Source organism: Myotis yumanensis, unplaced genomic scaffold, assembly GCF_028538775.1.
Source record: "Myotis yumanensis isolate MYYU_CA2020_CCGP unplaced genomic scaffold, mMyoYum1.0.hap1 SCAF_5, whole genome shotgun sequence".
Classification (NCBI taxonomy): domain Eukaryota; kingdom Metazoa; phylum Chordata; class Mammalia; order Chiroptera; family Vespertilionidae; genus Myotis; species Myotis yumanensis.
The window spans coordinates 102,721,491-102,865,669 of NW_027223756.1; the positions used below are offsets into that span (position 1 = coordinate 102,721,491).

The window sequence follows — 144,179 nt, forward strand, 5'->3', positions numbered from 1 at the left end:
GAAGCAGCACGAAACTACAGGAATTTAACTCCACCTCCGGGGCTGGGCGTGGGCCCCCGGGCAGGACGAGACTGTACAAACTTCTCTTGTTGGCGGCACTGCCACATGGAGGCCATTCTCCACCTGCTCTGTGATAAGTCAAATGAGTCCTCACACCAGTGTCACCGAAACCTGAGATTTCTGGTAAAGTTGAAAGTAGACGCTGATACAGGATCATTGCCCGGCCGCGTGGCTATGGTTGAGCGGCGACCTATGAACCAGGAGGTCACGGTTCAATTCTCGGTCAGGGCACGTGCCCCGGCTGTGGGCTCGATCCCCAGTGTGGGGCGTGCAGGAGGCAGCCGATCAATGGTTCTCTCTCACCATTGATGTTTTTCTCTCTCTCCCTCTCTGAAATCAATAAAAATATTTAATTAAAAAAAAAAAAGAAAAAGAAAAGAAAGCAAGCAAGGCTAGTGTACCCTCCAGCAGAATAGTGTTCAGAAAAAATAAAAAAGATCATGAAGGTTAAGTTAAAACCTTATAGCTTGATCTGAACTGGAAGTATAATTGTCCGATGTAGCTTACCTCATCGGCATCCTGAAAGGACCGAGGAATCGGCCAATCGGGCAGCAATGAGAATCGTGCGTCCTGGGAGCGGCCTCGTTACCATTTCCCACCAGAGAAAGGAGGAGCCTTTGGAGAAATGTCCAGTTCCAGGCCCGGAGCAGCCAATGTAAACCTGTACGTCTTTTCATCCCTGAACAGAGGGAGGCTGACAGACGATCAGGATTGTGCCGAAAAGACAGTGCCATCTGAATAAAGCTCCCCGGCCAGAGACCGGGCAATTCGAACATCACTGATGGTGATAAGTATCAGGGACGGAACTCATCCAATATGATTAAGTCCATGTTTTTTTGTTTTTAAAATACATTTTTATTGATTTCAGAGAGGAAGGGAGAGGGAGAGATAGAAACATCAATGATGAGAGAGAATCACTGATTGGCTGCCTCCTGCATGCCCCCTCCTGGGGATTGAGCCCGCAACCCAGGCATATGCCCTTGACCAGAATCAAACCTGTGACCCTTCAGTCCGCAGGCTGACACTCTATCCACTCAGCCAAGCCGGCTAGGGCTGAGTCCATGTTTTAATACAGGGAAAAGGAGTCTGTATGGTAGCCTTTGGAGGACATAGGAAATAAACCCATTAACTTGTAAACTGGTAAATACCAGTATATATTTTTAAATGCTTATCACTTTAAAATGTACGCTGAAATATCTACAGGTGAAATGCTATGTCTGGACTTGGCTTCGAAATAACCCAGGGTGTGCAGAACGGGGGCTAGTTGAACCAAGAGTGATGGGTGAGTCCAGCTTGGTGATGGGTGAGTCCAGTCCACTAGATTGTCCTTGCACTTTGGTGAATGTCAGAGACACTTCAAAATAGAAAGTTTAAAAAGGAAAGAGCCCTAACCGGTTTGGCTCAGTGGATAGAGCGTCGGCCTGTGGACTGAAAGGTCCCAGGTTCGATTCCGGTCAAGGGCATGTACCTTGGTTGCGGGCACATCCCCAGTAAGGGGTGTGCAGAAGGCAGCTGATCGATGTTTCTAACCCTCTATCCCTCTTCCTTCCTCTCTGTAAAAAATCAATAAAAAATATTTAAAAAATAAAAAGGAAAGAGTAAAAGAAAACTCAGAGAACACATGCAACACAACTGGAAAGGAAAATTGTTCTGAGAATATAAAGAATTATGAATCAACTGTAAATGGGCAAAATCCTCAAGAGACATAAAATCATAAGGAGAACCTGAAATAGCAAAACAAAAGGAAAACATCCTTTATTATTAAGGGGAATATACATTGAAACTATAATGAAATGCTATTATTCCCGCCAGATTACCAAAACTGAAGTCAGCCCAAAACGAGTGCTTGCAAAGTTGTGGAACAATGAAAAGCTACCTCCTGAACTGCCGGCGGGTAAGTGGGGACACACTCCGGATGGGGTGAAGCAATCCGAAGGAGCACCGTGTACGTGCTGAAGCCCTCGCACCGGGGCACCTACCGGAATGTTCAGAGCGGAATGGTTTGTAAGGGGGCAGGGGAGGAAGAAAACTAGAAATGACTCAAATATACTTGCAGAGAAGAATGGATAAATATATTTTGGAATATCCATATAATGAAAATAAATTAAGTATAGCTATTAGAATTGCATGCATTTACGTGCACGAATCTCAACAACATACTGACCAAATAATTCAAGCCCCATAAAGGTGATACAAAAGATTTCATTTACATGTGTTTTGTTTTTAATTTTTATAAACCCTAATTAATCTACCTCTTCCTTTAGTTCCTTTGCTTTTAAGATGTTTTACCCAAGAAACTATTGCCTAAGCCAGCATCATAAATATTTATATCTATGTATTTTTCAAAGAATTTTAAAAAGTTTTAGCTCTTACATTGAGATTTTGGATTAATTTTTGTATATGGTTTGAGGTAGGGGTCCAACTTCATTCTTTTGCTTGTGAATTTTCAGCTGTCCAGCACCGTTGTTGGACACTATCCTTCTCCTTATTGAGATGTCTCGGTGCCTCTGTCACAAATCAAATACCATAAGTATGAATGTTTATTTCTGAGCTCTCAATTCACTTCCATTGATCCATATGCCATCCTTATGTCAATATTACTACTGTCTTACAATGCTGTGGCTGTTTAATACGCTTTCAAACCAAGAACTTAAGTCCTCCAAATTTGTTTTTTCAAGATTATTTGGCTATTTGAGGGTCTTTAGTACACTTTGTACATGAATTTTAAGGTCAGCTTGTCAATTTCTACAACAAAAGGTAAGTTGGGCTTCTGATAGGTACTGCATTGAATCTGTAGATCAATTTGGAGTATCACCATCTTAACAGTATTGTGTTCTCAATCCATAAACATGAAATGTCTTTCCATGCATTTACATCTTTCAACGTTTTATATTTTTTAGGGTGCAAGTTGTTTTCTTTTATTAACTTTACTAGAGGCCCAGGGCACAAATTCATGCACGGGTGGGGTCCAGCTGGCCCTGCCCCCAAAAGGGGTGGATGGGGTCGATTGGGGGAAGGGCCAGCTGGGGGGAGGAGCCACAGGCAATTGGCTGGCCGGCCCCGCCCCCCTGGTCAAACTCCGGATCAAGGGGACAATTTGCATATTAGCCTTTTATTATATAGGATTCCTAATTACTGTTATTATAAATAAAATTATTTTCTTAATTTTGTTTTTGGTTTGTTCATTGCTAGTGAACAACTGCTTTTTATATATTGATCTTCTAACCTTGCTGAACTCACTTATTAGTTCTAATAGATTTTTTGGTGTATGGGCTACTTAAGATTTTCTATGTACTAGATCATGTCTTCTGCAAATATAGTTTTACTTATTCCTTTCCAAGCTGGATGCCTTTTATTTCATTTTCTTGCCCAATTTCCCTGGCTAGAAGTCCCAGTACAATGTTGAAATGGCAAGAATGGATGGACAACTTGCCTGTTTGCTGATCTTTGGGTAAAGCCTTCATCTTTCACCAGTAAGTAGGATGTTAGCAGTGGGTTCTTTGTAAACACCCTTTATCAGGTTGAGAAGGTTCTTCCATTCATTGTTTTTTTTTTAAATGAAGGATTATAGAATTTTATCAAATACTTTTTTCAGTGTCTATTATTGAGTTGATTCTGTCATTTTATCTTTTACCCTATTGCTATGATGTATGACATACGTGGGTATTCTAAGCCAACCTCACATCCTGAGATGAATCCCACTTGATCATGGTATATAATCCTTTTATACATATTGTTGGATTCAGTTTTGCTAGCATTTTTGTGAGGATTTTTACATCTATATTCATAGAGGATTATTAGTGTGTAGCTTTCTTTCCTTGTAATATCTTTGGTTAAGATGTCAGGGTATTATTGACCTCACAGAAAGAGTAAAGTTTGGAAGAGTTTATGAAGAATATTTATTCTTTTACTTTTTGTTGTTAATCCTCACCTGATTTTATTTTTCCATTGATTTTTAGAGAGAGTGGAAGGGAGGAGGAGAAACAGAGAGAAACATCAATGTGAGAGAGACACATCGATTGGTTGCCTCCTGCATGTGCTCTGACCAGGGCCGGGGATCAAGCTGCAACCAGTACATGCCCTTGACCAGAATTGAACCGGGACCCCTCAGTGTGCTGCTCTATCCACTGAGCCAAACCAGCTAGGGCTTAAGTATTTGGTAGAACTCACCAACAGAGCCTTCTGGGCCTAAGATTTTCTTTCCATATAGTTTTCCATTTATAATTCAATCGTTTTATAAATTCATTCAGTTTTTCTATTTCTTCTTGAGTCAGTTTTGATAGTATTTCTAGAAACTTGTCAATTTCATCAAATTCATTAGCATGCAATTACCCATAATATTTCATAATCCTTTTTATTTTGTAAGGTTGGTAATATCCCACTTCCATTCCTGATTTTAGTAATCTCTTTTGTTGTTCCACAGAAAGGCTTATCAATTTTGCTGATCTCTCCAAAGATTGGTTTTATTTTCTCTATTATTTTTCTATTCTTTCATTATTTTTTACTCTAATCTTTATTGTTTTCCTTCTTCTGCTTGAGTTTACCTTGTGCTTTGTTTTCCAGTGTCTTAAAGTTATGTTGATTTGAGAGATCTTTAAAAATTGATTTTAGAGAAGGAGAGAAACATCAATTTGTTGTTGCACTTAGCTGTGCATTCATTGGTTGCTTCTGCAACCTTGTATATTGGGAGGACGCTCTAACCCAACTGAGTTACTCAAGAGGGAGGTTTGAGATATTTTTGTTGTTGTCAATCCTCACCTGAGGGTATTTTTCCCCATTGATTTTTAGAGAGTGTATGGGAGGGGGGAGGGGAAGACAGATTGCCTCCTGTACCTGCCCCAACCAAGGCTGGGGATCAAACTTGCAACCGAGGTACATGCCCTTGACTGGAATCTAAACCACAACCCTTCGGTCTGGGGGCTGACACTCCAATCACTGGGCACATGGCCAGGATGAGCTATTTTTTAAAAATGTATTTATAGCTATAAGCTTCCTTTTAAGCACTACTTTCACGGCATCTCATAACTTTTGATATGTTGTGTCTTCATTTATTTCAAAGTATTTTCTAATTTCTTTTGAATTTTTTTTCTTTGACCCACTGGTTATCTAGAAGTGTGTGGTATAATTTTCACATATTTCCAACCTCCCTTCTATTTTTACCTCCTTATAATTGGAGAATATACTTTGCACAATTTCAATTCTTTTAAACCTATGGAGGCTTTTAAACTGGCACAGCCTATAATCTACTGGAGCACGTTCCATCTACACTTGAGAATGTGACTCTGCTGTGAAGGTAGTGTTTTCTACACGTCTGTAAGGTCTCGCCGGTTTAGAGTGTTGTTCAAACCTATTTCCTTAATCTTCTGCCTTGCTATCCTATCCATTGACAGGGGGGTATTGAAATGTCCAATTATTATTATTTTTTTAAATATATTTTATTGATTTTTTACAGAGAGGAAGGGAGAGAGATAGAGAGTTAGAAACATCGATGAGAGAGAAACATCGATCAGCTGCCTCCTGCACATCTCCTACTGGGGATGTGCCTGCAACCCAGATACATGCCCTTGACCGGAATCGAACCTGGGACCTTTCAGTCCGCAGGCCGACGCTCTATCCGCTGAGCCAAACCGGTTTTGGCGAAATGTCCAATTATTGATGAATTGTCTATTTTGTCTCTCCATTCGGTCAGTTTCTACTTCATGTAGTTGGGGTTGCTAATCATTTAGTGTTGCTCATAATTTAAAAATGTCCCCTTGTTTCTAGTAACTTTTTGTTTTCAAGTCTATTTGCCTATTAGTCCCTCAAACTTGATGTTGGCTGGAAACCCCCTTCCATCCTTTTACTTCCAACCTGTTTGTACCTATGAATGTGAAACCCAGCTCCCATAGGCAGCATATAGATGGACTGCCTTTGATCCCATCTGGTCTCTTCTTATCAGGTTGTTAATCTCATCACATTTACTATCACTGGACTTATGTCTGCCATTATACTTTTTTCAACATGTCGTGTCTTTTTTCTCTATTCACCTTTAGTACTATTTTTTGCATTAATATCTCCTAGTGTAACATTTCTTTAATGATTCTCATACTCAATTTTATAAAATATAACAGAAAAAATAGATTCCTATACCCAAATTGTTCCATATATACTTGTTTCCCATAACAGAATTAAATCCTCAAAAATCATCATTTTTTGATCCATTTCAAGTAAACTTTTTTCTTTTTTAGATGAATCTTTGTAACAAAAACTTATCAGTTTCTCTCCAAGTTAAAAACTTTTCTATTCCAATACTAATTCTGTCAACTCTGTATTAACATCGAATTCAAAGGGGGTATTTGTGTAATTTGAAAAGCAACTCTAAATTTATCAATATCAAGTGTTCTTAAAATTTTTCTTGTAAACTTTGCAACCAATTCACAAAATGCTGGTAAATTAAAATTTGTGAATGTTAGAAAATGTGCAAAAATTATCATTCATGATTTGTACAATGAAGTTTCAAAATAAATTATTGTATATGTGAAGGTGACACTGTCTTATGCAGTGACACATCAGTGAGAAAATGTTAGCACACTGACAAGTTTGCCTTTGATTACTGAATATTTGGCAAGTATTCCTTTTGTTGCAAGATAATCTTAAATTGGAAGTGTGGATGAAGAAGTGGCCACTTACTAAACCTATGGAACTCAGAGGAGGCCTACATGGCAGGCCTTACAAACTCAGCAACTGAAAGCAACCACATAGAATGGTCTGAATATAAAAATTCCTTAATTAAAAGCAAGTGGTAGTCAAGTCCTTCACCTGTAACTTCCTTGGCAAAGATCAATCTTGACCTTAAGTAGTGACCAGAGCAGCGACTACATTATCCTGTCCCCCTCATACCACCTCTGTGTTGTAAACGTTATTAAACTATCCTGTACGCACCAATGTAAAAAGTATCTCTCCATTTTACTTTTTATCCAATCCGGGAGATTTACCTGTTTTTTTTTTTGTTGTTTTTTAAAAATATTTTATTGATTTTTTTTTACAGAGAGGAAGGGAGAGGGATAGAGAGTTCGAAACATCGATGACAGAGAAACATCGATCAGCTGCCTTCTGCACACCCCCTACTGGGGATGTGCCCGCAACCAAGGTACATGCCCTTGACTGGAATCGAACCTGGGACCCTTCAGTCCGCAGGCCGACGCTCTATCCACTGAGCCAAACCAGTTAGGGCTCCCTTGCTTTTACTGAACAATTTTAACAACACTGTCCAAAGAGTATATTCCAGAAAACCGAGTGCAGCTATTTTCAATAAGCACCATAGAGTTAACTAACACAAAACAAAAGTAAGCAAGGGAAATCTAGGCTCCTTTGAAAATTCCAGTAAATCCAGTCTTTTAACCCAATAGCTAAAGCACTACCTGTACTGAAACTCTCTTTTCCATATTCAGCAGAAATTCTTTGGCAGATATGGAAGATGAAAAATACCCATCCTAAGTTTTTAGATTATTTCAGGGTCAGAATTTACATTTCTTTGTAAAATTGGAAGTCCTTTAAGATACAGCAAGCATACACAAAGTACTAACTGAACAGTGTCTTTTATATCACAGAACTCACCTAAAGATAACAAGTACTTTCAATTTTTCAAAATTGAGTCAATTGATCTTTAGTAGTATTAGGTCTTGTACTTTATAGGTAACTGTAGGCTTACCAGAAAAAAATCTCACTTTTGTTAAATATTTTTAGACTTTTCCTCATAATTTTCCAAAACAATTTCCATAATACTTTTAAAAAGCATAGCCCTAACCGGTTTGGCTCAGTGGATAGAGCGTCGGCCTGGGGACTGAAGGGTCCCAGGTTCGATTCCAGTCAAGGGCATGTACCTTGGTTGTGGGCACATCCCCAGTGGCGAGTGTGCAGGAGGCAGCTGAATTGATGTTTCTCTCTCATCGATGTTTCTAATTCTCTATCCCTCTCCCTTCCTCTCTGTAAAAAATCAATAAAATATATTAAAAAAAAAAAAGCATGCCCATTAGTTTTTTCTGTGCGGAAATACAAGCCAAATATACAAGCTCATAGCTTGTTATAAATTGTTTAAAAACTTTGTTGGACATTTCAGGTAATTTCATCTATTCTTTTTTGAGAAAATATTCACTTTTTTCTTTTGTCCTGGTGCCACAAACTGCCCGTGTCTTTCATCATGGAATTTGTAATATGCCTTCCAGACTTTTCCAGTTGTATTGGCTCAGTTCTGTATCAGAAATGACTTTTAATTTATAATTTGTACATACTTATCTTATACAGGCAGTTAACTCACGCTATTTGCATACAATATTCATCTAACAGATTATAATGTTACTTTGATAAGTAAAACATTGTTAGAATGGAATCAATTATTTGACATCAACTGGTGATGTTTATGCATAATATACTAGTAAATAATACACTCATGCCGTATTTTACAGAATGCAACAGATAAAGGGAAATACGGTCCTATCAAAACAATGTTTCATTTAACAGAAAAACAAGTTCCAGTCATGCTAGCTGTATTTCAAGTACTCAAAATCCATTTGTGGCAAAAGTTACCATATTGAACACCACAGTCTAATCTGTTACATGAAGGAAACTTCCTGCTTTTATAATCCTTGGGTCTTTTTCATTTTTGTGTGTTGCTTCATTAAGTACCCTCTAATGCAGTCTTTTTACACTGAAACCATTATCAATAATATGAGAGTCTAGAAGAAAAACAGGCTAGAACAATTATATTGGCATCAAACGTTATCTTTTATTTTCTGGATTTATTCAACTGTTTAGTAGTGGCATACTGGATCTCCCTCTCAGACTAAAATTGGAATGAAAAATAATGGGAAGTAAATGTAACCTGAGAAACAAAATTCTTCGATCAAATGTTTTAGTCAGCTCAGTTAAGGAAAAACTAAAGCCTTGCTGGTAGACATGAGAGATGTTGAGTCAGGGTCTGCCTAATGGAGACAATGAGTGACCAAACAAAACTCACTTGTCTTTTCTCACACAATGAATGAGGCAGGAATAAAGGTTCTTATTGATTCTACTAGAGGCCCGGTGCACAAAATTCATGCACTGGAGGGTGGGGGGAGCACTTAGGGGATGTCCAACTGATGGCTTAGGTGCCGTCACTCAGGCATCCTTAGTGCTGCTGCGAAGGCAGGAAAGTCTCCCGCCACCACTGCTGCGTGCGCCAGCTGTGAGCCAGGCTTCTGGCCAAGTGGCGTTCCCCCTGTGGGAGCACACTGTCCACCAGGGGGCAACTCCTGCATTGAGCGTCTGCCCCCTGGTGGCCAGTGCACATCATAGCAACTGGTCGTTCCGCCATTCAGTCTATTTGCATATTAGCCTTTTATTATATAGGATTTCCTAAACATTTCAGCTTACTGCCCTGTAAGCGGTCCTCAGTTTATTTTCTGTCAACTGAAGCATGTCAGAAACCAGTTAAATAGTCTTATTCTTTTACTCCATCTTCCATAGTGCTGTTAGTGACCTTTCTAAAATACAAACCTGGTAGTGTGACTTGCATTTAAAACACTGTATGGCTCTTTACCACCACCTACAGGATGAAGTTCCAACCTCAGTATATGGTTCAAGGTTCAAAAGGCACCACCTGCTGTGTCCCAGCCACTCTACTGCACTCCCCACCAGAAATCCACTCCATTCCCAGCTGCACACATTTCCTATACCCCTCACCTGCACCGCTGCCTGAGAGACAGCCATCTGCCTCAGTGTGAATAATAAACAGAAAATAAGTCCAGTATTTTGTAGATTTCTCTTAACTGGCTTTGGTCACACCATCAGCTCCCGGACCAGGTCTGAAGAATCACAACTTTGGAAACAAACAGCACTAGCAGGATTGGCATGAAGGGGGAACAATGAAACCAGCAGGGTGGCAGGGCTGGCCGTGAGAAACCGTTAACTAATGAAGCAGCAGTGCTAAGCCAGCGCCTCAGGGCCTGCAGCTCCGACTCACGCGCTAGGAAGGCTGAAGTTTGGACATTAAGAGCTCGAGGCCACCTCGTCACACTGGTGTAGAGAGCAGTTTCCCCTGACAGGCTCAAGATAACTTAATACGCTTTCAAGCAGATTAGAGCGTCTCGAAGTTTGCAGTTCAAAGAAAATGAGCAAACTGACATCTTACTCATTTGATTAAACATGCTAACGTTGCTAAGGAAACTGTAGAAACTGGTTTTCAAGACACCTTGCAATTCAGCAGTTTTCCCAATTCCTAGCTTTAGACTAGTTTGTTAGACTCGTTTGGGGAATAATCTACGTAGCACATTTTATATTTTATTATTTAGAGGAAATGAACTTCCAGAAATATTCTTAACATTCTTGTAAAATTCTAGTAAAAACTATCTTTAAGATTCTCCTAATATATAACCTTATACTAAAATTGCCTTTACAGTATTTGTGAAAGCTTATTTTTAAAATTAATTTAGATTTGAGTATCTAAATACTACAAGGAAATTCTCAGTATATATAACATCATTACCTAAAACCTGAAAACTTTATTTAAATGTATTCCAGGTCATGTTTCTTCATGTACTTGTTCCTCTAAAGAACATTAACTAGAATTTATAAATATGAACATGTCATTAACTTTTTTACACATTTTTACAGTTATAAGAAGGAATATGACTTCTGTTATAGATAGAAGTAAAATTATATATTAAAGTATTGGTAGAAAACGCCTCCTTTAAAAACTGGACATCTCAGCAAAACATTAATTTTATCTAAATTGTTTCCTGATTTTAAATGATTTTTCCAATATCTACATAAAAATGTACATTTATTTGTTATAGAAGTAGTTTCTAAAAAGCAAATGTAGTTAATGTCCTGAAGACTTGGGAAGTCACACATTTTAAAAATTTATATACAACAAAACATACATGTAACAAGTAAAACATTTAATGAATTAGTACAACCCCACCAACACAACGTTTGCGGCTATATTTAAAAATATTTATTTAAAATATGTCAATCTCCTTCCAAAAGATGGAAGACACACGAAGTCATTATGAGGTATATGGTAACAACAACAACAATCCTCAATGCAAAGGACCGTTCGTTGCCTAAAACTGAACTTTGGCAAAGATATGAGTTTTAACAGAATAATACAGCCATTAAAGAAATCCTAAGTTTATACCATTTCTACAGAATCATGGTCTGTCCCCCAATCACTCTTCCCTTTCAAAGGGTGAGTTATAACCCTGTCCCAGATTACTCAGAGTTTTAAATATGTGGTCTGCTGATTAACATTTATTTTCTCAAACCTCAGTACTACAGCTATACAAATTACACTTTTAAAATATTTGAAACAAATATTGAATTTATTGGTCGGCTATAAGTAGGAAAATACATCGGTAAAGAAAAGAGACCCTGTATATAAATATAATACTAGCTAGTTACAATTTGACCAAGAAGGTTCCACTGAAAAGAACAGTAAAAGCCCTTGTTACCTCTGGTCCATAGGTACATATTCAGTTTCCCGTTACCCTTGTCAAAGAGCTGCCTAGGCAAACATTCTTTGAGCTTAGTGCAGATATGTGCTGGGTTCTGTTACATGAGTGGTAAATAAACCAAAGTTAGCCCAGTGCATCACACAATAGAATGTACTGTGAATAAAAACTAGACACTCTATTTTAGATACTACTTCAACATACCAATTATTAAAACGTATGTAACCAAAGAGCAGAGCAAAGTGAACATCCTGAAAACCTGTTCTGAGTGGGAGAAGCGCTTGCTGAAGTGTTTTTGATGATCCGCAGCGTCTGCCCTGCGCACTCAGGCTGGTTCATTAAAGAACAAGCAGCTGCCATTCTTTTGCCCAGACTGGCTTTGTTCTTCTATGTCATGACCCCAAAACCTTAGAAATCACCATGGAAACAAATCCTACGACGCCAAATAGTAAAAAGTGGAATACTAAAACTGGGATTTGTTATTGAAAACCTGCATATTGGAAGAGCTTTGAAATTTTAATTTCAACATTTAGAAGTGCATTCCACCCTACTAATAATGTCCTTAGGTTTCAAAGTGCTAACTCAAATATGCTTTCCTGGCTGTCATTAAATCAGGTAAAAATAAAAACACATTTCTTGGGAGATGTTCCTTGACTATCTTCTAGGGTGATTAAAGTTGCAATCAACATTTCATATCTACAACTTTAGTTTAAATTATGCCATAAATTAATTTTAATGAACATAATTTAAATTCTCAAAGCATAAATAATTACCACTAATATGGTTAACTGTACTTCAGGAGATTTACAACAAGGAATTGAATGCCTCCAACTTTCTGATCATTAAAACAGAAAACATAGTCCAAGTTTTCTGTAAAACAGTCATAACATGAATTTTTCCAGCAAGAACAATGAAATTACATTATGGCAACACCACATTAAATGTATTTGTTACAGAATTTCTGGAAAAAAAAAAATCTATACTGTGAAAACATACTAGTTTTTATTGCATTTTAGAGAGTATAGACTGAAAATTATTCAGGACACAGAAATATTTAAAACACAAAACCTTGCTTAACAAAAGTATCACAGTCTATTTTGGTGTGACTGTTGATTCCCTACAGATTCAAAATATTTCTTTTTCTTTTGAAGGTTATAGTTGTAAATCTACACTCTTGGATCAATTCATCACTATCTCAATAAGGTGGAGAAGCTGTTCAAACGGACCCCACAGAATGCAGTATGCCTAGAAGAGGCAAGGACAAATATTTTCAAGACATAACAGGCCATTGTATCAACAATGTTAATACTATCCTGCCCCCCCCAATTCAAATATATTATAACAATAACAAATACAGATGAAGACATTTTCTGTAAAGCTCAAACCTTTAGCTTCTAACAAGTGCACTCTAGTTCCAGCATCTATGAAAAGAATACATCCTCCGTTAACAAATACAAAATGAGTAAGTGCCACTCCCCTCCCCCTTCCATAAAGCTCTCTGGACCTGTTATTACATAATGCAGGTCAGAGGAAAAGAAGTTTCCTTTGTTTCATCAGTCCAACCAGCTCCAGATCGCCTTCTCTGGAAATTGTCATGATGCACATTACCAACACAGTGTTTAGGAAAAATGAGTAAACACACCTTTATTCACACTTTACAAAAAAATAAAACAAAACCCCCATAAAAAGTTATGCATTGGTTCTACATCAATAATACCAACTTTTCAATGTATTGATTATAAACTGAATGTGTTTGGTGTCAGCACAACTTAAACAAAAAATAAAAATAAAAAAAATCCATCACAACAAAATCTTTAAAAAACCTCAAAGAAGAAACTAGGTCCCAGACAAAAATTCAAGATCAACCAACAGCTTTTGGAGAATTTTTTTAAAAGGAAAAAAAATTTATTTAAGCAGTGTGTAAATTTTATTTTCTCTTAAAAACAGAATAAGCACATTTATGTGTTGAACATTTTTTCATAAAATTTTAAGCCATCATCCAAAATGACTCATTCTCTGTGTAAAAATTGTTATCATCGAACAATTTTTCACCCTACTGCTCACATGGTGTTCTTTTCCTCCCTTTCCTGCAGTTGAAACAAAAGCAGTTGAACCAAGTTCCCTCTGAAATAATTTTAGTTTTGAGATGATAATAAATGAATGAGACCAGAATACATATGAGTTAACTTTGCAAAGTTAAAGCTGGCTTTAATCTCTTATCTACTAACGGCACTATGGGCAAATACACAGGGTACAATATAACTTTTATCTTGGTTGACATATTAAAATAGCTTATCACTTCAAAAATGATCTGAAGAATTGTCTTAAGGACCAGTTTTGAAAATACATCTCATTTATACTGTTTCATAAACGGAAAATTACTTAAAAAAAAAAAAGGAATGATTTTTTAAAAGAAAAACATGGAGACTAAGGAATACATGGAAAACAAAAAGACTTCACATGATAGTAGTATCCTGGGTGGACAGCACTGTGCAATGACACCAAGAATAAGTGCTTGGGTCTGGTGAGCGAAGACCCAGGGATTCACCCTTTGTCCAAAATGTGATATTCAATGCTTTACAATGGGAAAAAGTCACAGCTCATACAAAAGCATGTCCATAAAACCCTCACAAATGTTCAACAGTATTTAAAACTATAAAAGAAGATGCACAGATTTTCTCTGCATGCACGGGCAGTGTTTGGTGAGATCAATTGAGGCAGGCACAGTGGAGATAGACAGGAGGCGTCTCAAAAGGGAGTTAAAAAGCTGTACCTAAGCAGCTGTAATTTTTTAACTTAAAAATGTTAAAGATTTAAAAATATCAGAATGTACATATATCATTACATTCAGTCCATAAATGCCTACAGATCACCACTGCTCAGCGTATCTGTCCTGGTAGATAGTTTTTGTAAAAACCCAGAATTCATGAAAAAATGTCCTAAGCATTAAATAGGTTTAAAGAGTAAGGTTCTCCATTTAATAACAAAGTAGCATAAAACAGCCAAGAAAACCCTAACAGCGCAACTCCTCTGCAGAGAAAGTCTGCTGCCGCTTCTTTTATAAGCTGGCCTTTATAACACATGAAACCGGTGTAAAAAACACACAAAAACAAAAATTCAGCCTTAATTTACAATACAATCATTTCCAAATCTGATTTTTTTAGTACAAAATTTCATAAATCAGGTCTTCTGTGGATCATATACAATCATAAAGGCTAAATTCAAATTCTGTATTTTACAAATATGTCTGAAAAAGAAGGGAGTCAAGTATGGAAGAATGTTCTCTGGATGTTATTACTGGCCTCAAAAAAGTAGTACTACTGATTTCTGTGCAAAGAGAATAGGCTGTTCAAACATTTTCCTATTTCAAGGCATGAAAATATTATATTGGATAGAAGAAACAGGAAAATTACTGGTAACAAATTAAAAGATAGGTGCAAACACACCAATCCCTGTCCAACAGTGTATAAAGCATATTGGGCTCAGAATTTGTCTGTTGCTAGCACCTGGCTTTCACACTATATCCTTATCAAATAATCAGATTGAAAACTCAAATCATCATTAAGAAAAAAAAATCCCTAATGGCCATATCTCACTCCCCGATATTCAGATTTTCTTATAAGTTTACAAGTGACATTGAGGTCGTCTTCTGAAGGTACTTGACTACCTTCTGCCAGGAAGGTGAATGCCGTTAACTTGGGGCAGGAAAGGCAGTAAGAGCTCCAGTTGTGCAAAAAGTGAGAAGTGGTCGGAGGGGATGAGTGGGTGTGGGCAGCCGCTGATATTATTCTCAACTAGCCAATGGTGGTCCAGAGGTCCCAGAATGCCTAATGTGTTCAGCTGAGGCTTAGAATAGAAGATGTAGTCAATTATACCCTGAAAAATCAGAAGGAAATAAAAAAACATAAGATAACACTGAAATACCAGAAGATCCCTTTCAGGCATATTTTATAAAAACTTCATTAGCATGTGGGAAGAGGCAGTACCACCTGAGCCAAATGGTCCCCTAAATGTCAAACCTTGCAGAATGAAGACTGTTTAGCATGGCAACCATTCATTTTCCTATCTGGATCCTTTTAGAATTTTTAATAAGATATAAAGCATCTTTTGTGATACGGCTACTGTTTCTCTTTCCTCACTACCCCTTTGCCAGACTAGCTTTTCTTTTCTGAGGGGGGGAGGGGGATAAACATTCTTTGCACCTGCCAGTCTCTTTCCAGCCCCACAGCTTTCACATATGCTGCACTCCTTGCCCGAACGCTTTCTTCTACTTGTCATCTGGTTAATCCTTCTCAACCTTCAAGTGTGAACCTCAATCACTTTCCAAAGATCTTCATAGCTCACTAGTACCTCCCACCACCTCCGCTTCTCTTCCCCTGCTGATGTGTGCCCTACTACATACTTACTCATGTGGCTGAGCCCAGGCTGTCCCGCCCTGCACGTCCTGCAGCACCAGGTACACCGCTAACCACCTCTTGGCTTTTCACTTGCTCCTCTACATGTTCTTGGCCAAAAGTATTTAAATATATTCAAAGGTCTCCTTCCTATCTCTACATCACTAGCACGAACGAAGAAAAAAAATCCCTAATCTCGCCCACCTTTGAGTTATTACCCGCACTTCTTCAATCAAGCTTCTGAACTAAGAATCTCCAAGTTAGCGTTTACTACCTCACCACCCAGGGAAGCACCCCCCACCAGCATCTCTCTGAAGCTCACCCGCCACTACTCTTTCCTAGAAAGGCCTGATTTCCTTGGCAGGTAAGCTCCCACAGTCCTGTTTCCCTCTCCATGGCTTTTGTCATTTACATGTCAGTTTTCCCGAAGTCTACTCTAATCTCTCTTCAACTCGACACACTCATTTGTTACCAGGACTAAATAATAATTACCTACTGTACTGGGGATCCCCCAAAGTCAAATAAAAAACTATCACGGTTTTCAACAGTTTCTTTTAAAGAGTCTAAAGAGCCCTCCCCACCAAAATTAGGAACCAGTTAACACTAGTATTTGCACTCTAATAATCTAACCTGAACGATTCATGTTCCATCAGGTTAGAAGTGGAAAACTAGGATACAAGAAAGCAGAAATGCAAAAGGAGGATAAAAAGGACAGCTGAACACAAACCCTAAACAACCGCTGATACTAAAAATAAAGAGACTCACTAGGAAAGTCTCCACACTGTAAGCTGTCAACTATAAGGCATGTGTATATATATTTTAACAACTTGAAAATGGCCAAATAAACCACATTTTAGCACTCAAGAGGAGGTTTCAGTTTAATTAACATGAGGTGGAACACCTCACCCCAACTGACACCAAATTAGATACAGTAAGTCCTTACTTAATGACCAGATAGGTTCTGCAACTTTAAGCGAAACAACAGAGAATGAAATTAATTTTACCAGAGGCTAGTTGACATATACAAGAGTTACGTTTCCATGGCATCTCATCAACATTATAATGAAATGATGTTGAAAAAAAATGACGTTATCTGAGGGCCTGTGGTATGGCAAATCCAGCTTTGTATTGAGTCTATAAGAAACATAATTGACCCCATAGGATGAGACAGTTAAGTCAGGATTTACTATTATTATTTCATCTGATTTCTTACACCGGAAATAATTCTAAGTTATCTAGAATATTTCTGTAAACCAACTCAAGATGGCCTAAACTGACAAAGTAATAAGACTTGACAAAGTAATAAGACTCTCCTTTAAAAATAAAGTTTTTACAAGTTTACTAATTTCAAAACTCACCTTGAAATCAAACGTGTAATTGGTGTAAGGCATCAGGCCACTCTCATAGGCACTCTTTAACTTGAAACCATGAGTGATCCTTCCATTGGTTGTCCCATTTTTCCCATTACAGCTAAAGTTCGTAAGACTTTCGTTATATCTCAGTTCCTTAAAGTCTTTATGATTTGTTTCTACTCCACCAGTGCTCAAATATTCTACAACACCTAGAATGAAAATAAATGGACTTTTTACAAGGTCAAGTATAACATATGCTATATAAAACATAACTAAAAAGATAATTCAATTGTAAGTAGTTTCATATTATACTTTCTAAAATCTTCCCACTTTTTAAAATGGGTATTTAACCCCTGGCAAGGAGACACCTGATTGGTGGCGTTGCTCTTATATCAATCAGGGGCAAAGGAGATGTATAGTCCTTAGTTCATCCTAGCCTGATGCCTATGTCAGTGGCCAGAGCGGTTTCATGTCTGATGCACATAAAAAAATAAAATTAAAATAAAATGGGTTTTTACATTTGCCAGAACTTGTCTAAATCCATTCGTACATGCCCAGACAGCATGGCTCAGTGCTTGAGCGTCGACCTAGGAACCAGGAGATCACGGTTCAATTCTTAGGGCACATGCCTGGGGTTGTGGGCTAGGTCCCCAGTGTGGGGCCTGAAGGAGGCAGCTGATGGACGATTCTCTTTCATTGATATTTCTATCTCTCCCTCTCTCTTCCTCTCTAAAATGAATAAAAATATTTTTAAAAATCCATTTGTACATGGTTTTAATCATAGTATACTGAATATTTTATTCTTCGCTTTACTGTTTCACATGAACTATGTGTAGTCTCGACTACCTTTAAAAATATATATTTATTCATTTCAGAGAGGGAGAGGGAAAGAAACATCAATGACGGGAGAGAATCACTGATCTGTTGCCTCCTGCCCGCCCCATAATGGGGATCAACCCCACAACCCGGGCATATGTCTGGACCAGGAATTGAACCATGACCTCCTGGTTCATAGGTCGACACTCAACCACTGAGCTACACTGAATTATCTTTTTCATTATTTTTATTTATTTTTTAAATATATTTTATTAATCTCACAGAGGAAGGGAGAGGAAGAGAGAGAAAGAAACATCGATGATGAGACGGAATCACTGATTGGCTGCCTCCTGCATTTTGGACCAAGCCCACAACCCAGGCATGTGCCCTTGACTGGAACTGAACCTGGGGCCCTTTGGTCCGCAGGCCAACACTCTATCCACGGAGCCAAACTGGCTAGGGCTACCTTTTTTAAATGGTTGTACAATACAACAGGCAGAGCTGGAGCATAACTTTTATTAAAACTAGTTTCGTTTCCTTTCCTTTCCTTTTTTAAAAACTCAGCCCGTTTCTACTTTTTAAAAAGAATTAACATCATAATCAACATCTTAGTATGTAGGTTTCTACTTAGGCTAAATTATTTACTTGGTATAAAATACCAAGATTAGGATTCATTGCCCTATTATATACTAGAGGCCTGTTGCACAAAAAGATTTGTGCAATAGGCCTTCCCTTCCCCTGGCTGCGGGCACCGGTTTTCCTCCGGCACCCGGCAGCGAAGGCGCCTCCAAGCCTCTCGCGGCTCCGGCGGCCAGAGGCGCCACTGCTTCGCACCTATGTATGCAAATTAACCACCATCTTTGTTGGTTAATTTGCATATCTCGATGATTAGCCAATGGGAGGCATAGCGAAGGTATGGTCAATTTCAATCTTTGTCTATTATTAGATAGGATAGTGGCAACTATGAAAGAGAATACCACCAGTTAGTTACAAAGCAAGTTCACCATCCCTGAACACTATTCCCCCAATTTCCTAAGCACAAGATGAGCTCAACAAACATTTATCTTAGTTTCCATTTAATTAGCAAGGTTGGCTCAGCTGGAGTGGCTCAATGGTTGAGCATCTATCTACCTATGAACCAGGAGGTCATGGTTTGATTCCAGGTCAGGGCAAATGCCCAGGTTACAGGCTCAATCCCCAGTATGGGGCGTCCAAGAGGCAGCTAATCAATGATTCTCATGACTGATATTTCTCTTTCTCTCCCTCTCTCTCTCCCCCCGACTTCCTCTGAAATAAAAAGTAATATATATATATTTTTAAAAAAGAAATAGGGTAGTATTCATGTTGCCTTATTTATTTATTAAATATATTTTTATTGATTTCAGAGAGGAAGGGAGAGGGAAACATCAATGATGAGAATCATTGATCAGCTGCCTCCTGCACGCTCACAACCTGGGCATGTGCCCTTGACAGGAATCAAACCAAGGGTCCCAGCTGACGCTCTACCCACTTAGCCAAACTGGCTAGGGATAAAAAATATATTTTAAAAAATTTAGCAAGGTTGGAGATTTTTCCTGTGTTTGCTATTAAAATACTGTTGGTTTTTTAAAATTGTTGACACTATTACAGGTGTTCCTGTTTCCCCCCACCTTTGTCTGTCTCCCCTTTTTGCCCACCTCCCATCAGCCTTCATCACATTGTCTGTGTCAATGGGCTAAGCACATATGTTCTTAGGTTAATTTCTTCCAGTCCCCACCCCACCCTCCACTTTGAGATCTGCCAGTCTTTTCCATGTACCCATGCCTATGGTCCTATTTTGTTCAACAGCTTATTTTGTTCATTAGATTCCACATATAAGTGAGATCATATGGCATTTGTCTTATTTCACTTAGCATAATACTCTCCAGTTTCAATCATGCTGTCACAATGGTTCTTTTTTTTTTTTACAGTCACATGGCACTCCTAGTGTAAATGTACCACAGCTTTGTATCCATTCATCCACTGATGGGAACTTGGGTTGTTTCTAGATCTTGGCTATTATAAAGAACACTGCTATAAACATAGGGGTGCATATATTTCTGGTTGGTGTTTTGGGTTTCTTAGGATATATTCCTAGAAGTGGGATGGCTGGGTCAAAAGGCAGCTCCATTTTTAATTTTCTGAGTAACTCCAGACTATTTTCCACAGTGGCTGCACCAGTCTGCATTCCCACGAGCAGTGTACCTGGGTTCCCTCTTCTCCACATGCTCACCAACACTTGCTGTTTGTTGATTTCTTGATGGGAGCCATTCTGGCAGGTGTGAGGTGATGCCGCATTGTAGTTTTAATTTCCATCTTTCTGATGATTAGTGACCTTGAACATTTTTTCATATTGTATTGGCCATTTGTATATCCTTCTTGGAGAAGTGTCTATTCGGGTCCTTTGCCCATTTTTCAATTGAAAAAATAAAGGTTTTTAACACTGAAATGGATTTTTAAATCTGTATGATTTGGCAAGTCTCTCTTTGCCCCTAGGATACTTTGTAGCGAAACAGGGTGGTAGGCATGTTAGAGAAATTGCCAAGGGATAATCCTCTACTGCTTCAGTCCTAGTAATCCCCAGATAGCTTGATGAGACAGACTAAATAATTATGAATCTTAGATACAAGGAGTTGAAATACAAAAAAGGGAAATACATTGGTTCTCGAACTTACTTCGTTCCAAAAGGCTGTTCAAGAAGTGATGTGTTTGAAAACGGAATCACTTTTTCCCATTAGAAATAATGTACATTGAACGAATCTGTTCCAGACTCCCAAATGATTCTGTTTTAACCTTTCTTATATAAAGTACATGTCTAATCTATAAACACTTCTTTTCTTAAATTTATCAAACCACCCACCACTAGCCTTAAAGGAATCACTTTCAGCACTCGTTCCAGGGGTGTCTTTTGATAGGTCAGCATAAAGCATCTTTGCTTGTTCATATAGCACTGCCTGCAAAATGCTGTAACCGACTGCTTTTGTTTATCCAAATCAATAACAGGTTTTCGATCTCTTCAATGGCCTGTGATCATTGCTTCTTTCACACCCTTAGCAACATTAGCACTCTTGATGGCCTCTTTATGTTTTAAAGCATTCTCTCCTCTTTGTCATGTTGAGGTATCAGCATGAAAGGGTTGTCAGGTCTAAAACCTGACAATGGAGACATTTTTTCTGTGAACAATTTGGTGGAGATGGGGAGATGTTCAAGAAATGAGGTTTGACTGTAGTTAGATTTGATATTATAAGGGTTACTAGAGGCCCAATGCATGAAATTTGTGAGTTGGGGGTGGGAGAGTGGGGTCCCTCAGCCCGGCCTGCACCCTCTCGCAGTTTGGGACCCCCCTTGGGGGGATGTCCACCTAAGCGGTGGGAGTGGGCCTAAGCTGGCAGTTGGACATCTTTAGCGCTGCCATGGAGGCAAGAGAGGCTCCTCACTGCTGTGCTTGCCAGCTGTAAGCCTGGCTTGGCTTCTGGCTGAGCAGCACTCCCCCTGTGGGAGCGCACTAACCACCAGGAGACAGCTCCTGCGTTGAGCGTCTGCCCCCTGGTGGACAGTCTGCATCATAGGGACCGGTTGTTCTGTTGTTTGGTCTATTTGCATATTAGCCTTTTATTATATAGGATGGTTTATTCACTGTACCATCTATGGAAAAGTTTTCAAGAATATGGCTTTCTGTATTCTTCTACTTTGTGATAAAAATAAAAATCCCTATTCTTTTTTGTTAAAATCACTTGCCTGATCTATGTAAATGAAGAATTTCAATTTCCACCTGAAGTGGATTTTTCTAATCAAGCCCACCAAAATTTGAGATCCTGTAATATATAGTCAGATTTAAACTGCATCATATTACATGTTGGAATCCCAAAGAGGCTGTCTTAAAACCCTTTCAGTCTGGATTATATACAGGAGTAGGCAAAAGTAGGCTTACAATTGTGAGTACACAAAACAGAGCTTATTCTTGTATTAATTATTGTATTGTTTTCCATACAAACAACTGTAAACCCACTTTTGCCAACAACACCTGTATATCCTGGGGATAATAAAACAAAATGACATGTTCTTTAATGAGTTATTCCAAGTTATTACCTATGTGTTTCTCAAAGATGATTAATGTCCTTCCTCCTGAGGTTTCATAATACTATTTCATTTTCAAAATGGTCCCCCTACTCCAAAAAAAATTTTAAATTTGATTCACAGCTGCCACTACAAACTGAATTTGTTTTCACTAAATTTGGAATATCAGAAACAATACGTTACAAAAACATTGAAGTCAAAAAGCATTCTACAAAGACGAACATTCTTTTCTTACCAGAGTCTGGCAAAGAATTAAGATCTGCACACAACACCAGTGGAATATTTCCCAATTCTCCCAATGCACTCGAGTGGAGGCTTCGTGAGGCTTCATCAATAATGTTCTTCACTTCTGAGAGAAACATCATCGTTTGAACTAACTTCACATCAGAGTACTCAGGGTCCCAATGCATATGAGCATTAGCCACGAGAATAAGTTGTTTTTCTGTTCCAAGATGTGGCTTTCCCGCTGTATTAGCTAAAAAGAAAACAGACAGAACTCCTCTATCAACCCACATATTCTTATAGAGCCTAAAAGCAAGAATATCACAGAGTCTTAGGAATAAAAAAGGACTCTAAAACTGACCTAATAGCCCTAACCGGTTTGGCTCAGTGGATAGAGCGTCGGCCTGCAGACTGAAAGGTCCCAGGTTCAATTCTGGTCAAGGGCATGTACCTTGGTTGCCGGCACATTCCCAGTAGGAGGCAGCTGATTGATGTTTCTCTCTCATTGATGTTTCTAACTCTCTATCCCCCTCCCTTCCTCTCTATAAAAAATAAAATAAAAAAAATAAATAAAATATATTTAGAAAAAAAAATAAAACTGACTTAATATTCTCTCACATAATGACTTAATCTAGTCTACAATAAACCTGAGAAATAGTCATTTAAACCTCAGGTTGTGTACTTGTAACTTAGCATATTCATTACTTGACCAAAAACAGCCCATTTTATTTGGATCAGCTTGGTTTTTAAATAGTTGTGTCTCCTTGAAACTTCTGGTCTTAATTCAGATGTACTAAATCAAGCCTCACAAAATTAAATCTACTCTTTTCCTTAGCTGTATTTATGATGGTCACTAAGTTCCATCTTTCTATCCTTCAGGTTAAATAACCCCAGTTCCAACTGTTCCTATGACAGAAATTTCAGTTCTCAGCATGAATGCCACTCTTATTTAACTTGAAATAAGTTGATTTCTCCAAAACTTGAGACCTTTAAAATAATGATTACAAGTGGGTCAGGAAGAGAAGTTTGCTTACAGAATATCCTTGCTGCCAAGAAATTACAGAAGTGCATGGAGTTCTCTCTGAGCAGTTATTTTAACTAATTATTACTTCAACCTTTCTTTTATGTGAAAAATTCTTGGGAGCTTTATGCATTTCAAGGTTTGAAATACTTTGCTTGGCAATGCTCTCTCACCTTAAGCTTTTTGGTAGAGAAAACGAGATATGATAGTTTAGAAATGATTTAAATTCTCACTGAGTTTCTTCAGGTGTTAAACAAGACTATTATTACATAACGAATTCTTTTTTCCTATTAAATTTTGGAGGTCAATTTTATAGGAAGTGAAGAGATCACTCACATGACTTTTCAATCAATTCCTTTCGAAGTTCTAGTAGTACTGCAACTCCAATGTTATCTTTTGTCATAACTCTGTTCAGCATAGCTTCAGACCCTTCTGAATTTGCCATTGCTAGCTGATTAAATTCAACAGTGTGTTTCTGAACCAAAGTAAATCTAAAACAAAAACAAACACACAAACACACATAAAATTGGGAATATAAGGATATTAGCTTTGTGGGAAATGCTGTGTTTTTCAAACTTCCTTAGATATGATGGCATGTGAATCACATTATGGAAAATCCTCCACATTTAACACCAAGCTTCCCACACCCATTTAAAGTTGTTCTCAGTCTGTTACTGATAACATCTTGATTTTTAACCTTTACAACTTAGGATAATGTAGTCATCTTCTGTTTAGGTTTAGTGTTGGAATATTTCATCTTGTAATTTTTAAATATTGTTTTCCAAATTATGGGTTTAAGAATCCTGCAGGGAATATTAAATGCAAGGTGTTTCAATGAACAATTGGAGTTAAATCCTACTAAACACCTGAAGAAACAGCAGCACTTTCAACATGTCTTCAAAACAAGATTATTTCTAATGATTCAAAATAAAACCCTCTAAAGTAAAAAGTACTGTTTTCTTAAGTAATAATAGAATGCCTCATTCTCTCATTTGCCAAATAATTTCCATACTCTTGGTCCCCACCCTGCAAAGAGAGAAAATTTTCTTTTTTTAAAATACGATGACTTACTTTTCTGTCTTGAAGAATATTGCACAGCCATCAACATGCTTTCTTTCTTGTTCTGACATTGTCCTAGCTCTAGATTTAGGACTAAAGAATCCATTATAGCCACGTTCTTTCAGTTCTACCAGAAAGAAACTGTAATACTGTTCTGTTTCAACCTCCTGAAAAATTGTAAACAGCAAAGTTATTCATAAGACAAAATTAGTCACATACAGTAACTTTACATATACATATATATGTAGTTTGAGAGCTTAAAATCACTTCAAAAGACTGATTTGCATAAAGTGACGCCCAGGGTCAAGTATGTTACGAGAGATGGACTGAGAACTTGAAGTTACTGTGCACCCACGTTTAATGCTCTTTCCACTATGCGCTAATCTATTATCACTGGTGGTAAAACAAAATCATACCTTGACAATACTACAATTTCAGAAACATTGCCACCCAATTAAAAAACAGTGTGCAGGGGCACTACGAAGGGAAAGGTGAGTATTTAAGCTGTCATAGCAAATGCTTAAAACCCAGCTTAACCCATTTGCTTAATTTGGCAGCACAGTGCTACAGAACAAAGCAGGCAGTGAATTCTTCCAGGATTCACTAAAAACAGAACAAGCCACTCTTTTAAGAACTGCCAAAGGTGTGACTTCAAATGTGTAATGCATTCCCAGGTTGCACCTTGCTTTATCAATGCTGGGGCATTTGTGCAATTTAAACAAATACACTTCTGATGACTTACCTGAAGACTTATGATATCAGCATTGCAGCTCAGGATTTCTTGAATAATGGCCTTTTTCCTGTAATCCCAATTTAGTGCCCATGATGGACAGTAGCCATACAACTGCCGGGTCGCATATTTATCACAAAGAACATTATAGCACATGACAGAAAACAAGGCTGTAGGAAAGATAACTTTACTTATTCAACACGTGGCAGAAATAAAGCACACAGTTATTTTCAATAGTCTTCACTTAAATGCTGTTTGACTTTATTGATTCCATATATTCAATAAAGTCGAATATAAATACAGTCAAATAATGAGTAAGGACATAGACATGAACAAACTACGAAATGATGTACTACTTGCCACAGAGGTATGAACAAAAGGTTCCTAAGGTAAGACTAAGATCTCGAGCTCTCAGCCTCTAAGACCAGGGCTCCTCATTTTTGTGCTCCTTCTGTTAATGTAGAATGTGGAAATCTGACAGTTATTTTTCTTAATAGACATGCCTAGTTTTCTTCTATAGAGCAATGATTATTAATCCACAAAGAGGAAAAGGGTACCACAGACCAAATCTTGTTACAAGTTCGCAAATTATTTTATTTTAAAAAAATGTTTTTATTGAATTTTGGAGAGAGAGGAAGGGAGAGTGATAGACAGAAACATCGATGAGAGAGAAACATCATCGATTGGCTGCCTCCTGCACACCCGCCATTGGGGATCAAGCCTGCAACCCAGGCATGTGCCCTGACAGGGAATCAAACCAGAACCTCTTAGTTCATGGGCTGACACTCAACTATACTGAGCACACTGGCTGAGCCCAAATTATTTTCATTCAATTTAAGTTAAAAGGAAATCAGAGTTCATTAATTCAATTTCACTCTCAAGTAAGTTTTGGCTGTCTTTCAATTTTGAAGTATCAATTACATTTGGAACATACTAGGGTTTAGAAACTTCCAATATAAAAAGATTTTTGTATATTCATTATAACTAAATTTGATCAATACTTTATCAGTAGGGTTTCTTAACAGTAGCACTACTGACACTGTGAATAAATTCTGCATTGTGGGGGACTGTGCGTTGCAGGATACTTAGTAGCATCTCTGAGATGCCAGTAGAACTTCCCCAGTGTGACAACCAAAAAATGCTTCCAGATAATTGCCAAGTGGACGCTGGGGAATAAAACCACCTCTGGCCGAGGAGCACTGCTGTACAGCACACTTTTTACAGGGTGACAGAGGGGCCAGGTGAGCAAGAATTAAATCTTTATTATTAACCCCTAGACCAGGTTAAGTACAAGCACTCTACTGTAACACTGCCTATAATCTAAAGCACGCCAACAATATTGTTAGGTTTCTAAATATCAAATAAAAATAAGTTAAAAAATAAGGCTACCAACCAGTTGGTCTTGTTCTGTCTGGTTCTTGTAACATAATCCAAGATCTTGGAGGTGGTTGTTCTGTTGAAACTAGTAGAATATTAAACACAAAATTATGCAATATTCTTACATGTCTTCCTAAAAAAATGGTTTAAATAAATGACCACTTACTTCTTTTTGCAGTACCTGCCAAATTATCAAGCAAGTAGTTAAGCAGCCTTTTTGTTCCATCTGGTTCCTGATAGAGGTTCAATATATCCAGGGTAAGTGGATTTCCTAGAAATATTTTTAAAATAGATAAAATAAAACCAAATCAAGTACTAAAATATTTTAAAATGGAAAAACATACCTAAATTATCAGGTCATCTATAACAATGCATATAGTTACTAGTAACATACCAAACCAGAAAAAAATATTTATTTTTTTTATGTGAAGAGTAGAAATTATTTACACCATCTTCTACAGAAGTATCCAAAACTTATTATTAATGGATGATGCCAATGTAGAAGATATCTCATTGTGCCCTGCCTTATCAATACTTTCATAATGATCTGAAGCAAGTGAAAATGGATTGGGAAAGAGTGTGGAGAAGGACTGGGCAAGGGAAAATAATAGCCAATATAATAACAAGAAATTTCCTAAAAACCATATGTAGTCTGGCCCCTAGATTTAAAAAAAATTCTACCGAATAAAGTAACAAGATAAGGCAGACTTGGTTTAAGATTGTCACTAAAGAAGGGGAAAAAACCCAGGGCTGTGAGCCATCCGTAAATTCAACAACTATTTCTTAAGTGACACAAATGAAAACAAAAGCAAGAGTCTCAATGTACAAGAGTCTCAATCCTCTCAGAGGGACTTCTTATGCACACAGGAGGTTGGTAAACATTGAAACTATTTAAGATGAAATGCCCTGCTCTTGAGATAGTCGAGTATCTTTCACAACAGCTGAGTTACACCTATTATAGTTCCCAAATTATTTTTGACATTAACATATAAGATCTCTTTAATTTTAATATTCTAGGATTCTAAGAATTATAACAGTAAAAATGTGCTCCTATAAGTGTAGAGTATGTCTTTGCAAGAGGACAAGTTACAGCAGTATCATATGTGTACAGTCCTTGATAGCTACCAAAGCTCTGAAATTTTTAGTCACAATCCTCTGGGACAGGTATAGCCATAACCTGAGAGTCACTGTAACCACTTGGTAAAGACAGCTTGAGAAAATGAAGTCAACGAAAAACGGCTCAGTACCAGGTAAGCAGCTCATTATAACTACACCAAGAACAACGTTATCTTTTTACTACTTTCTAGTGCAAAATATTAGAGGCAACTACTGACTACTTATAACTATGTGATTCTCCCTTCTAAGATCTTTCTTAAATTAAAAACCACCCCCACACAGCATCTATACGTGACTCTAATAAATGCAGATGAAGCCAAATGGTGTTTCCCCCAATGAATGCTTGCTTTTTGGAATTCATTTAAATGTCAAATTAATCTGCTCTTCATTGTCTGGAAAAGTAATACAGGGTGTTCTCTCCCCCCGCCCCCCCAAATGTATATACAATGTCTGTAGATTCTATTACATTTTGAAAATGAAATGTATGTTAATAAACATTGCCTTTATAGTTATTCAAAGTGTGTATACATTTTTGGGGGACACCCTATATATAAGGGTTGGCAAAAGTAGGTGTACAGTTATAATACAAAAATTAATAAATAATACAAGAATAAACTATTTTGCATACTCACAACTGTAAACCTACTTTTGCCCACCCATGTACACAGGGTCAAGTTAAGAAAAACACATTTCTGAAATTAAAACATGTTCTTGACGTGAATAACAGAAGTTGCTTCTGGAAAGTAGCCATACTTTCCCCTATTCTTCCTGTTAAGCACAAATAAAATTCCTGTGTCTTATGTATAAACGAACGTAAGATTCTGAAATGTGGTGAGAAGGCAGAACGGTAGAGAACCCGGACCTAAGAAACATTTAGTGGTGAACTCCATGGGCTTAATTTTTGCCCCATATATCCCAAACACGGAACTGAGGAAGCCAGCAACACAGAAACACCATCGTGTGCAGGAAAAAAAAAAAAAAAAAAAATTCCCAACAAAAGCCAAAGGACCAGGAAAGCACAGCCTAACAAGACAAAACCTTTGGATAATAACAGCTCTGCTTCTGCCAGACACCAAAGAAACTTGTGAGAAAGTAAAGAGGAGCCCCAAGTAGGAGCTGGGACTTTTATCCCCTCTGGGTAGTAAGACATCCTCCTCCATCCTGTGGTGTCAGCTCAACCCACAGTGAAGGGGCGGCTCTCCACATCCCTTCTGGGAATGTCAGAGGAGGCCAAGGAGAGGCAAGATTTTTATCGTTGCCCAGCAGTAATGAGGCCACCTCAATGCAGTAACTATGGAGACCACACAGAAAGCCAAAACTGCCATCTCCATGCATGTGACCCTCAATAAGGCTAGGGAGAATCTGAACTCCTACCTCCTCTGGCAGTAAGGAGACAGTGTCCCTAACTTTCCCTGCCAGTGCAGTGTTAGAGAAAGCCAGCAAAACCAGAAGATTTAAATTAACACAACATATTATGAATATGTCCAGTTTCAAATGAAAAATTACTCATTATACCAAGAACCAGGAAGATTTCAAATTGAATGAAAAAAGACAGATATAAGATTCCAATCGTTATTAGAACGATCTGATAAAAACACAGCAAGCATGAAAAACATGCCTGAGATAAATGAAAAAATACTCAGTAACGAAAAAGAAAATTTTGACAAACAAAACACACACAAAAGAAATGAAAATATTAAAATAAAAATAAAATAAAAACCTCAGAGTCATGGAAGCAGAGAACAAAGAGCACACGGCTGAAAAGTACTCAAGGGAATGATGGCTGGAAACTCCTCAAATACACCAAAAACTAAAGGAATCCAGACCAAACCACATGATAAGTAAACTAAGGACAAATAAAAATTTTGAAGATAGAGAAAAAAAGACACTTACCTGGAGGGGGAAAACAATTTGAATAAGTGCTGATTTATTGTCACAAACTACAGTGCCCAGAAGAAAGTGGCATAATATCTTTCAAGTGCTAAAGAAAAAAAAGAACTATCAATCTAGAATCCTATACTGTGAAAATATCCTTTAGGAATGAAGAAAAAGAATAAAGACATTCTCAGAAACTAAGAGAACCTGCTGCCAATAAATCTACCCTAGAGAACCACTAACGGAAATTCTCTAAATAGAAAGGAAATGATAAAAGATGGAACCTTAAAACATTAGGAAGGGATTGGGGGAGGGGAGTTTTCCTTATTTTAAATTTTCTAGATCATCTTTGGTGGTTAAAACGTTTCTTATAACACTGATTTGTTTCTAAATGTATGTAGAGAAAACATGTAAGACAATTATATCATAAATGGGAGTAAAACTAGAAGTTCATAAAAAAAAGTTAAGGTTTCTATACTTAATTCAAACTAGTAAAATGATAATACCAGCAGACTATAATGACTTGTCCTATATCATAAAAGGCTAATATGCAAATAGACCGAATGGTGGAACAACTGAACAACCAGTCACTATGACGTGTGCTGACCATCAGACCAAGGTGGGATGCCGGGGGCTGTCACTGGGACGAGACTCTGGTGGTTACGGAAAATTCTTTGCTCCCATGCCCCACGGTCTCGCCTGGTGCTCGAACCTGCTTCCAGCGCCCCTCCACCCCCCCTGGTCCTGAAGGGCGATTTGGGCCAGCAGCTGCCTCTCACACCCACTGCTGGCACCGGCCCTGCTTGCATCTGTAGCCGGCGCTGGTCCCGATCGCTTGGCACCGTCAGGAGGTGTGAGCTGTGGTTGTCAGCCCTGATTGCCCCTGAGGGCTTCACCACCTCCCCCTGCTCCTAAGGAGTGATTGGGGAAGCTGGCAGAAAGGGGACTGGGGGCCATGGCGGGGGCATGGAGGATGGGCCGAGACCCATCCCTGTGCCCACTGCAGCCTCGTGGCACACAGTTCCTTTCAAGGTGCACAAATTCGTGCACTGGGACCCTGGTATATATTTAAAACAAGATCTATAGCAACCACTAAAAAGATATACAAATAGATAACTCAAACACACTACATACAAAACAAAATGGAGATGTAAAAAGATGTTCAAGTAATCCACAGGAAACATGACCCAAATGGATACTGTCCATGAGACACTTACTTCAAATACAATATAAGTGAGTTGAATGGAAAAAGATATAAATCATACAAATATTAATTAAAGAAGCAGAAGTGGCTACATTAACATAAAATAAAAGGGATTTCAGAGGAAGTAAAATGACCAGAGTGCCATTATGTAATGTTAAAAGGTCAATCCCCAAGAAGACATAGCAATTCTGGAAGTGTAGTCACCAAGCAGCAGAGCTGAAAAATATTAGGCAAAAACTAATAGAACTGAAAGGACAATAGAAAAATCTACAATTATAATCGGAGATTTCACTAATCCTCTCTCAACAATTGATAGAACTAGACAAAAAAAGTCCACAGTGTCATCAATCTAATAGACTCTAGGTTAATATATAGGATCAAATAGAGATTTATAGAACATTTTACCCAAGAAAAGACAAATACATATTCTTGTCCAGTGCCCAAGGGACAAACACTAGGGTAGATCATATTGTGGGCCATAAAACAAACCTTGACAAATTTAAAAGAAGCGAAATCATACAGAATGTATTCTTTAGCCACAATAGAATCATACTAAAAATCAATTACTGAAAGACAATAGGAGGATCTGCAAACACTTTGAAATTCTGAATAAGCCATGAATCAAAGAGAAAGTCTCATGGGAAATTTTAAAATGCACTGAGCTGGAGAACCAAGATGGTGGCGTAAGGTACAGACCTGTGTGTGCTGCCTCCCACAACAACATTGAAAATACCAACTATAAGACAAACAGCTGTCATTCAGAGCCATGGGAAAGCTGGCCCAGTGGAAGTTCTACAACTGGAAGGAAAGAAAGAAGAGCATTGAGACTGAGTAGGATATGCAGAGGCGCCAAGAACAGAGGTACGGAGTCGCACGCCAGGTGGGCTGCAACTGGATGCGCGGTTTTTTTCAATCAAAAGGGGTTACAAACTCTCGAATCCACTGAGCTTATTTGGGGCAGGATTCTGAGGTCCCAGACCCCTACAGGGAGAGGCGGGATGGCCTTGCAGCGGGTCGGAAAGCGAGGGTGGCTTTCTCGTGGAGCTGCTCGCCAGCACTCAGGGACTCGGAGACGCGAGGAGAGGCGAGGAGTCACGGAGATGCTATTGCGGTTTGCTCTGCCCTGAGACCCTGCCCTACTCAATTTACATCCCCACCCAAGCTGTGCCAGTGGCACAAAAGGAACCACCTGCGCTTTTGCAGCTTAACCCAACAAACTGCAGATTTCAACTCCTCGCACCCATGGGAGACACACTCAAGAAGCAGAATCAGGTTCGGAGGAAGCTGAAACCAGACCCGGCTGGGCCGGCAACATGGAACCGTTGTACCAGCAAACGCACAAGCAGGTCCACCAGATCCAGTCTCACATGGGGCGCTGGGAGATGGCAGACAAGCAGTCTGTGCACTTAGTAGAAAACAAAATTCAAGCAAGCATACCAAATATTCAGCCAGCAAGAACGCCTGGAGATTTTGTCCAGCAAGGAGCCACCCAACAAAAGACAGAATGCCAAACTTCGTGTTGACCAGTTAAAGTATGATGTCCAGCACCTGCAGACTGCTCTCAGAAACTTCCAGCATTGGCGATATGCAAGGGAGCAGCAGGAGAGACAGTGAGAGGAGCTTCTGTCTCGCACCATCATCCCCAACGTGGGATGCGGCGCCCCCTGTGAGGCTGCACTGGCCCCTGCGAGGCTGCGACGGCCCCTGGGAGGCTGAGACGGTCCCTGTGAGGCTGCGATGGCCCCTGTGAGGCTGAGATGGTCCCTGTGAGGCTGAACACAGGGACACGTTGTGGATGGAAATAGCTACATTTTCCATGTGTATGACCCGGCAACAAAAAGTATACACCTATGGATGAGGACAGTGAGGGGGGGGTGGTAAAGGTAGAGGGTAGGTTGGGAACTGGGTGGAGGGGAGCTATGGGGGGAAAAAAGGGGAACTGTAATAATCTGAACAATAAAGATTTATTAAAAAAATGCATTGAGCTAGTGAAAATAAAAATACAGCATATCAAAATTTGTGGCTGGATACAGCTAAAGCAGTGCCAAGAGGGAAGTTTATAGTACTAAAAACACATATATTACAAGAGAAAGAATTCCAATTCATTAAATCCAAATTCTCATCCTAAGAACCTAGAGAAAAATAGCACAATAAGCCCAAAGTAAAAAGAATGAAAACACTAAAGAGCAGAAATCAATGACATTGAAAACAAGAGAAAAATACATTTAAAGCCATTTCTTTGAAAAGATCAATAAAACTGACAAACCTCTATCAAAACTGACAAAGAAAAAGAGAGAAGACAAAATTTACCAATATTAAAAATAAAAGACGACATCCAGAAATTGAACAGAATAAAGGAATACTATGAACAACTCAACATAAATTTATTAACACAGAGAAAATCAACTACTTCCCTGAAAAACACAAACTATCAAAACCCAACTGACAATTTGAATAGCCGTATACCTATTAAAAAAAAAATTCATAATTTAAAAATGACCAGGAAAGAAATCTCCAGGCCCAGATTGTTAAATTGGAAAACTCCACCAAACATTTAACTTCAATTCCACAGAATCTTTTCCAGTAAAGAGATGAGGGACACTTTCAAATTCATTTCATAAAGCTAATATTGCATACAAAAGTCAGTAAAGTATAAAACATTTGTACACCATGACCAAGTTGGACTTATCCAGGAATTCAAGTCTGGTTCTCAATATCTGAAAACAATTACCAGGCTAAAGAAGAAAAATTACATGAGCCCTCACCTGATGCATATTAATAAACATTTGACAAAGGAACAACCATTCATGATTAAAAACTCTCAGAAAAAGAGGAATAGAGAAACTTCCTTAAGTTGAGAAAGAGGACCTACAAAATACCTACTGCTAACATTATACTTAGTAGTGAACACAACAGTTTCTTCCAAGTTGGGGAAAAAGAAGGGATATCTGCTCTCACAACTCTGATTCAACAAACAGAGTGCTAGAAGTTCAAGTCAATGCAATAATGCAAGAAAAGAAATATAAATATATAAATATTTATATATATATATTTTCCTGGCTTGGTGACTCATTTGGTTGAAGCATTACCCCATATACAAAAAGACTGCCATTGGGGTGCATATGGGAGGCAACCTATCCATGTTCCATATCGAAGCTTCTTTCTCTCTCCCTTCTTCTTTCTCTAAAATCAGTTAAAAAACAAACATATTCTTGAGTGAAGGTTAAAACAAAAAGTTTACATATTGTAAAGGAAGAACTAAAGTTGTTCCTACCTGCAGATGACAATTTTTTACATAGAAAATCCCCCCAGCCCAGCCAGTGGTTGAGCATCGACCTATGAACCAGGTGGTCATGCTCTGGTTGCGGGCTCTGTCCCCAGTGTGGACCATGCAGGAGGCAGCCAATCAATGATTCTCTCTCATGATTGATGTTTCTATCTCTCTCCCTTTCCCTTCCTCTCTGAAATCAATAAAAACCTATTTAAAAAAAAGAAAATCTCCCCCAATTAAAACAAATGAACAAAAACTCTACAAAAATATTAAAAAGCAACTCCTACTAGAATACAACATGAAAATGCAAAAAGTCATTGCATTTCTGAGGAGTGAACACATGGACAATAAAATTTTAAATTTTGTATCATCTATAAATACTCAAAAAACAAAACAGAACAAAACCAAACCCACAGAAAACCTCAGGTATAAATATAACGAAACATTTACAGGGCTTTTATATACAAACTAGAGTCCCAGTGCACGAAATTCGTGCATGGGGGGTGGGGGTGGAGGGTGTCCCTCAGCCCAGCCTGTGCCCTCTTATAATCCGGGACCCCTTGGGTAGGGTTCTTAGGCCTGGCCGGTGATCAGGGCTCTCCCCACCTCCCCCCCCGGCCCCACCACCACTGCTTGTCATCTGTGTGGTGCTGTCCTCGCCGCCCCCCCACCCACAGCCGCCTCCCTCTGTGGGCGGCAGGTGTGGGGTACAATCATTTGACTGGCCTGGGCCTCCCTCTGCGGGGCGATCGTTGGCCAGCCCCGCACACCCACCACAGTGTCGCTGGCCAGTGGCCTGGGCCTCTCTCTATGGGGCAAGTGATTGCGGGGTCCTGAGATCGATTGCCCCAAGATCCACTGCCTAGCAGAGGGAGGCCCCGCCCACATGGCTGGAGCTCTGCGATCGATCACTGCGCAGAGGGTGGCCTGGGCCTTCCTCTTTGGGGCAAACGACCAATTGCATCACACCCGCCTTGGCTGGCCTGGCGCCAGTGCGTGTCATAGCATGGTTGTTCTGCTGTTCGGTTTATTTTTGCTTATTACGCTTCTATTATTATAGATTACACAATGGAAAAAAAAAGCAAGAGCTAAATATATGGAGAGACATAGCATGTTCATGAATTGACTCAGCATACTAAAGATGTCAATTCTCCACAATTTGATATACAGGTTTAATAAATTCCAATCCAAATTCCAGGAAACTTTTGTGTAACTACAGACAAGATTATTCTAAGTTATATATCAAGGAGAAACCAAGATGGCGGCATAGGTAAACACCAGAAATTGCTGCCTCGCACAACCACTTCAAAACTACAACTAAAAGACAAAACAGACATCACCCAGAACCACAGGAAGGCTGGAAATTCTACAACTAGAAGGAAAGAGAAAAGCACACTGAGACTCAGAGGAGGTGCGGAAGTAAAGTGCAGAGGTATGGAGGCTCGAGCGCATGTGGAAAGGGCTGGCAACTGAGGACACCATTGTCTTTTTCAATCGGGAGGGAGACACAAGCTCCCGACAGCCCTGACTGGCGGAACTCGAGGGCGACTTTCTCTCAGAGGTGCCTGCAGCAATTACCGTGGGACACTGAGACCCGGGGGCCTCTTAGGGTAGGACTGAGGAGCAGCCATAGCTGTTTGCTCCACCCTGGCCCTGTTGATTCCCTGAGACCCCGCCCCACCCAAGCTGTGCGCAGAGGCTTTTGCATATGAATGGGCTGGCCCTTTGAGATCTAAAATTACCTAACAAACTGCAGCTGGGTCAGACAGACCCAGAACATCCAAAAGAAGGCTCAAGGCCCCACAGCAGCTTGCATTGCTTCACAGCTGGGCCTCATCTGAGCACCTCCAAACCCCAAACAAAGAAGAGGAATCTGCAGATCTCTCCATAGCTCCTGCTGGGTAGCCTCAGGCAGAGGCTAAACTAGCACCTCTTAAGAGATCCAAGAGCCCGTGTACCCAGGGGTCAGAGTGGGACCATCCAGATTACAACTCCTCAGATCCATAAGGGACACACTCAGGGGGCAGACGCAGTGAGCACCAAAGCCCCACTGAAGCAAGTCTTGCCCCATAAGGGTGTCTCCAGCACAGAAGTTCTCCCACCGTAGACACAGCTGATTCTCACAGCCAATTGTCCTGGAGGCCAATTCCTCCCAGTGATACCAACAACAATCAAGGCTTAACTACAACAAGAATGTGCACACAGCCCACAAAGGGGTGCACCAAGAGTGTCTACCTCAGGTAATTGGGGAGGCTGAGCCACTGGGCCCTATAGGACACCCAGTACACAAAGCCACTCTATCAACACAGGGAAGCAGCCAAAATGAGGAGACAAAGAAACAGATCACAAATGACAGAAATGGAGGAAAGCAAACTACTGGATATAGAGTTCAAAACCACGGTTATATGGTTTTTCAAGAATTTTCTAGAAACCGCCGATAAATTTAGTGAGACCCTTGAGGATATGAAAAAGGACCAACTAGAAATTAAGCATACACTGACTGAAATAAAGAATAATATACAGAGATCCAACAGCAGACAAGAGGATCCCAAGAATCAAGTCAAAGATTTGCAATACGAAGAAGCAAAAAATACCCAACCGGAAAAGCAAAAAGAAAAAAGAACCCAAAAATATCAAGGTAGTGTAAGGAGCCTCTGGGACAACTTCAAGCGTACCAACATCCAAATTATAGGGGTGCCAGAAGAAGAGAGAGAGAGAGCAAGATATTGAAAACCTATTTGAAGAAATAATGACAGAAAACTTCCCCTACCTGGTGAAAGAAATAGACTTACAAGTCCAGGAAGCGCAGAGAACCCCAAACAAAAGGAATCCAAAGAGGACCACACCAAGACACATCATAATTAAAATGCCAAGAGCAAAAGACAAAGAGAGACTCTTAAAAGCAGCAAGAGAAAGAAAGTCAGTTACGTACCTACAAGGGAGTACCCATACGATTGTCAGCTGATTTCTCAACAGAAATTTTGCAGGTCAGAAGGGAGTGGCAAGAAATATTCAAAGTGATGAATAGCAAGAACCTACAACCAAGATTACTTTATCCAGCAAAGCTAACATTCAGAATTGAAGGTCAGATAAAGAGCTTCACTGATAAGAAAAAGCTAAAGGAATTCATCACCACCAAACTAATATTATATGAAATGCTAAAAGGTATTCTTTAAGAAGAGGAAGAAGAAGAAAAAGGTAAAGATAAAAATTAAGAACAACAATTACATATCTATCAACAAGTGAATCTAAAAATCAAGTGAATAAAAAATCTGATGAACAGAGTAAACTGGTGAATATAATAGAATCAGGGGCATAGAAAGGGAGTGGACTGACAGTTCTCAGTGGGGAGAGGTGTGAGGGGGGTGTGGGAAGAGACTGGACAAAAATCGTACACCTATGGATGAGGACAGTGGGGGGTGGGGTAAGGGCAGAGGGTGGGGCGGGAACTGGGTGGAGGGGAGTTATGGGGGGAAAAAAGAGGAACAACTGTAATAATCTGAACAATAAATATTTATTTTAAAAAATAAATTATATATCAAAAGGCAAAAGAACTAGAATAGCTAAAACCATTTTGGAAAAGAAGACTGGCCCTAATTGGTTTGGCTCAGTGGACAGAGCACTGGCTTGTGGACCAAAGGGTCCTGTGTTTGATTCCAGTCAAGGGCATGTACCTTGGTTGCAGGCTCCTCCCTGATCTGGGCCCTGGTTGGGGCACGTGCAGGAGGCAACCAATCGATGTGTTTCTCTCACATCGATGTTTCTCTGTCTTTCCCTCTCTTCACTCTCCCTAAAAATCAACGGGGAAAAAAAAATATCCTGAGGTGAGGATTAACAAAAAACATAAAAAGACTATATTCATGCACCATCTATACTAATAAAAGGGTAATATCCTAATTAGAGCAGACGTCTTCTGGACGTCCATCTGGACAAAGCCACAGCAGCTGTGAGGGCTGAGGGCCTAGGGCCAGCGGCAGCACGGGAGAGGTGCCGCTGCAGGAGAGGAGGCTGCACCAACATGGGAGCGGGCGTGGAGGCAGGGCTGCAGCCACGGAAATGGGAATGGCACCACGCCTCCAAAGAGCTGGACAGGGTGCGACCTGCTGTGCCCCAACCTCCCACAGCCCCTCCCCAGCCAGCCTGGTCCCAGAACGCCCCCCACCCACCCTTTGGTGGGTGGGGGGCAGGGCCAGCGCTAAGAAGCGAGGGCCTGCTGGCTGGCAGTGGCAGCAGCGGGGTGATGGGGGCGACGCCTTCCCATTATTGGCCCAGTTGCCTTCTGCAGAGGGAGGCCAGGGAGTGGGCCTAAGCCGCCAGTAGGACATCCCCTGACGGCTCCCAGAGTGTGAAAGGGGGCAGGCCAGGCTGAGGGATCCGCCCCGCCCCCTCCGCAATGCATGAATTTTTGTGCACTGGGCCTCTAGTATATTGATAAGGATCTGTTCTGAGAAATGTGTCCTTAGGCAATTTTGTAATTGTGCAAATATCCTAGAGTGCACTTACACATAGATGGTATAGTCAATCACACACCTAGGCTATATGGTAAACTACTATTGTATATGACGATGTGTTCCATCATCAACAAAAACATTATGTGGAACATGACTATAATGGAGGCATCGTCATAAAAATATTAAAATAATCCTATTTCAAGACATTATTTCAAGACTTTTTACCCTATTTCAAGTTCCAAGTGGCATTCACTGGCAGAAGAATAAACATATAGCTCAGTGGAGCAGAATAGAGAATCCACAAATCGAGCTACACAGGTATGTCCAACTGGTTTTTGAAAGAGGCAAAAGCCAAAGCAAGTCAATGGAGGACAGACTTTTCAACAAATGGCGCTGGAGCAACTAGACATCCACCCACAGGGGTGTGCATGCTCACACACACAACCTTGAACTAAACCTTGCTTCTTTTACGTCAATGCTAACTCAGAATGGATCACAAACTTAAATATGAGAGATAAAACTCAGTACAAAACATAGGAGAAAATCTTTGGGATCTAGAGCTATTCAGAGTTCTTAGGCTTGACACCCAAAGTAGGATCCATAAAAGGAAAAACTGATAAACTAGAGTTCATCAAAATTAAATTTTTGCTATGTAAAAAACCCTATGTTAAACTGTGATTTATGATAAATATACAGGGTGGGACAAAAACAGGTTTGCAGTTGATTGTATGAAAAATAATTCAATAATTAATAAATAATAAAAGAATAAACAGTGTTTCACATACTCACAACTGAAAGCCTACTTTTGCCACACCTTGTCTATTTGGTTTTTCTCCAGTGTTCCTGGCACAGAGCCCCTAAAACTTGAAATTTCCTAAGTAATTCTATAACATTCTATTTCTTTTGCATTAAAGTGACAAAATATTAATCGTTATGGTCAGTATATAAATATACTTTGCTACATTTTATATTTGCGATTATAAAATTTAAAAATAAAAAGGCCAGGCTTACCATAGAAATATGTTAACAGAAAAAGGCATTTAAAGCTCACATTTCCCTAACCTCTAAGACTTAACAAGTCTATCCCACACAGAAAAACTTCCCAAAGCACCATTTATAAAGCTAACATTTATTCAATATGGTTTTATATACATTTATAAACGTATTATTTGCCTTTTTCCATTTTGTTTTTGTGAACATTACTTACTAGTATATGATATACAATAAATGTACAGAAATAAACCTCATTTTATTAACTGTATTTTTAAGAAATAAAGTGTGCAATTTTTGAAGACTTCATTATGTGATATTTTTTAGAGAGACATCAAAATATCAATAGGCTTTACGCACTCTCTGATCCGGGAATTGAACCCACAACCCGGATATGTGCCCTAACTGGGAATCAAACCCGCCACCTTTCAGTGCATGGGATGGACGATACCCAACCAAATGAGCCACACCAGCCAGGGCCATTAAAAGTGACTTTTTAAAAAGAATCAATTATAAAGTAATCTACAAGACTGGTGAAGAATCACTTATTTTGATAAAACATTTGTAGGTATTGACATATTATTAAACCGACTTTTAATATTGCTGGTTTAAAAAAAATTTCCTGCCCTAGCCAGTTTGCTCAGTGGTTAGAGCGTCAGCCTGAGGACTGAAGGGTCCTGGGTTTGATTCCAGTCAAGCGCACATGCCTGGGTTGCGGGCTCGATCCCCAGTAGGGGGCGTGCAGGAGGCAGCTGATCAACGATCCTTTCTCATCATTGATGTTTCTCTCCCCGCCCCCCGCCCCCGAAATCAATAAAAATATATATTTAAAAAAATGTTTCCCCCATAGTTCTTACTGGAGCAATTTCTAATATATTAAGGAAATCCACATAAATCAAGTTTTTAAAAAATACTTTTAAAAATACTTTACTAACAGGTCCAAATTTTCTACTTACTGTTTCCTATACTTTGTGAGAGTCTCCATTTTTTGAGATTTGAACATTTTAAAAAGCTGTTCACAGCATGATGACATAAGAGAAGGATAACCTCAGGAATGTATCACCAGAACAGAGGCGACTGAAACAAAGGCTAGAAAAGCAATGCTAGACTAGGAGTAAAAATAATACAAAGACTAGTTGACAGTTTATAGGTGGACAAGAGAGAAAACTACTCCATGTACTTAAGAAATTGATGAAGTCTGGGCAAGACTTAGCCCATAAATCCCCAGGCAAAAGGGTTCCCTCTTACGGCTTCATTAGATTCAAAGACAGACAGACAGACAGACACACACACACACACACACACACACACACACCCAAAAGAAGCACAAATACGGGAAGTCATACCTTTTAGGCCTAAAGTCTGCAACTGAAACAGTTTCCCCATCTCAAAAGGTAGAACTCGTAACAGGTTGTTATTTAAATGGAGTTCCCTGTTGATATAAAAATTCCAGGAAGTCAGCAGACATATTAACCTTTAACTAACAGCTAAAATCAACAATATGATTTCTAGGAATATAAGCTCCTAAAATTGACAAAATTTCATATTATATTCCAATGTCTAGTACAGTGCTTCTCAAATCCTATGTAGTAAAACACAAAAACCCAAACTTCTACAACCAATACATTTGTAAAATACAGGGAAACAATGAGTTGCTAAATAAATGAAATGGGGGGTGGGTGGGTGGGGAGACCAAAAAAATAGAAGCCCCAATTTTTTAAGGGTATTAGATTCAACAGATATAAAATCTCTCTCACATGTTGTATTAGTTTGCAAACTGGCAGTCTAACCATCCTGAGAGCAGCACTGGTCTAGCACATGTAGAGTCTACTACTATACATGTTTAAGAAAGTGAAAATTATAAAAATGATAAAGCAGTCTAAGATGTGAATTGTTAAAAGAGAATGAAAATGATCATGTAATATCAACTCAAAATAGCTACTGATAGAAAAAAGGTCCTTTAAGTAAATTTGGTTTAGGACAGTGAGCTCGGCGTGTCAGCATTTTGAAAAACCCTAACTTAACTCTGGTGCCGTGTCACATATAGAAATTTTTTGATATTTGCAACCATAGTAAAACAAAGATTTATATTTTTGATATTTATTTTATATATTTAAATGCCCCTTAACAAAGAAAAATCAATCAAAAAAATGAGTTCGCGTGTCACCTCTGACACGCGTGTCATAGGTTCGCCATCACTGGTTTAGGAGAAAGGATCACAGTATATACTCAATAATTAAACCTAAAAAAATATCAAAAGGCTGGACTGAAGACAGCAATAGAGTACAATATGTACCAGTTAGGCTGAGTTGTTTTTTAGTTATTATCTCAAATATCTCTAATCTCAGCCTTGGCAGGTAGGTTTTACAGCAACTTTACAGATGAGGAAACACTCAGTGAGGTTGAGAAACTTGTCCCAAATCACATAAGTTGAAAATGGCCCAGTCAGGATTCCTAACTGAACTCTGTGCAACTCCATATCCCATCCAATCCTACACTCCAAACTATAGCCCCCAATTCAATGCCTAATTCTAGCTTTTCTCAAGTCCAGGCTTTATTACTATCATGCACACATGCCCTGAAATAACCAAAAAGGTTTCACTAACTGGCAATGGTTTCCTGAACCCTGTATTAAATGCCCACAATGTAGTGGGGGAAAAGCACCAGAATTGTCATAGGTGACTGCATATGTGAGATTAACACAGTACCTTCTATTTGTTTACCCACAATTTGTTAAGAAATTTTGACTCAAGAATAAAGTATATTATACAAAACAGCAATAAAACAAATTTTAAACCATGGATTTCTTGATTTATTATTTATTAGTTAACATTCAATTTTCTAAGAAAACCTTATATAAAGGATAGTTATATTTACTTTTGGTCAAATACCATCAAATGAGTATTGTTTCTACTAAGGTAAACACTCTATTTTGTTTTAAGGGGTACACAGTTAGGTACTAAGTTGAATCTGCATACCTGAGTGATACCATGTTTCCGAGTTCTGCTGGTAAACTCCGGATTTTGTTTGAGGACAGGTCCAGATACACCAGATTGTGAAGCCTGGCAATGTCTGAAGGAATACGGGACAGGAAATTGTCACTCAGATGCAAAGCTGTCAGGTGAGTTAGTGACCACAAAGATGAGCTTAAACTTCTTACTCTTCCTGTAAAAACAACAAAAATAGGGGAAAGATTATAGTATTCTCTATAATCTCATAAGCATACAGAATTAAAATAGCAATAAGTAAGTACCTATCAATAATAACCTTAAATATGAATGGATTGAATGTTCTAATCTAAAGATATAGGGTAGCTGAATGGATACAAAACCACAACCCAATTATGTGCTGTCTACAAAAGACACACCTCAGAACATCAAAGACACACAGGAGGAGAATGAAGGGATGGGAAAAAACTTTCCATACAGATGGAAATGAAAAAAAAAAAAAAGGCTGGGTAGCAATACTTGTATCCGACAAAATAGACTTCAAAAATGAAGGCCACCACAAGAGACAACAATGGTCAGTCACTACATAATACTAAAGAGATCAATTGAACAAGAGGATATAGCCCTGATAAACATATGCACCCAATATAGGAGCACCTAATATATAAAAAACTTCCAGAGGACTTTAAGGGAGAGATAGACAACAATACAGTCATAGTAGGGGACTTTAACACCCCGCTGACTTCACTGGATAGATCTTCCAGACAAAAACTTAACAAGGAAACACTGAATCAGATGGATTTAATACACATTTATACAACACTAGAGGCCAAGTGCATGAATTCATGCACATTGAAAGGAAATTAATTAGAAGATATATTTTAGAGGCTGGGGAGGGACCATGGGAGGGCTCCAGGGCATGGCTATGCCAGTCTTGCCCAGTCCCGATCACCTGGACCCCAGCAGCAAGCTAACCTACTGGTCGGAGCATCTGCCCCCTGGTGGTCAGTGCACATCATAGCAACTGGTCCAGTGGTCGACTGCATAGCTGACCCATCGGTTGGACACTTGGTATATTAAGCCTATATATATATCAGGGGGTTGGGGAGCTCCCCCCTGTCATATATATACTAGAGGCCTGGTGCACAAAAATTTGTGCAGGGGGAGGGGGGTGGGGGGGTACCTGAGCCCAGCCTGTGCCCTCTCGCAGTCTGGGCACCCTCAGGAGATAACGACCTGCTGGCTTAGGCCTGCTCCTGGGTGGCAGAGGGCAGGCCCAATCCCTAGGTGCAGCCCCTGGTCAGGCTCAGAGCAGGGCTGATTGGGGAGTTGGGGCGCTGCCCCCTGTCATGCACAGAGCAGGGCGGATTGGGAGGTTGCGATGCAACCCTCAGTCACGCTCAGGGTGGGGCCGATTGGGGGGTTGGGGCACCGCCCCCTGTCACGCACAGAGCAGGGCCCATCAGGGGGGTTGGGGCTCCGTATCCTGTCACGCACAGAGCAGGGCCCATCAGGGGGTTGGGTGCTGCCCCCTGTCATGCACAGAGCAGGGCCGATCAGAGGGTTGGGGAGCTCCCCCCTGTCATGCACAGAGCAGGGCTGATCAGGAGGTTGAGGAGCTCCCCACTGTCACTCACAGAGTAGGGTCAATAGGGGAGTTAGGGCACTGCCCCCTGTCACACACAGAGCAGGGCCGATCAGGGGGTTGGAGCGCCACCACTGTCACACTCAGGGCAGGGCCAATGGGGAGGTTATGGCTCTACCCTGTCACACACAGAGCAGGGCCCGTCGGGGGGTGGGGGGGAGGTTGGGGCGCTGCCCTCTATCACCCACAGAGCAGGGCCGATCAGGGGGTTGGGGCGCCGCCACTGTCACACTCAGGGCAGGGCCGATGGGGAGGTTATGGCTCTACCCCGTCACACACAGAGCAGGGCCCTTGGTGGGGGGGCGGGGGGGCGCCGCCCTCTATCACCCACAGAGCCGCAGGGCGATCAGGGGGTTTGGGCACTGCCCCGTCACGCTGATCCAGTGCCTGGAGGCCTCGTGGCTCCGCTGATCCCAGTGCTGGGAGGCATATTACCCTTTTACTATATAGGATAGAGGCCTGGGGGCCGGCTGGTTTGCCCTGAAGGGTGTCCTGGATCAGGGTGGGGGTCCCCACTGGGGTGCCTGGCCAGCCTGGATGAGGAGATGATGGCTGTTTGCAGCTGGTCACACACCCTTCAGGGTGGGGGTCCCCACTGGGGTGCCTGGCCAGTATGGGTGAGGGGCTGAGGGCTGCTTTCAGGCTGGCGATTGTTGACTGAAGCTCCCAACTGCTCCTTTTTTTTCTCTTTTTTTATTTTATTCTGGGCCAGCTTTAGCTCTGGCTCTAGCTCTGAGGCTTCCGCTGCTGAAAGCAGGTATCTGGTTTGTTTGCATTCTATAATCGAAACAATGTATAACTCCAGCTCTGAGATCCCAGCCGGCTGAAAGCTGGTTTCTGGGGTTTTGTTTAGCTTCTATATTTGTTAGAATGTTTCAAAATGCTAGCTCAGAGGCCGGCAAGGCAGGCGGGGAACATTGGAGTCCTCCTTCACTGAAGCAAGCAAGCCTCATGTTCGCTTCCAGCTGCCTGGCTGCCGGCCGCCATCTGGGCTGACAGTTAATTTGCCTAAGGATATGCTGATTAGCCAATGGGAAGGGTAGCGGTCGTACGCCAATTACCATGTTTCTCTTTTATTAGTGTAGACTAGAGGCCCGGTGCACAAAAATTTGTGCACGGGGTGGGGGGGGGGGGGTGGTGGTCCCTCAGCCCAGCCTATGCCCTCTTGCAGTGTTGGACCCCTCGAAGGATGTTCACCTGCTGGCTTAGGCCCGCTCCCTGGGGGATCGGCCCAAGCTGGCAGTCAGACATCCCTCTGGCAGCCCAGGAGCCCTAGGGGGATGTCCACTTGCCAGCGGGGACCAGGTCTAAGCTGCAGTCAGACATCCTTAGCACTGCTGAGGAGGCGGGAGAGGCTCCCGCCATCACTAATGTGCTGGCAGCTATCAGCCTGGCTTGTGGCTGAGCAGAGCTCCCCCTGTGGGAGTGCAATGACCACCAGGAGGCAGCTCCTGCATTGAGCATCTGCCTCCTGGTGGTCAGTGTGTGTCATAGTGACCAGTCATTCCCAGTCGTTCTGCTATTAGGGTCAATTTGCATATTACCCTTTTATTATATAGGATAGATTTCACATTCCAGAGATGGAAATTCATAGTACTACAGGCCTACCTCAAAACAAAAAAACAAACAAACAAGAAAAATCAACAATAGATTATTTAAGCCTACAACATAAAGAATTAGAAAGAGAACATCATGAAAAACCTAGAACAGTGGTGGCGAACCTTTTGAGCTCGGCGTGTCAGCATTTTGAAAAACCCTAACTTAACTCTGATGCTGTGTCACATATAGAAATTTTTTGATATTTGCAACCATAGTAAAACAAAGATTTATATTTTTGATATTTATTATATATATTTAAATGCCATTTAACAAAGAAAAATCAACCAAAAAAATGAGTTCGCGAGTCACCTCTGACACGCGTGTCATAGGTTCACCATCACTGACCTAGAATAAGTAGAAGGAAGGAAAGAATAAAGGTTAGAGTAGAAATAAATGACAGAAACTAAAAAAAAAAATACCCCGCCCCCCCCCCCCCAACAAAAAAATCAATGAAACCAAGAGCTGGTTCTTTGCAAGGATAAACAAAATTGATGAACTGTTATCCAGACTCAACAAGAAACAAAAGAGAAGACCCAAATAAATAAAAAATCATGAACAAAAGCGGAGAAGTAACCACTGACACCATGGAAATACAAAGGATTGTAAGGAAATACTATATGCCAAACAGATGGACAATGTGGATGAAATGGACAAGTTCCTAGAAAAATACAATCTCCCAAAACCAAATCAGGAAGAATCAGAAAACCTGAATAGGTCAATAACAACTGATGAAATAGAAGTAGTAATCAAAAAACTCTCAGTAAACAAAATCCCAGGTCTGGATGGCTTCATGGGAGTTTTACCAAACATTCAAAGAAGAACTAACACCTATACTCCTCAAACAATTCCAAAAAAATCCAAAAGGAGGGAACACTTCCAAGCTCTTTTTATGAGGCCAGCATTACCTTAATTCCAAAACCAGATAAAGACACTACAAAGAAAGAGAATTACAGGCCAATATCCCTGATGAACATAGATGCTAAAATCCTCAACAAAATTCTAGCAAATCAGATCTAGCATTACATTAGAAAGATCATACACCATGACCAAGTGGGATTTATTCCAGGAATGTTGGGCTGATACAATATTTGCAAATCAATAAACGTGATACATCACATAAACAAATTTAAAGACAAAATCACATGATCATATCAATAGATGCAGAAAAAGGATTCAACAAAATCCAACACCCATTTTTCATAAAAACGCTCAGCAAAATGGGAATAGAGGGAGCATATCTCAACACGATAAAGGCCATATATGACAAACCTACAGCCAACATCAGATTCCATGGGCAAAAACTAAAATAATTTCCCCTAAGAACAGGAACATGGCAGGGCTGTCTGCTTTCACCACTCTTATTTAACATAGCACTGGAAGTCCAAGCCATAGAGATCAGACAAGAAGAAATAAAAGGCATCCAAATTGGAATGGAGGAAGTAAAACTCTCATTATTTCCAGATGACATGATATTGTACATAGAAAACTCTAAAAACTCCAGCAAAATACTATTAGATTTAATAAATGAATTTGTCAATGTAGCAGGAAACAAAATCAACACCCAAAAATCTATGGCTGTTTTATATACTACTAATGATTTTCAGAAAGAGAAACAGAACAAGCAATCCCATTTACCATTGCAACAAAAATATTAAAATACTTAGGAATAAACTTAACCCAGGAGGCAAAAGACCTGTATTCGGAAATCCACAGGATGTTGAAAAAAGAGATAGAAGATATAAACAAGTGGAAGAATATACCATGTTCATTGATTGGTAGAATCAACATCATTAAAATGTCCATACTACCCAAGGCAATCTACAGATTCAATGTAATCCCTACTACATTGAATAGCATAGTTCACAGAGCTAGAACAAATACTTCAAAAATTTATATGGAACCAAAAAAGACCCCAAATAGCCGCAGGAATCATGAGAAAGAAGAACAAAGTTGGAGGAATCACAATATCAGATTTCAAGTTATACTACAAAGCCACTGTAATGAAAGCAGCCTGGTACTGGCACAAGAACAGGCATATAGATCAACAGAACAGAACAGAGAACGCAGAAATCGACCCAAGCCATTACATTTAATTAATATTTAACAACAGAGGCAAGAGCATATAATGGAGTTAAGTCAGTCTCTTCAATAAATGGTGTGGGGGAAAATTGGACAGATACAAACAAATCAAACTTGACCACCAACTTACAACATACACAAGAATAAACTAAAAATGGATAAAAGACTTAAATGTAAGTCGTGAAATCATAAAAACCCTAGAAGAAACCATAGGCACCCAAATCTCAGACATCCCTCATAGCAATATGTTTACTGATACAGCTCCTAGGGCAGTGATGGCGAACCTTTTGAACTCGGCGTGTCAGCATTTTGAAAAACCCTTACTTAACTCTGGTCACATATAGAACTTTTTTGATATTTGCAACCATAGTGAAACAAAGATTTATACTTTTGATATTTATTTTATATATTTAAATGCCATTTAACAAAGAAAAATCAACCAAAAAAATGAGTTCGCGTGTCACCTCTGACACGCGTGTCATAGGTTTGCCATCACTGTCCTAGGGCAATAGAAACTAATAAGAAAATAAACAAATGGGACTACATCAAAATAAAAGGCTTCTGCACAGCAAAGGAAACCATCAAGAAAGTAATGATACATCTGATAAAGGGTAAATATCCAAAATATATAAGGAAGTCATACAATTTAATAGAAAAGGCAAACAATCCAATTAAAAAATGGGCAAAGGACCTAACTAGACACTTCTCCAAAGTGGACATACAGATGGCCAAGAGACATATGAAAAAATACTCAGTCACTCATCATCAGAGAGCTGCAAATTAAAACGACCATGAGATATCACTTCACATCTGTCAGAATGGCTACCATCAACAAATCAACAAATGACAAATGCTGGCAAAGATGTGGAGAAAAGGGAACCCTAGTACACTGCTGGTGGGAATGCAAACTGGTGCAGCCATTATGGAAAACAGTATAGAATTTCCTCAAAAAAATTAAATATGGAACTGCTATTTGACCCAGTGATCCCACTTCTAGGAATATATACTAAGAAACCTGAAAGACCAATAGAAAAGAATGTATGCACCCCTATGGTCATAGAGAACAATTTACAATAGCTAACATCTGGAAACAACCCAAGTGCCCATCAGTTGATGAATGGATAAAAAAGTTCTGATATATTTTTATCATGGAATACTATGCAGCAGTAAAAAGGAAGAATCTCTTACCCTATAAATAGCATGGAGGGACCTGGATAATATGCTAAATGATATAAGTCAGTCAGAGAAAGACAAGTATCACATGATTTCACACATATGTGGAATCTAAATAACAAAATAAACTAATGAATGGAGTGGATCCAGAGACATGGAAGGATGGAACAGAGTGCAGAACCTTAGAGTGAAGGCAGGGGAGGGTGGGTAGGCAGGAGGTAATCAATCAAGGACCTTGTATGCATGGCTCATGGACCAAGACAACGGGGTGGTGAAGGCCCGGGACAGAGGTGAATTGGAGGGGGCCAATGGGGGAAATAGGGGACATATGTAATATTTTCAACAATAAAGAATTATTTACAAAATAATAAGAAATAAAAATAAAGATCAGGAGAGGTAAACCAATCTCTATGGCTACAGAAGAGGGAGTTTGAATTTACTCACTCATTAGGCTAACAAGGGAAGAATATTATTATCACTACAGGCCCAGTGCACGAAATTTGTTCACAGGGGGCCGCGGGGGAGGGGGGGTGGCGGGGTCCCTTCAGCCCGGCCTGCACCCTCTCCAATCCAGGACATCCCTCTCACAATCCGGGGCTGCTGGCTCCTAACCGCTCGCCTGCCTGCCGGCCTGATCACCCCTAACCACCTCAGCCTGCGCGCCTGATTGCTCCCTAACTGCTCCCTCCCACCCCCTGCCAGCCTGACTGCCCCCTACCTGCTGGCCTGATCATCCCCTAACTGCCCCGCCCTGCTGGCCTGATCGCCCCCTAACTGCCCTCCCCTGCCGGCCTGATTGCCCCCAATCGCCTCTGCCTTGGCCCCCGCTGCCGTGGCTTTGTCCAGAAGCTGTCTGGTCTAATTAGCATATTACCCTTTTATTAGTATAGATTATTTTCAATTTCATTCCAGTATAACATTTTTCTACCTAGACCTGGCAGTTATAGTTTGTGTATTAGTTATTTATACTGGTAAACTCCCTTCTTCTCACTCACTAATATGCTGTAAGCTCCAGTGTGAGAGGGACTGTGAGTTTTCATTTATATATCTCCAAATGCCTAGTACAGCACCTGGCAAAATATCGCACACATAGCACATGTATGTTTGCTGCATTACATTAAAAAAAATATCAAGGACAGAAAGAAGAGGAAAATTTCTCTGTACTATTTCTGAGAAGTATAGGGAAGGAACATTAGGCCAACATTAAAACAAAACTTCTTTAGCACTGGTTGCTTCAGAAGTAATGTCCCTTCACCTTTGAAGTATTAAAAAAAAATGCTGCATGTCCACTGGCAAGGATGCTGGGGATATCCTCTGTGGATCTAGGAGCTCACATTTTCTCGGAAAATGTCTATGAAGCACTAAAGGTAGAAAGGAACTTTGAGATCTACTTGAAATTTGTAAGATTCTGTTTCTGAACAGGACTGTCCTCAGAGACTCGGATTTAAAAAGGCAAGTGAAGAAAGTGAGGAGAAACGAATCTATCCTAGAACTTATACTAGAACAAGCAGGTCCAACCCCACTGGAAATCTGTAATTTGATAATGCAAAAGCTCAATCCTACTCTATCAGAGAATTAAGTACCAGAACAAACCTTTGCACATGAGGCATTTCACATGTGTTATCATTTCATCCTTGATATTATTCCAATTTTATAAAAGGACATGGGTACTGAGAGCATAAACAATGAATGGGCCCTAGTCGGTTTGGCTCAGTGGATAGAGCGTCAGCCTGCAAGACTGAAGGGTCCCAGGCTTGACTCTGGCCAAGGGCGCAAGCCCGGGTTGCGGGCTTGATCCCCAGTAGGGGTCGTGCAGGAGGTACCCAGTTGATGATTCTCTCTCATCACTGATGTTTCTCTCTCTCTCTCTCTCTCTCTTTCCCTTCCTCTCTGAAATTAATAAATATATTAAACACACACACACACACACTGAATGAATTTTGAACTTTGACTCAAAACCATGTTCTTCCCACTGGACCTTCCTGCTTCCAAGATAAATTAGTGCTGGTAAAATACAACATTGCTACTTTTATGGACTGGCATAAAAAACTTAATTTTCTACCCATAACTTAATTTCCATACCATAAATTTATGCTTGCATGTCTGTCTTACCACTTATTTCAAGTTCTGCCCAATGTGATTTCTTTCCATTTGCTGCTTCCTCAGTGGACATAATTGTGTACATCTTCCGAGGGTCAGGGGGCTCGTATTTTTCTTTGGGCATGCCTGTTGAATTAAGAAAAGAAACCAATCAGTACTATGAAGAATCAAATAACTGAAAAGAACATCTTTTTAAAAAAATAGACACCCATATTATAATCTCTAAATAACATTTCCCATCAGGAGCTCCTTGAAGAAATGGAGGATTGAACAAGTTAACTGTAAAAAAACATTTCTGAGAACCAGACAAATTTAAAAAACTAAATATAAGTTGATATCAAAGGACTATTGTTCATTTTGCTTGTGGGTTTTTTTTTTTTTTTTAATCCTTACCTGTTATAGACACATTCTGAAATATTTAAGTGGAATGAAATTTCACTCTTGTGCATAGTCCCTCAAACTTCCGCCCAGTTTTACTTCACTTTCTTCATTTGGATGAACCATAACCCACTTTAACCAACTCTCTGCCTGCACAGCTAAACATAGCTAGAGAAAAACTTACCATCATGTTACTTTATAGTAGAGAGCCAGTCAGCAATCATTTCCCTCAGATAAACTCATTACATGGACCAGAATTTACACTGTAAATTCTCCTAGCCCCTTCTTCTATTTGACTTCTCCAAATCTCCAACACTCATCCCTCTATCTTCCTGCTCTTTTATTTTCTCATTAAGACAGAAAACCAGAAGAGGCCTTTGTATGAACTCTGACCTATGCCCATCTACTCTCTTTTACTAGGGACAAAGTGCCTGCCCTCTTGGCACTTTATTCTACCCCATCACCTTGCCTACAAGGACATTTCTTGGCAATTTGCTCCAATGTCAAATTTTCTCTCCACATCAGAACTTTATCTTCTATACATATACATGGCACATTTTCTTCTACTAAAAAAAAAAGTCTTAACCTTATTTCTCCCTCCAGTTTTCACACTTTTTTCTCTCATCCTCTTTACAAGCAAAAATCCTCAAGAATGTGTATGTTATCAGTCTCCTAGTCTTCTCCCAGTTAAACCCATCCAAATCAGTACATGCTTTTAACATTCCATCAAAAACTGCCAAGAAGAAAACCAGGGACCTCACATGGTTATATCCAAAGTTCGTTTCTCAGACCTTTTACTTATTCTCTGATCAATACGTGATGTAGATAATCACTCCCTCCTAGAAACATGTCTTTCACTTGGTTTCGAGGATATCTTTTCTCTTGGTTTTGCTCTTAATCTCTCTAGATTTATTCTTTTGTTAGTTTTTTCTACAGAATTGGAATTAACTCCACTTTATCAACAGAAACCTGAAGCTCAAAAAGGTTTAAGCAATTTATCAAGTGCTATAAGACTGGGAAGGTAACAGAATCAGGCTTTGAATATATCCAACTAAAAATTAAAGCTACTGTTTAAGTGAAATAACCCAATCACAAAAATTTCACTAATATGAGGTACTCAGAATAGTCAAAATCAGAGGCAAAAAGTAGAATGGAAGTTGCCAGGGACTGGGGAAAGAATGGGAAATAATTGTTGATTGGGAGACTTTCAGTTTTACAAGAAGAGTTATGGAGATGGCAATGGTTACACAATATTATGAATGTGATAACACTGAACACCACACTTAAAAATGTATTTAAAATGGTAAATTTTAAAAAATATGTTTTTATTGATTTTAGAAAAATAGGAAAGGGGTGGGAGAGAAACATCAATGTCAGAGAGAAACATCAAGGGGTTGCCTCCTGTATGCACCCTGACAGGGGACCAAACTTGCAACCTGAGCATGTGCCCTGACCAGGAATTGAACTGGTGACCTTTCAGTACACGGGATGACACTCAACCACCTGAACCACACTGGCCAGGACTAAAATGGTAAATCTTATGTTAAGTAAATTTTCCCACAATAAAAATACTGGAAAAAAGTTAAAGTTACTTTCTTTATGCTATGCTACCTCCCTACTGATGGGACGTAGTGCTATTTTTCAAACACAGAAATGGCTTTGTGTAGTGAAAACACAGAAAAAAGAAAGTTATCCCAAAAAGCTGTTTGAACAAAGAATATAAATGGTCAGAAGAATCATCTGCACAAGAAACAGCACATCTATTTCTTTGTTTTGTTAAATATTGATTTAAAAACTATCTTTGTATATTTTAAGTTCTTCAGGATAGAAAAACAACTGACTTTATAGCCTGATACAAAATACTTAACACTGAACTATACTGTTAAGAACTGTTACCATTCTGTCTAGAGGACATTCTGGCAAAGCAAGTGCCCTTTCTGAATGATATGGATATACCAGCAATAACCTAGAAAACATAAAATGTTGTGTAAGACTACCAGAATTGATAACATCCTTTAAGATCATCCAAATGCCATTATTCTGATCAGAGTCTATTTAAAAAACAATCATTTGATCTTTATGGGCTTATCCAAATAGAATTTAATAATGAAGAAATTGCTCTGTAGAGCTGAGGTTAGTATTTCGGTCCTATTATTAACCACTCTTACTTCTTAGTGAAAGTTCAGAAGTCTGATTTACCAGTCTCATATAAGCTTAATGTAAACCAATATTAACAGTTTGATCACACCTCTAAGAATCAATAAAAGTGTATTGAACTAAGATATCTGAAAACCAGGCTCGGGACTTGGGGGTCATTCCATCATAATCATGATTTCTGCTGTGGCAGCCAACCACTCCCTTTCTTTGTTTTTCATAACGTGACATGAGTTGTCTTAAAATTTAAGAGACGGGCCATTACTCTAAACTTGAAAGCAGTAAGGTCTTCTATATTTCCCAAATCCCAGAGTGAGGAAAAAAGAATACATTAGAATAAAAAAAATGGTAACAAACTATAGACAGTCAAGCTCTTTCAAGGAGCAGCAAGAGAAGCACAACCTCACCCATTTTCTGGGAGTCCAATAAAACTCAGCATTGGAGACTAGGTAGAGAAAGGATGTAAGAATACATATAATTTAAGATTTTCCCCATGACTTTGAAATCGACAAAGCAGATCTTCCTCTCTAAAAAATACAGTACATCAGCCCTGACTGGTTTGGCTCAGTGGATAGAGCATCGGCTTGCGGACTGAGGGGTCTCAGGTTCGATTCCGGTCAGGGGCATGTATTTTGGTTGCGGGCACATCCCCAGTAGGGGGTGTGCAGGAGGAGGCTGATCGATGTTTCTCTCTCATCGATGTTTCTATTTCTAACTCTCTATCCCTCTCCCTTCCTCTCTGTAAAAAATCAATAAAATATATTTTTAAAAAAATTCAGTACATCACTGTATTTAAAAAAAAAAGATGGAAAGGTTTCTAAAATAGATTTGAAAACTGTTGAGGTGAATTACAAGAGACTCTTAAAAAAATAGCTAGGCCAAGGGAGCCAAGATGGCTGCTAATGGGAGAGCAGGCTGCAAGATAGTGTGTGAGCGCAAGAACGAAAGGAGAGTGCATGGACGTGCGGGGAGTGTCTGTATTTGTGAGTGAGGGACAGCTATATTCCAAGGGACTGTTGGGAACTGGTGGACAGGGCTCCCCTGTCCGGGCAGCCTCTACTGCTGCTGAAATCTCTCCCGGAGCGCCGGCTCTGCCACAGAGACCGTGCCATCTTGAAGGCGAGACTGGCTGTGATCGGAAGCCCACAGATACCTATCTCCTAGGACCATTCAACCACAACGCCCAGGGACCAGCTGCCTCGGCTGCGAACCCACGAACACCGGGACTCCAGACTCCCCGATTGCGGGCACCTAAAATGTCTGTCCAGAGGGAGACAAAGTGGCAACGAATGTGAGGACGGGCCCTGCGCCTTCTCCCAGAGCAGACAGAAGGAACAGCTGAGCCCTAACTGGTTTGGCTCAGCGGATAGAGCGCCGGCCTGCAGACTGAAGGGTCCCGGGTTCGATTCCGGTCAAGGGCATGTACCTTGGTTGCAGGCACATCCCCAGTAGGGGGTGTGCAGGAGGCAGCTGATCGATGCTTCTCTCTCATCGACGTTTCTAACTTTCTATCCCTCTCCCTCTCCCTTCCTCTCTGTAAAAAATCAATAAAATATATTTTTTTTAAAAAAGAAAAAGGAAAAGAAAAAAGAAGGAAGAGCTGAATTGAACAACACCCACCCGGAATTGGCAAATTAAACACAGCTGGTGAGGCAATCCATGGACGGAAAGGACAGATATCACCTAGAGCAGTGGTTCTCAACCTTGGCTGCACATTAGAATCACCTGGGAATCTTTTTAAAATCTTGTTTTAAAAAATATATTTTATTGATTTTTTTACAGAGAGGAAGGGAGAGAGATAGAGAGTTAGAAATATCGATGAGAGAGAAACACCGATCAGCTGCCTCCTGCACATCTCCTACTGGGGAAGTGCCCGCAACCCAGGTACATGCCCTTGACTGGAATCGAACCTGGGACCTTTCAGTCCGCAGGCCGACGCTCTATCCACTGAGCCAAACCGGTTTCGGCTAAAATCTTGATTTCTGGGCCTCATCCTCCAGAAATTCTGTTTCTTTGTTATGAGGTGAGGCCACAACATTAGTAACACGAAAAGAAACAACATCCGCACAATAGGGGTACCAGAAGGAGAGGAAACTGAGCAAGGAATAGAAAACCTGTTTGAAGAAATAATAACAGAAAACTTGCCTGATATAGGGAAGAAAAACTCACACAAGTCCAAGAAGCTCACAGAGTCTGAAAAAAGATGAACCCCCAAAGACCGAGACCAAGACACATTATAATTAAACTAGAGGCCCGGTGCATGAAAATTCATGCACTAGAGGGGGGTCCCTCAGCCCGGCCTGCCCCCTGTCTCACAGTCCAGGAGCTCTCAGGGGAAGGCAATGCCCCCATCACACCTCTGCTGCTGCCACTGCCGGGAGCACAAGCCTCGGGCAGCCCTGGGCAGCTGGGCAGCCACCATCCGTGGCTTGCCTGCACTTTGGGCCGGCTCTGGGCAGCTGGGGGCTGAGGGGACTGGGGGACTCTGGTACTGTTACTGTCACAAGAAAAGACATATAGATCAATGGAACCAAACAGATAACCCAGAAATCGACCCAAGCCATTATGCTCAATTAATATTTGACAATGGAGGCAAGAGCATACAATGGAGTCAAAACAGTCTCTTTAATAAATGGTGCTGGGAAATTTGGTCAGATACATGCAAAAAAATGAAACTAGATCATCAACTTACACCATACACAAAAACAAACTCAAAATGGCTAAAGGACTTGAATGTAAGACAGGAAACCATAAAAATCCTACAAGACTCCATAGGCAGCAAAACAAAAGACATATGTCATAGCAATATCTTTATAGACACAGCTCCTAGGGCAGGGGTGGGCAACCTTTTTGTGAGTGCGTGCCAAAACCAGCAAAATCTCTGACTCAAAATTCTTCTGCGTGCCAACACTAATTTTTTTGAGAACATGTTACGCCTCCTTGATATCTCTTAAGGTGTACGTATGTGGAGAATCTTGAAGAAGTAATAAAATTCATTTGAGCGACAAAAACACAGTCTATGATGATGAAAAATACATTTATTTTTTAATCTATACATATACACTGATAGTCCGACAGAAAACTTTATGACTCCGTTTGATATTATCAGTGGGACTTTTGTTGCTGCATCACTGATGACAGAGATTTTACATCAGGTTTATATTTCATGACCTTCAGAGATATGCACTAGCTACTGCTTTCATCCGTCAGGCTACTCCTATTACGAGACTTAACAAAATTCATCACTGAGAACAAAGATTCACAAGCGTATGTGGATGAAACCAAAACACTGGTCGAATCTAGGAAGGCAGGGAGAGTTAAGGCAGAGGCATAGAAATTGCTCTTCCCCTCTCTCATCAATCCATGTCTATGGTCTTTAAGATAACTTGTTATGTAAAATTATTTATTTATCTAAGATACACCTACACTGAATTTATCTGAAAAATAAAAAAGTCGATATTAAGAAAAAATTGTAAATGGAAGATTATAAGAGAGGGTTTTTCGCGTGCCAGCAAAAGTTACCGGTGTGCCATGTTTGGCACGCGTGCCAGGGGTTGCCCACCCCTGTCCTAGGGCAATGGAGACTAAGGAGAAAATAAACAAATGGGACTATATCAAAATAAAAAGCTTCTTCACAGCAAAAAAAACCATCAACAAAACAACAAGAAAGCCCACTGTTTTTTTTTTTTTTTTACAAAACATATTTGCCAATGATATTTCCGATAGGGGTTTAATCTCCAAAATTTACAGAGAACTCATACAACTTAACAAAAGGAAGATAAATGATCCAATCAAAATATGGGCAAAGAATCTAAATAGACACTTTTCGAAAGAGGACATACAGAAGGCCCAGAGATGTATGAAAACATGCTCAAAGTCACTAATCACCCGAGAAATGTAAATCAAAACAACAATAAGATACCATCTCACACCTGTCAAAATGGCTATCATCAACAAATGACAAGTGCTGGCGAGGATGTGGACAAAAAGGAACTCTCCTGCACAGATTGATGCAGCCACTATGGAAGACAGCATGGAGTTTCCTCAAAAAGTTAAAAGTGAAACTCCCATTTGACCCAGTAATCCCACTTCTAGGACTATATCCCAAATAACCAGAATCACCAATCAGAAAGGATATATGCACCCCTATGTGCATATATAGCAGCACAATTTTCAATAGCTAAGATTTGGAAACAGCCTAAGTGCCCATCAGCAGATTAAAAAACTGTGGTACATCTACAGAACGGAATATCTATGCCACTATAAAAAAGAAGGAACTCTTACCATTTGCAACAGCATGGACTGACCTGGAGAGCATTATGCTAAGCGAAATAAGCCAGTCGCAGAAAGATAAATATCACGTGAGCTCACTCATATGTGGGCTATAATGATCAACATAATTTCATGAACAAGAATAGGTCCAGAGACAAATGGCAGGGGAGGGGGGAGTTAGAGAGCAACCAAAGGACTTGTATGCATGCATATTAGCATAACCAATGGACACAGACGGTGGGGGCTTGCCTGGGGTAGGAATGGCTGGGGAGTGGGGTCAACTGGGGAAAAAGGATACCTACGTAAAACATTAGACAATTAAAAAAAAAAGCTAGGCCAGAGTCAGTAGGTATATAGCACTTGACTAGTCACTCTCCTACTCCAATCCACTGCCAGGCATCGCTAGTGATCCTGGCAGCATAAATATCCATTCCCTTCTAGATCTCAGAGAAACAGTTTGTCGTTACCTTAGAATAATTGTTTATCTTGAAGAAACACAGGACATTACTCAGCAGTATACTTTCATTATTAAACACTGGGGGTGGGGTGGGGGGGGTTGTCCCTCGCCCAGCCAGCACCCTCTCCAATCTGGGATCCCTCTCACAATCTGGGACTGCTGGCTCCTAACCACTCGCCTGCCTGCCAGCGTGATCACCCCCTAACCAGTGATGGCGAACCTTTGGAACTCGGCATGTCAGCATTTTGAAAGACCCTAACTTAACTCTGGTGCCATGTCACATATAGAAACTTTTTGATATTTGTAACCATAGTAAAACAAAGATTTATATTTTTGATATTTATTTTATATATTTAAATGCCATTTAACAGAGAAAAATTAACCAAAAAAATGAGTTCATGTGTCACCTCTGACACACGTGTCACAGGTTCGCCATCACTGCCCTAACTGCTCCCCTGCCAGCCTGGTCACCCCCAACTACCCTCCCCTGCCAGCCTAGTCACCCCCAACTGTCCTCCCCTGCCGGCCTGATCTCGTCCCCAACTGCCCTCCTCTGCTGGCCAATTTGGTCCTGATTGGTTGGTTTCTATGCCAGTCAATGTCAAAAGCTCCTCCTCCTAGGCAGCCACTGGCTCCTCACAATTCACCCAGATTTGGTGCTGATTGGTCGGTTTCTATGCCAGTCAGCGTCAAAAGCTTTGCCTCCTAGCCAGCCATTTGCTCCTCACAGTTCACCCCGATTTGGTTCTGATTGGTCGGCTCCTAAGCCTGTCAGGGTCAAAAGCTCTGCTTCCTAGGCATCCATTGGCTCCTCACAGTTGGCCCTAACTTGATTCTGATTGGTCGGGTTCTATGCCAGTCAGCGTCTCTGCACGGATCAACAGGGCCTGATCAGAAAGGCGGGGCTGATTAGCAACCCAGGTGGAGGCCTGGAGAGAAATGGAGGCACGGCTGCTGGAGAGAAAGAGAGAAGCAAGTGCTGATCAACAGCTGCCACAGAGGCTACTGATCAGACCCTGCTTCTCTCTTCAGGCTCTCTGGGCCTGATTCACAGCCCCCTCAGCAGTCAGTGCTGGGTCGTCTTGGCAATCCAGCGCTGACTGCAGGAATGATTCCTGGTTGGTCAAGCCTCCATTCGTGATGGACCAAGGGTTTTTATATATTAGGATTTTATGAAATGGCTTAAAAACACAGAACTATAACCACTGTGAGAAAGTTAGTGTTGCAAATCAGAACTGCAAACAATCACACAACAAATAAAAGACTATCCTGGAGCATTTAAACAAAGGGTGGCCTAACTGCATACCATAAATTTAGAAAAGCTACCATCTACAACAGGGAAAAACATCAGGAATCCATAGTCTTTACCCCATAATTTCAGAAATGCTGTGTATATGTATATGTACATGGGTATAGTGCAGTGAGGGAGCTGGGACAGGACTCATAGGGAGGAGTTATAAGGAATTTATCAGAATCTAAAGTAAAGAGAATAGAAATAAGACAAAAACAATTAAGGAAGCAAACTGGAATGGAGCCATCCATAAAGCCCAGTGTAAAAAGTCACCCTCTACCTCCACCTGTAGCCCCAAATAGAATAGAATTAAATTCTATTCTATTTAATTTATATATCTCCATATGCCTAGTACAGCACCCGGCAAAATATTGTACACATAGCACATGTGTAAAATATTGTACAGATAGCACATGTATGTTTGTAAAATACATACATGTGCTATGTATTTTACAAATGAATAGTTCCCTAATTACAGCCTTTAAATCTATTTTAATCATCCTCTGGCTAGGAGTAAGTGGGAAGAAACAGCTGCTAGAGATAGGATCATATGGAAAGGGCATAGCAACTTCTTGGTCTATTTTTATGTCAGGAAGCAAATTTAAGTTCAACTGAAATTGGGGACAAATATTTGAATGTTCCCCATGGGAAAAGGAATTCCTATCTAATAAAGAGGGAATATACAAATGACTGTCACACTGCCACAAAAATGGCAGCTCCCACAGAGGAGGCGGGGTTTCGGTAACACAAGATGGCTGCACCCACAGCAGAGGCCAAGTTCCCCTAAGGAACCTTAACGAGCAATCAGCAAGGACCTGAGGCTGAGTGGCACTGGGCTGGGGCAGGGGACCTGAGGCTGCGCTCCCCGCACGATAAGGCTTGACGGGGGACCTCAGACCACGTCCCCCACCCGGTGGGGCTTGACAGGGGACCTCAAGGTGTGCCCCCTGCCCCAGGCTGGGAGGCCTTAGGCCGTGCCCTCCACCCCAGCACTGGGCCAAGGGACCTGAGGCTGTGCCCCTTGCCTGTTGGGGCTTGACAAGGGTGGGGCCAGCTGGGTCTGGGTCCCGCTCGATTATGAGATGCCGCAGGTGGGCGGGGTCTTGACTCTGGGTCCCTCGGCCCGCCCCAGACTCTGACAGGAGGAAGATTTTCATATACATTTTACTAATTTTCTTTCATCTCTGACAGTTCTATTTAGAGAAAGGCCAAATAGCAATATTAAAATATTTCCTCTAATTAATCCCCTTTTAATGTGAATGAATTTTGTGCACTGGGCCACTAGTGTAATTAAAAAAACCAAAGCTAAAAATCACCAGTCACAATTGCCCATAGCCAACTAGTATGCCACAGCCTGCCTCTCCCCAACCCCATCTGTACTTAACCTTTAAAATGAGTCCCTAAGGGGAACCCATCCACACCATCTATACTTATAAGCTATACTTATAATAGGGTAATATGCAAATTGATCCAGAATGCCATCATGAAACGACTGATCAGCAGGCTGCATGCACTTCAGGAGCGGGTGGGCGGGGACTTGCAGTGTCGGGGATAGAGGTGGGGACTTGTGCCGCTGGGGACATGAGGCCGACTCCTAGCCGGGTGCCCGGCTGGGGACGTGAGGCTGCCTCATTGGCTCCTCATGTGAAAGGTGCGCTCGGATACTCATTCTTATTCAGTGTAGTGGAGTGTGGGAATTGGTTTATAGGATCCAGTCCCACTTGGGGAAATGTTACTAGTCTGAGAGTAGATGTAAAATGGGGATATTTATTTGCTCACAGGCTTGCTGTAGAACAGACAGAGTCACCATTCTCACAGAATTCAGGATGCCCCATGTGCAAACCTAGAATGAAAAGTCAGCAACACCCCACATGGCCAAGAACTAGAAACTGCCCTTTGAAAGGAGCTGATGCAAAAGGACTGTGAGTCCCGGGAGGGAGAAGAGGAATGCTGTCCTTGCGGTTAATTTAAGAGTTTAAGGTGCAAAACTGGCATCAGAAAGTAGTGGCATAACACTGATGCCATGCAGTCATGTGGCAACACTGAGACCGTGGGACCTTTGGGATGAGCGGTTTCCAATGCCGTGGGAACCCCCTGCCCCCACCCTGGCTTCTGGGTGCCAGTTACAGACGACCACGTGCGCAGGGATGAGGGCTCTGGGCCTGCAGTGGCAGGATTAGGGGACCTCCTCCCATAGTCTTCCCCAGCCTGCGCAGCAACAGGCTGTGAGGCGTGCGCCCACTGATGGCGTAAACAGGTGACGTCACCTAGAGGGGCCGCTCAGGCGGTTTCCCTGAAGAGGGGCTCGTGCCCAGCTCAGAGGAGAGGAGGTACAGGCTTGGGGGCCACACGACTCCCCGCAGCCCCTGCAGCGTGGCCGGGTCTGTCTGGTTGTCGCAGGGCCTGGAGAGTGTGGTGGCCCCAGTGCTGGCGGCGAGTGCTGGGCGCCTGAATCCAGGGATCTGCCCAGACCCAAAGGCCTTCCCAGCTAGACCGCTCCCCTCCTGCACCCCTCACCAAACCCGGGTCTGACCCTCATCCTCCCCACCAGACCCCAGGGACCCAACCTCCCAAATGGTGACCTTTGCTGCACGCCCTCATCCTAACATTTCAGTCTCAAAACCTAACACCTCCCTTAACCCCCTTACCTCTGATCTAACCTTTAACAGGAGCCATTGCCAAGCACATTTGCAAATCTACCCTTTGGTATTTACCCAAAAGAAGTAAAAATGTATGTCCACAAGAAGACATTGATATAAAATGTCATCCATAACAGCTTTATTCATAATTGCCAAAAATGGAAAATAACCCAATGTCCATCAACAGTGAAAGGACAATCAAAATAAAATAAATAAATAAAACTGCCCCACCCTCCTGTAGCACCACTCTCCCCCCCGCTAGGCCCCCCACCTTTCTCCATGGAAGCTGCTACTGCTTCCCATGAACTCAAACGAAATAGGATTAATCAAAGAAGAATATGTCCGAGCAAAGACCTTGAACTAAAGAAGAAATAAAGTAACTAATATACATGAGAAAAGTTAACTTCAAAGGTAATCAAGTAATTGCAAAGGAAAGATACCTGGAACATTTAAAAAATCACAGTATTCAGTGCTGGAGAGGGTGTGATGAAACGGACACCTGATAGCACTGCTCCGGAGTATAGGGGACAGCGTTTCTGGAGACAGTTTGACAGGATGTAGCAAATATTCAGGCTCCTGGGCTGGATGATTACATTTCCAGGAATTTATCACACATAATAATCAGAAAGTTGGGCCACATATCATCATCATAATAGTAAAAGGCTAATATGCAAATGGTCATCACGCCATGACACTGTAACGACCGAACAGCAGGAGGTTGCATGTGAGGCAGGCGTCGATGGGCAGGGACTTGCAGTGTCAGTGGGCGGGGACTTGTGCTGGCCCGGGACGTGAGGCTGCCTCCCAGCCCGGCGCTTGGCCGGGGGACGTGAATAGCAATATTAAAATATTTCCTCTAATTAATTTCCTTTTAATGTGCACAAATTTCATGCACCGAGCCATTAGTTAGAAATAACGTCAATTGAATTAATCCGTTCCAGACCCCCAAATGATCCCGTTTTAAGTTTTCTTATACATCGTACATGTCTAATGTACTGTTTAGTCTATAAACACTTTAAAAACAAAAATGACATGAAATATAAATGAAAACTTAACAAAAAGGAATGTGATGTACAGTAAAAAATGAAAATTTACATACACTAGAACTTACCTTTAATGTTGAGAGCTATTGATGACTGAATTTGGAGAGGAGGGGAGGAGGAATGTTATTATTTGGAAGAAGAGTCCCTTCCATAAAATGTCAGGCAGCTCTTCTTGTAGGTTTCTTTGTCTCTTTGCTCCACTATTTGCTTCAGGCTCAGTGGGCCTCTGTCTCACTAAAAACCTATCCAATGATGTTTGTTTTCGCCTGCTTTTTAACACTTGCCTACAGTGAAACAGTGCACTGTCAGTGCAGAAGTTTATCACAGGGTCTGCTACTTGTCAGGGTGATATTTCTCAATAAAACTTTGCATTTCTCCCCATTTCTCAAGCATTTCCTTGATTAATGAAGTAGGAATATTTCCCTTCCCTCTTCCTCCTCTGAAGAGAGCTCCTCGGCTGCCATCTGTTGCTGTTCCCTCTGAAGGTCTTGGGAGGACCTGGGTGGTCAGCTCAGTGTTGTGGTCCTCTACCAACTCCTCCACATCATCACATCCACTTTCAAGCCCATGGACTTGTCCAGAGACACAATATCCTCCAAAAAAGACGCAGGCTCATCCTCAAAGCCCTCAAGTCTCGTTCAGCAACAATCTTGGGCCACATTGCTTCCAGGCCGATTGCATGGTCCTGGAACACACTTCTCCCCATCCTTTGTCTATGAGCTTCAAGCAAGTGAGGATATTAAGATGTTCTTTCCAGAACTCCCTGAGGGTTAAATTCGTTTTAGAGGTCACCTCAAAACACCTCTAAAACAGTGCCTTTGTGTAGTTTCTTAAAATTAGAAATGACCTGCTGATCCATGGGCTGGATGAGAGAGTTGTGTTTAGGTGGCAAGAATCTAACAGTGATGAAGTTGTAGTCCTCCAACAACTCAGCCCGAAGCCTGGAGGGTGGGCAGGAGCACTATCCATTACAAGAAGTGCTCTGAGTGGTAACTGCTGTTCCCAGAACAATTGGGGCAAACACTTCATGAATTCACTCAATAAAAAAATTGCCTGGTTACCCAAGTTTTGCTATTAGCCCTCTACATCACACTGAACTTGTTTTTCATGACATTAATTTTCTTGAAAATTAGTAGGTTTCAGAATGGTAGACAAGTAGAGGCTTCGATTTAAAGTTCTCACTTGCATTCCCACATAATAGTAACGTCAGCCTGTCCTTCACTGGCTTGTGTCCTGGCAATGACTTCTCCTCCTGTGTGATGTAGGTCCTCTTTGGAATTTTCTTCCAGAAGAGGCCTCTCATCACAACTGAACAAATCCCTTGGCCTCTACATATTGAAATTTGTCACAAAATTATCAGCAGCTACTTTGTTAGAACTGGCAACCTCCCCATGCCTCACTACACTATAAATACCACTTCTTTTCTTAAATTTATCAAACCACCTCTACTAGCCTTAAACAAGTCACTTTAGCATTCATCCCAGGGGTGTCTTTCAGGAGGTCAGCATGCAGCATTCACCATTGCCTCCGAAATGCTGTCACTGGTGAACTGCTTTTCGTTTATTCTAATCAAGACTTTTTCTACCTCTTTCTGCCATGATCACTGTTTCGTGAGCAACACCCTTAGTAACATCAGCACCTTTGTTTTAAAACTGTGCTCATCGTCAATTTCACTTGGTAGCCAGATCGGACACAAGAACACCTCTATCATACTTTGCAATTATTTCTTTTTTAAGCTCTATCATTGTTCTCACAACTTTCCTTTTCACTTTGCTGCTATGACTAACCTTCTTAGGACCCATGGGTGACTTACTGTACATATTTAATAATAATTAGTAACAAAAGCAAAAAAAAAAAGGCCCACAAAAATATTCACAGCACAACTTCCTGAGGTTTAGCAGCAAACTGACGCATACTCGCACATTCTCTCCCTTTGTCTGTCGCCTGAGACTTGTGACTGGTCATACACATATCAGCACAAAAGGGTTGTCAGGTCAAGAACCAAAATTCTGTTTGTCAAGTGAGAGACATTTCTTTCCATGAACAACTTAGTTGAAAGCTGAATTGTTAGAGATGGGAGATATTCGAGAACTGAGATTTGACTGTAATTGAATACTGCTCAGCAATAAGAAAATAATGAGCTGATACATACACACATATATTTGAATCTTAAATATATTGAATGAAAAAGATCCAAGAGATTCCATTTACATGAATTTGTAGTGATAAGAGTGGTTGCTCTTATGGGAGGTGATGAAAATATTTGATATCTTACCTGAACTGTGGTTTACATTTGTCTATGAAGGCATCAAAACTCAAGCTGTACATTTGAGGTCTTACACATTTCATGTAAATTTTATCTCAACTTAAAATATTCTATACTCAAACACTTGGTCAAGTGTGAAGACAAACAAAAAGGCATTTTCAGACAAGCAATTACTAAGAAAACAAACAACCCAAGTACTTTTTCTAATTAAGCGTTGTTTGTGCAAAAAATGCGAACATCCTAAATCACCATATTGAGAATATTTGGTTAAACCAAGTAAAGCCATACTATGAAAAATCATGCAGCTGTGAAAGAATGATGTTAAGTAAACAATTGGTATTATATGAAATTACTTGATATTGTAGGAATAAACAAATAAGTACTATATTAATGACGTTAGGAACCACGATTTTGAAGGTAAGAAAACATAAATTGATAAAATTAGATAAAAACACCAATACTAAAACTAACTTCAATACTACCAGCTTAAACTCGATTTTTGTTCCTAAGTAGTCACTGAAGTGTTCTAGAAGCAATATTATCTCTGGAATAATAGTACTCCTAATCCTTGATTTTGACCTCTAATACCAACAAAGCAAAGTTCCTTGAAAAATGGCCAATTACAAGCCTGGAGCAGGAATTTTATTAAAATGAAGCTGGGACACACTTTTATACCAAAAAAACAAGTCTAATGGGGTTATTATTATGTCTTGTCAACATGATACAGGAGCCAGCTAGAAGAGGCCATCACTGGCCAAAGTTGTGACAATCTGAGCAAAAAGAATCGTAATTATAATGGAATGAAATACACCAAATCAATAAAAATGTGTGGATAACATGATCACTATCTGTGCTGCAGCAAACAGAGCTGGCAGTGATATAACAGATGATTAGTAGCAGAGGCAGGAAGAAAGTAAAGGGGGGGCTAAGGGGAGTAAAGGGAAGGCCACAGGCAAAAATCCGCCAACAGAATTGTGGCAGCTATTAAACTAAGACAATTGATAACTTGGGAAAGATTTAAGTGTTTATCCTTTCAGCAGGTACTCCATTTCAGAGCTATCAAACAGCCCCATTTGAAGGGAAAATCCTACTTTACAAAAGAATGACAGCTAATAAATGAAGAAATCATTTAAAAAACAAAAGCAGAGTCATTTTGAAACTCCTAAGGAACCTTTTTAAAGCAAGGATTATAAACTGGGATAACACATTAAACAATCACTGGCAAAATGCTAAGGTAACACCACCACCCAGACTGTTTTCTGATCATAAGGTAGAAAATGTTCAGGGGAGAAAGAAATTGTTACCTTCATCAATCTTTGCAACTGCTACTGGGGGAGATCCAGATACTGGATCTCTTGACATGAGAGAATATGAAGTACACATCAACAGACCTTGATTGTGAACTAGAAGAATTGTCCTGATGACACCAAAGAAGCGATCTGACAAAATGAAAATGCAGGACTTTCTACAGGTAACTGGCCTGGTGCCTTCAACAAGCTAGTGTCAGGACTATTCTAGTTAGATTTGAAGAAAATTGAGATAACATCAAATGCAATGAATGGTCCCTATATATAACCAACAAAGCAGTAATTTAAAAAGACTTTGTGTGGAGAGTAACATTTCATACTTAGTTCCTAATTACAACATTAATGATTATGCAATCATGTTATTTTGGCCATGCACACACAAAAAAAGTGTTTCTTGTTAAATAATTTATTTTAATTATATTGGCCAGATTTTTTCAAGGGAAATGAGGCTGTTACAACCAATCTCAACTGACAAAATAAAATGCTAAATTTAACATCTCTCTTTTCCTTTACATGCTCTTTATATTTTCTCCTCCATTCTTTGTGCTTTACTTCTTCCCTAAACATTAATGAGACAAAAAAAGGGGCAGAGGGAAGGAGGTAAGCAAAACTCTGTGCAGAAGACCCTCTCAGAGCTGCAAGTAGGGTATATATAAAAAGGTAGTGACATTAACCTTGGTACCAATTTACTTCGCCCAATCAATTTTTTCTCCAGGTCTTATCCAATTTTTCACTAAAGCCGACTGACTTTTTTTTATTTTCCGACTGACTTTTTATATCTTCAGGATGTTTAACCCATCTTCTTCATTTTCAAAGTTACTTAAGTTAATTTAGACCCTCCTCATTTTTCAGCTTCAACTATAAAATGACTTCTTCTACATCTATCTTCCTGATGGATGGCTACTCATGTCCTTTGCTGCTTAAAAATCTACAATGGCCCTGCCCTTCCTGTCTACCTACCTAACATCCAAATTTCAAAGTTCTTTACAATCTGGACTTAGTCAACTTCAGCCATTTACACATACACCACCCTATGAAGTTTTTCAATGCATGTTAATGCCTTCACCAAAAACAACCTTCACTCTAAACCAGGGGTGGGCAAACTTTTTGACTCGAGGGCCACAATGGGTTCTTAAACTGGACCGGAGGGCCGGAACAAAAGCATGGATGGAGTGTTTGTGTGAACTAATATAAATTCAAAGTAAACATCATTACATAAAAGGGTACAGTCTTTTTTTTTTTAGTTTTATTCATTTCAAATGGGAGGGATCCGGCCCGCGGACCGTAGTTTGCCCATGGCTGCTCTAAACTCTTATTCACCCTTCAAGACAACTCAGGTCACACGAGAGCCCTTCCCAACAAAGACACAACAGAAGTTCACTACAGTGGGCTTTCTTGTTTTGTTGATGGTTTCTTTTGCTGTGCAGAAGCTGTTTATTTTCTCCTTAGTCTCTATTGCCCTAGGACAGCGGTTCTCAACCTGTGGGTCGCGACCCCTTTGGCCGTCGAACGACCCTTTCACAGGGGTCGCCTAAGACCATCCTGCATATTAGATATTTACATGACGATTCATAACAGTAGCAACATTACAGTTATGAAGTAGCAACGAAAATAATTTTATGGTTGGGTCACAACATGAGGAACTGTATTTAAAGGGCCAGAAGGTTGAGAACCACTGCCCTAGGAGCTGTGTCTGTAAAGATATTGCTACAAGAAATGTCTGCGATTTTGCTGCCTATGGATTCTTCTAAGATTTTTATGGTTTCCCGTCTTACGTTTAAGTCCTTTATCCATTTTGAGTTTATTTTTGTATATGGTGTAAGTTGGTGATCTAGTTTCATTTTTTTGTATGTATCTGTCCAATTTACCCAACACCATTTATTGAAGGGACTACCTTGATTCCATTGTATGCTCTTACCTCCTTTGTCAAATATTAATTGAGCATAATGGTTTGAGTCGATTTCTGGGTTCTGTTTGGTTCCATTGGTCTATATGTCTGTTCTTGTACCAATACCAGGCAATTTTGAGAACAATGCCTATACCAGCTTTAAAACTATGATTCTATGACATCCTCTCTCCTTCACCCCACTTACTACTGCTTAGAAAAAAATTCAAACTTTTACTTTAGAATTCAAAATATTCTACCTTTCTAGACTTTTGTCCAATACTTTTTTCTGTATCTTTTGATGCAACTGGCAGATAAACTCCATCCTTCAAATATACTCCATGCTTCCCTGTCTCCATGCCATTCTCACACCGAAATTCTATACATATTTCAAAGCTAAGCGCAAACACTATCCCCTATCAGCACCCCACCAAGGCCTCACAAGCTGTTTTCCCATAGCACTAGAACCAGGAATGCCTTCCACAAAGTACGATTAAACAAAATAGTAATACAGTGGAACCTTGGCTCTCAAACTTAATTTGTTCTGAAAGGCTGTCTGAGAAGTAACTTGTTTGAAAACCAAAATGTTTTTACCAAATGACAATTTATTCACAGCTACCTATTTCTACCAAGACATGCAAGACATTTTAAATGTCATATAAACACAATAATTTATTTTTTTAAAGTGGAAATATTCTAGATTTTACATTTATATTAATTATGGCTAAGATGGCAGGCCTACCACACTCTTAAATATTCACCTTCTGTTTTTGCCAAGTGTATTAGTTGAAGTCTACAAATGAAAAATATGTGATATTACACTACTATAAATGAAACCACTTGGCTCCCTTAGTCTTTGTTGTTGTTAATCCTCACCTGAGGACATATTTTCCATTGAATTTTTAGAGAATGGATGGGAGTGGGGGGGGGGGGGGAGAGAAATATTGATATGAGAGAGACACACTGATTGGTTGACTCTTGCACGGGGATCAACCTGCCACCTGTAGGAAGCATACCTCTATGATTCATCTTCATAGAAAAGAAACAGCATGTGGCCAGGTGGTCACTGAATTTCCCCAGAGCAAACAGATGTAGGGGGTGAGGAGAGGGTATGAGCGCTGTGCACCTGGCTGATAGCACATATTCTAGGAAGATTCCCCCAGACCAGTGGTTCTCAATCTTCCTAATGCCGAGACCCTTTAATACAGTTCCTCATGTTGCGGTGACCCTCAACCATAAAATTATTTTCGTTGCTACTTCATAACTGTAATTTTGCTACTGTTATGAATCGTAATGTAAATATCTGATATGCAGGATGTATTTTCATTGTTACAAATTGAACATAATTAAAGCATAGTGATTAATCACAAAAACAATATGTAATTATATGTGTTTTCCCATGGTCTTAGGCGATCCCTGCGAAAGGGTCGTTCGACCCCCAAAGGGGTCGCGACCCTCAGGTTGAGAACCGCTGCCCTAGACAAAGGGAGGTGGAGGCAACTAGAAAAGGCCCCAGCCATCTTTTTAAATAACCCAATGGGAGACAGCAAGACCTAGGTGACTTATTAGGAAATAGGTGACCATAGTCCTCAGCCAATGAGGAACCGGAGGAGGAACTAAATAAAGAGGCTATGTTCGTGCCCCATTTGTGTTCCTGTACAATGGGCTCCAGCTCTTGAGAGTGTTATTAAAAGTCTCATTTTCGCCATGCTTTTGTTTCTCATTTGAAATTTGTCACACCACCCAGGTACATGCCCTTGACCGGCAATCAAACCTGCAACCTTTTGGCTCACAGGCTGGTGCTCTAACCATGGAACCAAACCAGTCAGGGTCCTAGGTCTTTTTTATAGCCTCAAGGCAGTTAAGGTACTTCCACATCTCACTTTAAACCCAAATCATCCTGATTCTCAATGTCATCGCACTTGTTTTCTTCTCTTTCTACCCAGCTTTCCACTACAATTAAATGTTTACACAGATGATAAACCTCATTCAGGAGCTGTCGTTAGTGGCAAAATGTCTATCACTAACACCCATAGCACATTGGATGCGGGAAACGTATTTATACGTTTTACATTGACTGGTAAACACAATTTTCCAGTGAGTTTTCCAGTATTTGTCTGTTTAAAATTTAAGAAAAATAATTCAGTATACATTTTATAGTAAATCACAAAAAGTTTCATTGAAAAAAAATATGTAAAACTAAAGTTATCGTAATTTTACTGAATGTTGCCATTTGCGCAAAAAATTAAGTAAAAACGGCCCGCATACAATGTGTTAATGGCAAAACAAAAAAGTACTAAAAACCTTTCCAAAATATGATTATTCTTATCTAAAAAGCGAAACTTAAATCCTAACTGTGTATTTGTGGATTTCAAGGCTACTATTATAAATAATCAATGATACTATAGTGGGCATCTTACAACTCACGATAATCTCTCAAAGCAAGGTATTTGAATTGCATAGGAGGAATAGAATAAAAAGCTAGTGAAAGAAACAAGGTATTAAAAAGATCTTACTAACTCTGGCCAGTGTGGCAAAGTTGGTTGGAGCATTGTCCAGTACACTGAAATATCGAGGGCTCGAATCCTAGTCAGGGCACGTACCTAGGTTGTGGGTTCGGTCCCTAGTTAGGATGCATACGAGGCACTCAATCGATATCTCGCTCTCAAATCAATAAACATATCCTCAGGTAAGAATTTAAAAAAAATCTTACTAAAAAGTGAAACTGTCATCTTGGTTTTCAAACCTGCCCCTCCTCCTATAATCCCCACCCAGTTTTCCAAGCCAGAAGTATCAGTCTTATCCTTGACTATTTCCCAGCTAACCACAGTCTTCACATCCAGTCTCTAGTTCTAGCCCATTTTACTTCCTAAATCTTTCATCCACTTTGCCTTACTTCCCTGGGCTCTTACCCGAGTTATCCCACCGGTCTCAGACCCATGTTTGTTCTTATACGCTCCCCCACTTTAATGCATCCTAGGTACTGTCCAAAATGATCTAAAAGCACAGATACTTATCTCATGGTTCTAAACAACATCTCCTTCATCTTTGTATTCTTGGACTCTAACAAAGCACCTGACACAAAAGAGGCTCAAATATGTGTTGAACTAACTAACTAAGAGGAAACCCAGGCTCATTTATAAAACAAATAAGGTATATGTATTTATAACCGGGTCCTTGTGTGCCTGTCCAGTCTCATCATCTGGGTCTCCTGCATTTCCAGTTACCTCTCACAAACCCCCATGGCCTTAGCATATGCTATTGCTTCTGCTCTATCTCTCCCACCCCGCAAAAAACGAGGAACTCTAGTCATCCTTCAAATGCCAACTCAAATAACTAACTTTTAAAAAGGTCTTTCTTTCCTATCCCTCCCAAACACAGGGGTTTATTATTCCCTGCTTCTTCTGAATCTTGAAGATAATTTCTACTTTTCTATTCTTTAATCCCACCTTAACTTTTTTTTTAATGTTTCACTTACCTACTCTATTGTAGGTGTCTTGCACTTACTTATATTTTAAATATTTTTATATCATCAGAGCCTGGCATACATTAAGTACTCAGGGAAGACATAACAATTTGAGGGGAGAAGCTGTGATAGTAAAAAGAAAAAAAAAAGCAAACATTTTATCAGAGACAAGTGTGCTAACAGAAGCAATGTCCATCATACCAAGAATAAAAACTAATATCTAGGCTTCTAATCTTGAAAGCGAAATATAGAGAAATCAGGTAGAAAGGATTTTAGTGATCAAAGATTGAGAATATTGGTTCTATGATAGCCTGGGATAAGCAATAAGGGGACAAACTAAAAGGTTAAACTGTATAAAAGTAATCTGAGTAACATGCTATGGCAAAATAAGAGCAAACCTCAAACAGATAAGGGTAATGGCAAAACTGTGCTGAGTGCCTATCTGCCACATTCTGCACTCGGCATGTAACTGCTAACATTTGAGCATTCGCCCCTGGGCAGGTCTATCAGGCTCTCCACATGCGTTATTTCATTTTAATCCTCAGGATTCCAGCAAGGAAATACACAAAGAAAGCGAGGTCCAGAGAATGAGCAACTTGCCTGAGGTCAGAGACAGTAGAGCCACAACTATGATTTTTAACCAAAGTCTGATCCAAAAGTCTGTGCTTTCAACCACTGTGCCATTTACCTGATTATCTCAATTTAATTCTCACAGCAATCCGTGAGGTAGGTGCTATCCTCATTTTCAGTTGAGGAAACTGAGTTAGGGTTAAAATAACTTGCTCAAGGTCACACACAAGTAGCAGAGCTGGGATCTGAACCTGGAACATCTAGTTGCAAAGCTGTAGTCTATTACATCACTGCCTCAAACAACTCTCCAGTATTTTGTCCCTGATAAAAACCAAGATTTCATGGTCATTCTCCAATTATGTTGCTGAGACCACGAGCCCTCGTTTCCTTTTCAGATGTATCATCTTTTCCAAGCTACTCTCTACCTGTAGTCTCCTAATTGTCAAACTCTCTATCTCAGGACCCTTATATATTCTTAAAGATTAATGAGTACCTCAAAGAGTTTTTATTTATGTGGGTTATATCTATCAATATTTACCACAGTAGTAATTAGAACTAAGAAATTTTAAATTATTTATTAACTCGTTAAGTATAATAAACCTATCACACATTAATAAACATTTTTATTATTTTGTTGTTGTCAATCCTCACCCGAGGATATGTTTTCATTGATTTTTAGGGAGAGTTGAAGAGGGAAAAACAGAGAGAAACATTGATGTGAGAGAAACACATCGATTGGCTGCCTCCTACAGGAGCCCTGACTAGGACTAGGGATGGGGGGCCAGGGCCAGGGGGGAGCCTGCAACCAAGGTACATGCCCTGGACTGCAATTGAGCCCAGGACCCTTCTGTCCGCAGGCCAATGCTCTATCCACTGAGCCAAACCAGCTAGGGCTAACAAAAGATTTTAAAAGTAACTATTTGCAAAACAAAATTTCCTGAGCAGAATGATAGTGTCTTACATTTTTGCAAATCTAATATCTGACAGACTAGAAGACAGCTGGATTCACATATCTGCTCTGAATTCAATCTGATCAGATATCACACATTTTTTTAGCCTCTGGAAAACTACCCATACACTCATAAGAGAGTAAGGATTAAAAAGGCAAATAACATCTTAATGGGTTTTGATCCATAACCAAAAAAAAAAAAAAAAATCGCAAGTATTAGCACCCCCAAATCCCTCGCAACCCAACAATCTAATTTCAATTTCCTTAAATCCCTTTCTCAAGTAGTACAGAACTAAATTTCAGTCCAAATTAGTTTAAAATTTCCAACCAATAAGACCTCCGAGAAAACAGATTTATTTAGATTATGCTAAAATATCCCTCCAAACCCGGAGCTAAACAGCAGATGTATGTAGTAGTCAATACAGAGCTCTAAAAGGAAAAGTTGGCACACGCAGCTGTATCCACAATGCCCAGCCCATAACAGTTTACTAGACTGCTGTTAAAATGCAATTCTAACCATGTCCATGTACCCCAAAACACATGAGTGAATATAAAAGTCAGAGGAAGCCAGGGTATATACTGAAACAATCACAATTTTGAGGGTCAAAAATGGTCAAAACTAGCAATTTCATCCAACCCAGTAAATTAATTCAAAATACAACCATGAAGGCACACCAAGTACAGGTCATCCACAAATTCCAACTCTAAATAAATACAAATATATGCTAGCTTAGAAATGTTAATTTCTATATTTTAAGTCAAATATTAAGTATGGAGCAAGAAAACATTAAGACAAACAGGATTTGTGAACTAATTAGCAAAAGCTGACTGCTCACCAACGCACAGGGTATTAAAGCCATGATTTGTGTGGTAAAACTTCACCAAGATCAGAAAGGTAAGGAAAGGGAGGCCAACAATCCTAAATCTGTTCCTTAGCATGAGACAAGCAACACCATCTACTTTACAGCTTCAGTACCAAATGACAGCTGCCAACAGAAATTTTTTTCATTTCTCTTTCTTATCTTTTGCCAGATTTTCCATCATCTATTTGCTCCTCTCTCTCTTACAATGAATCATATTCTAGCTACCACTATCTAGTGGGAATTTTGGCCTGTTTTTGGTTATTCCTCTCCCAAGGATATTTTCTCCATTGCTTTTCAGAGAGTGGAAGGGAAGGAGGGAGGAGAAAGAAACATGCGATCAACTGGTTGCCTCCCGCACCATCCCCACCAAGGGCAACCTAGGTACAGTGACCTTGACTGGGAATCGAACCCGGGCACCTGTGGGCCAACATGCTAACCACTGAGCAACACTAGGCAGGACCTGGCTTTTTAAGGGAGTAAACATTTATTCTAGCTAATTATTCATGTATATAGTCATTTTACCAACTAGTCCTTTTTCCTCTCTAAAACAAGAAAAATTATTCATGAAATGTTGATCTTACAAAAAAAAAAGCCTTTCATCACACTAGAATATTGCTCTAACCGTAACGCCACTGAAGGATATTTCAGAAGACTTAGGAAAGAAATCTAAAGCAAATGTGTTCAGTGTTCAAATGGAGTTCTGTCATGCACTGCTTTTTGACAACAGATGTGTGACTGTCTTTCCTTAAAATAGTAAAATGCTTTAAATCTGGATTTTTGACCAGCAAATAGTATTCTTACATGGATTCTCATGAGGTTTTTGATCATAACCAAAAAGAATCACAAGTATTAAGATTGCATGGTCCTGGAACACACTTCCCCCATTCTCTGTCTACATGACCAGCTATTAATGTTAAGTGCTTATAAATGTGTAGCAGCAACCAGGTCTCCCTATATTACATCTGTATCAAATGGCAGCACAACACTATGTCATTAAGAACACAAACTAGAGGTGCGTGGAGGACCCCACACCGGTCTCGGACCCGCCATGGGCCCGCCCGACCCCGGGCTCTGCACCACGCGAGTATCCTAAAGCCAGAATTGAAGCTACAAGATGGCTGATCAGGACCCTGGAGGCATCAGCCCCCTCCAACAGATGGTGGCCTCAGGTGCCGGGGCTGTGGTCACCTCTATCTTCATGATCCCCCTGGATGTGGTGAAGGTCCGTCCACCTGCAGTCTCAGCGTCCCTCGGTGACCAGCAAACTGATGCCTCCCTCCAGACTCTGGAGCCTCTCTTACACCAAATTGCCCTCCTCTCTCCAACCCACAGGGAAGTGCCTCCTCTACTGCAATGGTGTCCTGGAACCCCTGCACCTGTGCCCAAATGGTGCCCACTGTGCCACCTGGTTTCAGGACCCCACTCGCTTCACTGGCACCATGGATGCCTTTGTGAAGATTGTGAGACACGAGGCCACCAGGACCCTGTGGAGTGGCCTCCCAGCCACCCTGGTGATGACTGTGTCAGCAACCGCCATCTCCTTCACGGCCTATGACCAACTCAAGGCCTTCCTGTGTGGTCGAACCCTGACCTCTGACTTCTATGCACCCATGGTGGCTGGTGCATTGGCCGCTTGGGCACCGTGACTGTGATAAGCCCCCTAGAGCTGGTACAGACAAAGCTGCAGGCTCAGCATGTCATACCAGGAGTTGGGAGCCTATGTCCGAACCTCCGTAGCTCAGGGCAGCTGGCGCTCACTGTGGCTGGGCTGGGGCCCCACTGCTCTTCGGGATGTGCCCTTTTCAGCCCTGTATTGGTTCAAGTATGAGCTGGTAAAGAGCTGGCTGAGTGGGCGCAGGCCAAAGGACCAGACATCAGTGGGCATCAGCTTTGTGGCTGGTGGCATCTCAGGAACGGTGGCTGCCATCCTGACTCTACCCTTCGATGTGGTGAAGACTCAACGCCAGGTTGCGCTGGGAGCCATGGAAGCTGTGAATGTCACCTGTGCACGCCGACTCCACCTGGCTGCTGCTGCGGAGGATCCGGGCTGAGTCCAGCACCAGGGGACTCTGCAGGCTTCCTCCTAAGGATCATCAAGGCCGCCTGCTCCTGTGCCATCATGATCAGCACATACGAGTTGGGCAAAAGCTTCTTTCAGAGGCTCAACCTGGAACAGCCTCTGAGCCAGTGAGAGGAGCGAGGGAATGAGGGCCCCATCTCTTCCATGGATGGTGTGAGGCAGGAGGAGTCTGAGCCAAGTGCCTTGACCTCAGGGGAGGGGGCCTCATTTTTCCCCCTCCCAGCTCAGCCCCAAGGGTACCAGCCCATCCGCTGGGCATGCCCAGGCCCCCATCAGACAGCTTTCTTCCTGCTGGTCCTCATCCCAAGCCCCAAGGATAATCACTTTTCCACCCAAGCCCCCAAGTTCAAGACCAAATCTGTTAACTCTTTCCTCCCCCTGCCCTCGTGTCCATTTTCCTGTGTTTGTTGTAGCTGGGCCTGCCCCCAAGGCCCACAGAACCCTGGACCTGGACAGTCTGAACCTACTGCTGTTAATTCACTGAGTGTAAAGATGAAAAAAAACAAAAACAAAAACAAAAAAAACCCGAACACAAACTGGAGTCAAACAGACCTATGTGAAGTCCCAGCTCTGCAAGCATGTTTACATTCATTTTTAAGGCTAAAATTTCCTCATTTATAAAATATCTACCTCACAATTTTGGTGCGAGGATTAAATGAAATAACACATGTAATGCACAGTGCCTATTACACCATTAGCATTCAACAAAGCTATTATTTTCTTTCTGTGACTACAAATCCCTAAATCTGAGTTTCTGTACATTTCTCTAAAATTAGAAACCAGTGATAATTTTTTAATGTTCCAAATAAGCTATAGTTTCATTTTCAACTACTTTAGGTGAAAGTATATGAAGTTATTGGTCTAAAACATGGCAGTTAGCTTCACCAGATATTGCTTTATGATGCTGTGGTATTTACATACAACTAGACACAATTTTACAGAAGAAAAAAATTTGCTCCTCAAAAAGCTAAGCGCAAATATTTTTTACTTAATAAATCTTCATTTCTGTGTGGCCTTTTCTTAGCAAAGGCTTGTAATATCCCCCACTCAAAATTTGCCTAGTTAAAAAAAAAATCTATATGCAACTTCTTGAGGTATCTAGAGAATCACCAGTAATTCTCTTTCTGGATACAAAGACCAAGCAGAAGTTAGTTGCTCTTTCCTCAGCATGCCCCAAATGCTTTGTATATTCCTCATCCTATATAATAAAAGGTTAGTATGCAAAATGATCGAACAGAGGAACGACCAGTCACTCTGATGCGCACTGACCAACAGGGGGCAGACACTCAATGTAGGAGCTGCTCCCTGGTGGTCAGTGTGCTCCCACAGGGGGAGTGCTGCTCAGCCAGAAGCCCTGAGCTGGTCTGACGGCTGGCGAGCACAGAGGTGGTGGCAGGAGCCTCTCCCGCCTCCATGGCAGTGCTAAGAATATCTGACTGATGGCTTAGGCCCACAGGGAGCAGGCCTAAGCTGTCAGTCAGACATCCCCCGGAGGGCTCCCAGAATGCAAGAGGGCGCAGGAGGGCTGAGGGACCCCCGAGTGCACCAATTTCGTGCACCGGGCCTCTAGTTACCATACAACCTCATGAAGGCTTTACCCACTTGGGACAAAGCCCATAAGCCCATAAAGGTAGCAAATCTATACCACAGTGCCTCACATACAGGTGTTCAATTATTTTTTGAACCGAAAATTACAGTACTCTTTTAAAATGCTGTATTTGAGTATAATCCGGTCTGCTATACTGCTTGTTCTGAAAATGTGAATTTGTTCCAACATGATTGATAAGTTAGGGAATCTGAGCATAACGCAGAGTTCTCAATTGCTTGTCTGTGAAAAACACTAGCGGTAGAAAACCACACCTCAATGAACTGAGCTGCACAGAACACACAAAACACACAGACCTCAAACACCTACGATCGACATCAGTTCACCATGCGTGTGCACGTGTGTTCCGAGATACACCCACCCTCTGGTGTGGTTGTACCGTTCTGAGTTCAGGTAAACTTCCGCCACTTCTCAGGAACTCGCACGCAGCCACCATGCTCATGACCATTTCCACAAGCAAGGCCGGTCTTCTTCCGGGGTCAGCGCCGCATTTACTGCAGTTTACATACTGCTTAACCGTGTAACACGTAAAACGGGGCTGCCATTTCTTCAGGTGCCCTTTTAAAAAATAAGTTACTGACAAAGTTCCCGAGGGTTGTGCCTCTCAATCCCACCTCCCCCCCATAAGGCCTGCGGTTTTTAACGGCACAATTTTGCAGACTGTAATGACCTTTAGGAACCTATGTTGCTTTATTTACAGCAGAACTGACCAGACAGCGTTCTCGGGCCTTAAGAAAGTTTCAGCATTATAACCCCAACACCGTCATTTGGGGGAACCCTTAAAGCGGGATACAGTTTCGTTCGCAGGCTCTTTGGGGAAGGTGAGGAAGGAAGGGAGCCAGAGAAAAGCAGCGGTGACTCCGGTGAGCGGAATGAACTGCCGTGAGTCCTTAGCAACCCCACGAATCACCCCACTCGGCGCTCAGTGCCGCTTTAGTCGTGACAGTCCCACCCTCCGCCCCCGAAAACCCGCCTCCAACTGAATTTTAAGTACTTCGGGGGAGGGGTGGACAGCGGGTTTCCCGCTTGGCTGTAACTCAGTGCCCACCGCGCAGCCCACACGGCCGCTCCCCCGAAGGTGCCGCCATCCTGGCCACGGGTCCGGGGTCCGAGAGCCAGGGCGCCCCCCACCCTCCGTCAATCAACTCCCCGCCGGGCCGCGTCGCGGGCCCCCAACAGCCGCCAGCTGCGGGCCCGCCTCCCGCCCAGCGCCAGCTGCCCTCCCACGGCGAGCCCCGCGCGCCCGGCCCCGGGCAGGACCAGGGCGGGAGCAGCCCCGCGGGCCCCGGGCCGCCTCGCTCACCTCTCGGGGGGCGCCGCCCTCCGCCGCTGCCGCCTCCTCCCGGTGAGTGCAGCGGCGTCCGCCCGGTGGAACCACCATACCAGTCCCGGCCGCTGCTGCAGCGCCGCCGCTCCGCCGTCGCCTCAGCCGCCGCTCTTTGTTTCCCCTCGGAGCGCCACCGCCTCCGCCGCCCGCCTCGGCCGGCCGCCGGGCGGCCACTACGCCCGCCCGCCCTCCCGGTCTCCGGCCTCGCCCTGCTCGCTGCGCCCGCCGCGGCCTTCGCCTCCGCGCCGCCGACGCCGCCGCCACCGACGCCGCCGCCTCCTCCTCCGCGCCCCCCTCGCTTTCATTGAAAGCAAACAAGCATCATGGCGGCGCCCCCGTCCCCAGCCAGCTAGCGCCCGGCCGCCGCCGCCCTGCCAACATCCCGGCTGCCCATTGGCCGCCGCCGCCGGGCGCGACCATTCGGCGCCGGGGGGTCGCTCCGGTCCGCGCGGCCCCGCCCCGCTCCCCCCGCGCCTGCGCAGTGAGCCGGCCCGGCGCCCCCAGCCCCCGCTCCTCTCCCCGCCCGGCAGCTCCGGTGCGCTGCGCTCCTCTGCTCTTCCCGCTCCTTCCCGTTGGTCTCGGCTGTTCACTCTGCTCCTCTCTTCCCTCTTTTCCTCTGATCTTCCTCCCCTGCGCGTTGCCTTTCAACCATGTGCCGTTCATCGCGGACCGGCTCTGACTTTTGACCTTAGTCAGCATCTTAATTTGCCGTAAAGAGGAGACATTCAGTTGTCAACTGTCGTATGATTCTTCCCGCCTCAAATGTGCAGGAAAAAAACGACCTAATGGCCCATTTCGGGCCATTGATGGTCGGTCATTCTGTCCAGTAAACGAGGGCACGGTTCTGGGCTGGGGTCCCCGCCGGAGGAAGCGGCGCTCGTTCCCACGCCCCGGCGCTCCTCTCGCGCGGTGCCCGAGGGTCGGGGGAAGGACTGACTGAGCCGGGTGTGCGCCTCCGCCGACCGGTGGGCAAGGCCCTGTGCTGGGGCCGGGGCTTGGGCGAATCAAGCCCCACGGTGCCCTGAGCAAACCCGAGGTTTAGGGGCAAGAAAAACACCCAACAGGCTCAAGATCCATTCGAGAAACTTGAGGACAGGCATGGCCTGATGCAGGAGAAGGAGTAGCCGGCTGCTCGCCCCAGGGCAACTAGGATGGACTCCTTTCTGAAACAACAGCTAAAGAAATGAGAGTGAAGCCGGCTTCCGTCATTAGGAATAAAGTGAGACAACCCCTCACCCGAAGGCAGTCTTGGGCTAGAGCAGCGGTTCTCAACCTGTGGGTCGCGACCCCTTTGGGGGGTTGAAGGACCCTTTCACAGGGGTCGCCTAAGACCATCGGAAAACACATATATCCTATATAATAAAAGGCTAACATGCAAATCAACCTACCGCAGAAGGACCAGTCACATGAAGCACACTGACCACCAGGGGGCAGACACAAAGCAGGAGCTTCCCCCTGGTGGTCAGTGTGCTCCCACAGGGGGAGCGCCGCTCAGCCAGAAGCCGGGCTCAGGGCTGGCAAGCACAGCGGCAGTGGCGGGGTCTCCCACCTTCACAGCAGTACTAAGGATGTCCGACTGCCGGCTTAGGCCTGCTTATCCCCGAGGGCTCCCAGACTGAGAGAGGGCGCAGGCTGGGCTGAGGGACACCGCCCCCCCCCCCCCCCCCCCGCACAAATTTCATGCACCAGTCCTCTAGTAATTACATATTGTTTTTGTGATTAATCACTGTGCTTTAATTATGTTCAATTTGTAACAATGAAATTGGGGGTCACCACAACATGAGGAACTGTATGAAAGGGTCGCGGCGTTAGCAAGGTTGAGAACCACTGGGCTAGAGTGAAAGGAGGAGGGACAAAAGCTCTTTGTGTTCTGTGCTTGCCTCCCCCCAGCATGGCCTTAGGATGGTCCTTGCCTGCCATTTGCCAAGAAATCAACATGACAGCCCAGGCCTCTAGTGCCAGAGGTCACTGGACACAGGCTTGGCAACATGGAAGCCCAGCAGGGTAAGGGGCTGATAAGAGAAAGTGCAGGCTGACCCACGTCCTCCAACCCCAGGCTGCTTGTGGGACAGCCAGCTGGGCCTCTCCCCAGTCAGTGCTGGGTCCTGGTCCAGCTGGAGAGAGGGGGTTCTTTTGGTATTTCATCTGCCCAGAGGGAGCTACTTTTTGTGATTGGCACGATGTACTAGTATATGGAGGAGGGGAAGTCCAGCTGCACAACAAAAGACTTCGTGGCTTAAAACAAATTTATTATAGCTCGTGATCCTGGTGCCCAGCGAGACAGTTCTGCTGGTCTAGCTTGGGGTCTCTCATGCCTCCAGCGAGATGGTGGTTGGGAGTTGGACATCTGGCACCTTGGTACCCCCAGTGTGATCTCTCTCTGTGTCACATCTCTCCTCCACTTTTACTGTAGTCAGTCTGGTGATCCTGGACACCTTGCATGGCAACCCAGGGCTCCATAGGGGAGGAAGAAGCTTCCAGACCTTATGAAGAATGTCACTTCTGGAGTCCATCAGTCATAGCATCAAAGCCAAGTCCAGATTCAAGAGGAGAGGATATAACGCAAGAGCTGCATGTGCATACAATGAGGGGTGGGCTTATTTGGGGCCATCTGGATAGATTTGGGGTGCCCACAGAGAGGGTACCTGCCTATGCACGTCCTGTTCTTTCTGAATATCTGAAGAAAATCCCAGCAAACATCTCTCAGATTTCCAGATCCCAGTCAGCATGCCCCTCATGTTATGCAAGACCTCCTATTGCAAGTTATGAAACCCCAGCTCAAGTAGACTTGATGCAGAAAAAGGTCATTTATGTATTCAGGTGTCTCATAACTGAGGAGGTTGGTCATCATAAGATGCCATCAAGAACTGATCTCACAAGACAAATACCATATGATTCCATTTGTATGTGGAATTGAAGAACAAAATAAAGAAAGTAGAAACAGACTCATGGATATAGAGAACAGAGTGGTGGTTGACAGGGGAGGGGGTTTGGGGAGCTGGGTGAAAAAGGTGAAGAGATCAAGAAATACAAATTGGTAGTTTCAGAATAGTCACAGGGATGTAAATTACAGTATAGAAACTCCTATATAATAAAAGGGTAATATGTAAGTCAACCAAACAGCAGGACCGGTCACTATGACACGCACTGACCACCAGGGGGCAGACACTTGGCGCAGGAGCTGCCCCCTGGTGGTCAATGCATTCCCACAGCGGGAGCGCTGCTCAGCCAGAAGCGCGGCTCATAGCTCACAGCTCATGGCTGGCAAGCACACCAAAGCAGCGCTAAGAATGTCCAACTGGCAGGCCTAAGCCGTCAGTTGGACATCCCTCAAGGGCTCCTGGACTGCGAGAGGGCACAGGCCAGGCTGAGGGTCCACCCCTCCAGTGCATGAATTTCATGCATTGGGCCTCTAGTCCTATCTAATAATAGACAAACATGATAATTGACCATACCTTCGCTACGCCTCCCATTGGCTAATCAGTGTGATATGCAAATTAGCCACCAACAAAGATGGCAGCTAATTTGCATACTGCAGGCAGGGCAGGACAGCGCCATCCCACCTGCCCTGCCGCCATCCGGGACTGCTATCTGAGACCTGGGGCGGCGGGCGTCCTTGTGCGACTGGACCCAGGGTGGCCGGGCAGTGCAGCAGCGATTGGCCAGCCCTCCCGGGCGTCCTATGTGCGACCCAACCAGGGGCAGCCGGGTGGGACAGCAGTGATTGGCCGGCCCGCCCGGGGGTCCCGTGGCGACCCGCCCAGGGCGTCCCGTGTGCGACCTGACCTGGGGCGGCGCCCCAACCCCCGGATCGGCCCTGTCGTGTGCGCAACCTGGGGAGGCGGGGCAGGCACCGAGGGATCGGGCCTGCCATCTGCCACCCGGGGAGCGGGCCTAAGCCAGCAGGTGGTTATCTTCCAAGGGGTCCCAGACTGTGAGAGGGCACAAGTGGGGACACCCCCCTACTCCCCCTTCCCCGCCAGTGCACAAGTTTTTGTGCACTGGGCCTCTAGTATAGTCAATAATATAATAACTATGGTGCCAGGTGGGTACTTAAAATATCAGAGGGGACCACTCTGTAAAGGACATGATCGTCTAATCACTATGCTGTACATCTGAAACTAATAATATTGAATGTAGCTGAAAAGTAAAAAGAACCAATCACACTTCCCCACCCTTCACTCTGCTCTCCTCTCCACTGGCCTCTTCACACAGGCTGTGTGGCCAGGCAGGAGAGATGGCCACTACCACATGGAGGCTTAGATTCTACCAGCTTCTCGACTTGGGTAGAATATTTCTTTCCTAATCATTCAAGCAAAAACCCAGGGCAGCTCTCATTGGCCTGGTCAGAGCCCTGTCCCTACCCTTGCAGCAAGGCTGGAGGTCAGCCCCCCATGAACCAGATGTACTGAGAGTGGGAAAAGGACCTTCCCTCAGAGAACTGTGGGTGGAAAGAAGAAGGGGAGCAGATCCCATCTCACCCCTCTTCTGGGAAGGCTTCCCTGGTAGAGTTGGTCACTGTCTCCTCAGCCTCCCAGCCCCTTTCCTGCCATCATGACACTTAGCAAATCCTACAGTCACCCTCTCCCCTGCCCAGCATGAGCTGCTCAAATATGAATCATGTTACCTCCATGCTACCAACTGGAATTGCTTTTGAGTCTTTTGTACCCACAGGCTTTCCCAGCTCTTTCGTCTGTTATAAGCACCATGACCCATAGACCAGGGGTGGGCATGCAACAACCTGGGGTTGCTAAGTAGGTGTAGGAAGAGATTTCTTGTTCATTTGGGTGCTAAGCTAGGCCAGTATGAATTGGTGGCAGCCAGTGCGTCTTCTCCAACACTTGGAGAGATGAGAGTGATGAAGAGAGACCACCTTGGTACCAGGTGCTGAAGTCCTGATTTCGGTAATTTTTCCTTTTAGCCTGTGATCTATCCCAGTTACATGAGTCAATAAATTCATTTTTTTGCTTACATTAGAGTTGAGCTTCTGACGCTTGCAACCAAATACTTGTTATTTGATGTTCAGTAAAGGTATTGGATAGTGGATGGGCGGGTGAATAATAAAGACTAACAACCGAGCTGTGGCCATGACTTGTTGTTGCTCTGGTGTCTATTTCTCAGTTATGTCTGGAGCACTAGAATGCAAACTCAGGGTCAATGTAGGGTGTGAACCATCAGTGTATGGTTCCAACAACTGGAATTTGCAGGATCCCCAGAGATGGGAGAGTTTGATCAGACTGACTGCAATAACTATAATGCACAAGAGACAGACGAATGAATCAGGTTCCAAAGTTTATTTGCAAGACAAACCCAACTACTGTGTGACCAGGATGCTGGCAGTGGAAGATTTGCTCCTTGTCTCCCAGTAGGAAAGCACATGGCAAACAAAGTCATGCTAGAGGTTGCTTGGTGAGCCTGAACTGTGGACCCTGCAAAGCCACTCAGCTCTGATAGTCTGAAGCCTCCTCTCAGGGTGAAGACTTGCTGGCCAGGAGCCAGTACTGGTGACCAAGATCCCTCACTCCAAGGACATGGACATATCCTGCCCATCTGTTTTCCCTTCGCTGGACTTGGGGCTTCCAGTTTCCTTCTGAGAGAGCCCACTATTACAAGTAAAGTTGCAGGTCCCAGTCAAATCTCCCCAGAGTGTCCTTCATCTCCTGGTTCTCTGTATTATCCTGCAATTGATTGAGAAACCATCTCCAATGGCTTTAAGAAAACAAAGGAATCAGTTGGCTCAAATCACTGTAAAAAGCCAGAAAGAGTTCATCAGCTTCAGGTGTGGCTTGATCTGGGAGCTAAAGCCACTCTCAGCTCTGCTAACCCCCTTGTTGACTTTGTGATCAGGAGCCATACAGAAGCAGAATGGATGCCCACTCCGACAGGATTCAAGATGAGAAGGAAGGCGAGAGCTTCCCTCAACAGCTGACTGACTCATTTGCATCCTTGAACCAAACACCATGTTCAGGACGACGTTCTACCCTGGCCAGGAAGAAGTCACATGCCCTCTAATGAAACTGGATTGTCTTCACCTTCACTCAAGGCACGCATGCGAGGACTTTTTCCTGAGAAATATTGGAGAAGTCTCTTCTGGAAGAAAGAATCGATGCAGTGAAGCAAAGACCCAAGACCTGCTCTCTGGTAAGCCTCCACCACACACAGGGTCCCTGCCAGCTGGTTCTCCAGGCCCCTGTCTGACCCTGGTTTCACACAGGCGAGGAGTCAAGAGAAGGTGTCCCCCCAAAATACACACTTTGAATAATTATAAACACAGTGTTTGCACTTCAACTGTGTTTTCAAACTTCCAGTAGCATTTTAGGATGAATTTTCTTTGTCCAAAGCTTAGTCTGGCTGAAAAGAAAAGAAACATCAATTGGGTTATCAGGTGAAGTGTGTATTTGTATTTTAGGGACACCCTGTATATAAGCTTGTGTGTTTTTTTTTTACCAAGTTTGGGAAATTTTCAGGCATTATTTCTTTGAATACCTTTTCAGTCTCCCACTCTTTCTCCTCCCCTTCTGGGACTCTAGTGATATGAATCCTTTATTATGGACTCACAGGTCCCTGAGTCTGTTCACTCTTTTATCAGTCTATTTGTTCACTGATGTTCAGCTTGAGTAAAGTCTATCAATCTGTCTTCAAGTTCGCTCATTCCATCATCTGTCATTTCCACTCTACTATTGAATCTCTCTAGCAAATTGCTAAATTTGGGATATTGTATTTTTCAGTTCTATAATTTTCATTTGATTCTTTTTTATAACTTCTTTGCTGAGATTTTCTATTTTTTTGTTTGTTTCAAGAGAATCTGTAATTGATTGTTCAAGTATTTTTGTTGTTGTTGTTGTTTAAGCATTTTTATACACTGTTTTAAAATCCTTGTCGGGCCCTAACTGGTTTGGCTCAGTGGATAGAGCGTCGGCCTGCGAACTCAAGAGTCCCAGATTCGATTCCAGTCAAGGGCATGTACCTTGGTTGTGGGCACATCCCCAGTAGGAGATGTGCAGGAGGCAGCTGATTGATGTTTCTCTCTCATTGATGTTTCTAACTCTCTAGCCTCTCCCTTCCTCTCTGTAAAAAAATCAATAAAATATATTAAAAAAAGAAGTATTTTAAAAAATAAAATAAAATCCTTGTCGGATAATTATACCAGTTCCAACATCTGATTCATCTCAGTTGATTGTCTTCTCTCATTCAGATTGTGGTTTGCCTGAATGTGGTACTACAAGTGATTTACTTTAGCAACCTTCCATTCTGGTTATTATGTGAAAGAACCCCCCTGAAATCATCTATGTCAGCAGGCTGTCACCCAGTTCAGCATGTAGGTTCTGTCTGCCTTTGTTGGTTTTAGTTTAGTTTTCTGAGCCCTTGCTGTGCTATTCTGGTCAGCTTTGCCCTGGTGCTGCAGGGCTCCTGCTGGTGCCATCTGTGGTGGCAGGAGGCACTTTTCAGAATTTTCTGCTCTTTCTGGGTAACCTGTTTGCAGGGGATGAGGATGAGCAGCAGCCATTGGACCTGGGCCTCCTCCTGTCTTGGGGCTGAGGATAGAGTGACATTCCTGCTTGGCTGGTGCCATTGTCTGGTTGTAGAGCCAAGGTCTAGGGTCTGGGACACCCCAAGATTTTACTACTGCTGCTGCTACAGGCAGGTAGTTATCCCAGTGTCCTGGTTTTAGAGTGGGAGTTGGAGTGCTGGCACTCATTACCTGCTGCTGCTGGATCATGTGGCCCATGTGGTGGTGCAGGGGCTAGATTTGAGGCTTTGATAGTTTCTCAGCTATCCCCCTCCTGACTTCGTTTCTATGGTCTGGAGCCTAAGTCATTATGAATCGAAGAGCTGCTTTCCAGCTTCCAAATTTTCTTGCTGTTTCCCCCTCTCTTTTCTCCCCATTTTTGTTTTGTGAGCCTGTTCACCTCTCCTCATGCCTTTACTGTAGTTTCCATGTCATTTCACGGGAGTGAAATCAGAAATTCTTAAAGCAGAATTTTTACTATTTTAACCTCCTGTAACTATGATCAGATCTTGTTCCTCGTCACTAATATTGGTTAACTATAGTCATTGTGCTATACATTATATTTCATCCTCAGGACTTATTTATTTCATAACTAGAAGTTCGTACCTTTTGACCACCTTCATCCATTTTGCCCACCCACATTCCTCCTCTGGCAACCACCTATCTGTGAGTTCAGGCGGTTTTTGTTTGTTTGTTTGTTTATAAGATCCCACATGGAAATTAGATTATACAGTATTTGTCCTTCTCTGTCTGAGTTATTTCACTTATCATAATGCCTTCAAGGTCCAGTCATATTGTCTTAAATGGCAAGATTTCCTCCTTTTTATGGCTGAATAATATTCCATTGTATATATACACCACATTTTTAAATCCATTCATCTATTGATGGACAGCCCCTTTTTCTTTGTGTTAGGGTCATAAGGCTTTTGTTTATTTACTAGAGGCTTAGTGCACAAAATTTGTGCACGGGGCGGGGGGGGGAGGGGGGAGCGGTCCCTCAGCCTGGCCTGCACTCTCTTGTAGTCAGGGAGCCCTTGGGGAGCCCTCGGGGGATGTCAGTTGGACATCTTTAACGCTGCTGCAGTGCGCTCACCAGTTGTGAGCTGTGAGCCATGAGCCCGGCTTCTGGCTGAGCGTCGGCATTGAGTGTCTGCCCTCTGGTAGTCAGTGCACATCATACGACTGGCCATTCTGTCCTTCGGTCGATTTGCATATTAGCTTTTTATTATATAGGACTAGAGGCCCTGTGCACAAAAATTTGTGCACCGGGGGTGGGGGGGGGAAGGGGAGGTCCCTCAGCCCAGCTTGTGCCCTCTTGCAGTCTGGGACCCCTCGGGAGATAACGACCTGCTGGCTTAGGCCTGCTCCTGGGTGGCAGAGGGCAGGCCCAATCCCTAGGTGCAGCCTCTGGTCGGGCTCAGAGCAGGGCTGATTGGGGAGTTGGGGCACTGCCCCCTGTTATGCACAGAGCAGGGCGGATTGGGAGGTTGTGATGCCACCCTCAGTCATGCTCAGGGTAGGGCTGATTGGGGGGTTGGGGCACCGCCCCCTGTCACACTCAAGGCAGGGTCGATGGGGAGGTTGTGGCGCCACCCCCTGTCACGCACAGAGCAGGGCCAATCAGGGGGTTGGGCGCTGCCCCCTGTCATGCACAGAGCAGGGCCGATCAGGGGGTTGGGGAGCTCCCCCCTGTCATGCACAGAGCAGGGCTGATCAGGAGGTTGAGGAGCTCCCCCCTGTCACTCACAGAGTAGGGCCAATAGGGGAATTAGCGTACTGCCCCCTGTCACACACAGAGCAGGGCCGATCAGGGGGTTGGAGCGCTGCCACTGTCACACTCAGGGCAGGGCCAATGGGGAGGTTATGGCTCTACCCTGTCACACACAGAGCAGGGCCCGTCGGGGGGGGGTGGGGTTGGGGCACTGCCCTCTATCACCCACAGAGCAGGGCCGATCAGGGGGTTGGGGCGCCGCCACTGTCACACTCAGGGCAGGGCCGATGGGGAGGTTATGGCTCTACCCTGTCACACACAGAGCAGGGCTGATCAGGGGGTTGGGACGCCGCACCCTGTCACACACAGAGTCGCAGGGCGATCAGGGGGTTTGGGCACTGCCCCCTGTCACGCTGATCCGGTGCCAGGAGGCCTCGCGGCCCCGCTGATCCCAGTGCTGGGAGGCATATTCCCCTTTTACTATATAGGATAGAGGCCTGGGGGCCGGCTGGTTTGCCCTGAAGGTTGTCCTGGATCAGGGTGAGGGTCCCCACTGGGGTGCCTGGCCAGTCTGGGTGAGGGGCTGAGGGCTGCCTTCAGGCTGGCGATTGACTGAAGCTCCCAACCGCTCCTTTTTTTCTTTTTTTTTTTTTTAATTCTGGGCCAGCTTTAGCTCTGGCTCTAGCTCTGAGGCCTCGGCTGCTGAAAGCTGGTATCTGGTTTGTTTGCATTCTATAATCGAAACAATGTATAACTCCAGCTCTGAGATCCTGGCGGCTGAAAGCTGGTTTCTGGGGTTTTGTTTAGCTTCTATATTTGTTACAGTTTCAAACTGCCAGCTCAGAGGACGGCAAGGCAGGCGGGGAACGTTGGAGTTGTCCTTCACTGAAGCAAGCAAGCCTCATGTTCGCTTCCAGCTGCCTGGCTGCCGGCCGCCATCTTGGCTGACAGTTAATTTGCATATACTCACTGATTAGCCAATGAAAAGGGTAGCGGTCGTACGCTAATTACTATGTTTCTCTTTTATTAGTGTAGACTAGAGGCCTGGTACATGAATTGGTGCATGGGTGGGGTCCCTAGGCCTGGCCCGTGATCAGGCTGGCCAGGGCAAGGGACCAAGGGAGGTTGGCCGGCCATGGGAGGTTAGCTGTGGGAGTGCATTGCATTGAGCAGTGTCTGCCCCCTGTTGTTCAGTGTGCATCATAGTGACTGGTCGACGGGTTGACTGGTCGTTCAGGTCATTCCAGTCATAATGGTTGCTTAGGCTTTCATATATAGAGATTTTCATTAAATGAAAACAGAAAATGGTTTATTCAAGCGCTGGACAAATGAGAAGATGGGGGGATGGTGGGGGGAGCTCTTGTCACAATCATATGGCTTTTATTCCTTTACTCCAGGGTAAGGGAACCTTTTTCTGCCAAGGGCCATTTGGATATGTATAACATCATTCTTGGGCCATACAAAATTACTAACTTAAAGATTAGCCTGCTATATTTGGTCAAACATTTAATTAACTCACCCCTAATGTATGGCAGAGCCAGACCCAGTGATTTCACAGGCCTTATATTGCCTGCGGCCTGCCATTCCCCACCCCTGCTTTACTCTAATGTAAACAGGGCTCGGGAAAATGCCCAGCCAATGCTCACTGCCAGGTCAGTTACCATTCAAGTATCTGCTTTCCAGCTTCCAAACCTGTATTGCTGTTGTTCCCTCTTCTGTTCTCCCCACGCTTGTAGGTTTGTCTTTAAATTTATGTAATACACACACACACACACACACACACACACTGGTTGTAAAACGCTGAAATATTTCCTCTCTGGTTGATAAATAGATGCTGCTCTGAGTCCTCAGGCATCCCTCACAGCTCCTTCCAATTCAGCAACTCATGGGTAAGTCCTGGATTAGCAGGGAGGGACCCCTGGAGTCCCTCAGCTCCAGGCCAGCCTCTGCCCTGGGTGGCCACAGTCTTCTGCTTTTGACTGTCCTCTGTGCCATTCTCGCTTGAGAGGACAAGGAGCCACACGCATGAGGCTGATCCTGAAGCCTCATCTTGAACTTGAAGAGGCTGCCTGGGTGACTGACTACCGGCCAGATTTACAGGCCATTGGCACGGATGGCAGGGTTGCGGTTCAGATAGACCCGGAGCCTGACCCTGGCTCCTCCACTTTCCAGAGGTGTGATTTTGGAGATGCACCCCCACTTTCTGAATCTCAGTTTCCCCACAAGAAATGGGGGTGAGGCTCTCTCGTGCAGGGGTTTGCTGGGAAAATGAGAAAAGATAGTGAGTGTAGAGAGCTTGTCTCATGTCCAGGAAGAGGATGCACTGGTGACCTCCCTTTAAGAATGCATAGAACTCGCCCAAAGGCCGCCAGGTGGGGCCATTGGCATGGGGATGAAGAGCAGCCGCGCGGACTTGGCTGGGCACCTGCATCTCTGGAGGGTTTTTTTGTTGTTTTTTTCTTTTAAAACGATGGCTCCCTGGGGAGGTAGAATAAGAGTCTCTGGGGTTGGGGCTAGGATGTCTGTATTTTAACAAGTGATTTTAGTCCATATGATGACATCTGAGACCCATTGATTTAGAGCACGGGGTGTGGGGTCCAGGCCTCCCTCCCTCCTCTGGGGGTGGGGCCTCGCCCTTGGCTCTCCATTGCTTCCTTCCAGCCCACTGTGGAATGCGGCCCCAGGATGGAGGGGATGGCGCCCTTAGAGCTCACTCCACTGCTTTGATCTTGGCAGTTCCTCCTGGGCCCAGCTGTGTGCCTGTCCTCCAGCCGCCTGCACAGGGTCTGTGCTGAGGAGAGCCTTGGACCCTGCAACCTGCCCTTGGCCCGGACAAACCCCTCCCCCCGTTGGAAGCTGACTAAGTAAAACCTACCAGGGGACATTTCACCTCTCCCAAGAGGTGATTGGCAATGGCCCCGGTGGGAGCCTATGGGACCTGGTAGAGGAGGGCAGCGGGATGGGAGGGGAGGGGAGAAAGGGAAGGGTAGGAAAAGCCGAAAGCTTCCAGTGCTGCTTTGAGGCCCAGCAGCCTCCGCAGTGCCCGGGGCTTGTCTGAAATGCAGGATCTCAGGCTCCCAGACCTGCTGGGCCAGAACCTGTGTTTTAACAGGACCCCAGGTAAGTGCTGTGCGCCTCCAGGCCTGAAAGCCCCGGTCTGCGGTGCCAACAGTTTCTGGCGGCTGTGACACCACCCCTGACCGAGGAAGCAGGAGGAGGCGCAGCGGAGGGCAGGGCGCCGGGGAGAATGAGTGAGTTCCGTTCGAACTGACAGGCTGTGTGGTGCCCGAGGACACCCAGGTGAGTGTCTGGGAGGAGCTGGGCATGTGCAGGATTTGGCAGGAGGTGCAGGTGGGAGCTGGGAGACCCCTGTGGTGGCTGAAGTCCCGAGCACAGATGGAATCCCTGTGCATGGGCGGGTGGCAGTGAAGGTGTCCCAGGGGCCCCGCTGGTGCGTGGGGGAGTAGACTTTAACTCAGCTCTTCGGATTCTGTGGTCCAGACACATGTCCTCGCAAGTTTGTGTCATCTGCCTGGGACCCCTCCTCAGAGCTGCAAACCCTGTGACAATTATGCACCTGCCATCTCTGCCCTTTCCTTCACTGGCGCGTCATACCTGCGGCCCCCACTGGAGCCGACAGCGCTCCCACTGCCCCCGAGTCTGCTCCCATCCGGGCTTCGCCTCCGTGGGTGCAGGTGCACAGGGGTTCCCCTTCCTTCCACCCAGTCTTGTTGACTCTGCTCCTCAGGTCCACCCACCTCTCACTCCCACACCGTCACCTGGTCCAAGAAAACCACCTTGAACCAGACACTGCCATGGCCTCCGGGTGGTGTCCTGGAATCCAGTCCTGGTCTCTCCAATCCACCCGCCCATGGCAGCCAGAGGGGCCCCCAAACACAAACCGGTCCCTGCACACGTCCACATGGCGGCCCCGGCTGGGTTCTCGGTGCTCGTAGAACAAGGCCCACACCTGCCGCAGGTCCTCAGCGCAGGGGCATCTGAGCCAGGCTCCCCGCCTCCGGCCTCCGCCGGCTCTGAGCTGCCCGCGGATCTCCATCGCAGCCTTCCCCGCCTCCACCTCAGGGAGGCCTGGCCCTGGGCTCCATCCTCAGCAAACGGAGCCTTCCCTTCATCATGGACACCCAGGCGTCCGGGTGTGTGCTCCTGCCGCTGGTGGTACTGTCCCCCCTCCGACTGTCACCTCCGAGAGGCACGGACTGTGGGAGCCCAGCACTCACCTGCATTTCTGTCGGTGTTGAGCGACTGGGTGACGCTTTCCGGGATCTGGAAATATTCCAGGTCCCTGTGGCCAGAGTGGCGGGCCATGCTTCCTGGAAGGCTGTCCTGAGCTCAGGGCTTCGGTACAGACCTGCCCACAGGGGCAACTGTGAGGCGGACTGAAATGTGCTCACGGAGAGGGAGACACCAGCCCCTAAGGGGGACCATGGGAAGAGGACTGGGAATGTGAACATCGAGGGCCTCAAACACCAGGGTGACCAGGCCCTGAGGGGCCTCCAGCAGTACCCTGTGGCCGCCCTGCTTTGGCCCTGATGCCCGGCCCCTGACTGACCTGCCCTCGGGCTAGTCCACAGTGGGCTTGCCCTGCCGGCCTGTGCTCCCCCTGCGCCTGCCCTCACCTCGGCGTCTCCGCCCGGACCCTGTTGGCCGTCCTGACTCTCAGGTCTCCCATTCCCCTGGTCAGTGCCGGCCCGGCCCCTTGCCCCCAGGTTAGCCCTTTCCCACCACAGGCCCCCGGGTCCCTCCTCACCCAGTCAGCAGTCAGCACCCGGCCACTCCCGCCTGCAGCCCTCTGGGTGCTCTGTCCTCTCTGAGCCCCACACTTTCTGGTTTGTAAACGGGGGTGAGGACGTCTCTCTGTCAATAGTGTGAAATGCGTCCTCCACCTCCCCCCCTTCCCAGGCCGGTGGTCAGGGACCTGCTGGGCTGCCCCAGGGCCAGAGGACGGTCCCCAGGCCCTGAAATTGACCTGTGGCTGGAGCGATGGGTTGGGCGCTTGTCTTCTCTCCTGTGGGCTTTCCCTATTCTTATCTCAAGTGCAAGGCCAGCCTAGGCCCAGGCCCCAGGGCACTTCTCCTCCCTCCCTGTAGTCCTCCCCATGACCTCCAATCTCTGCCAAAAGCACTGTGTGCCAGCTGCCCGTGGGCACCGCCCAGGACCTCCCAGCTGTGGCCAGTGTAGGAGGAACAAGACAAGAGAGACAACCCACTCCACCCTGACTCCCTGGCTTCTGGGAAGCCCTGAGCTGCCACACCCGCCCTCCCCACCACCACAGCCTCCCCCACAAGCACGTCTGCTGCTCCCAGACATTCTCAGGCCCAGGCCCAGCTTCCTTCTAGGGGGTGGGAGCCTCCTTGGTGACCCCAAACCTCCTCAGAGGACCGGGCTCCAGACATCTGTGCCACAAGACAGCACTTGGAGTGAATAACATCGTGGCTTACAAAGAATTTCATTCATCTATTTGGTGCTTTGTGGGTGTAGGGTCTCCCTTTGGTACCTGGCCAAGTGCTCAGGGCTTGGAGCTCCTCTCACGCCCCTACACACATGTGAGCCTGTGCTCTGAGCAGCCCCAGGCCCTCCTGCTGACGGAACAGGATCAGGGGCACGCGGGAGCTACCATGCTGGCCTGCGCATGGCTGGGGGAACGGTTTGGGAACTCTCGACCCCCCAGTCCTGCTCTCCTGGCAGGGGATTAGGCCTGAAATTTAGAATGTTGAAGCTTGAGTAGAGTGTTGCTCAGCTGCAGAATCCAAAGCAAACACCCCCCTTCCCAGCTCTGTGAGGGGCAAGAAGCGGGGCTGCAGCGAGCCCCCCAGCGGTGACCTTTCGTGGACCAATGTGCATCTGGCTGGAAAACGGTGGGCATCTGACTCACAGGGAGCTGCTGACCTGGGACCACACCTTGGTCCAAGGCCCGTTCTCCACGCTCAGTGCCCGTTGAGGGAACTTCCCCAGGAGACCTGTGGGCCAGCCCGCCTTTACAGTGCCTCGGGCCGCAGCTGTCTGCACTGTGCTCAGGCAGGTACTCGGGGATTGCTACCCCTATTCTGAGAGCTGAGAGTTTGCAACTGAATTCTCCAGGCTGTTAAGGGGCATACACGTCTCCCTGCCCTGCTGCCCCTCGCTGTGGAGGGCAAGGAGGGTCCCATGGCTGGACTTGGCTGGCTCAGTATGGATTCTGCAAAGGGCTGAGGCTGGGGCAGGTGCTGGTAAGTACAGCAAGGCCCTGCAGCCCCAGTGACATGCTCAGAGGCCGGGACAGCCACACAGCCAGGTCCGGGCAGCCTGCTGGCGGTGGGGACACGGGGAGGGCTAGGGATGCCACAGGAGCACACACCAGATCTGGCATCTTTTGGTGAAGTATCTGTCCTTTCTGCCCACCCAGCATCCACTCTATCTTCAGGGGTTTCCCTTGGGGATTGCCCTCCCCACCCTCAGTAGAGGAGGCTCCAGCAGGGCCCCCTCTCAGAGCGTCCCCACTCCAGGCAGGGGACTGAGAGCCACAGGCCGACTCAGAGAGTTCCACCCCCTGCCAAAGCGGTGCTTCTGGGGAGGGCAGGGGTTCAACCCGGGGTGAGAGGACAGCTTTCGGGACTTTTTAAAAATCTTCACCCGAGGAAGTGTTCTTTTACTGATTTTAGAGAGAGAAACATCGATGTGAGAGAGAAACATCAATGGATTACCTCCTGCACGTGCCCCGACCAGGATCAAACCCGCACCTCGTGTATGTGCCTGACCAGGGATTGAACTGAGACCCTTTGGTGCTTGGGACAATGCTCCACACAGCTGAGCCACACCAGCCAGGGCCTCCAGGACCTTTGCAAGGCCTGCTTCCTGTGTGCTGGGGAGCTGGGCACACGAAGTCTGAAGTGCTGGGGCCTGCCTGAGAGTGAAGCCGGTACGCAGCTGGCAGAGGGCAGGGGGGCAGGGAGATGCACAGGCCTGGGCTTGGGCCGGCCCTGGCCCATCGGTGCCTGGGATCTGCCCCTGGGGTTTCAGCTGACTCAAGCCCCACGTGTCCTTGGACCCAGTTTGCACTGGCTTTCTCGCTGCCTAGATGAGCCCAGGGGGCCGCCCAGAGCTTGGTGTCCTGGTGGGAGCACGGAGCATGGCTGTGGGAACCCGCAGGAGGTTCCAGGTGAGGCCGGTGGCAGAGGAGCCTCAGAGAGGGGGCCAGGGGCTGCACAAGGAGTCAGGGCCTGAGCCAAGAAATAAGGAGGATTGCTGATGGGACCAAAACCCTAAAGAGGGTGCTGGGGAGGTCTAGGAAGTCGCCCCAGGCCAGTGGGCCAGGGACCTGCTGGAGCTGCCCCAGGACCTACTCTGCTGGTGCACGAATCTTCAGTTGGAAGTGGCAGGAGAAGAGGCTGCAGGCGCGGGGGGCAGACTGGGGAGTGAGATGGGAATATGGCCCCGGTGCTTTCCTGAATGAGCCAGCTTTCCGAGGGGCTGCGGGGCTGCTTGTCCCAAATGCTCGGGCTCAGCCCATCCTTGGGAGGCAGTGGGTGGGGAGCCCAGCCAGACCCAAGGGTGCCCTAAGGACCAGCATGGGGAGAGGGGGCAGGCCTCATCTAAACAGCTCTTCCCACGCCCAGGCTGCTCCCCCGGGCCCCACAGATAGGAAGCAAAGAAGGGCAGCCCCATGGCAGGCACGGCTGTGGGCGCCCAGGACACCTCTGAGCAGAGGAGAGGAGTCTCTGGCCCCACAGAGCTGGCCGTCCAGGGTGGGTCTGTTTGAATGGAGCTGCTCGGCCTCCGCATCAGAGCAGCAGGAATGAAAGCCCACTTCCCGCCAGGCCCCGGGGATGGAGGCGGAGCAATGTCGTGCATCTGTGCTTGGTCCTGCCCAGCCTCCAGCCCCTCCATGGTCTGCCCCCGGTGCTCAGGGGCTCGCAGGCCTCACCTCAGGACTCTCCCTCTTGACCACCCGTGGGGGAGTCCTAAGAGCGGCCTCCTCTCCAGCGTGACCTCATCTCCGTTTGGGCCACAAACAGCTCCCCACCCACCAGAGAGGAAGGTCTCAGAGGGGACAGGTGTTCAGAGGTCCATGTGGCTTCACCGCTGACTCCTGCAGGGGAGCAGCTAGGCGGCCATGCATGGGCTCTGCGGGCACAGCCACCCTTCTCCCCTTTATCACTCATCTCTCTTCCCCGGAACCCCCACCAGCTCTGTCCTGGGAGGGGAGTGATGGGGATGGAGCTTGAAGCCCAAGGGGGCTCTACCAGCCCCAGAGGAGCGGCTTTCCTGGGCCCCCCTCCCCAATAGGAGACAGCACTTAGACCAGGGGTCCTCAAACTTTTTAAACAGGGGGCCAGTTCACTGTCCCTCAGACCGTTGGAGGGCCGGACTATAGTTTAAAAAAATTATGAACAAATCCCTATGCATACTGCACATATCTTATTTTGAAGTAAAAAAACAAAACGGGAACAAATACAATATTTGTATTTGCATGTGGCCCTCGGGCTGTAGTTTGAGGACCCCTGACTTAGAGTGTCTCCTTGCTTCCACAAAGCCCCAGAACCATTGTCTGTGCTTTTTCATTTTTTGAAGAATTTCTCCTCTACCCGCTGCTTCTGCAACGTGGTCTGTATGTTTGTTCACCACCCACCATGCACCAGGCACTGTTGGAGGCACGGGCGATGCAGCAGTGAACAACGCAGGCAAAGGCTCTGTCTGTAAGCTCATGTTCTGGGAGTGGTGACAGGAGACGGGACAAGAACAAGCACACAAGGCCAGAGGTGGGAGCCAGATGGCGGGATGTACCTGCCATGGAGAAACAAGAGGGTGGATGGATGGTGAGCACCAGGTGTGGGAGAGGAGGCCAGGAAAGGTCACCTTGAGAAGGGACCTATGAGAAGAAGGCATAGGGAGAGTAAGAGAGGGAGCCATGCTACCTGGGGGAAGAGCCTTCCAGGCAGAAGGAAGACCAAGCGTAAGGCCTGGGAATGGAACTGTGCTCAGCTGTCCCCGATGAGTCACGACCCACCAACCATGGAATTAAGGCCTTGACACCTGCTAGTTCCACACAGTGCCCACCCTAGCCACAGAGGTCTGCAGTGTGTGTGTGTGTGTGTGTGTGTGTGTGTGTGTGTGTGAATACTTTCCATATAAGCCGTGTCAGTGGGAGCTCTTTTCACCTGGAGCGGAGAAAAACACCTTCCCCTGAGCTCCCGGCTGCAGCTGCCAGGTCTGCCAGGGGAGAAGCTGGTCTGAGTGAGGGAAGCCAGCAAACAGTTGGCTGGAGATGGAGAGGAGAGGGGGAGAGGGCCACGTGGCTGATCCTGGCATTGGCTCCAGTGTCCTTAAGGCTGCCCCCCTGCACCCGCCTCCTCCCTGCACTTCCTAGTTTGAGTTGGCTTTTATATTTTTACTAGTGGCCGGTGCACAGATTCGTGCACATTGAAAGGAAATTAATTAGAAGAAATATTTTAATATTGCTATTCGCCCTTTCTCTATAATAGAAGGGTCAGAGATGAAAGCAAATTAGTAAAATTTGATCAGATCCACATCAGATCCTCATCAGCTCCTGATCAGATCCTCTTCAGATCCTAACCAGAGCTTGGCTGGAGTTCCTAACCAGAACTTTGGCTGGAGATCCTGGCTAGAGGTCCTGACTAGGCTGCTGATCAACTGAAGGCTGTCTTTGTGTCATTCCTTCTTCGCCGACTCCGTCCACACTCTTGGGGACCCCTGGACCCGATGGGGTTGGACTCCAGCAACCTTCCTCCCCAAACACTGACCCCCTGTCCCCAGTGAGCAAGGGCCTAGGCAGGTCTTGGGGCGGGCGGTTCTGTATTGGAATTCCATTGAAGTAAAGCTGCAGCAGCTAACTGTCCAGAACGCCTTCTCCAAGATTTCTCCAATCCATAAGCCCGTAGACTTATAAGACCACCATGTGAAATGAAATTGGCTACAGAACTTCCCAGGGCCTTACCCTCAGATAGTCCCGGGGGAGCAGAGTGTGGCATCTACTGGGTTTGTTTGTTTCTCTCACCCGGGGACTCAGTTCTCAAAGGAATCTTCAGATCAGAATTGGAATTTTTCTGTGTTGTTCTAGAAAGTGAAATTTATGAGTGACAAAAGGAAGTGACTGGGAACTCTATTCCAGTGTGACATAAGAAAGAACTTGGTACCAATTGGAACAAGTCAACAATAGATGGGGCTGTCTTTTTTTTTTTTTTTAATATATTTTTATTGATTTCAGAGAAGAAGAGAGAGGGAGAGAGAGATAGAAACATCAATGATGAAAGAGAATTATTGATCGGCTGCCTCCTGCACACCCCATACTGGGGATGGAGTCTGCAACCTGGGCATGTGCTCTTGACTGGAATCAAACCCAGGACCCAGACTGACACTCTATCCACTGAGTCAAACCAGCGAGGGTGGGGCTGTCCTTTTAGGTACTGAGATGCCCGTCACTCACAGATTCAGAGAGATGAGTGAAGCATCGGACCTGCTCTAGAAGGGATTCCCCTCCCCCCACCCCCAGATTGGTTATTTTTTACTTTTGGTTTTAAGAAGAAGGGATTTCTGCACAAAAATAAATTCTGTGATTCTCAACTGCAAAAAAAAAAAAAAAAAAAAAAAAAAAAAAAAAAAAATTAGTAAAATTTATATGAAAATAATATACAAATTGATTAATAAATAAAAATGATAACATGATATAACAACAACAAAGACATATAAAAACAAAAACATGATATAAAAACAACAAAAACATGTAAAAACAATGTTGATAAAAACAATGACTAATAAATTGATTAAACTTTTCTAATATCTCCCTGTATACCATGTTAAGAATAAAAACACTTTCAGCGTGCCTGATAATGACAGATTGAAACACACACGTGCGATTGGTGTCAGCGAGAGCTTTATATGTATCATGCATGCGCGAGTCAATGTTTATTTTTAAATTGCCAGTGCACGTCATATGTACCAGCCTGTTGGTCAGATGGACATACGGACATACGTTCAGTCACTTAGCCTTTTATATATATACTAGAGGCCCGGTGCACAAAAATTTGTGCACTCGGGGGGGAGGGGGGATCCCTCAGCCTGGCCTGTGCCCTCTCACAGTCTGGGACCCCTCGGGAGATAACGACCTGCTGGCTTAGGCCTGCTCCTGGGTGGCAGAGGGCAGGCCCAATCCCTAGGTGCAGCCCCTGGTCGGGCTCAGAGCAGGGCCGATTGGGGAGTTGGGGCGCCGCCCCCTGTCATGCACAGAGCAGGGCGGATCTGGAGGTTGTGATGCCACCCTCAGTCACGCTCAGGGTAGGGCTGATTGGGGGGTTGGGACACCGCCCCCTGTCACACTCAAGGCAGGGTCGATGGGGAGGTTGCGGCGCCACCCCGTCATGCACAGAGCAGGGCCAATCAGGGGGTTAGGGCGCTGCCCCCTGTCACACACAGAGCAGGGCCCATCAGGGGGGTTGGGGCTCCGTACCCTGTCACGCACAGAGCATGGTCGATCAGGGGGTTGGGGAGCTGCCCCCTGTCACGCACAGAGCAGGGCCCATCAGGGGGTTGGGGAGTTCCCCCTGTCACGCATAGAGTAGGGCCGACAGGGGAGTTGGGGCACCGCCCCCTGACACACACAGCAGGGCAGATCAGGGGGTTGGGGCACCGCCCTCTATCACCCACAGAGCAGGGCTGATCAGGGGGTTGGGGCGCCGCCACTGTCACACTCAGGGCAGGGCCGATGGGGAGGTTATGGCTCTACCCCGTCACACACAGAGCAGGGCCCATGGGGGGGGGGGGGTTGGGGTGCCGCACCCTGTCACACACAGAGCCGCAGGGCAATCAGGGGGTTGGGGAGCTCCCCCCTATCAGGCACAGAGCAGGGCTGATCAGGGGGTTGGGGCGCCTTCCCCTGTCACGAACAGAGCAGGGCGGATAGGGAGGTTGTGGCCCTGCCCCCTGTCACACACAGAGCCGCAGGGCGATCAGGGGGTTTGGGCGCTGCCCCGTCACGCTGATCCCGGTGCCGGGAGGCCTCGCGGCTCCGCTGATCCCGGTGCTGGGAGGCATATTACCCTTTTACTATATAGGATAGAGGCCTGGTGCATGGGTAGGGGCTGTCTGGTTTGCCCTGAAGGGTGTCCTGGATCAGGGTGGGGGTCCCCACTGGGGTGCCTGGCCAGCCTGGATGAGGGTATGTTGGCTGTTTGCAGCTGGTCACACCCCCTTCAGGGTGGAGGGTCCCCACTGGGGTGCCTTGCCAGCCTGGGTGAGGGGCTGAGGGCTGTTTTCAGGCTGGTGGTCTACTGAAGCTCCCAACCGCTCCTTTTTTTCTTTTTCTTTTTTTATTCTGGGCCAAGGCCTCTGCTGCTGAAAGCAGGTATCTGGTTTGTTTCGGTTCTATAATCGAAACACTGTATCATCTCCAGCTCTGAGATCCCGGGCGGCTGAAAGCTGGTTTCTGGGGTTTTGTTTAGCTTCTATATTTGTTACAATGTTTCAAACTGCCAGCTCAGAGGCCGGCATCAGCAGGCGGGGAACGTTGGCTTCCTCCGTCACTGAAGCAAGCAAGCCTCCTGTTCTCTTCAAGCTGCCTGGCTGCCGGCCGCCATCTTGGCTGGCAGTTAATTTGCATATCGCCCTGATTAGCCAATGGGAAGGGTAGCAGTCGTACGCTAATTACCATGTTTCTCTTTTATTATATAGGATAGATAATTTTTCTGTTTATTAAGATGGCTTGACATCTTTAAAAAAAAATCCTTTCTGGTTGGAGAGACTGGCCCTGCCAGTCTTAGAGATGGCAAAGGCCCACCCCAGAGCCAACCTTTGCTCTGCTAGCTGCCCAGTGCAGAGTGAGACCTCCTGTGCCTGACCCTACACCCTAAGAGGCAATGTTCCCCTACCTTAATCATCCCAGGGCCAGGGGGCTGGCTATTAGGAACTGTACCTATAGGTTCGAGCCCACCTAACCAATATTAAACTGTTCCCTCTGCCCTGCCTGGCCCTTTCCAAGGAACCCCCATTGAAGGTCTGACCTCCCCCCACCCCTGTCTTCTGCTTCCCGACCACCCTGGTCTTTGCCAGCATGGCCCTCCCTCTTGTCTGGAGGACCTGTGAGAACAGTAAACTTTGTTTTTCTCAGTCTCTCCTATGCCTCCTCTGTAGCTGCACCTGAGAGACCAGCACACAAATGAACACAAAACAGCTTTCTCTCACTTCCTACCCAAAGTCCTTCCTCTCAAGTAAAACTCGTTCTTATTCTTAAGATCCTGCTTGAATGCCAGCAGGCAAGTCTGAGAGGGCCATCTCTCTCCTCTGGGGCCCTGCAACCCTCAGCTAAGGAGTCAGACTTCTGGCCTTTGGGGCAGAGCACAACACTTGGTGTCACCTGGGTCCCGCATGACCTGCAAGCAGAGCTGTGCAAGCCCAAGTCGGAACAGAGCAGGTGGTTCACAGAGCAGAGGTGACACTACCCTTTAGAGAAGAGTGGGGCACAAACCGTAAGAAAGGCCCGCCCTGGCCCCAACACGTCCCCTTCTGGGCATCCACCCGTGAAAGTAAATCCTTAAACATTAAAAATAAACTTTTCTGCCTAGAAGTGTTCCTCACAGAGTTATCTGTCTTTAATTTACTATTGGTCCTCAAACTCATGCACGCCTACAATGTGAAGACATCAGAAATGTGCAAGAATTCTACCAAGAACAGCAGTCCTTCCAATCCCTGTTCAGTTCTTCTACGTGATTCTTTAAGTCTTAACTTTTTAAAAATATACATTTTTTAATTGATTTCAGAGAGGAAGGGAGAGGGGGAGAGAGGTAGAAACATCAGTGATGAGAGAGAATCATCAATTGGCGGCTCCCTGCACTGCCCCTACCGGGAATTGAGTCCACATGTGCCCTGACCGGAATCAAACCGTGATCTCCTGGTTCATAGGTCAAAACTCAACCACTGAGCCACACTGGCCCAGCAAGTGCTAATTTTTGTATCTCTGAATGGCATGCTTATGTTGCTACTTCTTGGGTTTTCATTTCGAGCTTCATTTATTGTATTTCTACAATGCAAGATGAAAATTTTGCTCTTCCCTCTCTGAACCCAACGCACACACCCACTTTTAATCTCTCCTCTTCCCACTCTGTGAAGCTTATTGTCATTTTGATTAGATTGATATTCAGGGCACATCATTGTGTCTATGTAAATACTATTCACAGCAGAACCATGTAGTACCATAATTACTTTTTATTTTCTAGAATAGCTTTTTAAAAATAACTTTTTAAAAATCCTCACCCAAGGATATGCTTTTTGTATAAAAATTGATTTTAGAGAAAGGAAGGGAGAGAGATTGAGAGAGAGAGAGAGGCATCGATGTGAGAAACATCAATCGATTGCCTCCTGTACACAGCCCAATCGGGGATCAAACTCGAAACCTGTGTATGTGCCCTGATTGGGAGTTGAACCTGACACCTTTTGGTGTATTGGAGGATGCTCCAACCAACTGAGCCACCTGGCCAGGGATAGAGTAGCTTTCTGTTTGTGCTGGAGGTAATGACTGTCACCTAGTTCTCTATGTTCCTATCACTAATGTTATCCCCAACTCTCCTCCAGTGACATAAGTCTCCTTTTGATTGTGTACAAATATACTCGATGTCTAAGATCCTGAGGGGTGATTGGAGCAGCTTAAACGTCGTGAGGAACTCTCTCCCAGAGCCTCCCAGCCCTGTCCACCCAGGGCCTCTCTTCACCACCATCCTGTGGCCCTCCTGCCCCTCACTCCTCTCTTTTTGGATCCCTCTTTCCTGATGCTCTTCCTTGCAGTAGAAGCACATTCCAGAACAGCTTCTAGAAAGCAGAAGACTGGGAGGTAATTACTTTGAGGCCTTGCCCGTCTGAAAATGTCTTTGATCTGCTCTTACAAGTGACAGGTGGCTTTGTTGGTGCAGATAACTAGTCTGGAGGTAAAGTCCCCCTTCTCCCCCCCCCCCCGCCCCCCCCCCACACTTTTCTGAAGGTATCTGCTTCCTTCCAGAGCTGCTCTCAAGACATCTGAAACATTCTAATTTAGCACTTTATATTTTTAATGGAAACTGGTGTTTTAGTTTCCCCATCTGGGAGCTTATAAAACGTGCTTTTCACTCAGTGTGCTGAGCGTTCTTAGTGATGCACTTTGATGTTGCTGTGTTTTCATCAACGTGCAGATCACTTTTTGAGGGGTTTTCTTTCTCTGGAGACTTGGGTTTCTGGGAAGTTTCTTGAATTATTTATTTGGTCTCTCTATCTCTTCTGCTTCCTTTTTCTGACATTCCTTAATGAGATGTTAGACTTCTTGGGCTGTATTATAAATTAATTTTTTTCTTATATTGTCTATCTCTTTGTGGAACATTGCTAGTATATTACTGGAAATATTTCTATTTCCTAAAAGCAGTTTTGTTTGCTGAATGGTTTCTCCTCCTTTTAAAAATAAAATTTTCGACCCCGGTCAGGTTGAAACGGCCCCGGTGTGGTAGGGACAACCCCGGTCAGGTTGAAACGGCCCCGGTGTGGTAGGGACGACCCCGGTCAGGTTGAAACGGCCCCGGTGTGGTAGGGACGACCCCGGTCAGGTCGAAACGGCCCCGATGTGGTAGGGACGACCCCGGTGAGGTTGAAACGGCCCCCGTGAGGTAGGGACGACCCCGGTGAGGTTGTAACGGCCCCCGTGAGGTAGGGATGACCCCGGTGAGGTTGAAACGGCCCCCGTGAGGTAGGGACGGCCCCAGTGAGGTTGAAACAGCCCTGGTGAGGCTCAGACGGCCCTGGTGAGGTTGAGACTACTCCAGTGAGGTTGGGACAAATAAAGGGGACCAGTATGGACTGATGAACAGGGGTAGATACAGAAGCAGAGCAACATTGAACAGAATGTTAAACTACAGTGGGAAGCCTGGGGAGGGTTGGGGGGGGGATTAAGAGACCAACTGAAGGACTTATATGCATGCATATAAGATTAACCAATGGACTCAAGACACGGGGCGGAGGGGGGCGGGGGGTAGGGGCCGGGGGAATGTCAAGGGGGGGAAAAAAGGAGACATATGTAATACTCTTTGTAATACTTTAAGAAATAAAAATTATTAAAATATTAAAAAATAAATAAATAAATAAATAAATAAAATTTTGGCTCAGCCAGTGTGGCTCAGTGGTTGAGCGTCGACCTATGAACCAGGAAGTCACGGTTCGATTCCTGGTCAGGGCATATGCCCGGGTTGCCAGCTCGATCCCCAGTGTAGTGCATGCAGGAGGCAGCGGAGCAATGATTCTCTTTCATCATTGATATTTCTCTCTCCCTCTCTCTCTCTTCATCTCTGAAGTCAATAAAAATGTATTAAAAAGTAAAATAAAATTCTGTTCTTGGATCATGGATGCAGAATCTTCCTGGTATAGTAATAATAGGTGTCCGCCCTGTCTGGGTGGCTCAGTTGGTTGGAGTGTCGTCCTGTAAACTAAAATGTTTCGGGTTTGGTCTCTTTAAAATCAGTAAACACATCCTCAGGTGAGGATTAAAATAATAATAATCTATACTAATAAAAGGGTAATATGCTAATTAGACCAGACGTCTTCTGGATGTTCATCCAGACAAAGCCACAGCGGTTGCCAGGGCCAAGGGCTGGCAGCACAGGAGAGGGAGAAAAGCCGCCTGCCCCGCGGTCCCCTGTGGCTGCGGCCGGCCAGGGTGAAGCCGGCCTGGGCCCCGGGGGCCTGCAGCCAGCCAGAGGAGGGAATCCTGGGTCCCTGGTGTTGGCCCGAGGCAGAGGCGGTTAGCGGCGATCAGGCCAGCAGGCAGGCGAGTGGTTAGGAGCCAGAGGTCCTGGATTGTAAGGGGGTGCAGGCTGGGCTGAGGGGAACCACCCCCCTCCCCCATGCACGAATCTCATGCACTGGGCCTCTAGTAATAATAATAATAATAATAATAATAATAATAATAGGTTTTTTTGTCAAGTTCTTCCTTCCATGCACGGCTCCTGCCTCTTTCGTTTGTTTGCTTGTTAGTTTCGGTCTCTCGAGTTGATATGAGAAGCTTTGCTCATCTGGATGGTAATCCTGGGCTGTCCATTGAGACTTTGAAGCGGGGAAAGTAGAATGGAGAATTTTCAGCTCCACCCTCACAGACAGGTGTTGGATGTACCTTCCTCCCTTCGACGGCCATTAAACATGACGTGTACCATGAAGCACGCTCCCGGGGTCTTTGGGAGCAGGGACACATGCGTGGCGAGGGTCACATTTACCCCCAGCTTCCTGCCTGGGACACTTTCCGAACCACAAAGTGTCACGTCACTGAGGGTCGGGTCAGTGGTTTCAGAAATGGAGATGGACCTTGGGGTTGTTGCGGCCGCTGGCGTTCGTGGCCGCAGAGCAGAGAGGACAGAGCTGTGCAGAGAAGGAAACGCAGGAAGACGCTCCGTGTTCCCTGCAGTCCTTCACCCAATACAGGGTGGGCAGAAGTAGGCTTACAGTTGCCTGTACATGAAACAAGAGTTTATTCTTGTATTATTATCTTTATTATTTATTATTTATTATTATTATTAACTTACTTTTGCTCACCCCTATACTAAGCTGGATGCTCAGGGTGAGACTCTGTGAGGCCAACCAAAGAACGACTGGGAAATGAAGCTGACTGGAGATTCCTAAGTAAATGGAAAGCTATACCTTGTTCATGGGTAGGAGGATTCTATATTATTAGAATGTAAGCAAGGTTTTGTGAAATCCATTGGTGGTAGGTCAAGGGGGCAGAAGAAAGTAAAATGGGGAAATCTCGAGAATTGGCTAAAAAGTAAAATGGAGAGACACATGCTTCTTTCACACTGGTGGGTACAGATAGTTGGTAACTAAAATTTATAGCACATGGAGCTGGCATGCGGGAACAGATAACAATGAGAGGCCTGTGGTCTGCACTCTCCTGCCTGCGGTTGTGCCTCCCAGGGGTCTGGAAAAACACATTTCTTTGACGTTTCAAAGGTATATTATCCTAGATGCATGAGAACAACAGACAGGGCTCACTCAGGTAGAGGTAGACTTCTGCTAAGTAACTCTAAGGCCTGGGACATGACTAACCTCTATGACTGGCCCAGTTAAGAATGTATGGTCAGACCACCTTGTGTGGCTGCTTTTGGACCCTGAGCTTGTCAGGACTGCCAGGTGGCCCCTGAGCTTGTCAGGACCCCGGAAAGCCCAGTTCTGTCCTGTGGAAAGCCGTCGGGCTGGGTTCTCACCAGATGAGTGGTCACAGGCCACCGCAGGCTCTTCATTTCCAAGGAAGTTGTACTTGCAGCCAAGACAGTGTGGTACCAGCTTGGAAACACCCTTACCCCTGCTTCCTGGACTGCACCTTCTCAGCAGCTGCAGCCTGCCCAGGCCTTCTGCTGGCCAGGGCCCAGGCACACAGGCCTTGCCGAGACTGTAAGCACAGTGCACTTCCCAGCGCTCTGTCCAGGCTCCAAGTTACACCACAGCTCTCAGCACTTTGCTTCCCAACACCATCAAGTAAAGGATGTAGGTTGGTAAGAACCAAGATGGCGGCATAGGTAAGCACAGTACTCACCGCCTCCCACAACCACATCAAAATTACAACTAAAATACAGAATAACCTTCATTCAGAACTGCCCCAAATCTGGCTGAATGGAAGTCCTACAACTAGAGAAGTAAAGAAGAAAGCACATTGAGACTGGTAGGAGGAGTGAAGGCACACAACAGGCTGGTCCATCACCCATGTGTGCCTTTTTTTTTTAACTGGGAGGGAGATCGTCCCTGTGGAGGCTATCCATGAGTAGCAAGAGGTCCCAGCTCTACAACAGACCCCCAACCCAGGGTTCCAGAAATGGGAAGAGAAGTCCCCATAACTTTAGGCTGTAAAAAACAACAACAGTGGGATTGTGACTGAGGAACATGGAGGTTGCTGGAGGCCCAGGTGTTCCTCTTAAAGGGCTGGCACACAAACTTACTCAGACTCTATCCCTCTGAGCTCCAGCACCATGCAGTTTTAGGGGACCCACACACATATGGGAAGGAACTGGATTGGCATTGGGGCAGGAACTCAGTGGCAGCTTTCTCCTATATAGGGGTGTGGTGCCCACAGGGGTTATTGTTCCTGTGCTGTGTCCTCTCCTGTCCCAGGGCTGAGTGGCAGCCATATCTGAGTCTTCATCAGCCTGGCTCACACTATTTGCTCTGCCCTGAGACCCAACCCCATCCAATTTGCAGCTCCACTCGAGTTGTTTGCAGCAACTTTTCCATATGAATGGCCTGTCCTGGCTCAGGCTTCAGACTTTGCTAAAATTTCTCAAACAAGTTGCAGTTGGTGTCAGCATGTCCCAAACCTATCAATAAAAGGCCCAAGACCCGGCACTAGCACCACCCTGCCTTGCTTCACAGCTGGGTCTCACCTGGGCACTTCTAAAACCTATACAAATAGCAAGCATCTGCAGATCACTCAGTAGTTCCTGCCAGGTGGCCCCAGGCAGTGGCTGACTTTGCACCTCCCTGGAGGCCCTAGAGCCAGTGCACCCCACGGACAGCTTCAGACCATATCAGATTACAACTCTACATATCCACAAGCAACACACTCAAGGGGCAGACTCAATGAGCACCAGAGCCCCACTGAAGCAAGTCCTGCTCTATAGGGGTGTTTCCTAGACAGCAGCTCTACCACTGTAGTCCGCTGCTGGTCCTCAAGCCAATTGGCCTGGAGGTCAATTCCTCCCAGTGATGCCAACAGCAATCAAGGCTCAACTAACAGACTGTGCACACAGCCCCCACGGGGGTGCACTAGAGTGCCCAGCTTAGGTGACTGGGGAGACTGAGCCACTGGGTCCTACAGGACACCTAGTACACAAGGCTACTCTACCAACTCCAGGAGAAATAGTGGTTCTACCTAATACATAGAAACAAACATAGGGAAACAGCCAAAATGCAGAGACAAAGAAACATGCCACAAATGAAAGAAATGGAAGCAAGCAAATTACTGGATACAGAGTTCAAAACCATGGTTATAAGGTTACTCAATAGACTTAGTGAGATTTTTAAGGATCTTAGTGAGAATGTCAGACATGAAAAAGTCAGAAATTAAGCATACACTAACTGAGATAAAGAATAATTTACAGGGATACAACTGTAGAATAGAGGATTCTGAGAATCAAATCAATAATTTGAAATATAAGGAAATAAAAATAACCCAATCAGAAGAGCAAAAAGAAAAAAGAATCCAAAAGTATGAAGATAGTGTAAGGAGCATCTGGGACAACTTTGAGCATAGCAACATTTGCATTATGGGGGTTCCAGAAGGAGAAGAGAGAGAGCAAGATATTGAAAACCTATTTGAAGAAATAATAACAGAAAACTTCCCCTACCTGGTAAAAAAATTAGCTTACAAGTCCAGGAAGTGCAGAGAGTCCCTAACAAGAAGAACCCAAAGAGGCCCACACCAAGACACATCATAGTTAAAAAGCCAAGGGTTAAAGACAAAGAGAGAATCTTAAAAGCAGCAAGAGAAAAACAGTTAGTTACCTATAAGGAGGCACCCATACGACTGTCAGCTGATTTCTCAACAGAAACTTAGCAGACCAGAAGTGGCAAGAAATACTCAAAGGGATGAATAGCAAGGACCTATAACCAAGATTACTCTACCCAGCAAAGCTCATTTAGAATTGAAGATCAGATAAAGAGCTTCACAGACAAGAAAAAGCTAAAGTCGTTAATCAACACCAAATCAGTATTACATGAAATGTTGAAGGGTATTCTTTAAGAATAGGAAGAAGGAGAAGGAAGAGGAGGAGAAAAGGATAAAAAATATGAACAATAAAATAGCAATAAATAGATATCTATTAACAATTGAATCTAAAAATCAAAATAAATGAACAAGAAATCTAATGAACAAAATAAACTGGTGAATAAAATAGAATCAGAGGCATGGAAACATGAAACAGACTGATGATTCTCAGAGGGAAGGGGAGATGGCAGGGGTGGGGGTGGGATGAGGTGGTGCGAGGGAAGAGATTAACCAAAGATCTTATATGCATATATGCATTACCTATGGACACAAACAATAGGGTGGTGAAGGCCTGGGGTGGGGCAGGAACCAGGTGGAGGGGGTCAATGGAGGGAAAAAAGAGGGACATCTGTAATATTCTCAACAATGAAAAAAAAACCCTCACAAAAATAAATAAAAAATTTAAAACAAACAAAAAAATAAAGTATGTAAGTCAAGAAGCTTTTGCAGCCACTATGGAAAACAGTTTGGAGTTTCCTCAAAAAATTAAATATGGAACTGCCATTTGACCCAGTGATCCCACTTCTAAGAATATATCCTAAGAAATCCAAAACACCAATCAGAAAAAATGTATGCACCCCTATGTTCATAGCAGCACAATTTACAATAACTAAAATCTGGAAACAGCCCAAGTGTCAATCAGTAGATGAGTGGATAAAGAAGCTGTGGTACATTTACACAACGAAATACAATGCAGCTGTAAAAAACAATCCCTTACTCTCTGAGACAGCATGGAGGGTCCTGGAGAGTATTATGCTAAGCGAAATAAGCCAGTCAGAGAAAGACAAGTATCACATGATCTCATTCATATGTGGAATCCAATGAACAAAATAAACTGATGAACAAAATAGATCCAGAGACATGAAAGCATGGAACAGAGTGTCAAATCTCAAATGGAAGGCAGGGGTGAGTGAGAGGGAAGAGATCAACCAAAGAACTTGTATACATATGTGCATAGCCCATGGACACAGACAATAGGGGGCTGAAGGCCTGGGATGGGGGTGGGGGGTGGAGTCGGGCTAGAAGGAGTCAATGGGGGGGGGAGAAGGGGACATATGTAACACTTTCAACAATAAAGATTTAAAATAAATAAATAAAAGGAAACATAAAAGAATAAAAGCTGCACCCTTGCTGTGAGAAGTCCTCTGCCCCTGCCTCCTTTTGGATTATTTCATAAAAGTAAATTCCCAGCAGTGAGTTTCTTGGGCTAGACTCGAGAATAGGAACATTTTATGATTCTTACTGCTTATCACCAAATTATCTTCCCATGTGCTTGTACTATCAATAAATGAAGGTTTTGGTTTCACTACAGTATTGCTTGCAATGGTTCTTATAATGGAATTTTCAACAATTTTGCAAATAGCTTTGCTTCCCAAAGCAAATAGACCAAATGGTGGAACAACCAGAACAACTGCTGGTTATGACATGCACTGACCACCAGGGGATGTGCGCAAAACATGGCGGGAGTTGGCTGTGGCAGGATGGTGGAGCAGGTGAGTGGGGGCGCCAGACCAAGGTGGGGCACTGGTCGCTGTCATCGGGGCGAGCCTCTGGTGGTTACTGAAAATTCTTTGCTCCCATGCGCCACGGTCCCGCTCGGTGCTTGCACCTGCTGCTGGCACCCGTCGCCAGCCCTGATTGCTCGGTGCCATCAGCAGGTGTGAGCTGCAGCTACCGGCCCCAATCGCCCCTCAGGGCTTCTCCACCTCCCCCTGCTCCTGAGGGGTGATTGGGGCCGGCAATTGCAGCTTGCACCCACTGCCAGCAACAGTCCCGCTTGCACCCACTGCCAGTGCCGGAGCCACCGCATACACCCGCTGCGGGTGCCCGGAGCCAGTCCCGATGGCTCAGTGCCATCAGCGGGTGCAAGGGGCAGCTGTCAGCCCTGATCGCCCCTGAGGGCTTCTCCACCTCCCCCTGCTCCTGAGGGGTGATTAGGGCAGCAGCTGCCGCTCGCACCCACTGATGGCGCCGCCCCACCTGCATCCGCTGCTGGCGCTGGCCCCAATGCTCTGCGCCTTCAGCAGGTGCGAGTGGGCCGGTGCCATCAGCCTGTGGCAGCAGCAGTGGTGGGAGCAGGGCTGCAGGCAAACCGGGGATGGGGGGGGCACAGAGGATGGGTCAAGACCCACCCCTGTGCCCACTGCAGCCTTGCAGCCCACAGTTCCTTTCAAGGTGCACGAATTCGTGCACTGAGCCCGTAGTTCTTATATAATAGACAAATAGAGAGGCCACTGGTAATTAGACACCTTACACAAAGTAACTAAAGTTTTGACCTGTCAACTGCTCTATAGGCTGCCTTCCTATCATCCCACCAAGCGAGCCAGGCTCCGTGCATGGGGAAAGTCAACCTTGGCCCACTGCGTTGCTGGCTGCAGGGGCCTTGTACATGCTTGAGTTGGACTATGCCTTCTGAGTGATGCTCTCCACAGCTCTGGCTAGCAGTCCCTACAGGTGCTGCAGGCCATTGTCTTCTGTCACTGCCGTGTTTGTGTCCTCTATTTCAGTTCCTGTCCTGCCTCACTGGGCACCTGTACATGAAAAGCCTGCACGTTACCACAAAACGCCTCTCCAAAACTCAGCCTCTGCCTCTCCCCACAGGTCCCAGAAGCCAGGCCCGGGGGCACCCTGCATGCTCCACTCCCTTCAGCTCCACCTGCTCCAGCTCCAAGTCTCTGCAACCCCAGCGACTATGAAAAGTGCAAAAAGGCAGCAATTCATGCAACTAAGTGCACGTGCCTATTAGCCAGAAATTCTGCTGATAGCTGTTCTATGTTCTAGTTAGGGCTCATCCTAGGTGACTCACCAGAGGTGCCACTGACCCAAACCAGTGCCTGGCACACAGAAATATAATCACCATGAACTGCCTCATCACCACCGACCATACCTTCTCTCTCTAGCACCTTTTTTCATCTCAGGGGACCCTCCCAACATCCACCAATTAGTGCAACACAAACAATAGGAAAAAAAGAGACTGCCTATCAGTAGCAAATAGAGTAATTTGTGGCACAACTATTTCATGGGAGTTTAAGCAGCTTAGGGAAAAAAATTAAATTCAAGACAATTCACTTGGAGGGATTTCTACAGTCAACTGTGCAGTGAGAAAAGCAGGATGCAGAGAACTAAAGGCAACATCCCATTTTTGTAAAGTGAACAAAACAGAATAAACCACAACACCTCCTGAATGTGTGCCTGATACATAAATGCAGAGAGAAAGTGATGCGGGTTATATATCATGTGGTTAGAAATGGAAACTGGTGGGGGAGGGAGGAGGGAGAGGAAAGAAAGGGCACTGGGAACATGGCCTCAGCAGGATGCTGATGGCTCAGCAAGTATCTGGAGCTGTGCAGGCGGTCCTGTCACCTGAGGGACCCCTGTGGCCCAGTGGACAAGGTGAGGAGCTGCTTTAGATCCTCTCCTGGGCTGTACAAGCAAGGCAGGGGGTGTCAAGACAGATCCAGGACCTGTGGGTGTCCGTTCTATCTATTGTGCATACATGCATGTAGCATAGAACACCTGTATAGAACTCTTAGTTTTCAATGTTTTCTATAATCATAAAAAGCCATCAAACACATCATTCACAGTAGTCCCCTGTCACCTTGGGGGTCTCACCCACACTGCTGATTCTAGGGTTACAGGTCTTCCCAGTGGCCCCTGGGATTCGCCTGGTGCCTCCTCCCTACACTAGAGCTCCACTGGGCTGTGCCCACTGGGCAGACACAGCACTGATCACATCCTGGCCAAATCCAAGGAGGGGGCCCAGGCCACCCTGGTCATGGAACCCTAGCCAGTCACACATCTCGGTTTTGAGAAGCAATGGGGTTATTTATCTCCTTTCCCCAGAGATTCCCAAGGCTGTGCCGCATGGGGCTCACCTCAGGACAGGCAGGTCCCTTCGGCTCAGCCTCTTAGGTTTTAGTAGTCCCTCACCCCGACCCATAAAATCTGTTTGGTCATCATTATCATCATTGCCATCTTCAACATTGTCATCATCATCATCTTCACCACAGTCACTGCTGTTGTCCTCATATCACCATGATTATTGTCTCATCATCAACACCATCATCAGTCATTGTCATTGTCTTCACCTTTGGCATCATCACATCATCATCATCACTGTCATCATTTCCATCATTGTCAGTCATGTCGTCATCATCACATCATCATCATTGCCATCATCATCATAGTCATTGTTATAATTGCCTTCATTTCCACCATTGTCATCATCACCATCATTGTCATAGTCAGTATTACATCATCATGATTATCATCACCACCATCACCATCATTGTCACAGTCAGTATTACATCATCATGATTATCATCACCACCATCACCATCATCAGGGCAGGGGCAACATTGACGCTGCTGCCAGATATGCTCCGTTCAGTTCATCTCTTTCAATCTGTACAGTGAGCCTGTGAGTTATGTATTGTTATCCTGTATTACAGATTAGGAAATAGAGGCTCCCATTGGGAATGGGGCCTTTTCTAAGATCACATGGCTTCATGGCAGTCTCTGACCCCATGATCTATAGACCTGGGCAGTCTTCATGTGAGGAGTACTTCTTCTCATGTGGGTGGCCACATGATCCCAAGGCACTGCTTCTCACTACAGCCTGGCCCTACTGGTGTCTAATTGCTCATATGCTGGCTTTCTAGGAGCACAAGACAGGAGCAGTGGGTTTGAGCAAGATAATGCATGCAGTGTCCAGCTCTGACCACCTCTGCAGCTGCAAAGGGAAAGGCCATGCTCTCCACCGGTGGTGGTGGTGGCAGCTAGGATTCCAGCTATTCTCTCTGCTCCTAGGTCAGGATAGGCAATGGGCTTGGGCTTAGGCTGGTTGCTCAGGAGGGGTGGGGGATCTGGTGATGGCCCCCACTTCCCTGGCGCTTGCTAACTGTTTGAGTGCCTTCCAGAGGCACTGCGTGTGCCTCCTATTGGGGGGGCCACCATGACTGCCCCCTGCTGTGCCACCCTGTGCTAAGTGTGTCACTCATTATTTCTGGCTCCTCACAGCCACCTGCTGTGAGAATGGTGGCTAAGGGTTAGGAAGGTGCTAGGGTAACATGGTTAGGAAGTAGGTAAAGTACTGCTCAAACCCATTTCGTACTGATTGTCTCCAAAGCCACGTTGGCAGAATAAATGGGATTTTGTTCTCTGCTCTTCCTGCCTGTCTCTCGTTCAGGCAGTGTTGCAGCAAGGAGGATGCCTCTTGGAGAAATGCCCAGAGGGAGGTACAGGGATCGACCCGGTGTTTGCTGGGGGACTTTTAAAATCCATGACTTGGAGTAGAGAAAATGGCCGCTGAATAGGCAGACCTTTCTTGCCCCTCCTCCCAGGGCCAGACTGGAAATAAAACTAAAGTGGGGAACATTCACCTGGAATTACCAACTGAGGTCCAGCTGAGGAGGAGACTTATATCAAGGAAAGACAAAAAGCACCTGGAGGTCATTAGGAAGGTGAGGTCAGGAGAGGGGCTGACCCAGCTTCAAGGGGCACAGGCCGAGAGTGAGGAGGGAGCTCTTGGATATAGGAGGGTCTATTCCAGGGGTGGGCAAACTTTTTGACTCGAGGGCCACAATGGGTTCTTAAACTGGACCGGAGGGCCGGAACAAAAGCATGGATGGAGTGTTTGTGTGAACTAATATAAATTCAAAGTAAACATCATTACATGAAAGGGTACGGTCTTTTTTTTTTTTTTTTTTTTTAGTTTTATTCATTTCAAACGGGCCGTATCCGGCCCGCGGGCCGTAGTTTGCCCACGGCTGGTCTATTCCCTCAGGAGACAGAGGCCCAGAACCCAGGCTGGGCTCCACAGCCCAGGGCACCAGCGCCGAGATCAGTAGACCAGAGCCGGTAGGAGAGAAAGCCTGTTTCTGTTTTTTTGTTTTCATTTGCAGCTACTCCCTGGAGGCTTTGGTGCAGGGAGGGCAGTGCGGACTCGAGTTGTCTGAGGAGAGGCTAGGGTGGGAAGTATTGGGGGGACACATGGGCCATTTTCCCTGAGAGGAGCTAGCCGCTCCCAGTAGCCACAGCGCAGGGAAAGGGGAAAAAAAACCCCACCCTAGATGATACAGCAAGCCCCACCCTCAGAGCCCTGCCTGCCACACCCTGCATCATGACCTTTGCAAAGGAGATAGCCACAGAGGCCAGCCTACAGGAGCGTCTGTGACTGGGTTGGGGTGGGGCTGTCCACCCGCTATGCCGGGAAGCTATCTGTCTTTTCCCCGCACGGGAGAGCTGGTAGAAACTCCAGCTTTCCAGCTGATCCCACTGGATTGCATGAGGATCTGCCCAGCCAAGGGCAGAGTAACATTCTGGGCCTCTCTCAGGAGAATAGCTCTAGGACAGGGGAACACACCAACCACAGTCCCTGGAATCTGAGCGGCACCTACCCCTCACAGGAAACCCAGAGGTCTAGACTCCCGATTCTGCCTAACGCCCTTTCGTAAATAGACTTTTGAGTGATGAAGATGGCCCGTTAAGGCGGGTGGAGGCAGAGCTCAGGGAACCTGGGGAAGCCGACTGACCCAGCCTTTGGCCCCATGCTGCTAACAAACCTGCCTTAGAGGGCAGCTTGGCCCCTCCCATGGACAGCCAAGTCCTGTGGAGACAAACACAAACTGTGGGATGCTTGGAGCTTCAAGCAGGTTCCTGAACGCCAAAGGGGGACAGTCTCTGACAGTGGTTAGCACCTCAGTACCTCCCGGGAAGCTCAGAATTGGCAGACGGAAGAGTCAGTCACAGTCATCGGAAGGGAAGGATCCAAAGGGAGCTCCCAGGAGGCACTAAACTCGACTGAAATGAATGCCACACCATTTTCTTTCTTTCTTTTTAAATTTATTTTCTTTATTTATTGGTTTGTTAGTTTTTTAGTCTCTATTGTTTCATTCATACATTCAATTTTTCTCTTCCCCTTTCCTACTCAATATTTTTCTTCTTTTTCTCCTGCTTTCTCATCTTTTTTTCCTTTTCTTGTTGGGTCTATATACGTTCTCCCCTATTTTCCCTTTCAATTGTTTTCTCCCTCTTTTATTTTAAACTATTTTTCTTTCCTCATTCCCCTAATCTTTCTTCTTCTTTTCTTTATTTCATCTCTGCCCTTTTATATTCCCCCCCCCTTTTTTTTGTTTTCACCATGTATTTTTTCTTTCTTTCTTTTCTTCTATAATTCTCTTTCCTAATTCTTTGGTGGTTGCTTTTGTTGTTGTTATAGGGGTCATGTGTATGCTTTTGTTTTGTTTATTTTCTTCCACATTCTATTTTGTTGTGTTTCATTCTGTTCTTTCATCACTGCCACAATAGCTTTCACAATGTGGGCAGGGGTGAGCCTCATAGTTAGCTAGCCTGAGAGCAGACTCTATCCATGAATGGGACAACAACATTCAAGACACAATTACAGTAGAGGAACGCAAATAACTCAAACAGCTTTCCTAAAGCACCCAGCTCATGAGATCTAAGAGATTGTCCCACTGGGTCCCACAAAACGCCTACTACATAAGACCACTCCACAAAGTCTGGTAGGCATAGCTTTTGATTTAATATGTAGAAACAAATACAAAGGAACAGAAACAATGGGGAGACAAAGAAACAACCCTCAAATGAAAGAAAAGGAGGACTTGCCAGAAAGGAACTAAATGAAATGGAGAGAAGCAATTTGTCAGATAAAGAATTCAAAGAATGGTTGTAAGGGTGCTCTAACAACTCGGTAAGAACTATATGCAACTTAATGAGATTATAAGGATCTGAATGAGAACTACACCAACATGAAAAAAGAGATTAAAACAATAAACAAGAATCAAGTCAAGATGAAGAATGACATATCTGAAATTAAAGAACACACTGGAAGGATTTAATAGTAGACTATAAGAAATGGGGGTCCGAATCAGTTAAGTAGAAGACAAGGTAGAAAAAAACACCCATTGAGAGCAGCAGTTGGAAAAAGAAAATTAGAAAGCAGGAGAAGAGTCTAAGGGAGCTTTGGGACAACATGAACCGTAACAACATTTGCATCACAGGAGTATAAGTAGGAAAAGAATCCAAGCAAGAAATAGAGAACCTGTTGGAAGAAATAACGGCAGAAAATTTCCCTAACCTAGTGAAGAAAAAAGTTACTCAAGTTCAGGAAATACAGAGAGTCCCAATCAAGAAGAATCCCAAAAGACCCACACTTAGACACATTATAATTAAAATGCCAAATTAAAGAGAAAGAAAGACTCTTAAAGGCTGCAAGAGAGAGACAGAAACTTACCTTCAAGGGAGCTCCCATCAAACTATCAGCTTATTTCTCAATAGAAACACTTCAGGATGGAAGGGAATGGCATGAAGTATACAAAGTAATGAAAAGCAAGGGACTAAATCAAAGACTACTCTATCCAGCAAGGCTATCATTCAAAATTGAAGGTGAAATAAAGAGCTTCACAGAAAAAAAAAGCTAGTAGAGTCTATTACCACCAAACCAACACTGCAATAGATGCAAAAGGGACAGTTGTAAGAAGAAGAAATAGAGACACAGAGAGAAACACAGGCATAAAGAATAAAATGGCAAGAAATTAAGTATTTATCAATAACTAGAGGTCTGGTGCATGAAATTCATGCACAGGGAGGCCCTCAGCCCAACCTGCACCCTCTCCAATCCAGGAGCTGTCAGGGGATGTCCTACTGATGGCTTAGGCCCACTCCCCATGGTTCTCTGCTCTCTGTGGGGCCTGGCTGCTTTGCCGCAGCGGTGACGTCTGCTCTCTGTCTGCGGGGACTGGGGGCTTCGCTGCCACCACACGGACAAAGCCCCCACACCATGCTGTCCACTCTCAGCAGTGGGGCTGAAAGGACTCGGGGACTCCAGCGGGGCTGAGGGGCCTGGGCGCTGCCATCTTGTGGCTATGGACGCCGCCATCTTTGTGATGGTGTGACGATCGATTTGCATATCCCCTCTTTATTAGATAGGATAACCTTAAAAGTAAATGGCTTAGATGTTCCAATCAAAAGATATAATGTAGCTGAATGGATAAGAAAACATGACCCATATATATGCTGTCTACAAGAGACCAACCTCAGAACCTAAGACTCACACAGAATGAAAGTGAAGGGCTGAAAAATTTTTTTCTAAGCAAATGGAAATGAAAAAATATCGGGGGGAGTAATATTTATATCTGCCAAAATAGACTTCAAAATGAAGGCCATAACAAGAGATAATGAAGGCCACTTCATAATACTAAAGGAATTGATACAACTAGAGGATGTAACTCTGGTAAACATATATGCACCCAATACAGGAGCACCTAAATATATTAAAAAAACGTCTGGAGGATTTTAAGGGAGAGATTGGCAGCAATATAATCATAGTAGGGGACTATAACACCTGATTGATTTCACTGAATAGATCTTCTAGACAAAAAATCAACAAGGAAATAGTAATCTTACTAGTAAATGATACACTAGATCAGATGGAATTAATTGATACTTACACACCAAAGCTACAGAATATACATTCTCTGCAGACCACATGTTAGGACACAAACTAAGTCTCTAGAAGTTCAAGAAGATGGACATCCTCTCAGATCACAATGTCATGAAACTAGAAATCAACTATAATAAAAATAATTTAAAAATTCAAACACATGGAGGCTAAATAGCATGTTATTAAACAATGAATGGGTTACCAAAGAGATCAAGGAAGTAATAAAAACCTTCTGGGAAATAAGTGAAAACAAACACAAAACAACCCAAAATCTAAGGGACACAGTGAAAGCAGTCCTGAGAGGGAAGTTCATGGCATTAAAGTCCTACCTCAAAAAACAAGAAATACTGATAAACTATCTAACCCTACAATATAAAGAATTAGAAAGAGAACAATAAGAAAAGCCCACAGTAAATAGAAGGAAGGAAATAATGATGATCAGAGTGGAAATAAATGACATAGAAACTAAAAATAATACAAAAGATCAATGAAGCCAAGAGCTGGATCTTTTAAAAAAATTAAAATTTTTATTTAAATTCTTTATTGTTTAAATAAATCTCCTTTTCCCCCCATTGACCCCTCCCCAGCTGCCCCCCCCCCCCAGCACACGCCCCACGCCCTCACCCCCTACTGTTTGTGTCCATTGGTTATGCTCATATGTATGCATATAAGTCCTTTGGTTGATAACTTACCACCTCCCCTCCCCTGCCTTCCCTCTTAGGTTGGACGGTCTGGTCTGTTCAATGCTTCTAAGACTCTGGCTCTATTTTTGTTCATCAGTTTATATTGTTCATTATATTCCACAAATGAGTGAGAGCATGTGATATTTATCTTTCTCTAATTGGCTTATTTCGCTTAGCATAATGCTCTCCAGGTGCATCCATGCTACAATGGTAGGAGTTCCTTCTTTTTTACAGTGGCATAGTATTCCATTGTGTAGATGTACCACAGTTTTTTGTTTTTTATTTTTTATTTTATTTTTTATAGAAAAGGTGGAAATGTATTGAAGAACAAGTAAAGACTCCCACATGGGGAAAGGGAAAGATTCTCACAGCACAGATTCCCATGGGAGAGGGAGAAAGAGTCCCACCGACTTCCTGTTTCCATGGTTTATAAAGGCTGCAGTTCCTGTGTCCTGATATCCCCTCTGATTGGTCAATTTTCCCTTTCTAATTGGTTACTATAGTGGCTCCTGAGGCCCTCCTCCCTCATTGTCCTCCTGTTCCTTCTGGGCTTTCTTCCTTCTTTATTTTGTAAATATAGACCTTTTTTGGCTACTTCCAGTTCCCTTGTCTTATGGAAATGCAACTGCTGCTGCTCCCTTGTCTTATAGAAATGTCACTGAACCAGGCTCCCTTGTGTAATGGAATGTACCGTCTCCCCCTCTGTAGCCCTGTGTTTTTTTTCCATGGACCCCAATTCTAAAAATTCCCTAAACCTGCCTATCTTCCCCTAAAATTCCTGTTTCAGTCCCCCCTCTGATTAGGAAACCCCAACTGCCATTGGGGACAGGGGCTGCTGCGTCTTTCTGACTGCTTCCTGCTGGCAAAGGGGTCGTAGTTTGGGGCAGCAGTCAGGGTACAATCAGAAGTGGGTGGTCTAGGGGTCCACGGAAGATGGATGTAGCAGCCTCCAGTTGCTGTTCCATGGGGAAGACCAGTTGTAGCTTTAGGACTTCTAAATGGGAGGGTATGAAACATACCAAAGGTTAAACAGGCAATGGTTAAAGATGAGTAATAAAAACAACAACAGTATAAACCAAGGTCTGAGAAAGGGAGTTAGCTAGTGGGGGTGGCATCATATCTTTAATTGGTGTCCAGACTTCTGGGGCAAGAGGCTATGAGTCCTTCCTTTTAGCCAAGCTGCTTGCAGCAAGAAGTGTTATTCATGGCACAGACTTTGCCCTGCCTGATTGAGGGCCTTCTTGAAAATAAGGATCATAGACTTGAGAAGTGGTCCTGGTTCGGTTGGTGGTAGTGGTAGCAACTCTGTAACGGCTATAATTAAGGCTGCTACTCCTAAGGCCATAAGAGTTTCTGACTGTGGTCTGATTTAGCTTAAACTATATTCTGAATTGGGCTGCTAGTAGCCAGGGATTTGGGGAGCCAGTATGGCTTGATTGTCCCACTATAAATAGTAAATTTACTATACCAGGGTTACAGAGAGGGGCTATAAGTGGGAGTACCTTGCGGTGTTTTTGGGTCCCAGTAAGGGCAGAGAAGGTCTCTTCCAGGTACCAGCCTAGGATTCAGGTGACACTTATGAAAAGACAGAATAAGAATTGTTAAAAAGATTAAAAATACTGATTATCTAGAAATACCAGGGTATGTTACTTATTTGTGTACCACAGTTTTTAAATCCACTCATCTGCTGATGGGCACTTAGGCTGTTTCCAAATCTTAGCTATTGAAAATTGTGTTGCCAAGAACATAGGGGTGCATATATCCTTTCTGATTGGTGTTTCTAGTTTCTTGGGATATATTCCTAGAAGTGGGATCACTGGGTCAAATGGGAATTCCATTTTTAATTTTTTGAGGAAACTCCATACAGTTCTCCACAGTGGCTGCATCAGTCTGCATTCCCACCAGCAGTGAAGGAGGATTCCTTTTTCTCCACATCCTCTCCAGCACTTGTCGTTTGTTGATTTGTTGATGATAGCCATTCTGACAGGTGTGAGATGGTACCTCATTGTTGTTTTGATTTGCATCTCTCGGATGATTAGTGACTGTGAGCATGTTTTCATATGTTTCTCGGCCTTCTGTATGTCTTCTTTCAAAAAGTGTCTATTTAGGTCATTTGCCCATTTTTTGATTGGATGTTTATCTTTCTTTTGTTAAGTTGTATGAGTTCCCAGTAAATTTTGGAGATTAAACCCTTATCAGAGATAACATTGGTAAATATGTTCTCCCATGCGGTGGGCTTTCTTGTTTTGTCGATGGTTTCTTTTGCTGTGCAGAAACTTTTTATTTTGATGTAGTCCCATTTGTTTATTTTCTCCTTAGTTTCCATTGTCCTAGGAGCTGTATCAGTAAAGATATTGCTACGACATATGTCTAATATTTTGATGACTATGGATTCTTCTAAGATTTTTATTGTTTCCCATCTTACATTTAAGCCCTTTATCCATTTTGAGTTTATTTTTTTGTATGGTGTAAGTTGGTGGTCTAGTTTCATTTTTTTGCATGTATCTGTCTAATTTTCCCAATACCACTTATTGAAGAGACTGTCTTGACTCCATTGTATGCTCTTGCCTTCTTTGTCAAATATTAATTGAGCACAATGGCTTGGGTTGGTTTCTGGGTTCTCTGGTTCCATTGGTCTATATGTCTGTCCTTGTGCCAGTACCAGGCAGTTTTGAGAACAGTGGCTTTGTAATATAGCTTGATACCTGGTATTGTGATCCCTCCAACATTTTTCTTCTTTCTCAGGATTGCTGCGGCTATTCGGGGTCTTTTTTTTTTTTTTATTCCAGATGAATTTTTGGAGAGTTTGTTCTAGGTCTGTGAAATATGCCATTGGTATTTTAATGGGGATTGTATTGAATCTACAGATTGCTTTGGGTAGTATGGACATTTTAATGATGTTAATTCTACCAATCCATGAACACGGTATATTCTTCCATTTGTTTATGTTGTCCTCTATCTTTTTTTTCAATGTCATATAGTTTTCTGAGTACAGGTCTTTTACCTTCTTAGTTAAGTTTATTCCTATGTATCTTAATTATTTTGTTGCAATGGTAAATGGGATTGTTTTTTAAGTTTCTCTTTCTGTGAGTTCATTATTGGTGTATAGAAAACCATAGATTTCTGGGTCTTAATTTTGTATCCTGCTACATTGCTGAATTCATTTAGTAAGTCTAGTAGTTTTTTGATGTAGTCTATAGGGTTTTCTATGTACAATATCATGTCATCTGTGAATAATGACTGTTTTACTTCTCCTTTTCCAATTTTGATGTCTTTTATTTCTTCTTGTCTGATCACTATGGCCAGCACTTCCAGTACTCTGTTGAACAGGAGTGGTGAAAGTGGGCATCCCTGTCTTGTTCCTGTTTTTAGGGGAAATGGTTTTAATTTTTGACCATTGAGTATGATGTTGGCTGTGGGTTTGTCATATATGGCTTTTATTATGTTGAGGTATGATCCTTCTATTCCCACTTTGCTGAGAGTTTTTATCAGGAAACAGTGTTGGATTTTGTCAAATGCTTTTTCTGCATCAATTGATATGATTATGAGATTTTTGTCTCTCAATTTGTTTATGTGATGTATAATGTTTATTGATTTGGGGATATTGTACCAGCCTTGCGTCCCTGGAATAAATCTCACTTAGTCATGGTGTACGATCTTTCTAATGTAATTCTGAATCAGATTTGCTAGAATTTTGTTGCGGATTTTAGCATCTATGTTTTCTTTCTTTGTATTGTCTTTATCTGTTTTTGGGATTAGGGTAATGCTGGCTTCATAGAAAGAGCTTGGAAGTGTGCCTTCCTCTTGGACTTTTTGGAATAGTCTGAGAATGATAGGTTTAAGTTCTTCTTTGAATGTTTAGTAAAACTCCCCTACTTGGGGCTGCAGGCAAGTATAACTGAGACCAACTGGTATAATCCTCTGAGAAGGGACCCCTGCTTTCAATTCCTCCACCTCCCAGGGACCATTCAGAGGGCAAGCAGATCCAGCACCCAGATAGGTTCAAGGGGCCCAGAACAGAGGGCACCTGGCCTTGCTTCCCAGGGGATTCAGGGAGCTGAGAGTACTCCAAAAAGTCTAGGCCTAACACTGAAGACCGCGGGCAGCAAGGGCTCTGGGCCTGAGGAAGGCCTCTAGAGAGATGTGTGGGTAGCCACGGAGTACTTGGGCACCTGGAGAGACGAAATCCTCTTGGTTTAGGGTGGGCCCTAAATCCAATGACTGGTGTCCTTACAAGAAGAGCAGAGGGCACAGTGGTGTGGCTCAGTAGTTGAGCATCAACCCATGAACCAAGAGATCACAGTTTGATTCCCAGTCGGGGCACATGCCTGGGTTGCAGGCTCGATTCCCAGCAGGAGGGATTCAGGAGGCAGCCGATCAATGATTCTCTCTCATCATCGATGTCTCTCTCTCTCTCTCTCTCTCCCTCTCCCTCTTCCTCTTTCCCTCTCTCCCTCTCTCTTCCCCTCTCTCTGAAATCAATAAAAACATACTTTAAAAAAAGAAGAGGAGAGGAAAGGTCACAGAGACACAAGAAGAACCCTAATGTGAAGGCCATGTGAAGATGGAGATAGGCAGAGACTGGAGTGATCCAGCCACCACCCAGGGAACGCCCGAGGCCACCGGAAGTGGTTTGGAAGGATTCTTTTCTAGAGCTGCAGAGGGAAACGGCCCTATGGACACCCTGGTTTCAGACTTCTAGACTCCATAGCAGGGAGAGAATACACTCCCATGTTTTTAAGCCACCAAATTTGTGGTAATTTGTTACAAAAGTCCTGGGAAACTAGTACACTATATTAAGAACCCAAAAAATACCCATATGGTTATCTAAATACATGGAGAAAAGCATGTGACAAAATGTAGCATCCATTTCCTAATAAGAACTATCAGCAAACGAGGAAGAGAGGGGAATTCCTTCAACCCCATAAAGAGTGTAGATGAAACACTTCTAGCTGACATCGCACTGATAGTGAAAGACTGAACGGGTTTCCCCTCCGACCAGGAACACGAAAAGAATGTTCACTGTCACTGCCATTCAAGATCATGTTGGAGCTTCTACTAAAAAGCAACAAAAGTCATCCAAATTGGGAAAGAAGAAAAACAGACTAAGTCACAGATGGCATCATCCACCGTGAGAAAACCTGATGGAGTCTATGAAATAGCTGTTAGAACTTTTGAGTTCCACAAGGTTGCAGAATTCTTTTTTTTTTTTTTTTTGCAGTATATTTATATCTGCCCTGTGTATGCATCCACCAGCGACTCACCTGGGACCTAAATGGTGGTCTACCCTGTAGTTCAGATCTCATAGCCATAGATGTGCTGCTTAGTGTCAGATCCACACATGTGCAGGCACAGCTCGGAGGTGAGTCCAGGAGTTCACACACAATGTTATGGAATCAGATGGTTTTTTGAGCTCCCATCTCTAATAAATCGCCCTCAACACTTTCCTGCTCCCAGTCTCCCCGCCCCCCCCCCCCACCCCCATTCCTCTCCGTACTACCTGAGTTTCTAACCAGAATGCTGGGCCTTCAGGTTGCTCTGTCATACACAGGATGCCACTGTGTGCCTCTGGGACCAAGCTGTGAGAGGATGGGGAGAACAAAAGCCAGGGATATGCCCCCTTCACTCTTGGGACCACAGTTTCTTTGGTCAGACAAGATTATCTTACCTCAGAGTTTTAGGTATTTTCCCAGCTTCCACTTCTGCTCTACCTCTATGGGGATTGCCTACGTAGTGGTCGGCAAGCTGCGGCTCGGCGAACTGCGGCTCACGAGCCACATGCGGCTCTTTGGCCCCTTGAGTGTGGCTCTTCCACAAAATACCGACTTCTGCACATGGGCCACGAAGTTTCAATCGCACTGTACGTGCGTGCCCGCACATGGTATTTTGTGGAAGAGCCACACTCAAGGGGCCAAAGAGCCGCATGTGGCTCGCTAGCCGCAGTTTGCCGACCACAGTTCTAGGGGGTTGGCTGGGAGAGACAGAAAAAAAAGATTTCCTCCATTTTCTACTCCATGTAGGAGCCTTCTTCCCACTCGTTTTTATGTTTTGTTAATCCTCACCCAAGGATATTTTTCCATTGATTTTTAGAGAGAGTGGAAGGGAGCTGGAGGGTTGGGTGGGAGAGAGAGAGAAACATTGACATGAGAGAGACACATTGATTGGTTTGCTCCCTGCTCATGCCCCACCAAGGCCGGGAATTGAACCTGCAACCCAGGACGTGCCCTTGCCTGAGAATCAAACCCATGACCCTCGGGTGCTTGGGCCAACACTCTAACCACTGAGCAGTGCTGAGCAGGGCACTTCTACCCTCTGAACCGAGGGCTTCTCTTAGAGCTCTTTCTATTCACAGCGCATACATTTGGTTTCAGTCTGAAGGTAAGTCTAAGCCAGGTAATATCAAAGGAAAACAAATGGTAAATTCATGGTGGTTTAGTGCTACTAGAGATCTATTTTCTTCCCCAATCCCTATGCTATCTTTTTTTTTTAATGGACTTTTTTAGAGCAGTTTTAGGATCACAGAAAAATTGAGGGGAAAGTGCAGAGTTTCCATATTTACCCCCCGCCCCCCCCCCCCCCCCCCCCGGCCCACAAATACAGCCTCCTCATTAACAGCCGGCACCAGAGGTGCATTTGTTACAATCAATGAACCTACACTGACAGGTCATTATCACCCAAAGGCCGGAGTCTGCATTAGGCTTTGCTCTCGGTGTTATATATTCTACAGGCTTAGACAAATGAATAATGACATGTATTCACCATTATAATACTGTTCACAATAGCTTCACTGCCCCCAAATCTGCTGTGATCTGCCTGTTTATCCCTCCTCATCCCCACCCACCCAACTCTAATAACCATGGATCTTTTTAGTATCTCCATAGTTTAGCTTTTTCCAGAATGTCACATAATTGGAATAATATAGTATTTAGTCTTTTCAGATTGACTTTTTTTTCACTTAGTAATATGCATTTAAGGCTTTTTTGTCTTTCTATGGCTTGATAGCTCATTTCTTTCTACCACTGAATAATATTCCATTGTCTGGATTACCACAGTTTACTTCACTTACTGAAAGGTATCTTGGTTGCTTCCAAATTTGTGAATCAGGAATAAATTGCTATAAACATCCATGTTCAGGTTTTTGTGTGAACATACATTTCAACTCCTTTGATTAAATACCAAGGAGCATGATTGGTATGGTAAGACCATGTTTAGTTTTATAAGGGGCCCAGTGCATGAATTCGTGCACCTTGAAAGGAACTGTGGGCCTTGAGGCTGCAGTGGGCACAGGGGCGGGTCTTGGCCCATCCTCCATGCCCCCACCCAGCCCCTCCTGCCGAGGTCCCAGTCCCCTGTCTGCTGGCAGCCCTGCTCCTGCTGCTGCTGCTCCCACATGTTGATGGCACTGGCCCCACTCGCACTCGCTGATGGCACAGAGTGATTGGGGTTGGTGCCAGAAGTGGGTTTGAGCTACGGCTGCTGCCCCAATCGCCCCTCAGGTGCAGGAGAGGTGGAGAAGCCCTCAGGGGCAATCAGGACTGGCGCCGAGCGATCAGGACCAGCACTGGGCGCCAGCAGTGGGTGCAAGTGGCAGCTCCGGCACTGGCAGCAGGTGCGAGTGCCAGGTGGAACTGCAGCGTGTAGGAGCAAAGAATTTTCAGTAACCACCAGAGGCTTGCCCCGATGACAGCAATGGCGCCCCGCCTTGGTCTGGCGTCCCTGCTCACCTGCTCCACCATCCACCGCAGCCAATGCCTGCCATGTTCCACGCTCTGCCGCCTGCTGTCGATGCCCACCATGTTCTGTGTGCACCCCCTGGTGGTCAGCACACGTCATAGCAACCGGTTGTTCAGTTTGTTCCACCGTTTGGTCTATTTGCATATTAGCCTTTTATTATATAGGATTGCCAGACTCTCCTATAAAGCGGCTGTGCCAGTCTGCATTCCCACCAGCAATGAATGAGCTCCACCTCCTGGCCAGCATTTGGTGTTGCCCTTGGCCGGGAATTGAACCACAACCCTTCAGTTCACATGCTGATGCTCTAACCACTGAGCACACCCGCCAGGACTATCACTTATTTCTTTCATGTATCATGTCTTTGGTGTTATATCTAAAAGTTCATTGCAACAATTGAAAACATGGCTGCAGTCTAAGGAAATTCCGTCTGCTTGCTCCCAAAACCAGACAGAACTTATGGCTGAACTGCAGAACATTCTACGTGAAAAACCAGCTGAAAAAAGCTGCTGGAAATATTGGGAGTGTGGAGTGTGGAGAGAGGGAGGAGAAGACAGAGTGGGTGAGCCAGCTGGCGCAGCTGCACAGCCGGGCTGGGAAGCCGGAGGGAAGTGCAGCAGTGCAGCCCCGCCCCCTGGGACTGTGGGGTCTCAGCCACACACAGGGACCCCCAATCCAGAGCAACAGAGAAGGGGAACCCACATAGCATCAGGCAGGAGGAACCAGTGACTCGGTCCACCAGGGGAACCCAGGCCGCCTTATCCCAGGCAAAAAGCTAGTGCCGGGTTACACCAGCCTGGGAAGCTTGCTGGGATCCGTGTCTGTGGGAGGGGCCGCTCAGCAGAACTCCAGGCCCGCAGAGGGTCTGAGCGGACCACCCGGCAGGGAATCCGAGGGGTCCGTTATTCTCATGGGACCTGCCTGGGTGCCCTGGGAAAGGGCACGATCCTCCCCACCTCCAGCCAAGAGGAGGTGTCCCTTCCCCCACCCGTGGAATTCTGGGCTGGAATTCTGGCCACAACAGCTGTATCTGGTAATGTGAGGGTCTGGGACATCTGGCCGGGTGGGAGCCTGAGCAGAAGACCTGCCCCATGAGAGCGGGCTGTGCTGAAAGGTTAGAGAGCCAGGCGGGGTGGGTTCTGTTTTGTGTGTAACACCCCCCCGCCCACCCCCCACCCCCTCACCCCCCCCCTCCCCCGCCGCTAGAGGTGGCGACAAGGGGGTGCCAGTGTCCAAGCAGAGCTGAGGCTTTGGAAGGAGAGGAAGTGCCCACCCGCCCCTCCTACAAGCTGTGGGCACGACCCCCAATGCAAATCTGTAACCATCCCAACTAGAACCAGACACCTCACAGAGCCCAGTTCCATGGGAGAAGGGGAGGTAGCCCAGAACAGTGCATTCCAGGGGCAGCCAAAGCAGACCTGGCCCAGTGCTAGGGGGGCCCCCCCACTAGGCCACTTAGGGATCTGCCCTGTAGGGCTTCTGCCAGACGCCAGGACAGCCTGTACAGAGAGGAAGAGAGAGGGATAGAGATTTAGAAACATTGATGGAAGAGAAACATCAATCAGCTGCCTCCTGCACACCTCCTATTGGGGATGTGCCCATAACCAAGGTACATGCCCTTGACCGGAATCGAACCTGGGATCTTCCAGTCTGCAGGCCGATGCTCTATCCACTGAGCCACACCAGTTAGGGCTCCATTGTCACTTTGAATGCTCTAAGGAAGTCCAAACCTAGGGATTATTTCTTCGAGTAGATTGGAGCATGGTTTTAGTTTCTGGGTCCTGCCATTCAAAGGCAAATAATAGTTGAGCCTGTTCATCTGTTGGGATGTAGTCTAGGAGTGAAAGCTATCTGCTATCCCAGGGCACCACAGCCAAAAAAGTATAAGGGTTGGCACCATAGGATGAATGTCCTGGACAACAGCATTTATGGCCCTAAAGTCCTATACAAATCAATATTCATCAGAGTGGGGCTTTTTGACTGGCAAAATAGGGAAACTGGCATGGCCAAACTGATCCTGATTTTAAGAATTTCTGCAATACTGGCTGAATTCCCTTTAAAGCTTCCCTTTTAAGGGATATTGTTTCTTCTATGGGATCCGTGACCCTTCTGTTAGGTTAATTTTTATGAGTTGCATGTTAACTATCCTACCTGGAGTTCTGTCAGCCCAAATGGCTCAATCAACCTGCTTGTAGATCTCAGATAAGAAGAGGTTCACCTACGGGTCCTCTGGGCAAGTGAGGAGCACCTGGAGCTAGAGAGCATGTTCTGGCGGGACTCCTAAATATAATTGCTGTTTCTCGGGGGGGCGGGGGGGGGGGAGTTATTTGTATATGCAATTTACAAAGTAAATCTTGGCCTAACAATGGAAGGGGCAGTTTGGCATGTAGAGAGAACTGTGTGTAAGTTTTTGATCCCCAAGCTGGGACTCTAAGGGTTGAAGGAGCACCTGTTTTTGTAATTGCCTGGTCACTCCAGTAACTGAACTTTTCTTGGTTAGTTTTGTATTTAGCACTGAGTATCTCGCGCCCGTATCTGTGAGGAAATCAAATAGCTTGCTGCCCACTGTCAACTGTGCCCAGGGATCTTGTGGGGAAATAGTAATAGGTTGGGAGGCATCGAGGGGAACCCCTGGGCCTCCTCATTTGTCATCTGATTCATCATTCCTTTGTAGCATTTCTCAGCCAGGGTTATATCCTTTTTATTTTTATTTTTGAGTTCCAGGCTGTCTTTTCTCCAGTGGCCTTTCTGTTTGCAATAGGCACACTGCTTGGTGCCTAGTGGGTCTTCCCCTTTTCCTTTTGGGTCCCACCTCTCCTTGTGGTTCCCTGCTCTGTTCCTAAGAAAACAGTGACCTGATTTAATCTCCTTGTTTCCTGGGCCATGGGAACGTTTGAAGGATATGTCCACCAGCTGGGAGGGTTTTATTCCCAACGCCTGTCCAAACGTTGGAGCTGCACTCTGATATCTGGGGCGCTTTGCCCAATAAAAGTCATGTTTACCATCCGGCCAGTTTCTGGTTCCTGTGGGTCAGCATCAGGCCTGATAGATCCTTTCCAAACACTCAGAAGGATCTTCGTTTGGTTTTTGTTGAATGGCCTGTGTCATATTCAGGCTCTTTTGTTTAGGCACCCCTGTCTTTTTTTTTTTTTTTTTTTTAATATATTTTTATTGATTTTTTTTACAGAGAGGAAGGGAGAGGACTAGAGAGTTAGAAACATTGATGAGAGAGAAACATCAATCAGCTGCCTCCTGCACACCCCCTACTGGGGATGTGCCCGCAACCAAGGTACATGCCCTTGACCGGAATCGAACCTGGGACCCTTCAATCCGCAGGCCGACGCTCTATCCGCTGAGCCAAACCGGTTAGGGCTAGGAACCCCTTTCAATATGCACCTTTTGTAATGTTCTAGGAGGCCAGGTGCCTGCCACTGGGGTACCAGGTGGACTCTATCAAGGGAATTGCCCTGGCTGGGGGGTTAGAGGTCCTGTTGGGATTCTCTTGATGGAGGTGATGAGCCTCTTCATTAGCCTTATTGATACCTGGTCACCTTTCATCTGCCGTTAGCAGGATGTGAAGGGGAGCCTGTCTGTCTGCCCAGTTTGGATGGTGAGTTGCAAAAACGAAGGTGATAAGATCTACCATTTTCTGAGGACCCTCCCTATTTGAGGGGTTGGAATTCCTCCAATTCAGTAAATCTAAGGTGGAAAATGGAGTCTGAGTCCAGTATGGCCCGTAGGCTGGCCTTCTGTTTACTATGCCTGTAGAATACTGCCTCCAAGGGAATTGCCCCGCTTCTGATAGGGATGCTTCTCGGCCAAATGAGGTGCCCTGAGGAGTATTAAGGAGGAAACATCCTTCATCACATAGGGGCTGTTACCCCTCTGGGCCTTATCTCAGGGGTGTCTAGCGGTGGGGGTGGGGGTGGTGAGGGAAATCTTCCTGCTGCTAATCCTGGATCCCCTGAGTTCAGGGCATTAAGGAGACTCATCTCCTCATCCTCCTTTTCTTCCTGTGTCTTATAGCCATTTCCCCTCCCTGCATCTGTAGTTTGTCTCCTTTCTTAGCCAAATCCTTATTGTGTAAAGACATAAAACCTGGACATAAGGGATTGCATCCCTTTTCCTTGACTTTGGCAAGACAATTCCAACTCTATGATGGTATAGTAATTTAGAGAACCATTTAGAGGCCATTTCCCCCCATAGTCTAAAGCAGTGGTTCTCAACCTTCCTAATGCCGCGACCCTTTAATACAGTTCCTCATATTGTGGTGACCCCCAACCATAAAGTTATTTTTGTTGCTGCTTCATAACTGTAATTTTGCTACTGTTATGAATCGTAATGTAAATATCTGATATGCAGGATGTATTTTCATTGTTACAGATTGAACATAATTAAAGCATATTGATTAATCACAAAAACAATATGCAATTATATATATGTGTTTTCCGATGGTCTTAGGCAACCCTTGTGAAAGGGTCGTTCGACCTCCAAAGGGATCAGGACCCACAGGTTGAGAACCGCTGGTCTAAAGTATACATAGACCAAGTGGAGTTACAATAGAAAACCAAGTCCTTCTTAGTCATTGGATCATAACTGTACATGGACCAATTTGCTAAAATTCAGCCCTGGGGGCTCCCTTTAGGAGTTGAAACAGAACAACCCCTGATGGCTCAAAAGTACAAACCCCAAACCATAACCATAGAAAGACCCCAGACAGAGTAGGAACATATGAACTTGAATCCATAATTCCATTATCCCAAACAAGTGCTTATAAGCAAGTCCTACTCTCTTATCTCCGATACTGCAAATGGTCCTAACCGGACCCAAATGGCATGAAGCCCAAGGGGCACAAAGCCCAAGTGGCAGGGACAGCCTACCAACTGGTACCACAAGTGGTTCTAGCCGGACCCACATGGCACAAAGCCTAAGCGACAGGGAGAGAGGACCCCTGCTGTGCATGCCCATTTGATTCACCCAGTATTGGAGTCCGTCTGCTCCCCAGAAACCTGTTTCCTTCCACCAGCCAAGCATTTGAGGTGGCTGACACCTTGAGAAGGAGTGAAGGGAAATTCCTTCTCTTTTTTTTTTTTTTTTTAAATATATTTTATTGATTTTTTACAGAGAGGAAGGGAGAGAGATAGAGAGTTAGAAACATCGATGAGAGAGAAACATCGATCAGTTGCCTCCTGCACATCTCCTACTGGGGATGTGCCCGCAACCCAGGTACATGCCCTTGACCGGAATCGAACCTGGGACCTTTCAGTCCGCAGGCCGACGCTCCATCCACTGAGCCAAACCGGTTTCGGCAAAGGGAAATTCCTTGAGAAAAGCTCTTGGCAGCTGCTGGGAAGTTCCCCCAGTCCTGTTCCCGGGTCAAATTGCCACAGGCAGCAGGGACCCCAGCCCAGGCCCCCTCACTGAGGACCATGTTGTCCCATCTGGGTCACCAAAACTATAGCAGGTTTGGCTCCCTGCTGCAACAAAAGCCAAACTCGAGAGACAGGCGGAGGTGCAAAAGGAAAGAGGTTTCAGTCAGGTTCCATGGCACCTGGGAGAGTGGTGGACTCCTGTCTCAAAGACCATCTCCCCTTCCTGCTCAAGCCTGCCGTTCTTTTTTTTTTTTTAATAAAAAAAAATTTTTTTAAATCCTCACCAAACGATATTCTTTCCATTGATTTTCAGAAAGAGTGGAAGGGAGGGAGAAAGGGGAAGAGTGAGAGAGAAACATTGATGTGAGAAAGACACATCAACTGATGCCTCCTGAACTCGCCCTGACCGGGGCCAGGGATCAAACCTGTAACCCAGGTACATGCCCTTGACTGGGAATTTATCCCACGACCCTTTCAGTGCATGGACTAACAATCTAACCACTGAGAACGCTGGTCAGGGAAGCCCACAGTTCTCATAGGGATAGGGGTGGGAGGGCTTTTTTCTCTATCAAATTATTTTGCTAGCCTTTGGCATGGTTGAGTCCTGTCCATTTATCATTCTAGCTTTTGGCTGCTCAGTGTAAGGACCTTCCCCTGCACCATCTTGGTCAATGGGAGAGACTCCCTGGCACTCCGACTGACTTTCTACTGTAACAAACTCACATTCAGTGATGAGAGTCATTTCTAAGGCATAAGTGATGGACTCTTTGGACAGACAGAAAGTTCATATGAAGCATCAGATGATGCGAACATGCTCATTCCAGCCCAGAACACCACGTCTGCTTGGGCGGAAGGAAGAGACCCAGCGCAGAAGGTGCCCAAGCAACAGGGCTCTGGCACGTTGTTTCTTTTACTTTTCATGGTCTATTTTATTTTGCCTAAACATTCCATCAAATGCTACAACTCATTAGTCATTCAAACCCACCCAAACAAGAACGTGTGACCCTATCATGTGCCCAGAAGGCAGGGAGCTAAGAATATTGAACAAACAGCATTAATAACCAGTACCCTTTCTGTGAATCCAAAGGCCCCATGTCCCATTGATTTTTCAATGATCACTGCCCAGCGCAGGGCCTGGCTCAGATTGTGTTCAGTTACTGTTGAGTAGAAGGAAGAAAGAAAAAAGGAAGGAAAGATGAGAGAAGGAAGGATCACCGGAAAGGGACTGGGACGAAGGTGGGTCTGCCTTGGCATGGTCTGGAATGTCTGAGTTCTTGACTTCATGCAGGAAAGATTTCATGACACAAGTCCAGGTACTATTGTTTTTTTAAAGAAAACTATATTTTTATTGATTTCAGAGAGGAAGGGAGAGGGAGAGAGGATAGAAACATCAATGATGAGAGAGAATCATTGATCAGCTGCCTCCTGCACGCCCACTATTGGGGATCAAGCCTGCAACCTTGGCATGTGCCCTGACTCGAAATCAAACCTGTGACCTCCAGGTTCATAGGTTGATGCTCAACCACTGAGCCACACCAGCTGAGCAGTCCCAGTGTTTTTGAGAGTTAGTTTATTTTATTTATTTATTTATTTATTTATAGGACATTTATTAAAGCTGGGGACAGTGAAACAAAGGAAGGACTTAAGACAAAAGAGGTAAGATCACAGCAACAGGAGTGAGCCTAGACTGGGCTGCCTAGATGCAAGCAAGGAAGTCATAGTAACAGGAGTGAGCCGTGATGGGCTGGGTGGACTCAGGAAACAAGTTACAGGGGCTAAAGAAGGGACTTTGGAAACAAATTAAGAGGATTAGCTGGGATGAGCTGCTGCTGCCTGCTGCTCCCCTGTTTCAAGTCTCCTGGGAACCCTTAGAGCTTAGGCGAAAGAAAGCAAAAGTACGCACCTGAGGAAAGGGGGGGGGGTGTGTGCTCCAGGGAGAGCAGTGGGAGTCCTGGGGGAGGTCTCAGGGGAGGGTCTCAACAGAATATTCAACAACTTCCCAGGTGTGTCCTTCAATATGCTGATGCATCAACATGAGCAAACAGGGGAATCTGCGATCATTCTCTGGTCAGCCTCACTGCTCTATGTTTATCTTCGATTTGTCTGGCTCTAATTGGTTCTTTTGTTATTTATTCCCCTGACTGCATCCGTTCTGAGATTTGGCTGGCACCAATGGCACTATCTGAGTCTCTGTCCTCTCTCTCCTTGAGTAGGTGGTTTAAGCTATTCTCTCTCTGGTTGGGAAGGAGAGGTGTAAACCATGTGCTTCTTGGTTAGGGAAGGTATGATCTTGTTACTTATTAGCAGGCTGTTAATTGCTTGGCCTTGTTTAGCTATCTTGCCTTAGTTTCCCTCATTCTACTTGCCAAGGAATTTCCTCGCTTCTTGCTGTATCCTGCCTCAGAAGGAAGGATGGATCAAGTTCCTGGCATGTAGAAAGGGTTCAAGACAGGTTTTCCAAACCAGCACTGAAGATGGGATGTGGTAGGAGCACTAGAAACATGTACTGAGTTCAACTGAATTGACTTTAATTTTTTAAAATTTCCGTCTAGTTTTGGCTTGTAGCCTTTCACCAAATCTAAGTCCACAGCTAGGCAAAACCCAGGACACAGCCTGCAAACCTGAAATCAGCAGTGAGGTCGGTGTTGGAGGAGCCAGCCTGAGTTGTCAGAATGCAGGCTGGGTGTCAGAGAAAACCTGAGGGATAGGTTCCATGTCCGGTTCAGTGCCTAGTGCTGCTCTTCCCTCCCCTGTGCTTGGGCTGTGTTTCAGTGACCAGGGCATGCCCAGTCCTGCATATCATATCATTTGTGCCCATTTGCTCCTCTCTGGCAAGTTCTATCTGGGCCAGTATCTATACCCTGCCTCTAATAAGCCCATCTTGATGACAGCACAGACCTATGACTTTACTTTCATTTCAGTCTGACCTTTGAATTAGTTATAACTTGTTGTGTGCAAGTGTCAGAAATCCCACTCAAAATGGTTTACAAAAAAGAATGCAATGGTTTCAGGTTTGGTTGGATCCAGCAGTCTGAACCAATGCTCTGCTTCTCAGTTTGATTTTCCTCTATGTTAGCCTCATCCTCAGACTTCCTCACTGTGCAGTCGTGGAGTGTGAGCCGAGGCCAGTGCCAGGTGTATAGCAGAGTTTCAATAAATAATTGTGGAATGAATGAATAAATCATGGGCTTAGCACTCCAGGTTTACATCCTACCAACTTAGCAATTCCAGGAAAAAGAGAGTAATGCTTTCCAAACCAAAGTCCTTAGGGCTGAGTCTAATGAGTCTGGCCTGGGGTTTGGTCATATATTCGTCAGAGTAGGTTAGACTTTGCCATGGCAGCACATCACTCTTAAAATCTCTTACTCTTACTCATAGTAAGAGACTGGGGGACGAGGGCTTTGCCCAAAGTAGCCATTAAGGTGTTCAGGCTCGTCCCATTTGAGTCTCTACCATCTTCAAGGCGAGGCTTCAAGGTTCTCGTGGGAAGATAAGAGAATATCCTATGTGGGGGATGTGCCAGATGCAGGCCTGAACGGGGTATCCATCCCTTCTGTCTGTCCTCCATTGGCCAGAGCTGGCACAAAAGGAGAATAAAGTGGTTTGTAAAACCCTTAGCATTGTAGCTTGCTGAGGTCATCTGACTCCCTGAGTCAATCGTGGAGGCCAGGGTGCCGCACTGCTCTGACTAGCCAGACCTGGGTGACACCTCATCCCTGAAGTCAGGGGACTGGGTCAGCCCATCAAAACCCCCTTGGACTGGCTGAGGATGAGGGCTGCTCTGTGAGAAACCAGGGTGCCATTGCCAGAAACAGGGATGGATACTGGGCCAGAAATGTAACACAGACCCCTAATCCCTTGTGTTGCTTCTTGACTCTCTTCAGCCCCAGCCAGCCCCACCCAGCCCCAGCCAGGACCCGCAGACCCTACCTGAGCACTTCAGCAGAATCAGGCTGGCAAAGGGCCCAGAACAACTCTGACTGTATTTAAATTACACTCAAATACATTTCAGACCCTCATGGTGTATCAAAATCTAATTTAGTGAGAATATTCAAGTCTTGTTTTTATACTACAGACTCTGGACAGATGAAAAGATTTGGGGCAACACGTTAAGTATCTAGAGAGCAACATGATTTTAATAACTTTTAGACACATTATAAAACTTTTCCATATTACTTGTAGAAAACTTGGGAAATAAAGGAAAGCATTAGCTTTTGATGAGATATGTTCCAGTAACAAATGATCTCCTACTCTCTGTGGCTTACAACAACAAGGCTTATTTCTCACTGGCGTTTATGCTGGCGTCGCTCATGTGTCTCCACTCCCGGACTCAGCCTGAGGGATCAGTCCCACTGGAATAGGTTGTTCTCATAGCGCAGAAAACAACCCGTGGAACCACACAACGGCTTTCACAGCTTCCTCTCTAACGTCGTACATGTCGCTTCTGCCCACGTTCCATTGGCTGAGCAAATTAATGGTCGGGTCTGAAGTCAGTGGGTGGGGTGACTTGCTCCTCCCAAAGGGGGTCACTACAGGATCACAGCGTGGGTGGGGACTGCTCACAGGGCAGGGGAGAACAAAACAGTAGGAACAAACACAGTGTGTAGCTAAGACAAGTGTAACAGATAAAATAGTTATCACAATGCCGTCAGCCTGAAATTACCACTACCCTCTGGGTGGGTCTCTTTCAGTGTGTTTCCAGACATGTGCAAACCAACATTTATGTTTAATCACAAAGGCAACCAAATCCAGATAATCCAACCAATTGGCATATCCCACACCAATCAGATGACCCAGTTAACCTCCCTCAGCTAAACCCAATTGTTTAGACCAGCCGTGGGCAAACTAAAAATGAATAAAACTAAAAAAAAAAAAAGACCGTACCCTTTTATGTAATGATGTTTACTTTGAATTTATATTAGTTCACACAAACACTCCATCCATGCTTTTGTTCTGGCCCTCCGGTCCAGTTTAAGAACCCATTGTGGCCCTTGAGTCAAAAAGTTTGCCCACCCCTGGTTTAGACCCATTAATCAATGTGGCTGGTGAAACATTAATTGGCATGTCACTGGTGGAGCACATGCCAGACATTGGAATTTGCTGACTTAACTTTGTTGATTTGATTATGTAAATTGAGTCCAACATATGTCTTTATATGTAAATATACACTGAGTGGCCAGATTATTATGACCACCCCATCAGTACTTCGTTGGGCCACCTTTTGCCTTCAATACTGCGGCAATTCTTCTTGGCATTGACTCCATGGGATGTTGAAAGGTGATGCGAGGAATCTGACACCATGCCTGATGAATAGCACTGTCCAGTTCTGTGAGATTTGATGGTTGTGGAACCAGCTGCCTGATGGCTCTTTTAACTTTGTCCCACAAATGCTCAATTGGATTGAGATCTGGTGATTGTAGGGGCCACCTAAGCAAGGTAAAGTCTCCCTCGTGTTCTTGAAACCACTCCTGCACAATACGAGCACCGTGGCATGGCGCATTGTCTTGTTGGAAGAAGCCATCTCCATTGGGATACACCATCAACGTGATAGGATGAACTTGATCAGCAATAATACTTAGGTATGTTGTGCTATTCAGATGTTGTTCCGCACGAATTAAAGGGCCCAAATCATGCCAGGAAAACATGCCCCAAACCATAACACTGCCCCTACCAGCTTGAAGGGTTGTACTCATGATTGTGGGGTGCATGCTTTCATGCTGTTTCCGCCAAATTCTCACTCTGCCATCTGCATGATGCAACTGGAAATGTGATTCATCAGACCACATGACTTTTTTCCAATGCTCGACTGTCCAATCCTTGTGTTCCTGTGCGAATTGGAGATGTTTTATCTTGGTAACTGCAGACAGCAAAGGTGTTCGAACAGGCCTTTGGCTTCCATATATCATACAATGCAGTGTACGGCTAATTTGCCTACAAACGTCAGGTGGTCATAATAATCTGGCCACTCAGTATATATATCTTAAATAAATATCTGATTTTTGTAAAAAAATATTTTTATTGATTTTTTACAGAGAGGAAGGGAGAGGAATAGAGAGTTAGAAATATTGATGAGAGAGAAACATCGACCAGCTGCCTCCTGCACACTCCCTCCCCCCCCAGCCCCCAGGGTACAAATGTCACTCACCAGGCCTCTAGTAAATTTAATAATAATAATAATAATAAAAAATTTGGGGTTGATGTATACTTCTTCCAACAGTGTATACTTGTGCCTACCCCACTACAGTCATTGTGTTATGATTGTCACTTGCTTCTGTCTTGCCAGAAGAGACCTTGGCTTGCACTCCAGTGACACCCCTAGTAGACTCTGTGTGGCGGGTCAGCCACTGGGAGGCAGGCTGTGTTGGGACCGCATCAGCTTCTACCTCACTACACGGCAACGGGAACCAGCTCTGGCCCAGCGTCTTCTCTGGACACGAAGTGCCTGCTGGCTGCTGCAGTTCTCGCCTCTGCCTGGGGAATGTGGGTGTGAGCACAGCCCTGCAGCTCCCCTCATGAGAGCGCTGGACATAGTGATTGGCTCCTTAAAAAACAAAACACAAAGTAATGGATGTCACTTCTGAGACTGGGCTGTAGAAGACAGTGATTCCATCCTGCTCGCACACTCTCCCTTGCTGGGCACGTTCTCGACCGCTCAGTTTGGTGACGACAGCTGCCATGCAGCGAGCGGCCCTGTGGAGAGTCCGACGCAGTAAGGCTTGAGGCTGGCCTCAGGCCAACAGCCAGTGAGGAACGGGGGCCCTCAGTCTAACAGTCCACAAGTTCTAGCCATCACGTCCATGCTTGGGAGTGGGTCCTCCCCCCGTCCAGCCTGCAGATACCTTGATTGCAGCTGTGTAAGTGGCCCCGAGCCAGCAGCACTCAGCTAAGCCACATCTAATTCCTGACCCATGGTAACGGTGAGATAATAAATGCATGTGATTTTAAGCTGCTGAGCTTTGGGCTCATTTGTTACGCAGCAACGGGTAACTAGGAAGAGCTCCTGTTACTCAGAAGGTGGAAATACTCCCCAGCAGTAAGTGTTGCAAAGCCTTGCTCTGGATGAGAGGTTACAAAACGCCAAACTGCAAGCTGAAGGCAGCCTGCAGACGGGCTCGCCTTTTCTTTTTCCGTTCGAGGGGATAACTGTGCAGTGTTTGAAAAACATTTTGAGTCAGCATTTAACACAGGGGAGCGTTCGCAGGACACGGATCACCGAGGTCTAGGGACTCATTGGAAGCCAGGCACCTGGCAACTGACCGCTGAGGCCAGGCAGCCCTGTGCTTCGTTGGGGCCCGTGTTCTCCTGTTTGTCATAGAAAACACTACCCCTGACTGCCCGCATTTCTGAGGTCAAGTGTTGGCTGCAATTCATCACTGCGTTTCCACCATTTCTTACGGTAGAATAAGAAAAAGTCACGAGAATGGGACGATACAGCAGCAAATTGTTCCCACGTCTTCGTCAAAGGAGAGGACAGGCCAAGAGGCTCGGGAGGTCAGCCAGAGCACAGCAGATGGCTCCTGTCTGCGCCACGTGACGCCCGCTGGCGCTGGAGTCCAGCGGCTTCTTCCTTCATCCCATGGTGCTGGAGTCAGGACGGCTCCGTCCCAGGGCCGGGCGGGTCTGGCCCAGCTGCAGTCGGATTCTGGAGCCTCCACGACGCTGTGAGTCCAGTTCCTTGTCTTTTCCTTGTCGTCTCGGGGCCTTTCTCTCTCCAAATGGTCTTCCCAGCAGGAAAGTCAGACTTCTCACATGGCCACTCTCAAGGGTATAAATGTGGACCCTGCCAGGCCTTCCTCAGGCTCAGGACCGTGGCTGGCCCAGGGTCACTGCTGATTCATTCTGTTGCTTAAAACAAGTCACAGACCCAGCTCGCATCCGAAGGGAAGCGGCTGCCCGGGGTATGCATACTGGAAGGCCTGATTCACGGGCCACCAAAGTTCCAAGTTGTTCCCATGCTTCCCACGAATTCTCAGAAATATGGCAGCGGGGGCCATCCTGGGCCATTTCACTCAGAAATGAAAGGAGGCGGGGAAAGGCGGCCCCAGAGAACTGGAAAGATGGGCCACTTGGATTACACACCAGGAACACGGAAAATGGTCTGGTAGCTGGGAGCTGCCACCGGGGCTATCCTGTGCCCAGCTGAACATAAATAACATCCGCTGAGGCCCACGCCATGTACCAACCGTGGGCAAACACTATTCAACTTCCTTCTAAGCTTCTCTTTTCAGGGGTCTCAAGGCCACCCTTGAGTTTGAGGATTCAGTAGCACTCACAAGATGTAGTGCCAGGTTATAGTCATAGCTAACTTTTTAAAAAATATATTTTTATTGATTTCAGAGAGGAAGGGAGAGGGAGAGAGACATAGAAACCTCAATGATGAGAGAGAATCATTGATTGGCTGCCTCCTGCTTGCCCCACACTGGGGATCGAGCCCACAATTGGGGGCACGTGCCTTAAGTGGGAATCCAGTCATGACCTTCTTGTTCATGGGACGATGCTCAACCACTGAGCCATGCCAGCTGAGCATTGTAGTTAAGTTTTATTACAGAAAAGAATACAGAATAAAGCAACAGGAAGAAGATATTCACTGGGCGAGGTCCAGGAAGTCTGGGCACAGGCTTCCAAGTTCTTCCCCCACGGAAGTTACACAGGACAGTATCTTTCTCTGTGGCAGACAGCCACGGGGACACCAGCAGGGTCCCTGCTCGGGAAAGCCCACGCAAGTCGCGGATCCCAGGCTCTTCTGAAAGGCTGGGCACACAAGCACAACCTGCTATGGCAGCGGTTCTCAACCTGTGGGTCGCGACCCCTCTGGCGGTCGAACGACCCTTTCACAGGGGTCGCCTAAGACCATCCTGCATATCAGATATTTACATTACGATTCATCACAGTAGCAACATTACAGTTATGAAGTAGCAACGAAAATAATTTTATGGTTGGGTCACAATATGAGGAACTGTATTTAAAGGGCCAGAAGGTTGAGAACCACTATGCTATGGCAACCGACCCTCAGAATCCCACAGGTGAAGCCAGATACACCGGCACATAACAATCCTGGGGGCACTTCTCAGCAATTCTCCAGTGGCCCGGCATGCACCACGTCACCAATCAGTAGCAGAAAGAAGAGTCCGAGAGCCACAGTCCCAGGGATTGGCCCAGGGTCCACCTTGGTTCCAGGCTTCCAGACATGCAAGGATTGCGCCACCAGACCTGCTGTGTTCATTCTTTCCTCACAGCCTTACCGCGAGCCTGCCCACGGGGACTGCCAGCCTTTCCAGAGAGGGAAACCGAGGCTCAGGGATACGAAGGGACGGGTCAGACAGGGACTGGGGCCCACAATTGAGGGGGAGGGAAGGCACATGATAATTAAATGCAAGGACTCGGAGGGTAGGTAGGTCTGGGTGCCAGCGTTGATTTTGCCAGTGTTTCCACAAGCAATTTCAGCCCATCTGTGTAGCAAAAATTAAAATAATAGGACCTTTGCTGGGAATGTGTGAAATAGCGCTGCGGGGGTGCTTAGCACGGTTCATGGCGCCATCAGTGATGCATCAATGAAAACTCTGGGGCCCCGGCCCGTGTGGCTCAGTTGGTTGAGTGTTGTCCTATACGCCAAAAGGTCACCGGTTCCATTCCCGGTCAGGGCACCATCCCCATAGTGGGCCTGCAGGAAGCAATTGATCAATGTTTCTCACATTGATGTTTCTCTCTCTCAAATCTATAAAAACATACTATACGTTTTTGTAATATGGGGATTTCGTTGATGATGACGTGATGAGGGTTTGGAGTGGCTCATCTGATTCCAACCAATAACACTTCAAACTGGTTGCCAGCCTTTTGCCATCAAAGATGTTGCCTAACATCTGAGTTTCTAGCTTCTCTTTAAAGATGGGAGGGGGCTTCGATCTGGCCACATAGGACCTACTGCCCCACAGAGACACAGGTGGTTTGAGCCGGGCAGCAGCCACACCTACAGGCAAGGGCCTTTCTGCTGCCCTCCCTACGGGAGCCCGGTCAGAGCCGGACCCCAGGTGACTGACAGCTGGGTGCCTGCCACCGGGCAGGGAAGGACAGCCACAGGCCCACCCCCAGCAGCACCCGGCCTCGTGGCGTCGGTGCTGTTGTGCCGCGGGCCCAGGGGACGGGAGGGGCCGGCATGACCTCAGAGGGGTGTGTGCGGGGCAAGTGTGAAGTCATGCTTGTTTATGAGTCTGACACAGTGCCCGTCATTTCCTCCTGCCGGCCGCACAGCGCCTCCCCCGCTCAGCCGGCCTCTGACCTGTTCTCTGGCATCACACGCTGTCGCTTGCCGCCCATGTCAGGGGGATGAGGGGTCAGAGCTGTTTGTCTGCACTTTGGATAATGAGCTCAGGGAAGCACTTTGGCCTCAGGAAGAGAGACCCTCCCAGCAGCTGTCCATGTGGGCTGGCGTGGCACAGGCCGGGACGCCGCGCTGCAGCTCAGCCTCTCCGAGGGGAGCACAGGGCAGGTGGAGCCGGGCCCCAGCCGGGAGTCCCTGAGCACAGGGATGGCGAGGGGGATGCCAACCCTATCCTGCCTTCCTGCCCTGGGCCTCTCAGAGAAGGGCCTGGAGGGCTCAGAGACAGGTTCCCAAGTAAGGGTATCAGGGAGCACCGCAGGGCTTCAGTGGGAGGGAGAGCGGAGGGAGGGTAAGAACACACAAGTGGGGGAGAAGGGCTGACAGGGGTCAGCACCAGGGAGCAGGCAGGTCTGAGAATAGGAGGGAGCTCCAATTCTACCCCATTTCCACCCTCACCCCCTTCCCACAGTGCTGACCCCGGAGGCAAACTACCCTCAGGGACCAGAGACTTCACAGGCTAGAGTGTACCTGACCTACCTAAAGGCATTGGCATTCATAAAAGTTAAAACACTTTGCTAGCCAACATGGAAACACACACACACATACACACACGCACACACACACGCGCACACACACTCACATACATATACACACTCACACACATGCACACACACACACATGCACACACATTCACATACATACACACTCGCATACACACACACTCACATACACACACTCACACACACACACTCACACACATGCACACACGCACACACACATGCACACACATTCACATACATACACACTCACATACACACACACTCACACACACACACACACACACACACACACTCACACACACTGATGGTTCTGCTGTGGTCTCTGGCAAGAAGCCTGACAGGTCCTCACAGCTTGAGAGCAAGTTCTTTTCAGTGCAATGGTCAGAGGCTAGGTCAGCCCATGTTGAACACCAGGCATTTATTGTAAAGATAGCACAAGGCTCTAGCTAGTGTCTGGCTCTTGCTTTCTT

At 44.9% G+C, this 144,179-nt stretch overlaps 1 protein-coding gene and 1 pseudogene across 3 annotated transcripts; one reads left to right on the forward strand and one right to left on the reverse strand.

The window, feature by feature from the left end:
* Nucleotides 1-11,380: 11,380 nt before the first annotated feature.
* On the reverse strand, nt 11,381-79,905 carry CNOT6 (CCR4-NOT transcription complex subunit 6). 3 transcript variants are annotated; one of them, XR_011471593.1, is made up of 13 exons: nt 79,575-79,905; nt 51,058-51,171; nt 42,480-42,666; nt 40,848-40,933; nt 26,761-26,865; nt 26,611-26,679; nt 25,230-25,387; nt 24,500-24,654; nt 23,765-23,919; nt 22,421-22,660; nt 17,281-17,483; nt 16,927-17,056; nt 15,326-15,404 (listed from the first exon to the last, which is right to left on the reverse strand). XR_011471593.1 is itself a non-coding variant. In XM_070416789.1 (12 exons), the coding sequence occupies exons 2-12, from the start codon at nt 51,167-51,169 to the stop codon at nt 15,192-15,194; spliced, it is 1,668 nt and encodes a 555-aa protein (XP_070272890.1). In that variant the 5' UTR covers nt 51,170-51,171; nt 79,575-79,904; the 3' UTR covers nt 11,381-15,191. The 3 variants fall into 3 exon arrangements, 2 of the variants coding, with proteins under 2 accessions (XP_070272890.1, XP_070272889.1); XM_070416789.1 differs by lacking the exon at nt 16,927-17,056 and having other exon boundaries at nt 11,381-15,404; nt 26,776-26,865; nt 79,575-79,904; XM_070416788.1 differs by lacking the exon at nt 16,927-17,056 and having other exon boundaries at nt 11,381-15,404; nt 79,575-79,903.
* LOC139010013 (mitochondrial glutathione transporter SLC25A39 pseudogene) lies at nt 75,700-76,778 on the forward strand (annotated as a pseudogene).
* Nucleotides 79,906-144,179: the final 64,274 nt, after the last annotated feature.

Coding starts and splice junctions, on each gene's coding strand:
- CNOT6 (XM_070416788.1), bottom strand. CDS start 51,169: ATGCCCAAAGAAAAATACGAGCCCCCTGACCCTCGGAAGATGTACACA. Junction 24,655..25,229: donor CTGATATCATAAGTCTTCAG/GTAAGTCATCAG, acceptor ACAATTTTTCAG/GAGGTTGAAACAGAACAGTA. Junction 15,405..17,280: donor ATTACACGTTTGATTTCAAG/GTGAGTTTTGAA, acceptor CTGATTTTTCAG/GGTATAATTGACTACATCTT.